Raw genomic sequence first — 121,896 nt, 5'->3', positions numbered from 1 at the left:
CAAAATATTTACCCTGTAGAGAAGTTCAGTTCATGTCAAATAGATGATTTATTTGTGTGAAGTTGTCAATCACAAGATACATCAGAGTCAGTCATCTATCATAAAAAAATATCTTAGCCTTCATGGATTGCAAAAGTGGGTTAAATTTGCAATCAGATCAATATATGCATAACAAATCTCTAAAAGCGTACGCACTACGCCCACTTAATTTTGTAATTTAAAAGATGTCGGCTGGCAATGTCTATGTTAGCAACTTCCTACACTGTCTTTTATAGGCAAGGCGGAGGTCATTGACCAATAGCACAAAGGTCATCTTCAGGTCACATTTAACAATATGCTCCAGGGTCCGTATTTTACAATTTTTATTTGTAATTTATTTTCAACACTTCATAGTTTTGAATCTCTGTGATCAAGGTCTATTCAAATATTTGTCTTTCTATATCTGATTGATCTGGCTCTCAAAAATTCATTTTGAAATTTCCAATGTTATGGAAAGAAAATTTGTAAGTGGGTTCACCAATTGATAATGGTGAGATCAATGATAATAGGAAAGAAAACTAGATACGTTTATTAATAAGTTGCTGGGTGTATAAATGATTAAGAATGTAAACAATCAAAGAATGTCTCCTAACCAACAACAATTATTATTCTTCCAAAACTTATAATCTTTATAAAGTCAGCTGACAACTTTTCCTATGAAGTACAATTCATTCTTTAGGGCTTAACTCTTTGAGCGCCAAAGTCAATTTTTGTCGCCTCTATAAACTATATACCCTGTCAATTTTTTGTCATTTTTTTGCCAAAATTTTGATGGAAAACTGTAGCCAATGAAATGCGATATCCATTTGGTCCCAAATTATAAAACAAAATACAGAAAAATTAATGAAAATTGGTATATTTTTCTTGGGAAAAAAATTACAGCACTCAAAGGGTTACTGAAAGTGATCAATTCCATTGTATTTGTCTGCAAGAGAGTGACCCTGTTGGTTGCAATGACGCCCTCTATGGGCATCGCAGTATATACAATTTACCCCTTTGCTGCCTTATTTACCTGTGCTGCAAGGAATCATCAGAAATGGGCTTGAAGTTACCTTGGAGAGACACAACTAGCAAGTTCAATTCAAGAACTGTATGAATTTACTCTGGATACTACAATTACTAGAAAGGACCGAAATTTTTAGAACTGAAAATGTATCTTATCATCATGTCGACAAATCTTAACGTAGACTACATACTGCAAGTATACAAATCCACCTGACAGGTCTCGCTCCATGATTGACTGATTATCTTGAAGTAAGACAGGGTTTATAAACTCAAAAGTAACTTAAAATTGTATTTTCATAATCAAAATACCATTGTCCTGGTATCAATTTTGTAACGATAGATCACGATAGTGGTTTTTCAAATTTCCAGGACTAAGAACTTTCCAGGTTTTATAATTCTGTCACTTTGAAGGACTTTCATGGAGATTGCTCTGTACTTGTCAAAGTAACGACACACTCCATCTTTTTATGGCAAAAATTGTGTCATTTTATTCTTAAAAATACATACTGTTTACAGTAAGATGTTAACATAGCAACCACCTCAAAAACAATACAATACTGTTGTTACTGTCATGGTTTCATTAATGGCGAGAGATTATGATTACAATCTATCAAAAGGGTCATCATCTTTGACCTGAAAAATTAATCTGCATTACCAAATATGGGCATGAGAGAAATGGTAAAAGTAAATCGTTATTTCAGCAATAACTCTGCACTTCAGAAAGTCTGAAATATTGAAAAAACAAATTTTGCTACCATAATTAAACAAAATTACTACACACACTTTATACATCAGTTTACCAAAGTCACAGTGACTTGCTGTGTATATCTGAACAAAATGCAACTGAAAATCAAATGACAGACAGTGTAAGGTTTGCAATGTCTTTATTCAAATTAAAAGATATCTTTAAGATTTCATGAAAGAGGGTTTTGCAAAAAACTGACGAGCAAGGGACACTCTCTGTGTGAGTAAGAAATATGCAAATAAGGTATTACATGTCAAGATGGAAAAGAAAATCTTCTGATAAAACATTGAACGGTTTATGGTTTATACCTTTCTGAGGGCACAGATTTAGCACATTTACAATACCTTCAAATTCTAGCTTACATGGCCTTCCCCAAAGCTTGTGAAAAAAGGAAGGTTATGTTAAATTATATTCTGCAAAAGTTTAATGTTCAATCTGTTGATCTCTGAAGCTGTGTGTGATTTTTAAATTTCACAGAAATTTTCACAATAATTGGCATGGAAAAACACTGAAAACATGGCACAGAAATGTTTCATTTTTACACTTCTCATGAGTTTGGAAACCTGATCAAATAAAACACTTGCAAGTGAAAGAAATTTCAAAGCTATAATCAAGTATTTTGTATCTACACATTGAATTTCTGCCATGTTTTCATCCAATTCTGTCCAAATCACAGGAAGCCATGACAAATTATAGCTGTCACTTTGCCATTCAGTATCACAATTTTCTTGAAAATCTCTTCAAAAATTGACTTTAAGGATGATCAGAAATTTAGCAGAGTATTTTGATGGAGATATAAAAATGTTTAACCCAATGAGAGACAGTTTTTAATAAAACTGTGGATTCTGGGTGAAAAGTTTTGTTTTGTATATAAACAGAAATATCAATATCATTGGATATTTTTGCCAATTTTCGATTATGTTACAGACTTTCTTGTTGGATGTATGCAATGTTGATTATCAGCCATATTGGTTGGTTGCTGTTGAAGTCCAAAATAGGTTCACTTGAAAATCACTGACATGCTGGAGTCAACAAAATTCCAATGGAATAGCAGACTATGGGGACAAGAGATGAATTTCAACAGTACAAAAGTAAAGCATATAGTAAAAGAAAACCAAAACAACATAACCAATCTTTTGTTTGAATCTATAGCTTTCTATGCACGCTGTATCAATGCAACAAGGTTTCAGCAGCAATTATCCAGATAAACCATGGCAACCCATAAGACTCCAAGTTTTGTAGTTATACATAACCTACGATACAAATGTTAAAGGGTTTCACTCAGAGAAATATCTTCTAGTATTTTATGGAATGGATACTTTTGAAAAGGAACAAGTTCAAAAGCAACTACCCCTTTTTTCTGACAAACCTGTTCCTTCCATTTCTTGATTAAGATTGGTCCACCCATAGGTAAGACTGGAACATACCAAAATGTGTACAAAAATGGGGGTGATAAGGTCAAAAATCACACTGAGAAACAAAACAAAAAACAGAACAGAACAACAGAGAGCTTCTCAGTGCAATAATCTAACTTTAGAAAATGTTTAACTTATCTATATGTCATATAATGTGAAATAAAAAACCACCAATGAATCATATCCTTTCACCCCTAATAACAAAGTAACTCAGTCCAGCGATTCTACCCTAATAACAAGGTAACTCAGTCCAGCGATTCTACAGGGTAAAACCATTACGGGGTTTGGGTAGGGGTGAAAGACACAATATCTGCTGAAAATTTCGCTTAAATTATACTCCCCATCGGTAAATATTTTGTTTTGGCTTGGCCAACATGCTTCTATGGCTAGCCAGATGAAAATACATATTTACATGTTGTTTATTCTATTGTATTACCTAAACAGCTATGCCTACATGGTAGTGAGTTCTTGCATTTAAATATACAATTTTGTTTAAGTTTAAACACGTTCAAGGCAGATATGGTTACAATGTTAGGTATATTCTATACTTAACCTGACACCAGGACATCACTTCCTGTTTATGATACAAATATTTGCCCCGTATGCAAGTCAAAACTACCTGGGCAAAATTACAAAAATTCTGATGAGAAACAGGCAAATAGTTTAATATTTTGTGATGTCACTACTGCCGCACAACTTTGAAAATTTTGTAAAGAATTTTTCATATGGAAGAAACACGATCTTTTGAAAGAATTTACAAATAGTTTAAATCACAATTCTTGAAAAAGCTTGCATCCTTGCTACAAGTTTAACGAGCACTGGTTGTAACAACATTTGTAAAACTAGTCAGAAATCACCTTCCTTAAAGCTATTAACTACTCCATGATTGGCTTATTAAGGTGGCAAAAAATGCAACATTGAGAACAAAGATTCAATCACATCTTTGCTTCTTCTACCCCACAGAACAGTTTCAAATTGAGATTTGAGAAGTCAGTGAGACTGAAGACAATTAAGAAAGTTATGTTAAGAAAGAAGAGTTGCTTCTAAAGTTGTGTGTGTGTGTGTGCAGCATTTTATTTTCTATTCTCGAACAAGTGATATTCCAAGGAAAAAGAACAATAGCAAATTTGCAGCGTGTATTTCTCCTAGTGCAGTGCATGATGGGAGTCCTGCAGTCCATGGTTGAACACTGTTATAGCTGTGACCTGGATGTTCAAGTCTGAACGATGCTGAAACTGCTAATTGCTTCATGTTGTTGTTATTGTTGTTGTTGTTGTTGTTGATGCTGATCTGCATGGTATGTAAATCCAGTGGTAACTAATGCTAACATAGCAACTAAGTGTTGATGCTGTCACCATGGCTACTTTGGGTCCTTACAACAGTTCCCACTGTTTAATATTTCCATTTCTTTTTAATTTTCATTTTTTTTACTATAGTGGCGATAACTTCATTCAACAAAATCTGTGCCAGTTGTTGGGAGCAGTAATGAGGACACTGCGGTTCAACCTGTCCTGTATGTGATCTAGTCTTACTTCTATGAGTTTACTGATAGCATACATTCACACACAGACATATGTCAACATGTCGTCTCGTTGAAATTTAAGGCAGTACTTTTCTTCTTTGTATTTCCATAATTCATTCGCCATGACGACTCAACCTTTGAACTAAATGTACCAAAGAGTTCAACAGTATTTGCATAATTATGTATATAAAAATCCAGGAGATCCAAACAGGTTTTGAGTGAAAAATCCATGATTTCTTGAAATCAGTTTGCTGTACGTCCTGGCAAGCGTTGATGAACACACATCAATGCTGTGCAAGATATTCTGGAATGGATCCACTTGGTTCATTTTGCTGGTTTGTCCAGATTTATTTTTACCAGGTACCTATTCCAATACCCATTCCCATACTGTGTTTGTTAAGGGTCAGGAAGTACACTTGAGAATTGGCAGGTCTAATGGATGCAAAGAACACCTGGAAGAAAAAAAAGAAACACAAACTCAAAATCAAAAGTCTGGATTTGATTGGCAGATCAAGCAACAACCATTGGCTGTTCATTGTTTAAAAACATCAGACAATTTTCACATTTTACATTTACAATACAATTCTTTATCATCTCACAACCAATTTAATTTTACATTTCATCTGAAAATATATATTATTCATCATTTGTTAATTATTACCAGAATCCTAATCTTCTCTCTTTTTTTTCCTCTTCTTTCAGATTTCTCTATTTCTAATAATTCTACTCCGGAATAAAAAGGATGCAGTGTTCTGCAGACTCAGTATGTCCAAGAGATCACGTGATGCTGGTACAAACAAACTAACGTGTACAAATGCATATGGAAATACATGTATTTCTTTGCATGCTTGTGCATGTGGTTTTGTTTGTACCCTGATCTATTCAAATTCCGGGTTTAACTCATATGCATATGCTGGTTTTGCCAGCACTACACAGCCACATCCATGTGTATGAGCATAGTACCAATTGATGCTAAATGTGAGTTGTCAATCTGTCATTGTTTGTACGAAAGTCTGGGAATTTCTGTCTACAGACCACTGTATGAATCCTCTAATTATTAGTTAATCAACCTGTATCATAATAATATGATTATGTTGTCTGTTTATGTCTGTAGTTGGAAACATTTCTACAGTTCCTCTGTGTCTCTAAAGAAGTCCCATTACAGTGTCTGAGTAGACAGCATGTCACAGTACAGTACCTGACTAGTCACGAGATAAATCTCACCTTGTCATTTCTTTCACATAGAAATCTAAGTTTCTGTCTGTTTTTATGCATAAAGACACCGTCTAGATGACCCGTCTCTGCTGATCTGATCTCTATGGCTTTGTTGCCCCAACCCATAATCTGTCCAGTACTGGAAACATACGCTGTAAAGAAACACATCACATATATATCAATTAATTATGCATATTTCAGTCAATTAACTTCTTGTACTTGTTAGGTTGAGATATTCTCCTTTCTGATGTCAGTAAGCTTTTTTCAATCTTGCGAAGCATTATCTCTTTTATTTGAATTCCATTGCAAGTTTTTTGCCCATTGATCTGATTGATAAAATACAAATTTACATAAATACATAAATATATGAAATGAACAAACTAACAATGAAAAACAACTGCTGATTATGTTGCAAAGTAGCATATTATCACATCAATAGCTGACAAGTACATTCAATACATAGACCAATATTTTGTAGGCATTTGCAATTTGCATAAGTTTGACAGTGTTGAGTATTGGAAAAAAAACATGAAAAGTTGCATAGCAGTCTGTAGTTGTACTTTTATATCATGCTAGTTCAATTTTTAGGAAACAGTTGCTATGGAGATAATTTGCATACTGGTGCATTTGAGTAACTAATTTGCATATAAATGACAAATATTGGAGAGGGAGCAATAAATTTGCACATGCATGATTAAATTTCTACAATCACAAATATATTTATGAAAGCAATATGTTCTGGATCATCATTAATTTGTCTTACCAACTGATGTTGGCAATTCTGCCCACTGTAATGTCACATCCTTGTATGTCTTTCCAAACGTGTCAATAAATACTCCTTCATCTGCAAATGATAAAAAGATATTATGTTTACATGATTTTAATATGATTCCCCTTTAAGTTACTGATTTGTTAAACTAACAATTCATCTTTCCCTTATCTGTACTTTTTACGGAATGCTTGACAGTATTGTACAAACCCTTCCTACCTACCTAGACTGATGGCAAGTGTGTAACTTGAAGAGATTTCTCATTTACACATATGGCATTCTTACATTTCATGGAAAACAATTTCTGTGGCTGCAGTTTATGTTCAGACATTGAATACTGTATTACAATATTTTCCTCACAAGACTTCACAGGCTATACAGTTAACAATGAAATTATCGGTGCATATCTCTCATATTACCTTTTGCTTTCAAAAATTGTAACATTTCAAAAATAATGCTGAAAAGTAGGTCATGGTCACAGAGGCACACCATCTTGTTTTGTCAAATAATCCTACAAAGTGACCCTCACAACAATCAGAAAACTGTGTTTGTTATTCACAAGGCAAAAAAGCATTAAAATGATATTTTACTTAAGGAGAATTGAAAACAAGTTGTTTCTGAAGCTTTTCCACTTTGAATGATTTCTGTATTTGCAAAGCAAAAAAAAGAGGGAAAACTCTACACCTGAGGCTAAGTTACAACTTTGTATCCAAAGACATCTATAAATTTACTAGAGTCCATCTTGAAATCCAGTTACCATGGAAACATACAGCAAGTCTTTGCAAAATGCTGCTGCAGGGTATATATTTAGATTACTGTTCAGTTTTTAAAATCAAAATGACTTCAGGCAAAATGAGATCCAGCAGACCTTGATGAAGAAGAGGAAATGTTTAGAGTTCCATTTGAACGGAGAAATGAATACAACTGAGAGAAAATATCCAAAGTCACGATTCTGATTGGAATCATTTTTTGCAATTACAGACTGACATTTTAATATCATTCATGCATGGTTGCACTGGTCTAAATAACATTCTCTTTAAAGCAATCTTCTATTCCATCCAATTTTGCAGCAAGGATGAAGATGTCACTTTGCTATCTAATTCATGGATAGAATTATGTTCCTGACTTTCATATAAAAACATGATCTAAACTTTTTCATCCTTGAAAATAACTTTTCTATTCAACTTACATATTGATCTCAATCTTTCTCATTATGGAGTAGGATGAAAGCAATTTTGCCAAGAGTAGAAATACATGAAACCACTGCAATGCTGACAGCAGTTTTATGATATGATTGTTCATGTATACAGTAAGAAACCAAGTAAAAATAGCTGTACGGGAATTCTGCTGACATCTATCGATTCAATACCTGCACTTTCTGTTACAAATACATTGTCACGTTCTCTCCCATCTGAATTCCTTTCCCAATTGTTCAGATGTGAAAAAACATCAAAATCTTGAATATTGCACAGCCATCACATCAGTCCAGTAGATACAAACTTAGACAATGCTAACAGATCTTCATTTGTTGTTTTCAGTTTCTCTACATCACAGCAAATCTTTGCCTTACTGGCTGACTGCTCTAAGGTTTCATCATTGTATCTCATTTATGTGTTCACAGGTGCTATGAAGATTTGAATGAACAAGACAACAGGATGGATGTATTTCCATGAAATTTACAAGTAGATGGATGTAAAACATTTTGCTACTTATTACTTGTAATATTAATATTCTTCATTTACTTTTCTAAAATCTGTAATTTTGAAAAAGATGAAAGCTATGTTTTTTTAACTTACTGTCATAGCAAAGTAAAAGATGAAGTCCTTGGCTGTTCGGTAGAATTACTATACAATGTGGTGTGATAGATTTTTGCAGTTGCTGTTTGAAAAAAAAAAGACATAAACAATTTATTATTATGAAAAAAAATATCAAAATCATCCAATATTCACTTGTACGAATGGTAATACAAGTCTTTAATTCCACATGGTAATATTGTTTGCGGGCAAGATTTACTCTGATAACAAAGAACCCTTCATTATCTGTGCAATCTCATGGCAATCTGCTTCTGCTTCTGTAGAAATGATTTATTTTTCACCTTTTGGTCGTATTAAATTTCATTTCAAAAGATGAACACTTCCATACAGAATTCACACGTCTCACAACTATGTTTGTACAACTTCATTAACAGCACAAAATAGGATACACAAAAATAAACCAGGAATAATCTGTTTCAAAGCATTAAGTAATCCTTGGGGATAGAGTTCCAAGAGAGTTTTAATGCTGTGGATCATGATTTTGAATGAATGACACTCCCATGATTTCACAGCATTCATCTATACGTGAGTCAATCAAAGGAAGTACTGTTATCTGTCATCTCACAATACAGATAATTAACAAGACATATTTTCTCATGGAGTCTGGTCGCCTTCTTGAACTTCAAATACGACAAGGAATATTCTTGGTTCAAACTTGGGATAACACTCATGGTTCTGATTAAGATTGAATGCCACATCCTTGTTCAAAATGACTTAAGAGAAAATGCCTACAACTCAAGCTTTCTTAAATCTACTCAATTATTGCTGAACTGAAAAATCTCTTCTAAGTCTGCTCATTTTTTTTTCATTTACTCCGACGAGTCGGAAAACAAGTTTCCACTCCGAGATTGGAAATCTGTTTTTCAATTGAATCTCATGTAGTGAATTAAATCAATAAAATACTGAGCTAAAACAGGAATTGATTTTATTCACAATCTAAATCTAAAAATAGGTCAATTCTACTCGCAATCTATGGGCTTCATAGAGTTGGTACGTTGACATGACAGTATTGACCTGTGCTTAGAAATGGAATCAGATTGAATGGCAATACCAAGGTTTTTTATTCTGCTATCACATATCAATGTTAGCGGTTGAATTCTGCTGTGATTGTGATGTCTCTTGTCTTAAGACATACAGCGTGTAATCAATGACAGACATAAAGACAGAAACTGATCGATAATGTCAACTGAGAAATATCTAGAAGTTGTTAAGTTACAAGCAGGTGAATGATAGTTCCATAGGGACTGTAATCAATGCCACTGAAGTGTAGACACACTCTACTGGCAAGCCAGAGGAAACTATCTGATATTGAACAATGCTGAATGTAACTGTATAGACACTTGAACACTAATCAGTCAGTTTGGACTTTACAGGGAAAACACAGACTGTATGGTGAGTGACTCTTACATTGCTTATTAACATTATTCAGTTAAATATTGTGAAACAGAAAACAATAGAATTACACAGAGCAGTCAAAATTTTCAAGATAAAAAAAAATCACTGAGAAGAAAAAGTAACTCTTTGCACCATGTGTAAAATCTTTCCATGATATTAAAGGTCACAGGGGGTCAGAGTTCAGAGGTTAAATGATGGCAGATGACTGGTATTTCATTGAGCTGACATTTTATGCCATTTATTCTATTTTTATCACCAAATGCCAATGCCTAGAAAGACTTTACTGAGTGAAAGAAATAAAATTTTGCTACTCACATGTACAGGAAGATAGAGGTCAATGACTGACCCTGAGTCAAGGTCAATGGCATGGAAACCAGCATTTGAACCATAGACAACCTTTAACCTGCTGCCTTCCTCAATGGTAAGGTCAACTATCAGTGGTTTGTGGATCAGGTCAGTAAATGACTGAGAAAGAGAAAACACAAAATTACTCATTTAACAAATATCACACTGTGATTATAATGTAAAATGCAAAAAACAGTTGTGTACACACAAGTAGCCTGACATTGGTATCAAATATAGACAGAAACACAGTTGTACAAGGAGACTGACAGAAAGCTCAAGGAGATACTGAGATAAAATTACAGATATGCACACCATTAATAAAGTAGAACAAAGAGATACAAAGAAGACAAACAGACATATGATGACACACAGACACTGTATAAACATTCTTTATTGTGATGTCACATGCATGAAGACAAAGCAATGTCTATTCTAATACTTCAGGAATGATATTTGTCTGCCATGTTCTTACCTTGAATGCCATAAATTTATGGTATGGTTTGGGAGCCCATGCATAAATTTCCACCCTGTCTCTCAAAGCTATCACCAAGAACTTTATCCTTTCATATCGTACTACTTTGTAATGCACACAGCCCTCTAGATCACCAACAGACACGTACGCTGGCCTCTTCTTTTCTTGGAGAGTCTGAAAATGAACAAGAAATATAGAATATAAATTTGAAATAGTGAAACAAAACAACATGACAACATTAATGTAATACTTTTGAGGCATTACACCTTCATGCTTTCCTGGCAAAATAAAAACTGTGAGAAACAGTGAAAGACCTGTGATGAATTCTCCTAGAAATTACAGAAGTCATTACAGCAATAGCAATTCCGATATCATTTGCAGTTCGATAAAATATTCACATAAATCACTGAGATGTGATACGCAGAATCAACTATACAGTAAAACTGATGAAAATTTCAAAAAGTTGCCAAAACTAGTATTCTGTCCTTCTTAGTATAAAAAGTGTGACAAGAGACACACTATAGACTGAACACTTATCCTAAATACATCTCAAGTGTTTTGCAAGAGAATAAATTCATGTAATATTGTATTAAACTGCGAATTATTTTCTTCATAACAGAAAATAAGATGAAAGATATTGACTTACATCCTCACTCTTGAGTATTTTATGTTTCAGCCATGACAGATAGTAAACACGTAACTTGTTCTTCTTGCCTGGTATAGGAAGACCATCACAATGGTAAAATGTCAGCATTTGGTGTCAGACATGTGGGTATTGGTGTACAACATATCGGAAATACACTGAGCAGCCAATAACTTGAAATGACATTCTAACAGAAGAACTGACACTGCCTGTTAGTTTGTTTCAAAATATGGAACTACATCAATTGATGCACAAAGCCTTGACAGAAATACAAGACTTGACAACAAACACAACAACAGTGAAAGATACACCAATAACTCTACAATGACGATGACTGTCACTGTATTTCACTGCTGTCCACCTACCTGATATTGTGACAAGTATATTCTGTCCTTCCAATACATCCATCTGTTGAAATCTTCTTCTCGATATGAGGGAATAAACTGCAAACAAATGAACAGACACCATATTGAAGAGAGGGTAGATAATCAAAATGTTCCCAATCTACAAGTACTTAAAATTATCCAACTTACGTGATATGTATATGTCTGAACTAAATTTTTCTATCCTTCCACTGTCTCTTGATATTTCATTTTCATCATTTGGTGGCTTTTCATTTTGCTTTGTTTTGCTCTCTTGTCCAAAATGGAAACAATTGACTAATTGCTTATCAAACACAAAATATATACTTGAAGATGACTGACACAGGTATATGATCATTTACTGTGTTTTTGCTAATGTTGGGGAACACTGGTGATTTGGGAACCCCTGTAACATTGCTGCTGTCCCCATTGGATTGCATTGATATACCAAGGGGAACCCCGGTAACATGACAGGGTAACCCTAGTAACATTTTCCCTGCTTACTGCCCTAAACAAAACAGTGTGATATCAACGTACAGATACATCAGTCAGTAATAGTGGTAATAGTGTTGAAGAGTCAGCTGACTTGTTTAACAATTTTTAGCATTTGGAGGTACTGTCAATGGACAAGCACTGATATGAAATGAGTTTGAACTTGAATTTGATATTATAATTCTTAGTGTGTACCCTTTCCTTGGCCACTTCTGTCCAGCAGCATTAACCCTGCATCAGTTCCAACCATCAGATTTACACCTGTGAGAAATGAACACAAACTTTCCGTGAGGAAGATCTTCATCAGGTTTTTGCATGCAAACCTCATCAGAAATTTTCAACCAATTGAAACAGGGTGCAATCACTAGTTTCAGTTTAATTTTCTAAATGTCAATCAAACCACAGTCCCTGTGGAGAACTGTGACTACACTAATCCACAGAAATATGCTATGTCTTTCAAGTTGTTGGAATAAGCATAAAGCGCTGAATGAAAGTTGACTGTTCACACTGGTGGCTATTGGAGAAAGACTCTGAAATTTGCTAAATTTCAAATTATACATTGTAATCATGTGCTACTGTTGATATCTGTAAATGCAATCTTCAATCACCAGCTATTGACACTTTGTACTTACCCCACAGAGCAGCTGACAAAATCTCTGAATTGAATCTTTTTCTGTATTTTCTAATTTCAGGCATGTCATTAATGCTTTCTTGAGTTACTGGTTTGACGTTCACACTTATATTGGCACCCTTCTTGAATGGTGGTGAGGAAGCTGTGGGACTGGGAGTCTGTGCAACAAATCCATACCCAGAGAAGGACATCTTGTGTGGTAGTTGACCTTTGGGACTACTGACTGCCTGCCGATACTGAAAATTCAATAAATATGAAACTATCGGATAAGAGACAAGAAAGTCACTGCGGGAGAAATCTGAAGAGGCAATTAATACTTCTCAAGAAGTTGTAAAGTAACGGACAGTGTAAGCAATGAAATTCTTTGAATAATTTTCAAATCCTTTTCGGTCACATGATTTGAAACTCACCTCTGATGATACTTCTTTACCTTGAGGGACTTGAGGAGTACCGGTAGAGTTGGCTTCCGTTGGCGACTGTTGCTGTGGCAACAGGTCAGGTAAAACATCACTGTTCCTTGCATTGTTGATGACCAATGCTGATGGTCTCTCCTATGATGAACATACAGATTTCAGTAAATACTTGTGTGCTTTAGCTTTTGAAACTCAATAAGGAAAGGTGGTCATTTTTACAGAAAATGATGTATTGAAAAATTTTGAAGCAGAAAGAAAGAGTGACTGATGAAGAACACGCAGGGAACTTGAAAGAAGAAATCACAATACAAGGCCACAAGCGTAATAATGTTTGTTTCTAATCTAACAGAAATGATGTGGCAACATGGTTTATTTGTTGTTTCTTTGTTTTTGTTTTGCTTTGTTTTTTATGAGCTTAGAATATCCAACTGTGAACATGAAAAAAAAGCCAAAATTCAGAATGTTTACATACAATGCAACGGTTGCTCAGATATCCTGCATGATGACAGTGACAACTTGACTGTTCAGTAAACTGATCTCACAGACAATAAATGTTACATTTCTGACATGCATAACACAAACTGTCAGAGAGAGAGAGAGAGAGAGAGAGAGAGAGAGAGAGAGAGAGAGAGAGAGAGAGAGACAGACAGACAGACAGACAGACAGACAGACAGCAGATGTAGATAAAGTATCATGATAAATGCAGACAGATAGCAGACACCTAGCCAGTGACAGACAGTGAGTGTGGAAGGAGGAAACTTGGCAAGTGATGAAACATGTAAAGAATAAAGAATGGTGTTACTACAGATGGAGATATTGAACATTACCCGTCTATACTTGGGTGAGTCCTGGTTTCTAGTTTCTGTCTGTGGAGGTGTGATCTGTCTTGGGGGAGTATTGCTGTGTGACGTTGTCCTCTTGGGCAAGGCTGGACTACCTCTCTCACTGCTATGTTTTGGTATGGGAGGTGTTCTGGTAGACGTGGTCCTCGGTGGCAATGGAGGAGCACTTTGTGGTTCTGCTTGGGATGTAAATCGTCTTGAAGGCGCTGCGTCTTGCTGTGAAAAACTTGTTGTGCTTTCTGTACTGGTACTACTTGTGTTCAGTATGTCATTATCTGGTGGCAAGTACCAATACCAATGGAAGTAAGGATTCAACAGTAGGGAACATTGACATCATGTTAAATACATGCAACTCAGACTACAAGGCTTTGAACCACTGACATGGGGAAAGAAAAAACACCAAACTCTACATTTATAAATACAACTACAGAAAGGCAATGATGCAGGATTTGAACTGTTACACATCACAACTGAAGGTACAGATGTAATGTTTATGGGATGGGTTCATATTTCTACCATTATCCAGTATGCACTGGTAAATATACTGACAACTTTCTAAATGTTATGTTGACTTCTTCATAATTTTGAGTTACAGGGAAAATTGTAAATATGTTAAGGCAGGTTTCTAGCACTTGGTATGAAATATGATTTAATGAGTTATCACAGACAAAGGGAGAACAGCATCTACATTAATTGACTTTCGAAACTTGATATTATGATGATATGTTTAAACTTAAGCATTAACTTTACAAAATGAAAGCACTAATATCACATCTATGGCTGAGATACCTGGAGAGTCACCTCCTCGCTTACCATCGTGACAAACAAACGTATGCATTGTGTCGTCATCATAAGACTGACTGTTACCCATCCTGCATAATAAAACAAACACAAACAACATAAACATGTTTATGATTGTACTTGGAGTATGTTAATTGAATGGAACAGGACTGATTGCCATTGGTCAGTACATGGGAAATGACTAAATGAAATTTTGGAATCCTGTCACACTAGATATAAATTATACAGCACTAGGCTTTGTAACAGAATGACGTCTGTAAACAATCCACTTCAGAGTTGTATTGTTATTTAAATTCTTATCAAAACTCCAAAATTTTGGGAATCTTGCATTATTAAATATACTGTCCTGTTAAAGAATTCACTATGGGATCATACAGAGAATTCATGATGACGTGACACAGAAACTTGTCAAGGAAATTCACAGAGATTCTTACTAAGACAGGAATTAATTATTGTTGGTTTTTTTGAATAAATTTGACAAATTTGAAATTTTGGGAAATTCCTTCATATGACTGTACTGGTGTATGCAAATCTGCACAACATCTGTTCAAATTGGATTTAAAACTTCACTGTGATAAGAATATTTGATACTTACATTGGTTTGACAACTTCTGATGCTAAGACTGTACCATCATCTTGCATTGCCTCCTCTGCGTCAACATCCTCATCATCATCGTCATCATCTTCCTCATCAATAATCGGACTTCCACCTCCCATTGCACTGAGTTGTGCCGCTAAAGCAACAAGGTCCTGATGACATGAAAGTATTTCAGATTAATCTAAGCACCATGTTCTGTCATAAATGAACTAGATAAAGGTTTCATGAAACTAGCACAGCCGCAGTTCCGAAACCAGTTTCCGCTTAATTTACTGGTATATTGTTCATACAAAATTCTTGTCATATAGCATGTTTGAGAAAGATGTCTGCATTGCTTACTTGTGGATTCCTTGCTGGGGGTCTGTAAGGAGGTGGATCAATGGGTCTGTTTGGTTGTACTGCCATCTGTGGCAGGGCTTGCTCTATAGCCTGGCTGTATCTGGCTTGCTGGGGAGCTGAAATACAGACAGCAATGTAGAGATTATGAAAAATACTAAATGATGGATTCTCTCAAAATTAAGATGTATGTAGCTTTGGTGTGAAGCGTCATGCTAACTGGAAGAAAGGTAGAAAGAAGGAGAAATAAACCAAGATGAAAATACATTGACATACTGAGACAGAACAGGCATTTCAAACCCAATGATTAAGACCATTTCATAATGGATGACATTAAAACATGATCATTATCCAGTATTTCTTAATTACAATCCAATTATTTCAAACATTTTTGCATTGGTTTCTGTCACCTGTAACGTTGTCACTACAAAAGTGATAGCGTCACATGATATCCCTCCTAGTCTCTATCATTAAAACAACAAAAAAAGTGAAAAAAGAGCTGAATGAAAATCTTATGATGCAAACAGTTTGTCAAAGAGTTAGAAACACTTCCTCTAGTTGATGAGGTCAAGCTGATGGAAAAAAATAAAAAAGAAAACTGTGAAAGAAAATCTTTAGTTTTTTAATTACATTTCAAGTGTAGGTGACTTCAATTAGTTTCCTCAAGGCAGAGACTCACACATAACTTGCATAAAAACAAAATACTTTGACACAACATACAAAACAGAACATGTGACAATAAATGATGATTCGGTTAGTTTTCTTCCATGAATAACATTCAAGGTTTTTTTATTTTTTTTAAAAATATGAAAATGTTTGATAGCAATATCACTTGAGATATCAAGCAAACTTGGAATAATTACTACATGACAGTTTCATATTAGTACTTACACTATGTTTAGTCAAGGGTACATGACTGCATTGCTTATATTTAGAGTTCGTGGTCACACTACAATAGCTTATATCTACAAATGTTTGCATTTCTTGCTTTTTGTTGACGTGAATGAAGGCTGGCGTTTCCTTTTCTACCAAGCTGTGTGTATTTTGCTGGCTTGCCTAGGTTTGCTAATTAGGCTGCTCGTGAGAACCACAAAGCTTTCAACTGTGTTTTATCTTCTGTGTGGTTTGTCTTTGCACATTGTTAGCTGTAGTACAGACTTCTCTGACGTGGTTTTGCTAAAGCTGGTGATGCAGTAATTTTGTCGTTTGAGTTGGTGTGTTACAGGATACCAGGTATTTTCCATCAAATTACCAATGTGTCTACTACTTTGCAGAAATACTGTTTGCTGGAGAATGTTTGAAGCAATTTCACAAAGAAGAGAGGTATTTTTGTCTTGGGATATGTATTGTTGAAAACCTGTATATTTACCCAGTCTAGCTCAGAGACCATTGGATCAGCCCTGTGAGTTTGCACTCATAGAGTATTGGCATTAGTCTACAGATTATCATCTGAAGGTTAGACCATTTTACAGTAAAAAGAATATAAAGTGGTTGATGATGATGATTACATGAATTCACTTTGTCACCAAGATCTGTGAAGCACATTTATGCAGCACAGAGATAAATGTTGGTATTGTGACAAGACTATTCCAACATATTGATTGTCAAATATTATGTCCAATATTTATGGTTCATGGATTGCATGTATTGATCTTTATCTCTTAACCCTTACATCTCCATTTCTCAGTTATAGGTCCAACCAACACATTGAAACAATAGGGATGTACTTAAAATACAGTGGTGAAGGGTTGTAAGTGTATGGGACCAGGAAAAGCAGTACACACAAGGGGGATTGTGGTCAGTATTGGTGTGAGAAGTGTGGGGAGTGACAAAGACATCAAGTATGGTTTTGATGTACTGGGTCGTGATGAGGCACTGTTGGGATGTGAAGATACACTCAAAATAGCAAATTGTCAGTTGCTGGGTTTGAACACATCACACTGTTACAAGAATTGGTTCAGTGCAATGCTGCAGTCTTTGGTGGCTCTGAACCGTTAATCATTTCTTATGATGTGAGGACAGAATAGGCACCATCCAGGACATTGTGAAACTAAGCCAGTTGTTAGAACACTGCTACATCATCTATGTTCTGTGACGCAGTGAGAAGTGCTGTTGTGAAGTTTGACATCACTGTGTCACTGGGTTGTGTTGCAAGATGCAACTGTTTGTGAAACTGTGACCACAGACCTATGGTTTCATAGCAACTGCTATGGCTGACTGACAGAGATGGGTGGCACAAATAGAGGCAGTTTGCAAAGCAATTAATAGCTTTACTTACAGCAGCAAAATGTGAGAGTCACAACTGTGCATAACTGTGACGTTTGCAGAGCATCGTGCAAGCTACAAGCCATGCAATGTGTAAGATGCTAAGATCATGCTCTGCTCTAAGTTGTTTATTAGAGAGATTAATATCTCCTTAACAGAAGAACATGGAAGGCAACAGACATAATCCATATTCTTTATGATTTAAGACTGACATGAAGTGCATAAAAAAAATGAATGACAAGCTTGTAGGATATTGCCGTCGATTTTACCAACTCCGACTTACCGGACGCCTGAGTCACTATAAGTGGCTGAGGTTTTTGTGCCAGCTGTACTTGAACAAGATGACGGACTTGTGGTGGGGTACAACGGTTTTCTGTATATGTAATGTACACACATTCATACAGTGACAGTGTAATACCACAAATTAAACATGTACATGAATCTAATTGGCTGGTGTTGATGGTCACATGATGTTAATGATGAGAATGATTGACATTTAGAAGTTCAGCTCTGATCATGTGCAGTGAGCATTGATTTTTATGCAAAGTAACTTCCTGCACATGCTCAGTTGTTAGTAAGTAGGGAGGGGTAATATGGAGACGGAATGATACACTCATGTCTGCGGTTTTTGTTTCTTTTGCAAAAAATAAGTGCAAGCTGGAAAAAAAAGACAGCGGAAAACTTCAAAGCTTGGCATCTGTAAATAGAAGTATGTTAGACGCTGTAAGAAAACTCTTTAGAGTAATAAATCACTCTCACGCGATATCATTTCAACTCAGCTATCAGACAGGGCGCCCATACACACATGCACCTCACTGACACAGAAATGCAATGAAAACCTTCATGTTATTGCGCAAAGTAACCACTCTCTGAACAGAGACAAGGCGCTGTAGTTTGGTGCAAACGCAGGGAGCATGAATGAGTAAATGATGGTATTTTCCATCCAAGCAAAAGCCATTAGACAGCATCTATTACAGCATCTGAATAATTTTGAAGATACTCACCAACTGCTTGGGAGACTCGTAGATTCCTTTGAGGCTGTGGCTGTGGTTGTAATGGCGGTGGCTGGAAGTGTTGCACTCTGGGAGGTGGAGGCTGTTGCTGTGGAGGTCTGGTTGGAGGCTGGATTGGAATGGGTCTCAGTTGCTGTGGAGGAGCATATTTTGCTGCACTGGGGCCGTCTTGGATGTGTCTTCTTGCTTCCTGCGCTTGGAGCTGTTGAAAGTTTTTCCTTAGTGTTGACTCGCCAGGTCCCGGGACGATAGAACTGTCAAGAACATAGAATAGTTTGTAATTTTTCAATAGATGTGGATTACATGGAACTCTGTGAGCACTTTGAACCAAATTGATGAGACACCGACAAAAGAAAAGTCTCTTTGACTCCAGAAAGTTAAAATATTACAAAGGCAGAGATCAAGATTATCACACAGAAATTCCCAGAAATGTCTCCATGGTTTCAGTAAGTTTAGAAATGTCATGAGTAAATACAGTACACTGATAGAACTGGGGTAATATTGACTTGCAAACAGACTGAACAAAGTGACTGATTGTTGTTTGTTTGTCCGTTTGTTAGTTTGTTTGTGTTTTTTGTTTACCTTGGTTCTCCTTGATCAGCAACCTCATCCTCATCTTCTCCCTCACTGCTGTGATACTCATAATCAGTGTTGGCAGAGTCATCCACTTTTGAAAGAAATAAAATAAAAGCAGTCATGAACTTCTTGTTTTAAGAGTCATTTGTATTTGGGACAAATATCACATATTTTCGGCAGCATCAGTATCACACAGACTTGCATACTCTCTACATTCAGAAATACCATTGAGACATCAACACTCACCTCTCTTCTTCCTGGTCCTGTCAATGTGATCTTTCAATTGTATTCTGACTTGCCTTTCCGTGGGTTGGTCTCTGATGTATGGATGTTTGAGAAGTCCCTCAGTGTTTGGTCTCTTGGTGTAGTCCTTCACCAAACATTGCTCAATGAAATTATGAAATTTCTTGTTCCTGGTGAAAATCACACATGCATGGATTGGAAGGTTTGATCATTTCTTTACATCATAATGTAAGTTAAATATCTGGTGACATGTGGATTCCCTTTTAACAACAATATAACTTTGAGTTATTATAATTCTTGCTTATTGTCACTGTCAAGTTAACACCAATCAATATAATATTATTCCACTTTGTTATTCTAAATCAGCCGTTGTTGATGGGAATAGAGAGTACCTCAACCTGTTCATCCCATTTTCCAGTATACAGGTCCAAATTTACTATAGAAAACGATGGGAATGGGTCAAACCATGGCCACTAATGGGTTAATACAGTACAACAAATTTGTAGATTTAGACAGGTTTCTTACTGAGATATTGTAATTTTCACTGCTTGACTAGCTATTCCAATGATACTGGTAGCATTATTTAGAAGTCTGAATATATGAGCATTGTTAATGGGGTTCATTTTCACAGACTTAGTCAGACACTAACAATCAGCGAAACACAGCCTGAGTAAACTTACCATTTCTTAGACTTCAGTCTTGGTGGAGGGTTCCTTGGAATCAGAAACAGCGCCCTCATGGGGTGCATATCACACAATGCTGCAAGACACAACAAAGGGAATTTAAGGACTATCAAAGTGCTCACATGGGAAAGCAAGACTTTGAATAAATTGCATAAAAGCAATTCACACAAACACAGACACAGCAATCATGAGAATGAACTATTTAAACCAACACTTACGAGGAGCGCCCTCTGCCATTTCTAATGCTGAAATTCCCAGTGACCAAATGTCACTTCTATAGTCGTATGTAGCGGCTGGATCTTCATCACACGCGATAACTTCTGGCGCCATCCAGTACGGTGTGCCAATAAATGTATTCCTCCTACCAATGGTTTTGTCCAGTTGAGCACTGACACCAAAGTCAACTGTAAACAAGACATTCAGACATAAATTATATAGACCAGGAAACATTCAAGATATTGGTTGCACTGATCTGATGTTGTTGAATGTTATCATTCCATGAATGCAAATATCACAGGGTTAATCTCTACATCAAATTCATGCCCAATGATGCTTGCATAAAAAAACCAAAATCAGTAATATAGAAATAACGGGCAAAAATTTTCGGAGCGAACGACAACTGGGCCCCAGATATGAGCAATACGCGACGCACTGTCAAGCGCGCTGTAAAATATTGGCAAATCCGGAGATATTTTCAGAAAAAAGTATCTCAACTTGGCCCACAAGTGCTCCATTTTATTTTGTGATTGATTATGAGCTGTAAAGTTACGATACTTTGAGTTGTAAATCTTATTATTCATATTCACGGGCATATAAACAGACCATTACTGTGTATTTTTGGTCAGTCACGTGGTTCAGCTCGAGCAATCAAAATGCGACAGGCAGGGCATGGTAATATAATGAATATTAACCCTATGAGTGCAGTATTTTTTCCCACCAAAATTTCAATGCAACATTTTACCAATTTTCATGAACTTTTCTGTAATTTTTCTGATAATTTGGACCAAATAAACACAACATTTCATTGGCCACGTTTTTTTATAAAAAATTTGGCAAAAATCAGACAAAAATTGACTTGCGTATACTTTATAAGGGTGACAAAAATTGACTTCAGTGCTCAAAGGCTTAGGAAATAATCATTTGACTTATTTGTTTACAAAACAGTGATTTACTCTTTATTTTGTGAGTTCTACAAACTATAACTTTAGAGTTTTCCAGCATTTCTGTTTTGATTGTAAAATACATTTCCTAACCCCTCTTCAAAGATTTGCATTAAAACCTTTCATGTTCTACCTGTCAATACACCCTGTATCAGTATGTATGTACCAATATTTACTGTTATCACTGACAATTGAATTTCAGTCTACGCTTCATTTCATTTGTCAGCAATATTAATACAGATTGTACACAATGGATTATGTTGGAAAGGCTTTGAAGTGTATTTATTTTACAGAACTGATATTATGCAAATATTATCACAGATACAACATTTGCTTCATTGAGTAAATTATCCATAATCTATAATATTAGATGACTTACCTAATTTGACCTCAGCATTTTCAGTCAAAAGAACATTTTGTCCTTTGATATCTCTGTGTATAACATGATTTGCATGTAAATGACTAAGACCCTGAAAAATATGAAGACAAAATTTTTTTTAGCAGGTTTTTTCTGTTGATTTTTTACATGTAAGTGAACCAGCCTTTATCTTCACACTTTGCAAAAGTCCCTTTTACTACAAAATCCAAATTTTCTCTGAATGTTGCATAGCCACACAGTACATGACACTTACACAGTCTGTGTAGTCTGTGATAGCTTGGCAACACTGTCACGTCAACTCATTACAAAGAGATAATTGTTATTGTACAGCTTTGGTTAACAAAGCACTGTAATTCACAACAGTAGTCTACCATCACGTCCCAAATATCTTCCTATTGAATTGAACAACAAAAGGTAGTTGTGTTTGGCTAATACTGATTGTTCACTCAGTTTATCAGGCAAGTACCTGTACAATAATCAATCATTTGTTTCAAGACAGTAGGCATAGAAATCAAGACATCAAGGTGGCAAAGGGTGCAAAGGTCATGGTTGTGTCTTCTGGCAGTTTTCCCATGCAGGAAAGAACAACAATGGCCGCTGCTTGCTATTAAAACCTTTTCTGAAGGAAGTGCCTCATCAAAGGGATAAATTCAGCCACTGCATCACAACGTGAAATCATTATGACAATGTTTCTTTTCTTACCCGTAGGATTTCTCTACAAATATAAGAAATCCATTCCTCTTTCAATGTGTTTCCCTTGGTTGCCTTGACTAAGTCTGTAACTGACCCAGCTCCACAATACTCCATAACAAGCTGTCATCAATAAAAATAAACACATCATTGTTTTATTGTCTACTGTGGATCTATTTGACAAATGTTGAAATCACAAATAGTCATTGATCTGTCAATCATGAATATTACACTTTACTACATCCATCAGGGCTCGAAAAATTTTTTAAAAATTCACTTGCCATAGGGCAAGTGAATTTTCAATTTCACTTGTCCGGAAGAAAAATTCACTTGCCCTGAATTTCAGTTGATTTAAGGAGTAGATGTGTACAGTTTTATTCATGTCATTGTAAAGAAACAGTAGCTGTAACTTACTGATAAATTTGTGTCCTTAGTCTGTGTATCAAAAATAATATCTTATGTAACGTATACCATACATGCACAGTGTTTCAGCCAGCTTTTGCTAGCATGGGGACACAGTGACCCATAGTAGGTCTTAATGGGGACAAATTAAATTTTGGGGGGACATGTAATGTATTTCAATAAAACAACACCGGTACATTGTCATTGTGTGTCATCATGACCTGGTACCTTGTGTTAAATAGGCAAGTCAGGTAGGTGCACCAAGGGTAAGTATATAGGCCAACGGTGTTGTGTCAAATTGTGCCCATGTAAAACTTTCAGTATCATTTAGTTTATTGCTACCACGTGGTATGTGCATAAACTGCAGGGTTCCCCTAAGTCACCAAAATGATTAGCCAACTCATTAGCCAAATCAAAACTCTTGTAGCCACTTTGAGCAACTTTTAAACAGTTTATGATCTCAAGTGTAGCAACAGCTTTCGCGGCATTCAGGAGTTTCTAATTTTACAAATCAAGATGTTTTGTATGTTGTTCATGATAGTTTTTACATTAAAGAAATATTTGTTTAGTTTTTATTACATTAATTATCTGTGTTTTTATGACATTGAAGGGATTGAAATACTTATTCATTTCTAGTGGTAAACTTTTGCCACAAGAAATAATTAGGGGGCAATTCTAAACATCAGGTAGCAATGTGAAGTGTATATTACCACAGATACAGAATACTTCTGCAGCATTGAGTCAGTGTTCACAGTATGACAACTTATCATACATATACACTACAAGCTCCTTATGAGGTTTTGTTAGCCACACAAATACAACTTTTCTATGCAGAAGAAAGTATTTGGTAGCATTGTGACAGTGTAGATACAAGTATTGTGGTGTTGTGTCATAGTTGTGATCAAGCAGGCTCAATAGCATCTTCAGCATAAGTATTTTTCTTTAGACAAAAAGGGTCAGGTCAAAATCCTTGAAAACAAGACACAATGATATTGTTCAATTCATTTCCCAATGTTTTAAAGAGTAGTAATAGTTTTAATGATAATGATAACATTGTAGCCAGGAACATTTTCATTTGATATTTTGATATCATCAAGAAATGTCTGGTGATGTTCACTGTTACATCATTAAACTGGAGGAATCTGCAGAAATATTAATGTGATGATTTGAAATGGATATGCTTACTGCAACTACTGTTGACAATTTCCCTTTGCCATAACTGTTAATAAAATTTAATTTAAAACTGGTAGTCAAGCTAAATGCCATTAAATTGGAAAGCAAGAAATTACCTTTTTTCATAAGATTGTACCTATTAGACCTCCCTAGGTGGTTTCTTTTGCACCATAATTGTGTACTTAAGGGGTCTTCATCATGATATCACATAAGATGACCCAGATTTGACCTTTCAGAAAACCTCAAGTTTTTTCTCCTTTTCCCTTGTATTCTGACTCTGTTTGTGAAAGTTTACTTTAAAATAATGGTTTTTACTATCAAACTGGGTAATTGCAGGCCAAATTTTCATTCAAGCAATGTAGGTAAAACTTGGACTAAAAAGGACGTCGGTACGCGGGACTCACACAGGCAAAGCCAAGCCTCAGTGTATTCACGGTCGCTATACATCCATGATGTATTGTAGTATGGTCCGTCCATGAGGGACTGAGAGGGACCCTGATTGCAGTATTGAACAGCAACAATGTTTGCTTCACGTACCAGGGAATTTGTAACTTTGTAGAGAGTAAATTGTTCAATACATTGCAACTTTGTAGGAAGGAGGGTAAATTGTTTCAACACCTTATAACATTTTATTGTAAAGCTGTAGTTTTCTATTGAGGAGGCATCGTGACATGATTTCATGAGAAGAAAAAAACATAAAAGCGTGCAAAGACGTCAATATTTTGCCATTTTGTAACCAAGCAGAACAGAGTTATTATCGAAAGCGGTACACTCAAAGAACTAGAGAGAGTGGCAGCGCGTACGTACAGTGGCCTCATTGAAATTCACTTGTCTGTCGGGCTGGGAGAATGTTGTTTTCACTTGCCCAGACTCAAAATTCACTTGTCACGGGCGTCGGGCGGCGAGAATTTTCGAGCCCTGCATCCATTGAAAGATTTCACAAGATCTGTATATTAGTTTTAGGGCAAATATTTTGCAATGTTCATATGTTTTGTAAAACTTACCATACATTACTTCATTCATATTGTAAGAAATTTAAGACTTGCCTGTTGTGTGATGGTTAACCGACTTATGAGTAAATACTAACTTTTCCATTCAAACAAAAGAAAACAAATATGAAAAATAATCATTAATCCTCTATGAATACTTGTCACTCACCCATAGCTGGTCGTCATGACCACGCAGGCCTTTCTTGATAAATGCACCATAATATGTGGCAATGTTTCTGTGATGTGAATACTGAAATGCAAGAAGACAAAGATTCACTCAGTTACATTTTTTTTCCATGACATCAGTACGGGATAAAAATAGCGGTGATAACTCTCATTGAACTGGATCAACTCATTGTGGTATGAAGATAACCACAAAACACTGTAAAGGGTGAGTAAATATCACAGGAAAACATCTTTTTCCATTTTAACAGTAAAGACAGTAAATTGATATCTTCATTTTGCAAGAAAATTGATGAAACTCTTTCTTTTGAAGCATCACTGTATTAGTTATCTTGTTTTTGTCAAATCTGTTAAAAATTCTTCCTGGAAAAAATATTATGCAGTAGTAATTAGTCTACTTTGGAACAATAAAAACATGATTTTTGTGTAAAAATTCAAATAACCATTTACAGGAATGGAAGTCACCAAATGGTAACCATAGATACATGATTTTCATTTGTGTAGAATGTTTTGTTGTTTGAATACAATACTTTGACATTCTTAGCCAGCCATTCTTAGCAGCTACTTGTGTGACAAGGCAGTAGCGATGTTCAGTTGATATGTCGCATTTGAAGATAATATTTGTTTCTACGATGGTTTTAGCAATTAGGATATATAATTTATGATTATTAAATATCAATTCATGTTTGACAGAAACTGAATCAACTGAATTCAAAACAAACATGAAATAAAGTGACAATGACTATAAATGTTCACTGATAGTGTTACACTTTCAACTTCTCCTTATACGAAACTTACTTTCTTCAAAACGTTAATTTCCAGTTTAATTTCCTCTTCTTCCTCCTGTAAAATACAAATCACAAGTTCATGATTAAATTTGTAGAACAAATAAATGTGAACTTGAAACCAACTGTTTGAAACAAAGTGGCAGTCCCAAATCCCTGGTTCTCACATGAGAGGTTGTTGACATTGACTGTTTATGTGTTTAACAGTCTTTTGTTTTTCTTTGAAAGTTGTGTTCAATTAATCAATCTGTTTAACAGTCTTTTGTTTTTCTTTGAAAGTTGTGTTCAATTAATCAATCTGTTTAACAGTCTTTTATTTTTCTTTGAAAGTTGTGTTCAATTAATCAATTTTCTCAGAGATAAAGCTGATACAAAACTTCTCCCTTTAACCTTGACAAGGCAACGTTACAGCGTCTTCTGCATGTATGACCAAATAGCAAGTTTTAAATGTTACCATTTTTCACAAGTTCTAAGATATGCAGAACATATCAGATTGGCATTGCTACAGATATATCATAGAATAAAGTTACAGAATATATCTAACGCTAATATATTCTGATAATATTTACATCAGTGTTTTTGCTAAGGTTTGGGAATATCGGTAAATGATTTGGGAACCCTGGTAACATTGCTGCTGTCCCCTAATCTGAATGCATTGATATACCAAGCGGAACCCCGGTAAAATGACTGGGGAACCCCGGGGTACCGGCCTTAACAAAAACACTGTATATGTATATCACTGTTTGTGTATTGCACTAAAGTAAATTTGATTTTTATCATTTGGCTATGGAACTGCCAAGCAGTTTCAATATCATAAGAAATTGACTAAGAGTGTTGAATGTTAAAGATATAAAGGCTCTTAGATATCAAAAGCTCCTACAATATTCTGTATTAAACCCAACATGCTTTCATTTTTAATTTTTGAAGCGCTTTAGCTGGAGTATCTAAGGTCTACTAAAATGCCTTCATCCCATAACGGGATTTGACTTTATATTTACTCTTATTCCACATTTGGCTGGTTTGTTTGTTTTCTTTTCTACACGTATGACCTACAATGGAGGTCACATCTGCCATTGCACACTGAGTTCACAGCCAGTCTTGGCAGATCTATTTTCAAACAGATATTATCTTTCATTGTACAGCAAGGCAATGCCATTTTGAAAAGTCATTCACTGAATTTCCTCATATACTCTTTCTTTTCCACCTTTTCTTTATCTCATTTTTATCGTCTATTTGCCGTTTCATAACAGAAACTCCGGCATTGTTGATCCACCACTATTAAGTAGCAATCTTCCTGCAAGCTGTATATCATGATGAGATAAAGCCAGGCTGCCTTGGGTCAGCTCTGGACAGACACGACTCAAAGCACTGCAATGTCCTTTGGTCTAGAGTACTCACAGAGGTCGCACAAAGGTCATGGCCCCCACTAATACTCACTCCACAAACATGCGGTCCAGTTGTTACAGCTTGCCTTTTTTTAAATTAAAAAAACATTTGTAGAGAATTCATCCGACAATGTCAAAATCAAGAGAAAGAAACGCACTGTTTGTTTTGATTTAATTTACATTTAAAGTACAAGTCATCATAGCATTAGCGGATCAGTTTTCCAAAAAGAAACTTTGAATGAAAGATTGAAATTGATACTTTCAGAATTCAGACAAGAATCATTCATGAGAAAAATTTATTACAAGACTGCTTGCAGTGGTACTATTAGTTAGACGGTTGATCAAAAACAACATGTACGTTTTCTTGATTACGTGCAATAGTTCACAATCTAAGTACAGGATCATGGACCTGACCTTTTGAGTATATGACTTTTGAACCAAAGTAGTTTGTGAAAAACAAATATTTCTAAAAAGATGTGATGATATATAGCCACAGAAATTGCGATAACTGCATATGTTGTTCGACTTCCATGCAAGCCATGAACTGTAGTGGAGGGCGCCCTCTATCAGTCAAACTATGCATATCAGGTCAAGTACACCACTGTCTTTGTCTGGTAATGCTGTTCATTATTGTTGAACATTTTGGGGACTTAGAGGGGATATAACAACAGAAGTACACTGTTAAATGTCATGGAAATTCACAAAGATAAATGAAAGGTTTATTTTCAAACATTTCAAACGCCAGACATGCAGGTACTAAAGTATTAACATTCCAAAGTTTTGACCAGCACTGGTTATTTGTACTGGACCATTTCAACCAATAAAAAGATATTACTGTAGCATTAAATGGTCGGTGGTTGCTATGATAAAATCCTATGGATAATAACAGATTAAGCTGAACTCTTAATGTTTGTCTATACACTGATATGTGGCCATGTGTTTGTCTACACATAGCTGTATGTCCATGTGTTTGTCTACATATCGCTATATGTCCATACATGCTATGTGTTGAGAGATATCCATATAAACACAGTCAGTACAATAAACTTGTTTGGCAAAATTTAAAGCTATCGTGCTCAAACCATTACATTACGTCTGGTTCCCTAGCAGGGACATCAAAACAGACAGAACTGCAACGTCACATTTCAAATAACCATGTACACTGATGGCATGGTGGATTCAGTTGTGTAGCGTTCATAAAGTAGGACGTTTCCCTATTATTGTCGGAGCTATAGCATCATGGCCCTGTATATCATTTTCACGATGTTAATGTAGAGATAGCTATATATTTGGAATGGAAAAGATTTCTCTTTGTCAAAATAAGAACCTTATCTTCAAACTGGTGCATGAAAGAGTCAATCAGACAGCAGTTTGATTAAATAATTGTAACGTGAAATCTAACCTTTTACAGTTACATATCCTCTCTGGAACAACGAAAATTCAGTTTTTGTTGTCAATAGTCAAGCTTTAAACCCTGAAAGAAGATATGTTTCAAAACCCTACACAGTCCAACAATATCAAGGCCAGGAGATCACGACAGCTGTTTGAAATATTTACAAACAGAGGCCAACCATACAATTATTATAAATCACTCCAGCAAGCGGCAAGTTTCAACTAAATTCAAACCAGCCTATCTTTATAGCCTTCCACAAACACACTTTCGGGTTTCATAAAATTCTAACTCTTTTGTCTCTATAGATGTCCTCTGATTGTCTACTTTAATGAATCATTTTAACTGCCCTATTCTAAAACACATGTTCTCATAAATTTTTATTGGTTTCCAAGCGACTGACTGCAGAACGACTGATTGGAGTGGCCAACTTCTTTTGTTTGCTACCGTTGTCTATTACCATTACAGGCGTAACAGTTTGACAGCCGTAATAATTCATATTACTTTATGATTTTCATTTTAATAATTGATTCTCCATAATGGGCTATATAATTGTTCAGGAAAAGCCCTATGATCCGTATAGTTTTCAATGTTTGTCAGCAAGGAGATGAATAATCCCTGTTCTAACATTCATTCTCTTGCTTCAATGGAAAGTTTTTCAAACTGTCTGAAAAACTAATTTCTCTCATGCTTGTTTCATGCAGACTGACAACTTTGCTTTCTCTGTGTCTGACGCCAAAACTCTTCCATTACTTCATGTTAACTAATGACTGGAGTGTTATGTGGTGACGGAAGATAATCACATGCATGTGGTGAAGAGTTATTGTCATGAGAGTAATCCAAATTGACTGTCTTGTCTCAATCTGAATCAAAATCACAGATTGTCATAAAAGTAATCCACATTGACTCTCTTCCTCAATCTGAATCCAAATCACTGATCCTCCTAAACACCACACTTTGGTTGATCCTATTGATCAAGACGGTGTAGTTGGAGCTACACACTGAGTAATGGGGATGACTGGGTCCACATGAAGTTAATCAAGTGATCTACAATGACACAAAATACCCCATCCTGTCTCTGACACTGTGAAACCGAAGAGTAGTGGTTGACAGCTAAATGACCTTTGACCCTCTTTTCCAAGGCAGTACCGGATAATTTGACCTGACCTGAAATATTTCTGATTCCCTGACAAATAAATAGGAAATGTACAGTAGAAGATTGCTCATTATGGATATTCATCCTACTCAAGGGAAATTTGACATCAAGATGGAGCATTTTCCATTTCTTCTTTCAGACATTTTGCTTCAAACAAAGTTCCAACATGCCAATCAACATCATTTTTCTCCATAGTTTCTACCTTTTTCAAGAATTTCTTCCCGGTCAATGAGCTGAAATTAGCAAGTCATGGTCTGACTGTCCACAGAGTCTCAAGGATTTGTCAAGTGACCCTTGAAGGGTCTTAACCACCACAGACTTCAACGATAATGTGTTCAGTGAGAGTATCAATATTATGCAAAAACAAAAACATGTCCATGATTGCTATCATCCATCTTAGCTGAGGGTTTCTGATGACTTGTTGAAATAATGTTTATATTTGAATTATGATGACAACTAAAATGATCCAACATTTCTCAGCAAAGTTTCTCAACATGCACATCAGTCAAAATTATGTTTACCATGTATCAGAGGTACTGTCCGGGGAATACGGTACATACCGGTACGTACTGGTAACTGTGGCTGTGTATCTCCCTTACTATCTCTTTCCCTTGTACAGTCTAAGTATTCTCAACTCAACTACTGCCCCTGATAATCCGCAGTGAAATGCTGGACTATGGTTGATATCTACATGGACATTCCAGCAACCTAACAATTCTAAACTGCGACAGAAAACGTTTCTTAGCAACCTACAGATTTCATGAATGGAGTAGAGACTAGACCACTACATTCTAAGCACGGTAGCTGCACTTTCAGTGGACATATAGGTCAAATCTACAATCAACACACACACTGTGATACCTGTATTCTTCAGTTAAATTGACTCATACCAAGACCATAAATACATCGTACATAGGAATGTTGCAGAAATTAGCAAAAGACAACATAGACTATAAGCCTGTCAACTCTGACCTGAAAACTGGGAATGATTGGGTTATTCAGTGAAATTAGAAAATGTTGAAATGTTCATCCTTGAGAGTGAAGCAGACCACACAGCTGTTACAGATATATGGAATAATTGCATTGCTGACATCCAACCCAGGTCATACAACTACAACATAGCCTGGAATTCAGCCTGACTTCCTCCCAGACACACTGTCTTCCAAGATTGCACTGAACACAAGTTCACAGAGGTCAGGATCATACACACCATAATCAAATCACTTCTCTAGACATGCCTCAACCTTGGCATTAACCTTGACATCGCAAAAAACATTCAATATCAACTGATAAGCGAATCCAACATGCTAACTCCTTGGCCTTTCCATCACATTCATCTCATGGTCACCATTGCTATGTTATGTCTGCAATGTTGCCACGGTACCAGCAATGCACAGAAGGATATATCAGAGAATCCAGAGACCATCAATGAATCATACAAAGATTACTAATCTATTATTTCAAGCAGACATTCTGTCTGTCCTGAATTATCCCTACCCCAGCAATACATTTATTTATGACTTCAGCTAGTTCACCAGGGTCAGCTTTATGTAAATTTATACAATCATGTTTATTTCTTGATTCGTAAGTTTCATTTCTTGCCTGTAGACAGTTGGCGGTATTCTCAGTAGCTAGCTATGTTATGTTGTTTCACACAACCTGAATTTGCATAAATTTTAATTGATAAAAATTCACTGCACTTTCTAACGCTAAATGACCAAGTGGAAGGAAAAGAGTAACAGATTTTACATTTCATGAGAAATAATTCAAATAACTTTACTATCTTTCGAAACAGTGAATATGTAGCACATGATCAGGAAACGCTCCATTGCTGGATTCTTTTTCTGTGTTTTGATTTAAACTAAACATCAAACCATTCTGGTCACAGCTTGGTATTAAGTTTCTGTACAATGCATTTGGTACACAATGGTGTAGAGAGAAACAAGTAGGTCTGAACTGGGCAAGGTTTAGCAATGTTATAAATATAGTATCTGAGGACAGCAGAGTACATTGGCAGTGTCAAACACAGAACCATATCTCACTCTGCAGCGATGAAAACTAAAGCCAGTACATTAGAAGGATGACAAATATGTGAAGCTTTCATGAAAACATTTAAAGATAGACACCTTTCTGAAGACAAAACATGCCTGATACCAATAATTTGTAATAATGTGTGATTTGAACAACATTTCATTTGAACTCCAGACACTAGTGAAAATGAACAACAAATGGCAATCTTTCACATGGGTGGTTCCATTTAATAAACATAATTTACTACTTTTAAGATAAAAATTAAAAGCCACATTTGTTATTTCTCTATGAGATCTAGTAAAATTAGGTAATTAAAATTTCATTTTTACAATTATCCTAAGGGCTACCTCAGCTGTTTTAATCTTCCATGTGATAAACTTTTGACAAAAATGCTACAGTAATCAATGATTCAGGATAATTAATCAATTTACAGCGGTAGGAAATGGGGATAGAGATAAAGCAACTGAATAATTAAATTCACGAAAAAATTTGATTTTATTAGTTTTCATTTTGTTAAGTGTTCATTTACAGTTAGCAACTATGTAACCCAATGAGTCTTCTAAAATTTGTATTTTATTATTTCAAAATAAATGTCCTCTTGTCAAACTGGATGCACAACTGCATTCTGGGAAAGCTCAATAGACGATATAGGTGTAGGCATGATTAAAACTTGTGATTTTATTTAACAAGCGACCTAGCGGCCGATATAGCTCCGCTGTGTTTATGTAGAGAATAACTATTTTTTACACATGTTGATTAGGAAGGTGGAAATCTTTGATAGCTCAATGCAGAGGCCAGAAAAAAGTGGCTAAAATAGCTGCAAAAATACACAATTGAAGATTTCATCATACTTTGAATATATCACATCGGATCATCCCTAAGAACATGTCAACCAAAGCTATCTGATGAGTAGTTTTTTGAGAATAAAATTTTCTGACCAAAGATGGCAACAATTGCCCCAAAAAATGAAATTGCAGATTTCATCATAATTTCAAGAGATCAAATTTAGTTCATAACTTCATCTATAGAAACCTGTATACCAAATTTCAAAGCTGTTAGACCAGTACTTTTTTTGAGAAACACATTTTTTGACCAAAATGGAAAAATTGCCCCAAAAATTCAAAATTACAGATTTCATCAGAAATTCATTATATATACTGAACTCATCTGTAGAAACCTGTATACCAAATTTCAAAGCTATCAGACCACTAATTTTTGAGAAAACATTTTTTGACCAAAAATGGCAAAAATTGCCCCAAAAATACAAAATTGTAGATTTCATCACAATTTCAATAAATATCATGTAGTTTATCTGTAGGAACCTGTATACCAAATTTCAAAGCTATCAGATAAATAGTTTTGGAAATACACATTTTTTGACCAAAAATGGCGAAAATTGCCCCAAAAATACAAAATTTCAGATTTCATCAGAAATTCAATATATATTACTCAGTTCATCTATAGAAACCTGTATACCAAATTTCAAAACTATTAGACCAGTACTTTTTGAGAAATACATTTTTTGACCAAAAGTGGCAAAATTGCCTTAAAAATGCAAATTTGCATATTTCTGCACAATTTGAACAAATCTGAAATAGATCATCCCTAGGGACATATGTACCAATATCAAAGCTATCTGACTGGTAATTTTGAAGAAGAAGATTTTTAAAGATTTTTTTTACCAAAAATGACAAAAATTGCCTTAAAAATACAAATATGCAAATTTCACCACGATTTGAACAAATCTGACTGAAGTCACCCTAAGTAAACTGCATATCAAATTTCAAAGCAATCGGACAAGCGGTTTCAGAGAAGAAGATTTTTTTACCAAAAACACCAAAAATTGCCCCAAAAATACAATATGCAAATTTCACCACGACTTGAACAAACTTAAGTGTAGTCACCACAAGTGAACTGCATATAAAATTTTAAAGCAATTGGACTTGCAGTTTCAGAGGAGAAGGCAATTGTTGACGGACGACGACGACGACGACGGACGACGGACGACAGAAGACGACGGACGACGACGACGGAAAATCAACCTATTTGATAAGCTCCGCGTCGCTGACAGCGGAGCTAAAAAACACAAAAAAGAAGTCCTTATTATCTCATATTTGATGTGTAGTCTGGTCAATGCATCATGTGATGCAAAAACTGGATCCAAAACAGAACAAGAAGCAGAGGCTGTTTAGAGATTGAGATCAAAACACAGAAATCTTTGTGGGATGTGAAGATTACTTATAAAATTACTGGAGTTCATACAGCGTACCATGACACATAACATGAATTGCAATCTACATCTTCATAACTCAATTCATGCGTTCTCCACTGTTCACCTAATCTACATATTTCTTTTACAAAGTCAATTACTTGCATGAGGGAGGAAGTCATCAGCTAAATTTCAGCGCCACTAAAATGGGATTCTGAATCTACCCATTTCAACTCGTCAATCATTGAAGCTCCTAGCAACAACTGCATATCATTACTGCTGCAGTAAATCTATTTTTTCCAATATCCATTTCCCAAAATTTAATTTAAAGGCAGGAAGCTATTATCATGAGTAATTGCATGTAAGCTCATTTTATATTATACATGACTGCTCTCTAAAAATAAATATTACTTTCATAGCCCTCGGTATTTTACAGGGGTTACACTTCCATTTTTCACTGAAATTATGTTCATTTTGATGTTTGTTTCTCGAGTTCAAATCTCCTAGCTGGATATCAGGCTCTCTGAGGAAATTTAATGTTTTTTTAAATTATGAAATAAAATTTTTCACGCTATTGTTACTGTCATTTATTTTGTTCCTTGGATCACTTACTTTGAATGATACTGATTATTGGACATGTTTTGATGTACTACAGCTAACTATCTTGAAATAATGTATTCAACGTTTTTTTGAAATTATCTAGGATTTGGTTGAAAGTGAGTGTGTGTTCATATTATCAACAACATGTATCTACCATCATGTAAATTTCACAGTTCAAAATGAATGTTGTTTTGCTTTGGTGTCTCTCTCATTTTCAACAAGTTAGCTCCCACTCAACTCCATTCTAAATCTCCTTCCGCTGATTCTATTATTCTGAATGACATAGCTATCCATACAAATGTAAAAACCATTTTCAAGTTTGCTTGAAAATCAGTGACATTGACATTGAAAAGAATGACATATTAAATGGTTTGATTTTCATTTGGATTTTAACACTGCTACTGATAAAAGTGGTTTTGAATTTACCTTTGTTCCCAATATGGGGAAAAATTGATAAAAAAAAGAATCACGCTTTTGTTTGTATAAGAAGTTAAAAATAGACCTGAAACAGCTGTAATCTCTGTTTGTTTTTATTTCAAAACAATGAAGTGGTGTGGACTTTCTTCTTTCAAAAAGAATGGCAGTTGCTACAATGGATATAACAGTTAATATGCATACTAAAATTAACATTCATTATTAAATGTGAAGTCATAGGGCAAGTATTAGTGTGCTTTTGTCTCCGTAATTACACTTTCATTCATGTTCACAAACACTTGAGTCAAGTCCTAGCTATCGGCATAGTATATTGGTGCACAAAAGGAAAATGCTGTGACAACTTTGCTCTGGTGGCAGTGGTGGGACTGTGACGTTATGATATAGCCACAAGTTCGTTTCATATATTTATTGTCAATGGTGTTTCTAGACCAGCTTTTGCACTAAAAGAAAATCATTTAATAATTTTAAAAATATTTTCTTTTAAACATAAATCAGCCGTACCCACACGTCTATGCCATTACACAAGTTCAAAGTCACAGAAGGTCTAATCAGTGTCAGTTTCTCACTTGGTTGAAAGAAAAGACATCCAATATGAGAGCATCTTGGAATGCCTTTGAACCTTGGAGATAAGTAACCTTAATAAAATATAACCTACCTCTGTTACATCCATAACTTTAATAGCTGCCAGCTGTCCTGTTTTGACATGGCGTCCCTGAAAGATATCAAAATTGCAAACACATTAAGCAAAAATGTAACATTTCATGAAAATAAAATTTGACAAAAGCAATTTCAACAATTTAATGAGTCATATTTTTAGACAATCTTTCACCGGTAGTGTGATGGGTTTTTCAATGTCATAAAAAGAAATAGTTATGTAATGTAGGGTGGCACCTGGTTGTGTACATGTGTGTTTGTGGGTGTTTTGTCTATGGTTTCACAGAGTATGTCATTCCCTTGGGTGTGTCGGCACTCCATTTGATAAAAGAAACAGAATTGGCGCCTCTATGCTGAAAATTTACGCAAGACTCTCCTTTAATAAAAGTTATAATTATCTTGGAATAATTTATAGGACCACTGAGATATTATCCTGGTTTATACATTAACACAGTCAAGCACACTGGGGATATTATCGGTACAAGTATGAGATAGGACTCCTAGTAATGGTATCAATGTGATACTGCACATGTGTGTTATGATATTCAGACCAATATTATTATAGCCACATAACGCCATAATGAGATGAAAGCTTTTAATCCTGTGTACATTTCATTACTGAGAATGCTATTCCAGGAATTGTAATTACACACTTATTACACCATTTTCCTGAACCAAAGTTCATCTGCTGCCCTCTTCAATATTTACTTTTTATCTTTGATAAATTTTATTTCAAAGACCAAACTATCAACTCTTATGTTAACTGGGTAAGTTTATGTTAAAACAGGAGTGGATAAATATTCATTGTAAACGCCCATGTTAGAGGATGGCTGATGTTTAAAATGGTAAAACATTTAGTCAATTACGTATTTACAAACAGTATGTCTCGCTTTGCCATATTTGTGAACAATACTGTGAGTTTTGGGCACAATGAAGGACAACACTGGACACTGGGAGTATTTCTATCAACATGGAATAAATGAAAATTAATGTTTGAGAATTAAATCATATTTCTTGTGGGTCTATGATTACATGTACGGTTGTAGCATAGACCCTCGTCCTAGTTTTTCTTGAGGGTCTATGGTCGTAGTTGTAAATTAAAACTTTACCGAATTTGCCAAATTACAAACAAGAAATAAAAGTCATAAAACTTTTCATTCTGATTTTGTCATTGTGGTTACTGATTTTCAATATGCTTAAAGTTTTACATTTTTGTATAAAATCAGATAATTTCACTTGCGATAGCAGTTAGTATATTATGAAAATGCTGTTCTTTTCACACATTAATATTGTCACAACTGCGATCTGGATTAGCATGACAAACTGCATCAAATTATTAGGTGACACTGGGGCTTGAGACAGAAGGGTTCAACACTTTACAATTTTTCTGCTCAACGGTACAGTGTACAAATGCAAAGGGTTTTATATTGGAAGCATATAGCATGATTCAACTCATGGTTTCACTCACGATAATCTTCACGTCCATGAAAAATGTCAAGGAAACTCATCTTTTTCTGATAAGAACTATTAAATGATTTGTCGTGGAGACAATTGCATAAAAATATCCTGCAAGTGTATGAGTCATTAATTTACTAAAGACAAACACTTACAGATTTCACAACTTACTTAGTAAGAAAATTTCAACTTGTGCAAACATGCAATATTTCAGTAAAGTATTACATGATTTCTAATTTCAGGATTATTTCATTCAAGAAAGGAGGGGGAGCAGGATCACACAATTCTCATTCATAAAGCTGTCAATGCTTCAGGACAGCTGTCCCTTTGGAACAATCTTGACTTCCTATCTCTATTTCAACTTGTTCATGATTTATTGCTGATGGAAAATTCATGTCTTTTGGGTTGGAATGCTGCAAGCCTGCTGGGTAATAATGATTCTCTACACTCCGGTCTGAATATTGCTAGTGTCTGACCTGATATGAACTTTCAGAGACACTGCAGTCTCGTGGTACTTGTCAAAGGAGTGTTGACTGCGACGGCAATTCAAAGAGGTTGAAGTGACTATGGCAGACAATAACCGGCTTAAAGTGTGGGCAATAATTCAATTTGATTTCTGTTGCAAAAGTGACAAGCCCACAAGTGCTTTTCATTCGACGATCGATTGAATGACTAAGGCAGGGTGTTATATCCATGGCTTTATGAGTAGACAGTTATGAAAAACCTAGCCTCTGAACATCTCTATAGATACTTTTGTGTTGTGACAAAACAGTTTGGCAAATATAATGCAATCTTACGGTTCCATGAAACAGACATTGTCTTTAAAACTTAAATCGAAGGTGTTGGTTTAAATGTTGATTCACTTAAACACAGTGGATGATATCTTATTCATTGTGAATGACAGTCAAGACATCACACTTGTCTCTGAGCTGTACACTAAGGATGATTTAAGTTCCCTCCCTTGACTTTCCATCATCGCAGAGAAATGTTAGTGACTACATTGTTGTTGTGTCTTAGGAGTGCCATACATGGTGTTCAAGTATGCACTACTGTATCATGTGTATGTGTTATGGATGTAATTGATGACAGGTATCTTGCTCATTTCATTTGATAAAACCATGTATCAATATCAATAAAGAGAAACAAACACAGATCCTATCAACACATTTCACAGTAACTGACAAGGGAATATCAAATGTAATTGATGCATCTGCAGGGAATCCTGTTGCTGTCAGAGTTTGATAAAGCTGTAAGAACGACGTGAATACATTCAATGAAACTGTCATTTTGTTCACTTAAATACTGGAAAAAGGTTGATAGCAAAGGCGATTACTTATCAATGATAACACCCATTCAACGATATGAATTTCAAATTCAGCGGGATATCGCTGTGTTCAGATATTCTCCATTCATTCCTTGAACGCAGTTTTAAACACTGCTATCTTTGATGACTCATACATTTATTCTACACTAGTTTTTCTTCATTTGCATCATCATTTCAGAAACAACTAACAATCACACTGTTTAAGTTACTTTTGAAGTATTTGCATGAATTTTTGTTCTGTATGAAAGAATATTGTTTTGTTCAACTTCTGAAATAATATTGAAATGCCTAGACTGTTAGACAGGTTAACAAAAGTCTGTCTTTGTAAGGTTTGTATTATTGTTGACAACTGAATTTTCATCCTAACTAGAATTCATTGTCAATAATAACACAGCAGATTATACACAATGTGTAGAGGTCACATTCACAGACTAATGCTTTGTGTTTCAAAACATTTCATGGAGAAGATGTGCTTATTTTTCAGCTGATATCCTGCAAATATTTTGATAGCATTTATGAGACAAGACAACACAACAATGCAGCCGCTACCACTTCACTACTCAGGTAGTCTGTTTACATAAATACAGACGGGTGAACTTTGACCCTACTTGTGAAGTATGGCTGCTACTGAAAAGTTCCACGCAAGCAATGTTTTGCCTGTTTTTTCTGTAAACACTTCTCTACCTTGTCAATCTACTTTGAGGAGCCATGACCAGGGCAGTGTATGCCCTCTGGTTACTTAAAAACATAGATTTAGTTTCCTTTGTCTTGTGTTTTGTGAACAATAGTTTGGAATCAGAGACTTAAGTTGAGTGGACATGGCTGATTGGGCGACTCTCTTCATCAGTTGAATTGATGGCTATTGCACACCTATGCTTCAGTGGTTTTCAAAAGAATCAAACAAGGCAGTAATGTATGTAGAAGGTTGCAATTATTCTTTTCCTATCATTATACAGTAATTATAAACAAAATGTTGACAGATTTTTCATTTCAATTGAAAATCTAAGTCACAATTCCTTCAAAAGTAGTGTTCTGGTCAATGGGCACTCTGTACTGTCTTGTAATCAGAGATACATCTATGAAATATTGTCATATACATGTACTTGCATTCAAATGCAAATTTGTGAAAATGTTTACAGGGAAAACTCCCGAGTTTCAACCAATTAAATATACAGCAATAATATAGGGTAATGGTGTTAGCTTATCAGTTAATGATCTACTGCCTGGCTGTCGGTCAGACCCCTTTGCTGGGTTATGTGTACAGTTTGATAAAATGCCACAGTTGAAAATGGTGACTTGTAAATTGCATTGGCTGGGGGCGAGCAATGTATTGGATAAACACATGAAGATTGCTGAGAAATGGGTGTGAAAGATCAGTGACCTTTTGACCTGCACAGTAAAAACCAGCCCAGAAATGACAACATAACAGAGACACAGCTAGACCTTAGATAAAGTCACTATGAAAGACTGTTATAACCAAAGCGTAGATTAGGTCTCCAATGCACTGTAATTCTTACCACTTCATAACGGTTCTGAAATTCTTGTTTGCCATCACAAGGCTAATATGACTTTCTGCAGTAAACATGCAATGACTGATATCTGATAACAGAATCTGTCCTGGCTACTGTGAAAATTCTTCTATTTTAACATCTGAGGAACACATACATTGCACATGTGAATACATGTACACATACTTTGAGCATTACAGTTATTCTGCACAAAAATCATCTGATTTCTAGAATATATTTTATGTTCATGAATAAAGTTACAATTGCTATAATTATAGCAATTTTACTGTGTCTATACATTACTACATATCATTGGGGCTGCTCAATCAATTTTAAGGACAAATTTCCTGTTTTTAACATTTCAAGGAAAAAGAAATATCACATTTCGATGGCATGTTTATGTATCATCTTAGTGTACAATACAACCTTGCTCAGTTATACACTTAAAATGTGTATTGATGTTTATTGTTTGCTATGCCAACATCACCAAACTCTGCTACCTCAGTGTAATCAAGCCATGCTGACTGGGCAGTGCCAGCATAGCCATTAGTTCATTTACCACACACTGTTAAGTATCTGATACTTATAAATTATTTCATCATTTTTCTGTGTCTCTTACGCCTGTGTGCAGGGTTAACAGTGTATATATATTTTGGAAGTTTTCCAGTTTCAGCATGTTTCTAGAATCAAATAAATATTACTGTAGCACACTAATGAGAAGAATTATGTCCAATGATTGGCAAGCTCATTCCCTTCATACTTTGCTTCCTGTCAGTTCTATCACAGCAATAGAGAGGTAGATGTGGATAGCTGAAATTCATTTCAATCCTGATACATTTGACAAACGCTCTGAATGTGTAGTGAGTTTCTAAATCAAAGATCCAAAGGTGAATCATTCTCGTCGTTCTGAAAGCCCTGGCGATGTTCTTAACACACGTGCTGATCATATTGGCTCCAAGACATTAGTGTACTGCAGGGAACATTAACAGAAATCAATACACAATCCTTAAGGCTTTCTACTGACTCTATCTGTACACCAGTATTTCACATCAGATTCTATGCAACAGCTGAATTGCTTTGAATTGAAGTACAGCATCCCTGCCTTATATTGTAACTTTTCAGACTTCAGTATTCAGTGTGTACCAAAGTCACACATGAATTTTATATGGGAGAGGCGAGTGATACTGATGTACATACATTAATTTTGAACAAAATATGAATTGCTACTAGTTCATTTTTCTTGTTTGTGTCAGTATTGGATTTCAAATTGTCTGTAACTTCAAAAGAGAAATTTGATGGAGTGTTATAACAACTGTAATTTGTTATCGAGCTGAAAGTTAAAATCACATGGTCTGGTCTGATTGACATAATACTGTAAAACTCATTAATAAACAGTCTTGTTGTTTGTATAGTGTGAGAACAAATGTTGTTTCTACAAGTAAGACATCATCAGATAAGAAGTTACGGAGTGTAGTGTGTCTATCCATTCATTTTTTTACTTGTTTGAAATGTGTAGACAGTTAGGGAACATGCAAGATATGACAAATCACATCATTTTAGACAAGATCTGAAAATGCCTCTTACTGGCTATGCACTATAGCTGGTATGGCCTTGGTCATCACAAGCCAGCATAGCAAACTCAGTAAGCTAGCATATCCAGCCTTGATGGCTATGCCAGCTAGCTCACTGAGCCAGGCTACACCAGCCACAGTGCACATAGCCAGTGATGGGCTGTGAGAGAGTCTAGACTAGATTATGACCTCATTGTATGTCAATCTAATGTGCATTACAGAGACAAATGTTGTTTTTGCTCAGAGCTTACTTCAAATGAAGTGAGAGTGGAAGTGATCACAAGTTGATGTCGGTTAGCATTACTAGCTGTCATTACAACAATCATGTACATTTTTAAAGCTTAGCCGGTAATCCTACAAAACTGTTTAAATTAATCTGTTCAAATAAAATCAAATTTAAAACCCTAGTCAACCTATCAAAACTCAGATGAAATAAATCCACTTTGACTTCAGCAATAATTTGTGCAAAAAGTCTGTGAACAGCAAATCTCAAGTCTTGTCAGCTGATCAGCTGTCTGTCATGATGAAGCTGAAATTTACTCACTTTCTCTATTGTACTTTGTACAGGGAAAATTATTTTACTTTGAAAACTGCTCTATTTCTTACTTTATTCACAACGTGATATACCGTAACAAGAAATTCTGAAACGTTCATGTTTGCATGCAAATGGCAAACTAACAGTGATACAGTATCATGAACTTGGCTAAATTCTATGGTGACTTGATTCCCATATTAATTATGTATAGTTGTGTTCTCCACTGTGTCACAGACTGACAGTGAGACAGACAGACAGACAGAAAGACAGACAGGCAATGTTCATTTCACAATCTGCAGTAGGTTTGTTGAAACTTTTCACATATCACTGTGGGGGGGGGGGGGGGGGGGGGGGGGGGGGGGGAAATAACTCACAATTACATAAAGCAACTTCCCTGACAATAATCAAGAAATTGCTCAGAGACAGTAAAGAGTAATTTGGCGCAGACATCACATTGACAAGATCGGACTATCTGTGTGTCATCTCAAGTCTTTACATCGACAAAGAGATTAACAAGCTACTAATGGACTTCTAATTGCTCTTTTAATGACACTTTGATAGCGTTTAGAAGAATTCTTCTATGTGTCAAGGAAAAAGGCTTTGGACACCAGATGCAACTGAAATCCAATATGGCTGTCTTCAGGAAAAATCTCCCATGATTCTCCTCTGTTCAGAAATTTTAGACATGCTGGCTATAACAGAGTGTGAATGGGCCAAAATGAGGCAGATTGGGGAAAATTCTCCCATCACCACACCACACAACCTTGAAACAAACAAGTCTTATTTCTTCAGCAGTTTGTGACATAAATAATGATGAAATATTTAGATGGACAAGGGGTTAAGTCATCAAACACAACCAGCAGCTTGATGGCAAATAATGCACAGGCTTGAATAATAGTATTTATGGAAGAATTTCAACAGAGATACTGAGTAGTTGTGAGTGCTGAGATTTGGTGAAGTGAGAATGTGTTCCTCAGTGTAGTGTCTCTTACATGTACACAACCACTGAATGTCAACTTTTACAGAAATGTTAAAAGACCTGCATTGTCAACCTGATGAAAACTGCAACTTTTATCTGATAGTCTGATGTGCATGAATATTGGAGGGGTGAGGGGAGGGGGAAGCAGTGTTGGGACGGTTATGCAGATAGTTTTTAGAGCATTGACCTGCTAAAATTGTTTTCATTAGTCAGGATTGCAGTTTGAAATAGTTAAGAATATGTAATGAGGGCATCTCCAGGAAGCAACCAGGGTACCAACACCAAGTGAATGTATTTTGGAGTTCCACAGCACAGGAAGTGTGCCCTCTTTTGATAAGCTTGGCTGAAATTGTACGGGAAGTTGGCAGAGAGCAAGGACAAATGGCATAGACACCGGCTTGAATTTGTTAAAGATAAGTTTAATGACCCTTCCCTTGCACTGCTGGCTTTAGTTATTCTATTTGCTGATGTTGTACAATCTCAGCTGAATTGCGGATTGATACATGCATCATTGGCTGTCAGTTTACAGTGGACTGTTTTGTCAGAAGACTAAGTATATTGACAGATGGGACTGTGTTCAGAAAAACAGCTGGAGTGGCGAAACCATCTCAGAATGACCAATCTGGAAATGTGATGTACACACACAACATTCTGACAATTTAACAGTGTCTTCAGCTTGCATAGAAATCAGTGAAACTTATAAAATGGGCCAGGAGATGAACCACATAGCTAAAAACAAATATTTGCAGTCTAGGCTGAAATGTGTGCAGAGGGTCTAAGAACATGTAATTGAAGTAACAATCCTTTCTCTGATTGAGTGATCAGTCTTCTCAAAGCGTTTGTGAAACAAGTCATCGTTGATGACACAGTCCCCGCTTGTCCATTTTGTTATAATCTTTGGTGTCACGGTAGCTGTGGTCTAGGTAGCTGTGGAATGACATTGATGCAACGGGTGCATTAGGCCTGTGACTTGCATAATAAAGTAATCTGAGGAATGTTCAATAAATGACTCATCTCTGCCGGTAATGACCACTCAAGGAACTTTTGATTACATCACACATAACGATGCCCTTACTGCCTCCAGTGTAATGATGGCACATACTATACACATGGTTTGGTGGAATTTTCGAAATGGTATGGGATCGGGTATGTTGTTGTAATCAGCCATTTCGGATCATATAATGAAACAAATTAATGTGCACAAGAATGCAGCCATAGTATTTTATCTTCGTATCACGTTTGAACAAAATCAGTCCATCGAGGGATAGTGACCTATGTTTATGTTTCAAAGACATAAAAAAATCACACCAAAATTTAAATCAAATGGCTGTCTATTGACCATATGGATCATAGTACGAAATTAGTAGACATGCATATGTATGCCATAGTACTTTATCTTTGTACCAAGTCTCAACAACATTGGTTAAAGAATATTTGCATATGATTAAGCCTCAAAGACATAAAAAAATCCAAAAATGACCATCTGACAGCAATATTGGAAAAAAATGACAATCTGGCAGCCATATTGGAACATGTCACAAAGTAAATTGACATGTATATGTATGCCATAGTGCTTGATATTTGTGCCAAGTTTGGACAAAATGGGTGTAATGACCTTTGAATTACGATTCAAAGACATGCAAAATTCCAACAAAATGGCAGTTCTGCAGCCATATTGGATCCTATCGCATGGTTAATTGATACATGCATATGTATGCCATAGTGCTTTGCCTTTGTGCCAAGTTTGAACCAAATTGGTTCAAGGATGTTTGAGTTATGGTTCGAAGACATGAAAAAATCGCAAAAAAAATGGCCGCCTGTCAGCCATATTGGATCATATCACGAAATAAACTGGTGTTCATATGAAGGGCATAATGTTTTGCTTTTGTGCCAAATTTGAACAGAATCGATCGGTTCAAGGATGTCTGAGTTATGGTTCAAAGACATGAAAAATCGCAACAAAATGGCCGCCTCACGCCCATATTGGATCGTATCGCAATATTTCTCGACATGCATATGTAGGACATAGTGTTATGCCTTTGTGTCAAGTTTGAACAGAATCGGTTCAAGGATCTTTGAGTTATTGTTCAAAGACATGAAAAATCGCAACAAAATGGCCGCCACGCGCCCATATTGAAACACATCGCAAAATAATTTGACATGGATATGTAAGCCATAGTGTTATGCTTTTGTGCCAAGTTTGAGCAGAATGTGCTCAAGGATGTCTGAGTTATGGTCCAAAGACATGAAAAATCGCAACAAAATGGCCGCTACGCGCCCATATTGAAAGATATTGCAAAATAATTTGACATGGATATGAAAGCCATAATGTTATGCCTTTGTGCCAAGTTTGAGCTGAATGTGCTCAAGGATGTCTGAGTTATGGTCCAAAGACATGAAAAATCGCAATAAAATGGCCGCCTTGCGCCCATATTAGATCGTATCACAAAATAAATCGACGTGCATCTGTAGGTCATAGTCCTATGCCTTTGTGCCAAGTTTGAACAAAATCAGTTCAGCAGTGTCTGAGAAACTGTTGATGACGGACGGACGGACGGACGGACGGACGGACGGACACACGGACGGGACCCAATCTATAAGTCCCCGCCGGACTTCGTCCGCGGGGACTAATAATGATGGAAGACATGGTTTCTCCTGATCTGGGACTGCTATCACACCATCAGCCATACCTTGTCTGCTTACTGAAAAATTTACAACCAATGCTTGAATATTGTACACATTGATAAAATGAAAACACTGAAATGTCTTGTTTCTGGAAAATTACATATAAATTTTCACTGACCCCGGAAGCGATACTCTCAATGACCTTGACCTAATTACCTCTCTCATTTAATGAGGTAGTATGACTCATGCAAAGAAACAAAAAGGCTTTACAAACTGAAAGAAAAATGCGGGCAAAGTTTACTCAGACTGCAAAATTCAAAAGCTGTCAATTGTGATGGATGTGCAGGCCATGTAGGCAAAGAATTCACTTGATCAGTGAGCAATGAGGGTCAACGCGGTAGAAATACTGACAGACCTTGAGATCCAGGCCTGTCGACAGATGATCCAAGGGTTCACGCTGTGTAATTTATTAACGAGAATGAAATGCACTGGTAATACAACAAGTTGTGAATTAGGTTTTGTTCTAACTAATAAGTTTTTGATGAAGATTTCTCACCTACTACTGCACCTGAATCTGTTTGTAGAATTACATGTACACTTGATTTGTTTGACTCTAACCACTTCAAATTCACTGAAGCTTTAAACCATTTGTCTTGCTTTCTCAAACAAAGTTTATTCTTTGATGAATTGGAGTACACTATAGAACCTGTGAATTTTGCTTTAAGCAGTCCCCTCAAATACACATCAGTGTGTTGGCAATTGTATGCATATACACTTTACATGAGAACTGTTTTTTCCCCATGATGCAAAACTGTGTATGATTCTGGAATTAATACACACAATTGGAACAACCAATCAAATTACAAGAATTATGAAGACATTGCAACTATAATTTCTCTTCAGTTTAATACCAGTACATGTATCTACCATCCATTTCCTCTCCTGACATTTGCTGGTAATTAAAGTATAAAATCTATCACTCCATCTATTTCAATGATATGTCTGAAATTTGCAATCTTGTCCTTGGAATACCTACGTGTTACATGTACATGTGTGTCTTCCACTCACACAGTCATGCCATGTACCTTGTTTTGAAATCAGTCAATTGAAAATCACAAAGGAAAGTCTATTGCAGTACAGATCAGTGAATGACAGTCACAATGGACTGTAAATAACATTCAGTGACATTAAGTGACTCTAACCATGCTAAACTGACCATTAAACCTGAATGAATCAAGTCTTGCATTCAATTCTCTGCTGCAATCTTGCCTGACATGTACCAATTTCTTCAACCTTGACACCAGAGTGACCCAGCCAACACCAAACATCATAAAGCATTTGATGTAAGGGAAGCAAAATGAAGAACTCATGAAATCTAACCCTGACTTTGAATAGCAAATATTAATATTGCACATTTGTGATGTGATGACTCTGTTATGCAAAATGGAATCAATGATACTGTTTATTTTACAAAATCAGAATCCAAAGCTAACATAACCGGTAAAACTATGAAACTGAGCTTCTACGGTATTCAACAATGATGATGACATATTCCAACTTGACAAACTAGAGATTTTTTAGATCAATCCACTCAGCCATATTGCAGTTTAAATCTATCCAAGGGGGCATATTTCAACTTATTTATTGTACAAGGCAACTTAAAATGCAGATAACTACTGTCTAGCAGAGTGGGCCCACTATTATGAAGTTGCCCCATACACAGTGAGCAGATGATATTTGTCTATCTACTGGTAGTGTCCACACACAGTCTCTCTATCACATGATAGAGGGACCATGGTCCACACTATACATTACCAGTATGTGATTGTTTTTTATCTATCTACATGTTGCAAGTGACTCCTAAACCTTAAAAGTGGAATATATGCTGAATCTATTCAAGATATATCATGATGTACTTGCAGCTACTTCCGTTGACATGAATGTCTCATATTGTAGCATTTTTAATTTGCTCAGAAATTCAAATACCGCAATGCCTTTATCATTTCATTTTACGTTTCCATCTTGTTGACTTGCTTGTCATATTTTGCAAATGCCAGGTTGTACTCCTCAAAACTGTCAGGGTTACATGATGTCAGTGTGAGCTGGGAAGCTACAGGCTGGAATACTCCCACGCAAATATTGGAACATCATTACCTTGTCATTTTTCTGTAAAATGACACTTGCCAATCACATATCAACCACACATCTGCCGCCAACAAAAATTCATTTCAATGATCATGCAAGAGTGACTACATGCCAATTTCTGATGACATAATCTTTCTCCTGGGCAGAGCATGTCTCCAGTGATGATTTTTCTCAGAACTATTTCTGTACTGTCTGCCCCGTGCTATGCATTCTACACTATACTAATACCAGATAATGCCACCTAAACAACTACAAATGAGATTTAATGAAATTGACAGATCAATTCCATTAGGATTTATTCCACATCAATGCTCACTGTGCTGATCTCAAAACACAATTGTTTTTAATACACATCTAATGAACTTGTCAATTGCTGGCAAAACTCTCACACAGTTCTTGTACTGACTAAGATGCCTGCAGGCTACAGAGACAGTGGACTGAAAAATAGGCTGAAAGGGAAGCTGTTTGACAGGGCATGCATTTTAATGTACAATTTAGAATACTCTGTACTAACTTCAACCATACCCTGGGGGCCTGGTTTGATCATAAACCCATGTCCTTGAGAGGTACAGTGTTTGTAGATCTACGCCCAATGGACAAAAATTCTCAGACTGGCCAAATATTCAGATGTTCAAAAATGTATTCTGTTTTCTTCAAATTGGGTTTGTCATGACCCTGTGCTTTCATATGCCTGCATTGCACACACAGACACCTTGTTTGATGGATCATTGTCACTGTTCAAACCATGTAATGTTGTGAAAAGATGTTAGTGAAATGCTTCCATGTCTGTTTTTGAAAATTTACTCATGATTGTAAGGAAAGAAAGCAAAGGAATTAGTATTGACCTGATTGGTGCTGATAATGGAAGAATTGTGTTTGAACTTGTTGGCTACTAGAAATGAGAACATAGCTAACAGCATTAATAGACATGTCCAGGGAGAGGGCTTCCATAAAATACAACTACCATGAAAAGTCCACACACAGCTGGAAGAAAACAAGACAGTGCTCGTGTGGAGTAAAGGAGAAAACATTCAAACAAACAATGAAGAACTCTTACAACAGCCAAACAGGACAAATTTCCACTGAGAAAACCGTAAACACTGTCACCTTGCCTAGGACAGTTTGTATTGAGACAAGAAACAAGAACAAACAAACGTAATCCAAAGAGAAGACTAGCCTGAATTGTTGTCAGGTTTAAATAAACTCTTTTGTGCATGATTGAATAACAAGCAATTAAGCAAGTCTATTGCAGCACAGTAAAATAGCAAAACAGACAATGATTGCAGACGACAATCCCAGGAATTAACACTGATCTGCGCACCATGTAAAATTCATTACGCAAACACAAAGACAGGTTATTCTCTCAATGTACACAGTATTGCATTCTTTCCAATGCATACAGACTGTCTCAGCAATAGTCAGATTTACTGACGGACAATTTGGATTGATTGAAGTCTATGGCCTCCCTATGTCTCTGAACTTTGTTGAATGTACCACTTGCTGATGGACAAACAGGTCTTTCAGTGTTCAGTGTTTTTGTTGAGGGCAGTGAGCTGGTAAATGTGACCAGGGTTTCTGAAGCCATTGTACCAGGGTTGTCAATGGTATACAAATGCAATCATATTAAGAGAAAGAAGAAACATGAAAATATGTTCCTACATTCCCAACTATTTTGCACTGTCTTAAAACCAGGCACTGAAACTGCTTGGCTTTATGGCTTCAGTGGCCAGTGCCCACAAAGCTGAAATATAGACCAAACCCTTTTATCACAATGGTTTGCCCCATTCCTATTGTCCACAATGGTGAAATTGGACCTCTGCACATGAAAATTGAGGTGAAAAGGTTAAATACACATACATGCACACGAAACATCTCATTCTGCAACTTCTTTTTGCTTCTAAAAATCCATGACACTGTCCAACTGGTTCCCAATGGAAACAAAAACCAACAGCTAAACCAACTGAAAGAGTACTGACATACATAACTTCTATTGCCCACTGTACACACAACCACTACAGTGCAATTCCTACACATCAGTGAAGGATTTCAAATTCCAAAACTGAGCAGAAATGATTTCAATTGTTCATTTGCTGCCATGTATTGGTTGAGGGTTGTGCTGCAAACTGCAAGTATGGACACACGTTATGTGTTTGTCACGTGTTTCCTCAGTGTCTGTTGTATGGTTACTCTAAGTGATAATGGACAGTCAAATTGTCAATGGACGGTCAAAGTAACCATGGACAGTCACATTGTCCCACTTTTTTAATGTTACAATGAAAGTCATCATATACAATGTAGTTTTGTCCTTTATTTCTAATAAGAGAAACCTGGCCTTGGTGTTTTGTCAACGCTGGACAATTGGGACAATTTCAGCAAAATTTCAGGAAATTGTGACATCACTACAATCAGTACTATTAAGCTTTATAGTCTGTCTATAATCTCATATCAAGGAAGGTCATGACCCCTAGAATCCAAAATAAACCTTCAAGGACAACAAATCAAGCTATACAATGTTCAATTTAGGTTTCCATCTGAGAAGTAATTTACTTGTAAATTGAAATTCTCCTTCCTCTATTTTCTTTTAAATAATGGCTTGCAACAGGACAAAACAAGGTCAATGAACTATAAGCATTGGTTTCTTATACCATCCTACAGAGACAGTCAAAATTGTAAGCTATATAACCTTGGATATAGCAATGATATTTCCCCATTACAAACTTTTCAAAGTTTACATTTACTGCTAGGCAGATAAAGTTGTATCAGTCACAGGTGACGCAGTGGCTAAAGTTTACAAGGGATTTCCTGAATATACCATGATAGGCAGCTAATGTTTACTGAACTGCATGATGGGATACCAATTTATGGCACATCCTTGTCTGGCCATATCCAATGCTTTAAAAACTTTTATCTGACGCTGACTCAGTTCAATATTTCCTGTATCCTAGAGTTTTGTCAGGCACCGGCAGATGATTTCAACTGTGACACAAAAGATGATTCCACATTCATTTTATCATTTGATACAAGTTCCTGGTCAGCAAATCGATAACCATGTGGGTCAAAGTGTCAATTAGTTAGCTATTATCACTGCTAACAGAGTTCATTTCTTAACATCCTTTTTGATATTTTAATTATTGGAACAGCCAGTCAACTTTATGGCATGTTGATTTGTGCATTCTATTCAAGCTAGTTCATAAAACACTGCTAATAAATCCAGTCTTATCAACAAACAAACAAACAAACAAGCAAACCATGGTGACAACCTCCTGCACCCCTTTCCCTGTCACAATATGGTATGTTCCAATTGTCTTCTACAGATGTGGCTAGACTCATACACATACATGGGGTAATACTGAGGCTATAGAGTTTGCATCATCACAGTCAGTGTACATATCAGAATTCATTCAAAGTCTCCACCTAAAGAGTCAGTCCGCCGGTGAAATAAGATGCCTTGTTTCATCATGTATGTACACTGCTGGGGACAAACCACTTCCTATGTGCTCCACTCCCTCAGTTCTGTAGAGAGTTATCAACTATTTGATGAAAGTCACTTTTGATCAAATACAGTCACACTGGACATTCACCAGTTCGGTGCATTGCGTGTGGCCTTGCATCAGAGGTGACCATTATCTCACAATAGAGAAAGATTGGAACTTTTCAAAGAAGATCTTATGTACATTAGGGAGTTCATTTCACCAAGGCCATAGTTCTAGTTAAACACTGTACCTTGTACAACCAAGGTAGCAATGTCCATCATCTTGCCAGCTTAACAATGGTCAAGTTGGCATTCTACTGAATTACAAAGTATTGTGGGATATCACTGCAGAAAAGGATCTGTTCATGTTACGAGGCAATACTTTCACGTTAAAATTTTCTTGAAATTGATACGCAGAGACTTCCTGGAAGACCTTCTGCATTTAACAGACAACTGCCATGATTAAAGATGTACCCTAATGTGTTATTATAAAAGATCAATATTTAGGAAGCAATGCATACATTTCTTTCAAGCAGTTCTCATGAATTTGTAAAAACAAAGTTGCTATACAGTTTTGTTTCTGAATGTTTTTGCAGCTACAGCTGTTGTAATTTGCAGTGAATTTTCACATCAGCAAGACATCAAAGTCCAGCATCAAAGCAGACATTCCCTCAGCCCTGTGAGCATGGATTTGAGTCAATATTACAAAAATATAGGGTCAGGAAATTTGGTTTCCATAATGATGGGGTCGTAGACTTTGGTTGAGTTTCATATTTGTCTGTTGTTATATCATACACTTTATTCTTGACAGTGGAATTATAATTGATGGTGTCCACTTGAAAAAATAGCAGTCAGACATGTGTTTAACATAACAGACGGGAGACAGACTTCTGCCAATGCTGTGACTGGCAGAAACTGAGAACAACGGTTTGCCAATGTCCACATGGTGATAAAAGAGGCATGTAATTATCCGAAGGAGGACCATCAACTAGTCTGTAATGGTTGCCATTATCACATCCACTGACCAGCTTTGCTTTCACTGTAAACATGGTTCTCCATCAGATTCACTGTACCGTTGTTCACAAACTTTACTGGTTCATTTTCTGAAAGGTTTGTTACACAAGAGTGTCTCCGAAGAAAAAAGACAAATAAGAGATCACAGAACATCGAATGAAATGATGTGAGAGTCTCTTTGAAATGCTTCACATTCACTCTATTATTTGCATGACCAAAGTCCACAGCACTGCTGTCCATTGCTTCGCCTTTTGCTGTTGTGACCTGTCTTTGTTTGCACAGCTCACCGCTGAATTAAGACATTTTTTTCCATCAAACTGTGCGGGTATGTCATTGCACTCTGCTGCTTTGTTTAGCAAACACTGCAAAGACTGTTTGAAAAGAACATAACGCAAACAGAGGAAATGAAATGATTTCTGTCCTCAATGACAAGCCTAGATTATTACCTTCATATGCATGTGCATCTGACTGAAAACAACACAAAAATCTTTTCAATTTGATAACTTTTGTTAGTTATAGTATTTGAACCACTGTCAGCTAAAATAAAAGTGATTACTTTACTGTGGTTTTTTGAAAAGGCAAATTTCAATGAAACTCTGGGGGAATATTAGCTGCCATGTACACTGTCATCAACTACCGGTACACAGCCCACAGTTAGGAGTTTGGTATGAACATCACAACTCTGATATTTCATAATATTCATTGAAATATCATTACCAAATCACAGATATGCCATTGGAACATGGACAGTAACGTTTTGGATCCTCTGTCAACAAAAATTATCAGTTTTTCATGAAAGAAGTAAACGAAAATATTATGTGAAATGCCAACTTCACTGATCTGGTGACAAGTTACATTTCACAAGCACTTAGAAAATGCCACAAGGATGATTCATACATATAACCTAGGAAAGGTTTAAGAGATTTTTTCAAATACTGGGAACAAGTATTCCTGACAACACCTTGAGTTTTGAAGTTTAGTACTAGTAGGACCTGATCCAAAATTCAACAGGTACAAATGGTGTATTGTACACACTTTTGTCAGTTTGTGGGCAGTGTATCTGATAGTATTTCAACGAATCTTCCATTTCTGGCGAGAAAGAAATTCTATCATAAAACTTGAAATAACAGTTCCCGTTTCCTGGCATTATCTACCAGGAAAAGACAGCAAACAGGTACATTTGTAATGCCGGGACTTTGAACAGGAAAAGGATTCTAGCAAAATGGTGATTGTGTTACCGTACATCAAGGATAGTCAGTCATGTCACTGAATTTTGGGTTTGGGGATAAGTATGGTAGATCTGGTTGTTGCATATCATTTTCGGAAGGGGGCTACAAGTTACTGGTTGCTTTGGAAAAGTCTGCACATGAAGAAAGTAAATTTTCTACTTTGGAAGCTGACATTCAGTGGTTCATCTGACTTTGTGTTTAATTTCACAAAAGGCATACACTGTTTCTGAGATAACAAGAAGTCACACAAAATGTGATATATCACCAACACTACTTTGAATGTATTAACTTGGGTCAAATTTGGGTAACAGATCTAAGACAATGTTACAACAAGATTTTTGAGTATTTGGGACAGTTAAAGATAATAATGCTCCTTTCTGTAATGTTCCTTGCTGGTGATAAAGACTGCACTGACATCCATGACACCTATCAGTAGGTTTGCTGATCAATGAGTTATGTAAAGTGATGGACAAAATGTTTCACCAAAACCATCTATAGAAATTGGGTTATGTTCCACTGAAGACAGGTTGCTGCATACAGAATTGAATGCTGTGGATGTTTGTGACCGGTACCCCATAGAATCTGTTTGACTATTTTTTCTTCTTTTAAATGTTCACTTAGCCTGGGGCTGTGCTTCAGTCTGAGTGTGTGTGTGCTTTTATTGTGACGCAGGTGTCAGAATTTACTTTGAGTAACCTTTGGCTGTCTGGAGCCTACGTGTGATGTCATAAACAGAAAATTGATTCAGAAGTCATGGAAGGAGATGAAGGAAGCAGAGATGGTAATACATCTGAAGTGATTGTTTGAGGTATTCAGCCTGTGTTTGTGACAGCTACACACTCACATTTCTGTGTGAATGGAAATTTATGATAAAGTGAAGTGAGGAGCTCGAGAAGTAAAGCATTGTGTAGAATTGCAAGTGATGTTCACCATCTATGTGTGACTGCACACTATTGCCTCCAATTGGTGTCACCGTTGGGCACTATTGCCTCCAATGGGTGTCACTATTGGGCACTATTGCCTCCAATGGGTGTCACCGTTGGGCACTATTGCCTCCAATGGGTGTCACTATTGGGCACTATTGCCTCCTATGGGTGTCACCATTGGGCACTATTGCCTCCAATGGGTGTCACCATTGCACGCTATTGCCTCCTATGGGTGTCACCGTTGGGCACTATTGCCTCCTATGGGTGTCACCATTGGGCACTATTGCCTCCTATGGGTGTCACCATTGGGCACTATTGCCTCCAATGGGTGTCACCATGGGCACTATTGCCTCCTATGGGTGTCACCATTGGGCACTATTGCCTCCTATGGGTGTCACCATTGGGCACTATTGCCTCCTATGGGTGTCACCATTGGGCACTATTGCCTCCAATGGGTGTCACCATTGGGCACTATTGCCTCCAATGGGTGTCACCATTGGGCACTATTGCCTCCAATGGGTGTCACCATTGGGCACTATTGCCTCCTATGGGTGTCACCATTGGGCACTATTGCCTCCAATGGGTGTCACCATTGGGCACCATTGCCTCCTATGGGTGTCACCATTGGGCACTATTGCCTCCTATGGGTGTCACCATTGGGCACCATTGCCTCCTATGGGTGTCACCATTGGGCACTATTGCCTCCAATGGGTGTCACCATTGCACACTATTGCCTCCTATGAGTGTCACCATGAAGTGATTAAGCTTACCTCAACGAACTGAACTCACATAGAAGGCCTCAAATAAACTTTCATATAATGCCTATTAAAGGTCTAAAATCTTTTTAAGTTTTTTACAAATGTGTAAAAATGTATCAAACTAATGACAAGAAGCCTTTGCCGACAGAGTTGATACCAGAAACTGAAATGTCCAAGTTACAAATTATGTATTTTGATGACAATCCTGAGTTTTTTTATTAACATAAATACTGCACATGCTCAGAGCCATTTCAAAGAAATGTCTGTGTGTCTGATTGGCATCAGAGATGTTTCATGTCATAGGGAGGTGTTACAAGTACTGACAAACAACAACAATACAACTGTGAAAACTGGTGAGAAACTCTACTGTGAACACATAAATATTCTACTTGTGAATTTCTGACAGCCAAACAATGCTTGAACAAATCAATGAAACGCACCATCAAACACGACTCTTAAATGTTACACTTCAAGTGATCAAAGACCCTTATTAGCATTGGTGTCTTTCATCAGATTAAAAATAGTAAACCAATGACAAGTGTTTCTAATGGTTTGAATGTAAATAATATTACAAAGTCCATATCAGTCACTTAACGCAAAATGAATGACGAGCCTTGGGTAAAATGCCAACATGTCTGACCTTTCAGAGACTGGAATTAAAGGTTAACCAATCAGATCAGGTCTTGCTATGAGAAATGTTTCTGTATCAATACAGAGTGGGTTACACAGCAAACTGAAAATGCTCTCTCAAAATGTACTGGTAATATTCACACAAAATTGGCAATAAACTGACTACAGACTTGGAATTCTAATAATTTTGAATAATGGGAAACAAGATTTGATTGAATACAAAAACACTAGAAAAGACCAATTATGTGTCAAATGGTCCTAACCAGATTATTCATTCATATGTGCTTTCAGTGCCCTGCCAACACAAATGATCTTGTCATGAAAATATTTCATCAAAATTAATCAAGACTTTCACAGACAAAAGAGGAACAATTGAGTTCCGTTTTTGCCAAAAATTAAACAGCACATGGTTTTGCAATTTGCTTATTGGTATCTCAACTTTGTCGTGTGGTGGAATACAGAAGTGACAATAATTTATGCACTGTATTTGTCATTCTGTGACTAGTGATGTCATTTAGCAATGTTAAAAATCACCAAAGTCTGCATGGTAACCACTGAAACACACTAATGGTGTTGGGTCAATGACTGGACCAGGAAGTTACAGAACTACAGTGGTTGTTACATGTCAGTTTGTGAGTACATTTCAAATGGTTAGTAACTTCATACAGGAAACTATAACTGGTGAAAAATTAATCATAGGCAATTAGAAACCGTGTTTACCCTGGACTAACATGACTTGGCTCTTCATCAAAATTGTCATCAGAGCTATCAAATCTCTAAGATTACACCTCGCATCATTTCATCATTCTGATCTCTTACACATTGTACATTTATTTACAGTGATGTTATTCTTAGACTGTTAGTGTTACAATAAAATATTACATTCATGTAAGTTAAAAGTTTCAATGGTTCATCAATGCTGGATTCCACACTCACTGACTGTGCTAGTTTTACATTACCAAATCAAATCAAATGTTTTTCACCATTCAATAATCCTATGTCAGTTTATCCTGTTATGAATTTGATTAAACAACTTTTGAAATAAGAAAGAACCAAGTCATCAAAGGACAAAAAGTTCAAGTGAGTAAACAAATTAATTAATTAATTAACTTATTAAATAAACAAACAAATCAATTAATGACTACTTTGGAAAAAATTCTGAAAAATTTTGCTTTACTCCAGGACAATAAACTTTAATCAAGACAAACCATTCTTTCTCAAAACTAACATATACCAGGTGATTATGTAAAATATTTTTGTAAAATGACACTTATTCCTGTGACATGAATACCTGACCAAATATTTCACTACTCTGTCAATTTGATTTTAAATTTCTTCAGTAAATTATCACAACAGAACAACAAACACAATTATGGAAACAAAGTTTAGATCTAGAGTATCAATGGTAAGAGATGATAAAGGTGTGTGACAAAGTGACAAATACAGGTGGTTTGTGTAATTCATTGGTGTCCTATGTCAAACACTGTTGTGACAACAACAGCGTAGGTTCACTTCCTGTCCAGGTCAACGACCTCTCCTCAAAACGAATCCCCTAACATTATTCACTGCATAACTTGATTTTTTCCTAAATGCTTTTTATGATATGTGTTTAATTTTAGAGAATGACATATTTAAACACAGCATAAGAACAGTCCCAACATTATTGTTACTCTATTTGGAATTCTTTTATGTTATTGTATGTAGGCTTTCCTGTGCTTTGTTCTCAAACCATTCTTTCAAAGCAAAAGGTGGCCTTTACTGGTACCACTTACAGGCGGTATCTGAACAATGGTGACCTTTAACCCACGATTTACATATGACTTTGTGTCTATGTATGATTCTCCTCCATATTGGCCATTTCAACCACAGTCCCTCCACATGACCGTGTTTCAACCAAAACTCACAAGTTAAACATTTTCCAAGTTAGTCCGGCTTCTACTTTTACAGTAAATGTCAAGTCTTTACTGTAAACCAGCTTGAACCAACCACAGCGGTCAACACGGCTGATATCATTGTTTAGGACTGTTCCGTTATAAACAATGGAAGTGATTCTAGTGAAACACCCACTGGAATCGGATCAGAATGTATTCCAAGTTAGTCATCAGCAAATGTTGAAATCCTCAATCCGAACAAGAATTAATTCAACACCGCCATTATTTCCTATTGCATAAATTTACAAAAAAATATTCAGCTATCTGCCAGTCGGAACTACAACTCCGTAATACCAACCTACATATTATGGTCAACAATTTTCAAGAACAATGTCCGGTCTTTCTGTTTACTTGCTGAGTCACTGATCTCAATTTTACGCAAATACTCCAGACGCCAGATCACTGTTTAACTCTGCTATAGTTTTCATGAGTTACTTTGAGGAATTTTTATGTTGCGACAGTTTAAGATCTTAAACACCGATCATGTTTCTTGTCTTTTGTAGTATGGAGTATTTTTCCAGCCAATCAAAGTGACCTTTGACATCGATCATTCAATACAATCCAATCTTGCTTGCACTTAATAGGCACATTCACAAATAATTTAACTGTACGTGTCAGCTAGTGCACTGAAATAAAACCATATTATTGGAAATCTTTTCATTACTTTTGTTTCTGCTTAAAAAATCAGTATTTGCATTTCCAAACAAATGTTTTAACCTTCAGTGTGACCTCCATGTTTTGAGAAGTATGGCCATAGTCTGTGATAACGTGCTGGTTGATGATGGGACCTCTTGTCTGTACGGATGAATGTAACAATAAAATATACTATAATACATTTTACAAGGACATTTTTGTTGTTGGGAAAGTTAATTATGGTTAGTGTTATCATTTAACTTTTTCACAGTGTTGTTCAGCCTCTCTTGCAATCTTCTTCAAACATTACATGAGAGGATGAACACTTTAAAATCTGAAAAACAGATTATCTATGATGCCAGAGGACAGGGATGCGATACATTAGTCATGATTTGGGCAAACACTACACTTTGAAAACAATGATACATCTCATAGCTTTGACACAGCATAGACAATTGACAATGCTACTTTGCAATCTGAATGACAATGGACTTCAATACATGCCCAAACCAGTCCTCTACAGGCTTTATGTGTTTTTGTTTTCCGTAGACGATTAATCTATTATACTGAACAATCTAACAGATGACAATAGAACTACTTTGTTGAAGAGTTGGTTCTGCTTTACATTTTATCTTTTGAAAGCCATCCCAGATTTCTTGTTTATACTTCAAAAATAGCACACTACTTTAATAATACAATGTCATTTGCTATATATTTTACCCTCCCATCCCATTCATAATACATAGGTGCAACCAAACCATCAGATATCATTGGACTGTACCATTGTGTTGTGTTGACAGGGGTAGTTCAAACCACAACAGCCCAAGAAATTTAAGTGACCACACACAGAATATGTTTGTTTGTATTCAAAGATATGAATGATAGAAATCACTTGCTACGTTTGAACATGGATGTACTGTATGGCCATGATTTGAAGTAGCAAGGTTCAATCATGATACACTTCAGACACTTTACATGCAAACTTCACTACATGCCTTGTGAACAGTGGTCACTCACCGTAAAGCAATTTTTTTTTATCTTGATGTGGAAACATTACCTTTAATAACATCATGACCTTTCAGTTTGGGAAACAAAAGCTTCTATTAAAGTTCCTGATGAAAACTTTTTGAACCATTAACTATCTTAGCATGGAAACCTTGATAGTGAGGTCTGTTTCAAAGAATAAATTTAATTTCAACCACAAAACATGTCACGCATGGCTCTGAACTGTCACACTAGCCTCCAGCCAAAGTCTTCTCAACATTCTAATTTAAACTTAATCACAGACACAACTATTTTGATATATATTACATGTAATTAGGATATTAATTATGATCAAGATAACTAATTATCTTCTGGGCTTTGAAGTAAATTTTCCTACTATTGGTAGTTTAATATGCTAGTAGCAGATATGATCCCAGTACAAAACTTTCAAACTTGGTTTATGTTCTGAATATTAGATGTCTAATTTTACAAGTCATCATTGATTTTTGACATACTGTGTGATGTCCTGCCCTCAATACAGCACTGTATGGTCTATCTATATGCTTCATTTGGATCTCGATGCCAAAAGTTAGTTTGTGAGTTCCAAACTGATGTACTGATACCTGGCTACTCATTGAATTATGGCAGCTTTCATCATTCCAATTGAATTCTCATTCCCAGGTTATCTATTGTTTGTATTATCTTTCCATGGTGAATGAAAGGCAAGAATTATGGCAAAAATTAATCAAAAAATTCAAATTGATGAAGATCTAGTGATATGTACATGTACAACAAAGTTCCTTACATTAATTATAAATGCACCAATTTAAAACAAATTCACAATATTATCAACAGATCAGGCTGCAAGATAGACCACTATTATTACATAATGGCATGCATAGTCAAAATTTACAAATGGCACAGTGGTTGGAAAATACCTTGAAAAGGTTTTCAAAAGGAAACAAAAGGAACAGGGAGAAACAAAGGCCTTGGTTGGAGATTAGCAATGAGATTGAATGTGTGTTCTCAACCTAAGCACCATGGTTGTGTGTTGTGGATCTAAGCACCATGGTTGTGTGTTGTGGATCTAAGCACCAGTCACGGTCAGTAGAGCACTGTATCATGGTCATTGTATCCAAGCATGTCTAGATCAATGTTGATATAGAGTGTACATGTCAAGGATATCACAAACTCTTCAGTGGATGGCAAATTGCCTTTAGAGCAGTTTCCAATTATCTGCACTAGAAATATTCACGTCTTTGCTAATCAGAATGACTTCATTCAGGTAAAACCATCAACCCACATACTCCATATGGATTCTAAATCATTGAATTAATTTCCCTGTCAACGTCAAAGTTAAATCTTGTTTGCTTTGCTTTCCATTTTGTCAACTTGATAGCTTCCTTGCTGAATTCAGTGAAAACAATACTTTCTAAGTGGATATGAGTCATTGCCAGGGCATGTTTTTATTGACGTACAGACTTTCCCAGGATATTGTCTCAGTCTGTTGCAAGTTTTGCTCTGACATTGAAACTGCGGAAATATCACAAGTTGTTCAGTTAAATCCTTTGTAATCTATGTCACCAACACTGCATACTTGCCTATTGGTGTATGTCATGTGACTAGATTCAAGGCTGGAAAACCATGGAAATATAACAGTTACAAAACCTTCGAACCATTCTGCAGATGTGAACACTATCATCAATGAAAGCAAAAGTTTCTAGTAATTTGCTTTCTCACAGCTGGACACTGACAAAGTTCCATTGACTGATTCCAAAATTTTTTCCAGATTACAATATTCAACCAATCACAAGCATTTAGTTTAGTTCATTCACTGAACAGTTTGGAAGGAATATAAAACACACCGTGAGAGAAAATTCTTGATGTAAATGAGAAGAGAGACTTGTGTCTCAGTACTGACACTGGCAAGCCAGACTAGTTAATAAGATATCACTGTCACATGACCTAGTGACACCAAGCGTGACTCTATAACTGATTTTCATTGGACATTGAGATAACAATAAAAAACTTGATACACTATCATCTTCACCTTATCAGTGTCTAGTGCAAGGTGGCTTTTCCATCACTTACCATCCCTCCCTACGACAGGATATTCATATCCGAGATAAAATAATTTTGACAAAGGTAATCAAATATTTTAAGACGTACTTTTAACTGACCTGATGCTATTTGCCCTAATTTTATCATATGTTACCATCAGTCACATACTAAACTTTATTAAGTTTTGAAATTTGATATATTTTACATTTGGATTTCCTTACACTGGACACTTCTTAGTGACAATTTTAATTTGATTTTCAGATAACTTCATGATTTTATTGACAACGGATATTTTATGACATTCTTTTCCAGAAATAAAAGATGGGCATATTCACTTCTTCAAAAATGATGCCATTATCAGTTTAATTGGAACACTGTGATTCAATTCTGTGTTGTATCTCATTGGATAATGTATCCGTTCCAAAACCACTCTGGCATACTTATTAATATATACATCTAAAAATTATAACACATAGCACAAACATGATAACTTTTTATATCCTCTTTCAATGAAACTGTAATCTTGGTTTGCCAAAGTCTTCCATAACATTTCCACAGCATTTCTGATAAGCTTTATTGCAACACGTTTACTTTTGAACAGGATATAGAAAGTGATTTAATGTGAAACATAATACCAATGTGGAACTTTTACGCATATAATCAGCAACAGTCTGAAACATCTTTACTTCAGCATTAAAAAACAATTAGGATAATTCTACAAAGAATTCAAGGACAAAAATCCCAAGACAAACAAACATAATTTTATGATTTCTTCTAAATGTGAACATTTTTGAAAGCATTGTTGCTCCTTATATCCATATATTCTGACCAGTTTTTGTAATGTTTTGTGTTGTTTCTTTTTTTTGCTTTTTCTGTCTGGGAATGATATTGTCAAAAGCCATACATACTTACATTGACGTCATTACTCATAAAATATATTAAAGTTGACATTCATTATTGCTTGCTTCACTTTAGTAGACATCTTTGTCAGTTTGTCAATTTACACTCTCTGATAAAACATGACAACACAAATCATTGTAGAATGGTCAATAATGGTTTTCTGAAAACTTCATTTTCAGGAAGGATATATTTCATATTATGTCTATTAGAAGTTATCTAGGAAATCAGTAATTTGCTAACCTAGCTAGTAGATCAGAGTTTTACAACTCTTGTTTTCTCAAACATGTGGATTTGCAATTTTTGATCTCACGAACTAACGAACACTGATGAAATTTCATTCAAAATCTCTACTGAAATGGTATCCTAGCTAGGTCAGAAATTGGCAAAATTGACCTTGATACAGGTCTTGCCTACGCCAAGTGTTACACGGCTTTGCCAAACTCAGTTGAATATACATAATTGATAAGGTCAAATGTTTCTGCCACAAAAATATCTCATATTATCACTTATGTAAAATTCGCTTATTTCATAGTTCTAGATGTATGTCATTAGTCATAATCTTTGTCCATGCATGTTGTAAAAAAAAACTACAAAATATGGTTTACCAGTATCATTTTAGTATAAATTTAGATTATCTCAATTAATTTCAATGAACTCTAGCAAAGTTTCTATTAAGGCCATGCCTGCACTCATATCTGAAGCATGATACTCCATATGGTACAACACATCTGCACATTCAAGACAAGAATGTAAAAAGAATATCATATTGAACATGACCCACATGGAGTATGTATGTATTAATGTAGACACATGGAGATTCTTTTTTGATATTTATGACTGATATCTTTTCTTCATTACTATTCTTGAAACACCCCAAAAAATACAGTTTAAAACTTTCTACCTCACTTATAACAACTAGATCTCTGTATTTTACACTTCAGTATCTGATTGCAATTTAATTGCACATTAGTAACGTTGATCTGTTTGCCATGAAAATTTCCATGGCAGACAAATGTTTTTGGATCTATACATATACAGTACATGGAAAAGTACCTTGTTGCCAATCGTTTACTGGAAAAACCAATAAGGTCAACTTTACAGCACATTTGTCTGAATTTAATTAAGTCAACTCTCCTTAACTGTCAATATCCCTATTTTGAACAAAGGGTGAAAATTTATAAAAACAGAGTAATTTTTCTTGTTTCTGTGACTTTGAAAAGCCACATACAGGAATGTTCACATCTCTATTTTCTATCCTGCTACATTTCACCACATGAATAATATACTACTCCCTGGAGTCACTGAGATTATATTTGCACCTTCTTAATTCACCCATCTATTACAAACCTAACTTCTGTTCTTTTTAAGATACAATAAATCTATTGAAACTCCCATACTTGTTGACCCTGAGCTGTCACAAAACTATTTTTAAAGAAGTAAGTTTTATCACAGCTTGGCCAGTTACGTCATCAGTCTGTCAAAACAGATATACATATTATTATTACGATTGAATTTATGAACCTACAGTACAGCCCTCTATTTTGTGGAAGAATTTAGTTTGAAAAGCTAAATGTCAAACCAGAATATAATTCTTGTAAAAGATATATTGGGTATATCCGATTATTTTGGAGACTGTTGAACGGAACTTAAGTGGGGCAATGACACCGTTTTGGGATGATATTGCATGGGTGCACTGCAACACCGGATGGGCTTTGGTGTGGGAACGTTTTTCACGGGTGACTATGATATCAACCAAGAGTGACTAATATTTCGGGAGAAAGTTTAAGGGGAGCGTGGAACCACCTGACAGGGGTAAAAGAATGGGGAGGGGCGTGTGCTACATGCAAAGCTACCGGCCCTGATATGTACTAAAATGTTTGGGTGTCGAATATTTCATCGTCCGAGGCCCTACCGGGCAGTGGGCAAACAACTATATACAAGGGAACTACAGAATACCTTGTAAACTTGGCCGTATGTTCCGTTCCCCACAACTTCCATCAAATCAAATATGCCAGCTGGATCCTGTTGGGAAAAGATCGATACAAATTATTGACAATATTTAAGCGCTTCATAGGACAGAGCAAGGGATCGGTCAGAGTTTGCGGCGAAAATCGTTAGGCCTATTCATTTCTGATGTTCGCCTATTGTCCCCCTCATCAACTTTGAAAGGGTTTGTTATCATGTCTGCACTGACTGCCATAGAAATCCCGGAGCCGATCGAATCACTTGGCCGTCTTCCGCAAGACCCAGGCGTACAAAATACGACAGAAAGTCCGATCGGTGACTTGGCCTTCCAACTTCAAAACACAATGACAACTAAACTTTTTCTACTTACCCGTAAGCTGGAAAGGTCAATATCGTCCAAGCTACACATAGTGTTTTGCGATGCCATTTTGAATAATTCGTGCACGGTCGTACAGACATCCACACAAGATTCTTACAGATCAGTGGCAGTTTTCAACTCAAATGCGGCAGTGTATGTCACCTTCTGAACATCTGGAGCAAGATACGCTTTGTAACTGTTTATTAGCACAGCGACTTCGACCTTCGTCGCCCGCTTCCGTGAGAATCATGCGATCAATGTACGGAAGTCGATCTGTGAACATCCGAAGTCATCCTACGGGCCCCAGCCATGGTGATTTGCATATTCAAACAGAGGCGGGGTCTACGCTGTGTATTATGGGAAAGTTTTCTAATGATAGATATGACGAGGTCTTTATATAATATAGCTTGCAAAAATGTACAAATGTATGAAACCTTCCAGGTATTAAATTTTTCCCAGTGAATATTTGTCAACAATTTCTGAGAAAGGTAAACGCTTGGTCAAACCATGTGCATTTTTAAAGGAAAAAAGTTATAGTCTGGTGCGATATTGTTGCTCCACACTGAGCGCCTGAAGCTGTGAATAGAAGCCACACGCCAGGTAATGTATGGAGGCGCTGTATTGCTGCTTTGTACGACAGACAGCTTTTAGTTGATGTCGAACACACACTGCCACGTGAATTACGAAGGAGTGAGCGATGAAAGTTAAAAATAATTTTGAACAATGAAAAGAAAATATGTGTATTTAAATGACTAAAATATGACATCATTGACAATTTTTACAAGATTATATTTCATTTTTTAATTCAATTCGATCAAATCTTTATCACACAACACACACCTGCAGAGAATGTGGTGTAGTACAGATAGAATACAAAGAATATAAATCTAAAGCAATATCATCAAATGGACAAAACAGCCATGTCATATAGCAATCAAGTTAAGCCATACCAGTGATTTTTATGAAAATCATGGCAAGATTTAGGCAATTAGGTTCGATAATGTTGTCATATTCTCTTCTTTTTTCCAAAGTATAATAATAAGCAGAGAGATCTATCTTAAATGAAAACATTCAACAAATTTGCTCATCTCTTTCAGTACTACTTCATTTCTTACAAACTTTTTATTTCAAATGTAATCAATACCTAAATTACGATCACTCAATCTGAATTTTGACAAATCTCTTCAGAGTGTAAAATATGTTGGCTTGACCAGTTTGTAGTGTAAATATTTAACCCACAGAATGACACTATCTCTTTGTTAATAGTTTCTTTTTTATAGAATGGATAGAATACAAAAAATATGATGCCAATTGTTGTCATATCATAACAGAAACAAAAGAAAGCATGCATACATGCGTGGCATACTGACCTGCTTGGCACATGCAATACAGATATCCTACAAAATTAATATTGTGCAATGCGGAGCATAGCAGTGAGTGGGCGTTGTATAAAGCAGAGGCGTCGCCTCCTATAAAAACAAAGCGAACGTACATCGCACGCTATAGAGGGCGCTAATGGGTCCCGGTGTAATCTTGCATATCTGTGCAGGTAAACAGTACAGTATGACACAAAAGAATTTCCAGAACGAAGGACAACTGTGTTATCGTCAAACAGTAAGATTATTGTAAAGCAGAAATATAAAATAAGCACAAAATTCAATATTGGCTCGTTACAGTCTATAATATTAGAAATAATTCCTGGGATCTTATCCGTGTAAAAATTTCAAAACTTCAAAAGTTGCAGTTTGGAAATTTATACAATTTCTCACATACACTCATTTAAACTACATATAATAGGCCAACCAGTTCATTTTGAAGGTTGGTTACACTTGCCATTGCATATGAATGTAATTGTGCAGAGTCATCAAGCTGTGTTTGCATTCTAATCGACTCTAAAAAGCAGAATGTGAAGTTTTGCTTATCTTGCCATGAAGATTTGGATTAAGGCTAAAGTACTGAGCTTGTGAATATGGCACTTTACTGTCATACAACCTATACAAGGGCAGAGAACAGAGATCTCCAGTTCCTACCCCATAGTTAACTATGACTTTGCCTATACCTTTTCACCACCATGGCTTTGCCCAAACCAATTGTTATCAATGGTAAATGTGGCCCTGCTTACTAGGAATCGGGTGAACAGGTTCAATGTATAAAACAATGAGTGTTTTGCTGAAAATAAATTTCTGCTGGAGAACTGTGATATAATGGATCGAACACAATTAACAGCATCAGGGTGGGCCAAGAAGAGACAATTTGGCTCCACAAAAAACGTAGCATTCTAGGGGCTTTGAAAATTCCAGACAACAGTGAGGGCGCCTCCAAATTCTACTCCATGCGTCATACAGATACCACACCGAATGCGACAGAAAACAGTTCTTTTGTAAACCTGTTTTCAAAGGTTATCAACAGAAAAGTTGTATTTATCAAGATTCTGCCATGAAGTAAATTTTCTAGTCATTGAACGTGAATACTTGCACACCTAATACCCAAAGGAAACAGGTATAAAGCCCCCCCCCAAAAAAAACCACAAACAAAACAAACAAAAACATGTTTCTGTTCCTTGACAGTCAGCAAAAGTGATGCAGCGACGCGGTTTTCTTTTTTTCTATTTTCTATGCTGGTTTGGCACTGTTGATGCAACAGTTATTGTCTTTTATCACTAGCTGCATAATACTTCCGTTTTCTTTTTATCATTTTTGGACATGCAAACAGGGATATCAAGGATAGCTGTACTGATGAGTATGTAATCCAAAAAGAGCCATGACGCGCAGGTTCTGAAATGACACACGCGGTGACCAGAAACGATCTTTTTTGGCCTACTGGACAACGATGATACAGTACTGAAAAGTTCGGTGACCTATTGACAACTCGTTTCACTCAGAGTTGTACTTAAATTTTGACAGTCGTCATGACAACGACCACGATCTTCTCGGCACGATTAAGACATACTTTAGCAGGGCTTAAAGCTCCATAAGCTGTATCTTTTGGCTATTTTTCAGAACTTTTGTTTCGTGGTTTCCCTACACTTCCGTGCAATGCAAGTATTTAGCATATCAACACATATATGAGTATAATCCCCATTGTTATTGTTGTAAATTGTATTCAAGTCCGGACTAAAATTCATTTGTAAACAATAAACAATGATCAGTACACACATACAAGCTGTGTTGACAAAAAGAATACTCGAAATTTCAGCATGATAAACTGATTAGGGTCAGACATGGTAGTTGATATACAGAAGCAGAATACTGAAAAACTTGTCACAAGTTATAGATTAGTCAAAAAAAATATATTGTGCTGTTCCGATATCATGGTTTTCAAAAATAGGGTAGGTAGGTCGGCAGGAAGTTTTTTCCACAATATTTTTATTTTGAAATATGCATTTTTCAGGAGTTCAGGGCGGTCAAACACTGGACACAACATGTCCAGAACAATGTATCATACATATAAAACGGGGGAAAACCATAAAAGACATTCTTGTTCAAGCTAAAATCAAATGCAAAGTAACGAGTGCGTGATTTTACGGTTTTTTTCCTTCCTTTTTTTTACTTCTGTATTTATAGTCCGTGGGCTGGAGGGGCCCACCGTGCACCCCCTAAACCTACTACATGGGTATTTTTTTGTTTTTTGGGATCTGCTGAACTAGGAAAAAAGATGTTAACATTGGATATTTTGGGATGCACTACCTGTCTGCACTGGTTTTTGATTTGTATGTACCGCAAAAAATGGCGAAAAATGGGTAGGGGTACTATATTCTCACCTAAATTAAGTAAACTAGCATGAAATAGCACAAACCTTACATTTTTGGACAGCTCAGATACTGCTCTTTCTGAGAAACACCAACTTTAGCAAAATTAATTTGTGTACATAGAATAAGACGACTTTCAAATGAATTTTTTTGACAATTTTGAAATTTTTTACCCAAAATACCATGTAACAATTGTGATTTACTTTTTATTAAGCAAAATTTTGTCAGCTTTTTGTGTTTAAATTATTTATTCCGACATATTAAGCATTTTAACTAATGCACAGCCATAAAACTTTGGGGTATGGGGTAAGTTGTGGTCCTATTTCATGAAAACTATAAAAGATATTGCATATTGCAATATATTATTTTAAAGAAGAGTAAATTAACTTTTTAATGATGCCCAACGTTACTTGCTACGTTATGTTAAAAAGTAAGCTCAGTAGGCGACTTACAAGAAGAGAGGTTTAACGAAAATGTGTGCGAGTTGGCAATACTGTGATTTTGCAGTACCATTCAAAATATGACTGTTACAGCTACAGCATCCGGATATTTTTTTGTTTAAAGTTTATTTCAAGTTTCTAACATGAACCTGTATCAAATAAAACAAATTTGATACAAAGCATTGCCTTTTGTATGATGTCTTGGTAAATAATTTGTAGAATTTAAGATTAGTTTTGACAGTAATTTGTGACAAAAAACTTTTGGGTATGGGGTAAGGTTTCTCCCTATTTCATGAAAACTTTAGAACATATTGCATATTACAATATGTCATTTTAAAGTCAAATAAATTGTTTTTTCAATGACAGCCCATAGGCTAAGCTATAGTAAAAAGGAAGCTCAGCAGAAGACTTACAAGATGACACATTTAACAAAAACATATGCGAGTCGGTAATACTCTGACTTCACGGTACCCTTCAAAACATGCCAGTAACAGTCATTCAATCCAAATATTTTGTCTGTTAAAAGTCAAACTCATATTTTTGACATGTCCCTGTACCAAATAAAATATATTTTATACAAAGCATTGCCTTTTGTAATGTGCCTAGGAAAATAATTGGTAGAATTTGAGAGTAGTTTTCACTGTAATTTGCGACATAAAACTTTGGGGGTAAATGGTAAATTTTGGTCTTATTTCATGAAATCTATAGTAGATATTGTATATTGCAATATATCATTTTAAAGAAAAGTAAATTAACTTTCTAATGATAGCCCATTTGCCTCGTTATGTTCAAAATAAGCTCAGCAGAAGACTTACAAGAAGACAGGTTTAACAAAAACGAATGAGATTCTGTAATACTGTGATTTTGCGGTACCCTTCAAAATATGACTGTTACAGCTACAGGATCCCAGTATTTTTTCTGTCAAAAGTTTATTTCAGGTTTCTAACATGTACCTGTAGCAAATAACACAAAGTTAATACATTGCCCTTTGTATTATATTAATATGTCTAGGTAAATAATTGGTAGAATTTAGATTAGTTTTGACAGTAATTTGCGACATAAAATCTTGGGTATGGGGTAAATTATGGCCATATTTCATGAAAACTATAGAAGATATTGCATATTGCTATATACCTTTTTCAAGAAGAATAAATCACCTTTTTAGTGATACTCCATAAGCTAGGTCATGTTAAACAGTAAGCTCAGCAGATGACGTACAAGAAGACGAGTTTGACAAAAATCCATGTGGGTCAGAAAATCGTGATTTTGCGGTACCCTTCAAACCATGACGGTAACAGCTATTGAGTCCCTATATTTTGTCTGTTAAAATCCTATTTCTTATTCTAGGGATCCCAAGGCTTCTGAAAAATACAGGTTTGTTATCCTGTGGGGTTGGGGGGAAGGTGTACGCAGACGCCCCCTCTAGCCCACGGCCTAATAGATTGTTAGTAATGCTTGCTGTATAAGTAAGACAAGGAGGCATAGACAATTTTCCAAATACGTCTTATCAAAATTATTTTATAGAAAAATATTTAAAAAGTAAATTATAAAAATAGACAGTCATCAACAATCTATTTACTTTAAGGAGAAAATGGCAAAATGACTATATGTGCGCGTTTTTAAGTCTTCTTTTTAAGGCTGTGCATTAGTTCATTGCATAACAATAAAATGCCCATTCACGATATACCAATGTAGCAAAACTTGAAATTTTAGTGAGTAGAGACAATAATGCTCAATTTTGACATTTGTTTTCTTCTTCAGCACATTGCAATTAGGAAACAACATCCATAAATCTGTTTGATTTGCTTCATTGGGACGAAACAATAGTTATCGTATTTTCTTCCGGTTAAAAATACTGAATTACCAGAAAAAATCGATTTAAAGTTATCCAATTCTATTACGTCATATTTTTTTACTAAAACCTTATGCATTTTAGAAAGACCAGTATCTAAGCTTTCTAAAACTATAAGGTATATGGTATTTCAAGCCAGTTTACTTCATCAAGGAAAGAATGTTGTACTCCTACCCCTAGCTTTTGCACACCCCATACAGATACACGCAATTCAAAATTGACTCCAGAGAAGTAGTGTATAGTTAAATATCTAATGTTAACACTTTTTTTCTTGCTTAATATGTCGGAATAAATAATTTAAACACAAAAAGCTGTCAAAATTTTGCTTAATAAAAAGTAAATCACAATTGTTACATGGTATTTTGGGTAAAAAATTTCAAAATTGTCAAAAAAATTCATTTGAAAGTCGTCTTATTCTATGTACACAAATTAATTTTGCTAAAGTTGGTGTTTCTCAGAAAGAGCAGTATCTGAGCTGTCCAAAAATGTAAGGTTTGTGCTATTTCATGCTAGTTTACTTAATTTAGGGGAGGATATAGTACCCCCTACCCCTACCCATTTTTCGCCATTTTTTGCGGTACATACAAATCAAAAACCAGTGCAGACAGGTAGTGCATCCCAAAATATCCAATGTTAACATCTTTTTTCTAGTTCAGCAGATCCCCCCCCCCCCCACAAAATACCCATGTAGTAGGTTTATGGGGGTGCACGGTGGGCCCCTCCAGCCAACGGACTATGTAGCTCTAATAAGTTTAGGGTGGACAGGGAAAAATAGGGTAGGTCGGGTTATTGGAACAGCACATTTTTTGTCCTGCCTTTTGCCCCTCTAAAATAGACCATCGGCTTCCTGTAGGGAGGAGGCATATTGTGTGTGACTGATACATTATGATCAAAATGCAATGGAAATGTGTATTTCCTGTGCCTGTCATTCAAGTACATTAATTGAGATATTGAAACTTGGTTGCAAAGTTTCACTGCACGGTCGTCTTTGTAATTTGCAAAACAAAGTCATAGTCTTGTTACTGTGTCCAACTAGATTTGACTGCAATTTAGCTCGTTCCAAAGCGACGGACCCGATATGTCACGCCAAGTACTGACCGAATTTTATGTGCCAGGCTCTGGTAGTCTGTGTGGGCTCCATTTCATGGATTTTGGTAGCCCCAGGGAAAAGTTGGTAGTCTGTGGACGCGGGACTACCGCTAATTTCGAGCCCTGATTATTGACCACGGCACTGTCTGTGCTTGTGAGCACTGACAATGATTTTCAGTGTGGTCAAGAGAAATGACAGCAACAGGTCCGCTATTTAAAATACTGGGCACTCTAAATTAAGTGTTTAAGGCCCGATGGTATGTACGATGATTTGAACGATTTCTGAGAAAAGTATTTTATCCCAAAAATGGAAAATATACTATAGACACATTCACAAAATAGAAGATGATATTTGCATTATTCTACCCAATTACAATTAAGCAGTCAGGGAATCTGACAAGTGTCTTCTGACTTTTTAAGAGCTGATGCCTTTGTTTGAACAAATTCCACCTCCGTACAATCCACAGTACATCTACACACCTATGTGATGTATGTATCAGTTTCCCGAGATTTTGCCTTTGATGGACAGATGCCTTTAATACATACAGCCAGCCAGCCATAGATGCAGACAGACATACAGACATTACTTACCGAACTATAAGTATACCTGACTATTGTCATACAAACATGACAAACGGGAGTTTAACACTGGGCCCAATGGTAGGAACTACCCTGTGAGTCCAGTTACTCAAGTAGTGGGCCACGTACTGCACCCAGTGGTTGAAGAAGAGGTCTAACTTTTGCCATAGGAAAAACTGGGTTCATTCATAACCATGGTGGTGAAAAGGTTCACGAACACTGCCTTAAATCCCCTTGGTGAGTGTATTCAGTACAGCAGTTTCAGACAACCCTCTTGATAATGCGTAATTTCACTAATAATGGTGGCAAGCAGACGATACAATTTCTTGTTAGCTAGATGAATAGGAGTCTGGGGGTTCACTTCATGAATTCATCTTGATGATAAAATTACTCAATCCAAATCCAGCTGAATCTATGACTCCTTTGCAATGTCACTCATTCAATCAGCAATTTCTAGTTGACATTTTCTTGTTTATACAGGACATTGAATTTTTGTTGTTAACTTACCAGAACTGTTACTTTTCAATTCAAGGATTAGTAACACAATATTCTGTACTCTACACACTGACAATTTTCCAGATCTATTCCAACAGCATGTAAAATACCAAGTATTCAGACTTTCAGCACGGCCAGTGATCCAAATTATTTTTTCAAATAGAACTGGAAGTGGCATATTTGACAAGTGTTTACATTTAATACTTTAAATACATAATTTAATAACTAAACATCTGCTCACAAGCTAAATACTGGGTATTTTAACATGCTTTGGGGCAGAAACTGAGGAAACCAAGTCAAGACAAAGACACTGCTGAACATATAGTCCAAACTTATGCACATGCACACACACACAATGTTAAAGTGTTACTCTGATACAACCCACAACTTCACAAAGACCTCTGAAATCAAAATCACTGCCATCAACACTCGGTAACTCTATCACATATACTTTTTAAAGAAGTAAACATCAACACAATGTTGCACCTTGTATAAGGTTGATAGCTTTATTCATCAAAGCTGGTGTTGTATTTCATAACAAATTACATCACATTTTTTTTTCCATGTTTGATGTTATTTATTCCTTGTCCTTAACAGTCTTTGTACCACGGAGACGACCAGTACGACGGGCAGCAATGAGACCAACCTGTTATTGGACAAAGGAAAGATTTAAGTTAGATCAAAAGACACACAGCATAATACGCAATATAAACCACTCCACACACCAGTATAGCATAAAATTTTGACCAGTTCATGGCATATGTGCACGAGCAACAGCAAATGCATAAATGTCATGAACTGGTCAAAATTAACAGGTATAACCGTTGCTGAAATGGTTTATTGGTATATCATAACAGCATATTGAAAGTTTGAAACGTCAGAGAATTAATTTCTCCAGCTGAGAGTTCGCACATGTTCCAACTGTGGTATATCACAAATACAGCAGTTATTTTCATGTCTACACCAATCAAATCGCTGTATTTGCACCACAGATATATTGATATGAAATAACTATGCCTATCATTCATATGTTTGATTTTATATACAATGGAACACTGCCAGCATTTCATACTTTTAGTGTCTTCAATGCACATATTACAATACAACTTACAATTCTAACAAACCAAACATGACCTAACATTGTGGTATTTTGTTGGTGCAAGTCCATCAGTTTGATTGAAAACTGACACAGCCAACCTTATTCACTAAAGTCTACAGCGAAATACCATTGGAATTTATTTTCCACTAAACATGAAGCATATTCCCTGCAAAATGTTGAATTTTGAATGCTTCATGCTATCAAAGAACTGAGAATGTACTTAACGAATGTGTAGTGAATAAGGCCTGAGATTTTAATTTTAAGGCAGAGTAACTTTTAATTCGAGTGACACAACTTGCAGTAAAAACAAATCATATTTTGTTGAACATTCGATCTCCAATATCAGTTCTTCCCTGATATGTTGTACAATTACACCATCTTCACAGAATACCTTACAGATGTCATATAAACTGATCTGTCTAACCAGGATTGCAATTCTACCAATTGTAAGATACCCTACACATCAGACATTTAAACTGTGATGTCAAGAAGCCAAAGGAACACTGACATAGAGACAAAAAATTCCCAGAAGGCATCAAACTCTGAGTTACTTCTGATTAACCAATTGACAGGGGTTCTTACCTTACGACCTGATGATGCGTCTCTTCTAATTGTTGATGGTTTACCGATATGTTGATGGTTACCACCACCGTGTGGATGTTCAACAGGCTGCAAGATACAAGATACAGTCAGTCTTACGTATCTGTTGTCACAGATGTTTACCTCAATGTATCAGAATAACTAGATCATCATACTTGCAATGCCTATCTTTTCCTTCTACAAATCATTTTACCGATGGACAAAACATTACAAGGCTCCATTTCATGGTTCTATGTGTATCAATTTTCATATTTTTCCAAATATAATTTTCCCAGAAGTAAGTTGCCTCTTATGTGCAACCAATCAGCTACCTCCCTGCCTTTGAAATAGACAGACATCTCTGTAATATTATATGTTGCCATAGAAATGCCTATTGGGTAAGGTTGCATTTTACTGGCACTGCTTAGGGACATGTCTTCAAGCAATTACTGGCACTGCTTAGGGACATGTCTTCAAGCAATTACTGGCACTGCTTAGGGACATGTCTTCAAGCAATTACTGGCACTGCTTAGGGACATGTCTTCAAGCAATTACTGGCACTGCTTAGGGACATGTCTTCAAGCAATTACTGGCACTGCTTAGGGACATGTCTTCAAGCAATTACTGGCACTGCTTAGGGACATGTCTTCAAGCAATTACTGGCACTGCTTAGGGACATGTCTTCAAGCAATTACTGGCACTGCTTAGGGACATGTCTTCAAGCAATTACTGGCACTGCTTAGGGACATGTCTTCAAGCAGTTACTGGGACTGCTTAGGGACATGTCTTCAAGCAATTACTGACACTGCTTAGGGACATGTCTTCAAGCAATTACTGGCACTGCTTAGGGACATGTCTTCAAGCAATTACTGGCACTGCTTAGGGACATGTCTTCAAGCAATTACTGGCACTGCTTAGGGACATGCCTTCAAGCAATTACTGGCACTGCTTAGGGACATGTCTTCAAGCAATTACTGGCACTGCTTAGGGACATGTCTTCAAGCAATTACTGGCACTGCTTAGGGACATGTCTTCAAGCAATTACTGGCACTGCTTAGGGACAGGTCTTCAAGCAATTACTGGCACTTTTTAGGGACCGGTCTTCAAGCAATTACTGGCACTTTTTAGGGACAGGTCTTCAAGCAATTACTGGCACTGCTTAGGGACCTGTCTTCAAGCAATTACTGGCACTGCTTAGGGACCTGTCTTCAAGCAATTACTGGCACTGCTTAGGGACCTGTCTTCAAGCAACTACTGGCACTGCTTAGGGACATATCTTCAAGCAATAAATCTCCAACTCCAGTGTATTCCAATACCTACTATGTACATTACTCCAAAAAATTAAAGTGTGGGTGGGACATGTACATATATTAACAAGGCTGCTATGTTATCACTAGAAAAAGTCCTCTTTGTGATGAGTTGATGTTGGAAAATGTCACACTCTATTGGTACAGTATGTGAGAATAATTTTAAAAAGTTCAGAATTTTCAATCTTTCAATGTACAATAGTCAACACACACTGTCAATAGTGCAGGTAGGTAGGTGGGTGGGGGAATGTAACACTTATCATGCCAAGCCTGTCACTTTGCCAGCTGCAAAGTCAGTAAAACGCAAACTTGAGCCAAAACCTAGACATATTTTTACTACCTTGGAATAGCATGTTATAATGGGTTATGTCAAGAAAAGTTATGTTTATAGCATCTGTGTTTCAGGGCCTTTAAAATGTCCATGTCTTTGTTTAAATGCAATACATGTGACTTGTTATGCCTTACTTGTGGTATTATCAAATTTGACCTGATGGTGACATATGAACTTGGCCTGTCAAGAGATAATCTCAATACCTGTGCAGAGTACAACATTGGAAGTGTGATAATATCTTTGGAAAAAACTTACACGGTATCACAGTTTTATCAGAATATGTATTACTTACATTCATAGCCACACCACGGACACGTGGCCAGCAGTTTCTCTTGGCCTTGTATTTGTGATAAGCACGTCCTGCTTTCAACAGAGGCTTGTCAATTCTTCCACCACCAGCAACAATACCTACGCAATAAAATGATAATTGTAAGGTAACATGGTACATCTTACATTGTTACACGACACTGACTGAAATTTCATGATGCTCTGTCATGTCTCTTCCTTTGTAATGCAGTAACCCTTGAGCACCTTCCCCTGTCTACGGGCATGTAGAAATTATTGAAGTTTAACACATATAAGTACGGCTAAAACTACCCTGAAAATGGGCGATTTCTGCCAAAATGCCTGGCAGGATAACATGCAGGAGAGCCAATCTTTTGCAGGCACATATTATGGGGCGGTTTTCTACTGACTTGGCAGGATGGCGGGCAAGGGGTCTCGGCAGGAAGAGGGTTAAAGCACGGTTGTCGTCGCGCTGCGATTGCACGCTGTACATTGCCGACAAACCCTGCAATGACAGTAGTTTTCTAAATGGCCGAAGACGGCTTCGCTCTTAACAAAATTGAAACATCCCTCTAGATGTGACAGCACCTGAAGATCCCAGGTCCTGCAATTGCAGTGGGGTTTGCGCACGTAAAAGAGAACGTGGGCTATGTCCATGCAAAGCATTTGACCAGTTTTGCAAAACGACATGCACAAAAGGTGACACACAAATGAGCAAGCACAGCGCGACAACCGTGATTTAACTCGTCAAAAGATAAAATTTTCTTGCAGCATAATAAGTATCCTCTCAGTACACATATTGGCAGATAGATGACTGAAGCAATGAGAGCAGATGAGACATCACATACCAACCATTCCTCTGTTAGCGGAATCTACAACCTTTTTAGCTCCCGATGGTAACTTAACTCTGGATTTGCCAGTGTCAGGATTATGCGACACAACAGTGGCATAATTTCCAGAGGCACGAGCAAGTTTACCGCGGTCTCCGGTCTTTTCTTCCACGTTGCAGATGATGGTTCCCTCAGGCATTTGAGCAACCGGAAGTACATTTCCGACTTGAAGAGATGCTATAAATATGAAAGTGGAGTGAAATATTAATATATCCTCTTTCTACAAGGTTCCATAGACAAACCATTGAAATAAATGCAACTTGGGAGAAAGAGGATTAACATCTATAATTGTAGCAATTGACCAATCACAATGTTTAATTCAGGTGTTTTTGCTAGCAATGAAAATTAATAGATTGTGATCATAATGCAGCTTCAAACAGTCAAAGTTATGATCATATCATAGATGGCAATAGTTTCAAAGACTGAATCACTGGGATATAATATGATGTAACAGTGCAATTGTAAGATGCTCTTCTTGTGAATTATAGAAAGGGATGTCATCTTGTATTGCAATGCCAGTTCAATGGTGAAAATTTCCTGAAGTTCTGAAAATGCTTACATCATTAAGCAAGATGGTTACAGAAAAAAACATGAATAATTTTGTGAGTCACATAAGACACTCAGATTTTGCTTGTCCAACCATGCAATGAAATGTCTTGTATTCTGGCCTATCTTACACTGGAAAAACTTTGAAGATGTAATTACCTTTTTTACCACAATAAATAAACTGTCCTGTGTACATGCCCTCTGCAGCGATGAAATTTTCTGTCCTTTTCTTATACCTGTATGGATCACGGAACGTGACCCTCGCAAGGGGAGCACCACGACCCGGGTCATGGATGATGTCCTACACAAGAAGAAAACAATGATAAGATAAAATAAAGTTGTCTTTTTATTTTTATTCTGGAGACTAGTCATCTAATATGATGGGGTCACTTCACATCATATTTCAATTTCCTGGCTGCAATGTGTCGTATAAACTAACATGACATATGGGTCCATAATGTTCCCTTCAACCCAAGATAAAGTTATTTATATCAAGAACGTGCATTACAAAAAATTCCATGGAATTTAGACTTTAGAGATGTGAAATTTTAGTAGTAAGAAGAAACTGTGACTGTATAATTTGAAAAGAGGAGAGTAGGCCTTTAGGACATCCAGGATTTCTGTGGACAGAGAAAATAATTGAAAAGTGAATGATTTGAATCAAGAGCTGCATTGCATAACCTGGTTGACAAATGATCATCAGTTTGGTGCACACTGATATGATTTGGTGGTCATAACAGTTATCTCACTTTTGTGACCTATGTCATGAACAAATTTTCAAAAATCTTCCGTTGAAATACATGTAGCAAGAGAATGAGTTTATAATAGTGCTGTTCACAGTTACAGGTTTGTTAGCAGACAAATTTTATCAGTGATGCATGTAAGGTTGCAGCTTGTTGTCTGAGCCACGGAGGTCTTTTGGTGTTCATGGTAACAATGACAGTTGCCTATAAAGTTGCCTTTTCGTCATTCTTGCATGCATAATTTCTAAAAATGTAATCTGAATTTGCAGACGAACATTGATTTTTGGTTATGAATGACAGAATACTGCTGTCAGTTGCAAACAGCCCTGTACTGACAGTGTGTGAAATACATGTATGTAGGCATCAGTGTGACCTCTAACAAAAAAGACTTCAGGAAAGTTTTGAGTCAATTGAAAAATTTCTTAAATTTTCGTGAGTCACAATGTATAATTTTCTATTCAACTGAAAATGTTCTTGCGTCACAGATAATATTCACGAGCCATGGCGCACAAAATAGGCTTGGAGGGCACACTGGTAGGCATAGAGCATAGACAAAAGAGGGATCTTCCTGTCTAATGTCTATGATGTAAGCAAGATAAATCTGACCATAGTCTCGAAGTACTTAGTTAGAGAACCGGACAGGTCCTACTAATTACTGCCCGTAACTGCCTGTTGACTGTCAATCAGGAAATTAACCTGCCAATCAGTCGATATCCCAATACCAAAGACCACAACAATTTACATAAAGCTACAAAACAAGAGTCTGTTTTACTTACAATGCGCGAGTCTTGTCTCAGAGCTGTCATCAATATCTGTAATTCATATCTATAACTGGAGTGCTAATTTCCCCACAGGCAGTGACGGGTAGTGTTCAGACATCCAATACGATCATATGATCAGCGTAGCTACTCGTTCGAAAATAAATGTTTTTAGGGTCTGGGATGACTGTCTGGTTTGGTTTTATAGATGGTCTGTGGTTTTGAGATATCAACTGATTACAGTAACTGGAAGGCTTATTCTTGATGGGCAGTGATGGGCAGTGGTCGGACGTCGGCAGCAAGTGGTAATACATGTGCGATCACTGATTAGCATTGCTAGTCTTTCGAAAATCAACATTTTTCGGGTCTGGGACTATTAATTTCATTTGTTTTTGTAAAGAGTAGTGGTCTTTGGTATTGAGATATCGACTACAGTAATTGGAAGGTTAATTTCCTGACGGGCACTGACAGGCAGTAATTTAATAGTAGGACCCAAACAGGACTGTGAATGACACAGGCACTTGTAGTTGAGATGGTGACCATGTCACATTAGCTGCAAAATTGTAGCGCTACGGTGAGGCGGTCGGCCCGTGATTTGTGGTTTTTGCGACTTCGCTCACCAGTAGCGCTACAATGCCGATGGCCCTGTAGTGAAAATAAGCGCACCCCACTGGACCAGGCGCGTTGATGTGAAATGCTACATATTTACTGCATTTGGTCGTACCGATTTATCACTACTGAAGACTAAACAGTATACGGCACTAATCTTGTTGTTTATGGGGTTTGGAATTTGATCAAACACGATGATCGCGTTCTAAAAATATTGAGCATGGGGCATCGGTGTTTGTGGGAGCCGCCATTACCGAAAGTTGGTAATGACAGCTCCCAGAAATGTTTCGGAACGCAATTGTCATGTTTGAACAAATTTCAAACCCCATAAATGACAAAGTTAGTGCAGTATACTGTTTAGTCTTCAGTAGCGATAAATCGGTACGACCAAATGCAGTAAATATGTAGCATTTCACATCAACGCGCCTGGTCCAGTGGGGTGCGCTTCTTTTCACCTCTACAGGGCCATCGGCATTGTAGCGCTACTGGTGAGCGAAGTCGCAAAAACCAAAATTCACCGACCGCCTCACCGTAGCGCTACAATTTTGCAGCTAATGTCACATATGAACGTCACCGGAAAAATCTGCATGAAAAGTGAAGATAAACGTTTATATGTCACTTAAATCTCTCACAATTATGAAGAGGCTAATGGACTGAATTGTCACTGCACAATATCGTGTATCTCTTAGTTCATTATTGAAAGTCTGTACATACTTCGGCTACGACCAAGCCATGCATACGCAAAAAACAATTGGATGCGCCATCATATGGCTACATTTGTAAAAACAAACTTACCATGACTATTCCTTTGAGGTAACCATTTCTCTCTGAATAATCTAATGCGCGTAACTTGGCTGGACCTTTCCTGTGTTTTGTATGGGCTTTGAAGACCGACCCCGGACCCTTACGCTGGCCTCGGATAACACGACCCATACTGGCTGTGATGGTTAAAAGGAACAGTGTTAGAGTTTAAAAGTGTTGTTACACTCGTGGGAAACATTCTTACTGTTCGTATACAGTGGCAACAGGGGCTTTCTTCACTGCACACATATACAGACCATCTGATCTCTCGCTTCATACCTCAATGTACAGACGTAAGCCCATAAACAAGATGTATAACATGGGTAACTCATGTGCTTTATTGTTACATTTAACTCTTTACAGACTACATTTTCGCTCGAAACCCCAAAATTTGTTGCCTTAGTATTATCCGCTTCAAGAACACTAGATTGTTATGAAAAATATCGCCCCACAAAGGCGATGTTTGATGATGTTAACGTGCATCGGGTTCTATCTCTCACTCACCAAAATGGCCGACGAAGGGAAAAGGAAGATTCCCGGATGTGAAAGCGGCTATGAAAGAGCGCCCTCAAACTATTGGCCTGTCACTATTTTCTACAGTGTGAGACCTGTCGCATCCCTTTGGAAGCAACACGGGATGAAAGTTGCACAAACTATCCCTTCGATGGGGACGATACTTCTGACTGCTTGCCCAAAAAGTTAATTTCAGTGCCTGAACAAATTATAAATTAACGAAAATATCATCAAAAGTATTAAAACATTAACTTCCGTCATACAATTTAAAATTTATTTTCACAATCTCATGAATCTTGTCTGTTGCCAAACACTACAAGGACAAATACCAGCTCTACTGATAAAATAGACCAAAAATAACAAATCTAAAATAAATTGTTGGACCCCAAACTTAAATCCAGAAGGCCATTGACGACACTGACGAGAGAGAGAATGTTAGTTTTGCAATAGTGAATAGCGCGGAATATTACTTGATGATCTTCTTCTGATCAAAAATGATCGTGTTTCAGTTTTGACTTTCGCAGCATTAGATGCGATAGTGGCGATCGATTGCAAAGACCATTAGAATTACTATTATTGATCGAGAAAATGTTTCACCTCATTCATTCTCACTCCTCGAATCATCGTGATGAATTCAAGGAATAAATGTTTCTTGAGATTTTTTTTGATGTCTTGGCCTCAGGTTTAACGGTCAAGGAAAAGTAAAATTATTTCGTAAACCGCAAAGGAAACTAAAGCAAATAGATTGTATGGCTGCACTGCACTGAATAAGCCTCACACACAGACAAGAATCGCGGAGAGATTTCGATTCAAAGCAAATGGCTTACTCTTCTTTGGGCAAATATTATATGTTTATAGCGAGGTTGAGAATAGCAAATGGATGTAGATAGGAAGAAACATTCCAGAATTATATGGGAAATGTAAGACTCAAATTTCTATTGGCTTTTATAATTGTCACTTCATGCTGTTCGTATTAAGAAAGCGCCTGAAGAGTGATCAAGTCTATGGGCAATAACAACATCAGTCAGGCTGTTTTGAAAGCATATACCGATCTGTGTGTACATGCCGCAAAGAACTGCGCTGCAAGAAATATTAAATGTATATATCACCTAGTTCATTGAAGTGAAGGAAATTTACAAGCTGAATACAAGCATGACCCTTTTCGTGTAGGGCAGATGTGTTTACCCTTGTAGATTCTACTGTGAAGTATTGTATGGCTTAACCGATTTGTTAATGTACTGACGACCTGCATGGTCAGAACCAAGGTTTCCTTCTACAAGAATCGTTTTTCCGCGTCTTCTATTCCGATTAAATCATCTGATATCTGTTTTTGTTCAACAGAATATTCAATTTGGTTTACCTAGCAGAATAAAAGCTCTACATCCATTAATTATTGCACGGGATTTTAACATCAACACTATAACTGGTCCAAGTTATACGAGCCTACGTGTACGCACTATGTAATGTTAACTTGTAGAATCGACGAATGGTTTGTAACAAGTATACGGCGTTTTGTTCTGTACAGTTGAAGTATACTGAAAGGATATAGCATCTCGCCAACTCCTCAATGAAATGTTTGCTTTAATATCTTAAAAACACATCCATCAACACCTGCTGGTAAACGGTGTAAGCTGAAACTTTTAACACACAAACTGTCAAGGGACTGAGCAGATATTACGGGGGAGGGGAGACAGGTGTTTTCTGGGGATGAGTCGCAATTTGTCGCGCAAGCATTTGTGAAGGGTCACGAAATTTCATGCATGCCTTTGTGGGAGGGTCATCATTTTTTGCACAACTACTAGAAGCAAATGTTTCGTCCATAAATATCAAATCATGACACAAGATAGTCTATTGGGCAAACTATTAACAATTTTCTCCAACAAAACAAGCTATATCTGTACTCTTATTTATGTTTGATAATTTATGTGAATGTACTTTGCTTGAAGTGGGAGGTAAAAAGTGCATGTGTGTACAAGAAATTTGATTTTTGGATTTCATTGAAAATGTTGATGTTCACATAAATGTGGATCTACTATACATGGGAGTCTTTTTTTTCCATTTAATCTCGAATCAACAGGTTGCCCCAATAACAGGTTCGTTTGAAAATAAAAATATAATACAAAAACAAAAAATATACAACAATTACAACGAATTCACAAAAAAAAACCCAGCAACACCATTAAGGATACACAGAAATACATCCAGATAAAAGTAATTATTCAGAAAAAAGGATCTTACATAATCCATGACGAAAATTACTAAAGTTATTAAAATATCTAAATTTTGCTTGTTACTAATAGAATTAAAATATGTCTGAGATCGTGATAGAAATGAGTGTTTCAAGATATTCGTACGTGCTGACACTGGTCTAAAAAGAACAGCACGACGCAATGTAAAAACAGGAACGTTAAAATGAATCTGTGCAAGAACATCTGGTACACTATAAACTGAGTGAAGGATTTTATAAAGAAAAAGAGTGTCTAAAAATTTTCGCCTGTTCTCCAATGTGGGAAGGCGAAATTCATAACATAGGTTACTATACATAGCCTTTGAGTAAGCCATCGATGAACGGAAACAAAGATACTTGATAAATTTTATTTGGACTCTTTCTAATTTCTTTATTAAATATAATTGATGAGGGGACCAGATGGGTGAGCAGTATTCAACGTGGCTTCTGACGTAGGAGACATACAATGTTTTTAAAACTTTGATACTATTAAAATATTTAAAATATTCTTTGAGAAAAGTAATGAATATTTGTTTTCAAATATAAAACTAGCAATATCTGTGCATTTATGGACATTGGATAATTGACATAAATTTATGTGATTAGTATAGATATAGACCCTAAAATCGTTTTTAGGGTCTATGGAATAGGGTGGTTACAAGTGCACATTTGTAACAGAAATTTGATTTTGGAATGTCACCGATACATAGCTCACTATACATAGCAGTCTGTAAGAAAACTATGAACACTTTTCTACAATGCTAAATTAACTAAATCTGTGCTTTTATAAGTGTCTGACAAATTGAGACAAATGTACTTGATCAGATAAGGTGTTCGAAAGTGAACAGCAAATGTGATATTGGAATTTCAACCAAAAATGTCAATTCACCGGTCGTAGTAGTCTAGGGTTAAACTATTAAACATTTTTCCCGATAAAACTTGCTATATCTGTACATTTATTGGCCAGTATTGCTCAATAGTGACTTATAGGCTGTGATAAGTTTTTTGACACACAATAATAGTGCTCTCTGTACAATTACAAGCCAAACACTATATGAAGGTAAATAGCCAACTGCACTGCAAGTAAACGATAGAATTATTTATTGTGAAATGCGATCGTTTTTATTGAATTACTTGAAAAAACTTGCATAAAAGTGATTATTTGTAAAGGTTAAAATTTAATTGCTGAAAGTTCAAAGGTCAAATGAGTAAATTATGTGTCAATTAACATATTATTGATAATGGACTATGACACGCGGGGGCAGGGTCACTCTTGTGCATGAAAATTGGGGAGGGTCACTTTTTTCACGCGAATACTTTTGAAGGGCCACTATTTTTCGCGCAGCATCATTTTGAAAACACCGACCCCCCCTCGTTATTTCTGTCCAATCCCTTAGAGAAAATTAATTTCACCACAGATTCCTTTTAACCTTTTTCGACCCAAATATGATAAAGCGTAAAAGATAGACTGCCTGGAAGGCATTGAAAGTTCTTTAGTACTGACACATGAATACAACACAATATGTTTCTTTTCCGCGGAAAGTGTTTTTAACACCCTTCGGAGAATTCACTTCAAATTTTGTACGTACTAACGATGGGAATCATTGAAGAAAGCATCATAAATCGTTCATATATGAATGATACACACCAGAAGATGAAAAATACAAGTTAAATGCAAGGATGGGATCGACAGGGACATACAGAAAATGTTTAACCTTTAGAATGTCATGCCGTCATTGTGTGATGACTTTGTGGGCTTCCTGACTTTTTATAAGAACTTAGGTTGAACTCTGCAATCAATCTAAATGCGTGATCTGTAGCTAAAGTACATTAATTTTTCTGATATCAGGCGCAATGTAGCTGCGTTTCATACCTTACCGTACCTTATACGCCGAGTTTCATCGATGATCCACGTGAGTCTGTTCAATAAGTGAAAATCGTGTTAGTATGATCTTTTAGATTACCAACAATTCACCAATCTTGGAGACATTTGGAATGGCAGTTTTGATTATGATTCTGAATAAGTGTTGTCAAAGCCGAGGATAGACGCAATACACGTGAAGGGACTGTCACGATAACTCTTTAAAATATATGAGTTATTTTTGTATTATAAAACAAACCAATATTCTTCTTCTTCAACAATACCGTAGGACACATACACACACAAAAAAACCCCCGACATACTGTGTTGACAAGTTGAACACAAGGCATTTCGATGCGATTTCGGAGTGTAACAGGAAACTGCAATAACACTAGAAAATAATCAAGTTACATCTCATGACATAATGATAAACAGACATAGAAACATATAGATACATACATTATTGCAGAAGCCTTTAGGTCTCCATCACATTCGTACTTCATTATTTGCTCTTTCCATCAAGGACTTGAGAAGGTTGCATGTCTATGCATTGGGATTGTCTTTGACAGATCCGAACAAACAACCGTACAGACTGGTTAGTATTATTGCTGACATTGCACTATACAGACTATACAAGCCTGTTCGTGCTGAACCTATGACTGATGATCATCGTCATTTCATACATCTTCCATTTACTAACAAAGGAATTGATGCCATTAATATCAGCAATATACTACACAACAAAAGGTTACATCAACTATACCTGTATACTTTAAGAACCAGTCTGTACCTATTCTGTCATATCAATACCCAAGACAATCTCCAATAAAATATTCAATACAATAAGGCATTGCGGCACTTAAAAATTGATGAATTCCTTCAAACACCAGCATCCTGTGACTGCTCTACATCTCCCTTCAAATATACTCCAGTTGGCCATGTCATCACTGGTGATCTGAACTTGGTTGAACATCACCACCTTCGTGAGATATTATCTTGTGGACCCAAGTTCAGAGAACCTCGCAGGATCAACTGGAACCATAATTTTAAGATCATTATGGACTCAGTTGAAGAATATGCCAGGAATGGGCTAAAAGGGAGGATGTAGAGTTAGACACACTGTCAGAATGGGTCAAATCTGTGAGGAAATAGTGCGTGGCCGTATTGGTCGACTAAGATCACATGTTTGCAGAAGACCCTATTCTGTATTTAAAGATCCTGATGCTGTTAAGTGTTTGAATGATATCCATGACAAATATGTTGTCGTCCCTGCTGATAAAGCTGCCAATAACATTGTATTTGTCTGTAAGAAGTATTATTTTGAATGTCTTATAGACGAACTTGGTGTAACTAAGACCTCAACCAACTCCACTTACAGACAATCAATGTTCAACAAATCTGAAATTTTGGCAAACCATAAGTCATTCATGGATAATTTTAATATTACAACAAAGGATGACCATAATAAGTTGCCTAGCTTATACTGGATACCAAAGCTCCACAAAACACCTTACAAAGCTAGGTTTATCGCAGGATCTTCAAAATGTTCAACAACAGAGTTATCGAAGATACTGACTTCTGTTCTTTGTACTGTTAAACGGGGACTTCAATCATACTGTGATGTTGTCTTTACTCGGAGTGGTATAAATCAAATGTGGATATTAAAAAATTCGAAGGAACTCTTGGAAAATTTGACATCAAGATCTGTTTCAAAAATAACATCTATTAAAACCCTCGAGTTTTCCACTTAGCATACCACAATACCACATGATAAATTGGAAAACATCATCAACCAAGCATTTTTCTACAAAAAGGCTTCACGCCGTTACAAATATGTGGTATTGGGGTATAATTCGACATATTTTGTTAAAAATACAACTAACGCTAAAGTGTTTTATACCGAGAAAGACATTATCAGTATGCTTGATTTCCTCATTGACAACATATTTGTTGAATTTGGAGGACACATTTTCCAACAGTGTATAGGAATTCCCATGGGCACTAACTGTGCTCCCTTACTTGCCGACTTATTTCTGTTCTCATACGAGGCAGAATTTATCCAGAACCTTATCAAGCAGAAAAAGGTCTCTGTAGCTCGTACTTTCAACCTTACATTTAGATACATAGACGATGTTATTTCATTGAATAACTCTGAATTCAGTAAATATCTCGCTATGATTTATCCTCCAGAATTGGAGATTAAAGAAACTACAGAAACGGCCTCTTCTGCTTCATATCTGGACATTTTACTTGAATTTGACTCCAATGGTCACCTTTCTACTAGGCTATATGACAAGAGAGATGATTTCAACTTTAGTATAATTAATTTTCCACACCTCATCAGTAATATTCCACTCTCACCTGCTTATGGGGTATACATTTCCCAGCTTATACGATATGCAAGAGCATGCAGTTCATATGGTGATTTTGTAGAGAGACATGGCCATCTCTCTTTCAAACTGTTAAATCAAGGTTACACCAGAGCAAGACTTGTCTCTACATTCAAACGCTTTTTTGGCAGGTATCGCAAGCTGGTAGATAAATACAATATCTCTCTTCGACAAATGATCACTGATGGCATCGGTGACATGGGGCCTTAGTTAGTGACCACTACCTATCTGACTTACAGATTGACATCAGTAGTAAAGTAAACGTGGACAACTGGGATGAAGTAAGAATTTTACACCCCATTTTATTCATTTATCTACATGAAGCGAAGGAAAAATTAACCATCCATGTAACTAAAGTATAACCCTGACCTATATACGAACTCACGCACGCGCAGCAGTGCATTGTCCTGAACTAAGCGGGGAAATTCCCTGCTGAGTCACACACAACATGTTTATACATGTACGGGAAATTCCGTGTGAGTCATCACCATCAACTAGCCTATATAAAGGACCCCGTTGTCAGTCAGTCGCGGAGTCTAGCTGAAGTTAACTAACTTTCATATCCATTCAATCCATAATATCGTAGATATCGCTCCAGCGGCGGACTAAATCCTTCTTGTTTTTGTATTTCTAGCGCCTGATGAAATATGTCCTGAATAAGTTCTGACCCCGGAGCCTCTGTTGTTGCACCTTTTTCTTGTATTTGTGTAAGCAGCTGTTTATATTGAACATAATAATGTTTATATTTCTCTCGTCTCTTTGCTACACCAGTTTTCCCTTGTATCACATCAATAACAACACCTGGTATAGGAGTTAAGGCTAACAGTACCGGAACTGTTGGAATTGCTGCTATGACAGCAGAGCTTACAAGAATTCCCTTAGTAATATTGAGAGCCATATCAATTCGACCCATTAATTTGTAACTTCGTCGATATGCAGCACTTGTTCTTTCTATGTAATCAGCCAATTGTTCAACGCTTTCAACAACTGAGATGTGCATTTTTTACTGTATATGTAAGGGATGATAAAAAATAATTGTAGTAATATAGAAATACAATATGGCAGAAGGAGGAGAAGATATACCACTCAGGATTTCGATGATGCAAATGTAAATGACGATGATGACGCTACTGCTGAAACATTCTTTATAGAAGATGATAATGCTCTTGCAGAAGCCGATCCTTTCCTTGCTAGCCCACAGGAGGATATTTTAATTAAACAGAGAAGAGAACTTACAAAAGATATGGCTGAAGGACTCTTAGACAAATATAGGATTACTAATACGGATGCACGAACCGAATTGATTTTAAATGCTGAGATTATTGGTAATGATCTGTATTATAAAAAAATCAGAGTTACAACAGATAAAGGAAGTAGATTTTTAGAGAAATCCACATTAAAAAAGAAGGCAGGAGGTTCTGAATTTGTAAACAAAGTATATGAATATAGAGAGCCCGAATTTGTGGGACGTGCATTGCATTCTAAAGATGTGGAAAATGATAAAATACCAGCTGAGAAGATGACGCCAGAAGACATGGGTGTATACAAAGATGAACTGACAGAGTTACGGCGAGATGCTTCTGGTAATGCAGATAAAATACAAGCTTTTGAAAATAAAATCGAACAATGGAACAATCTAAACCCAGAATATAGAGCTATTAATGATGAATTAAAGATTGCGAATATGCGTCTTGGCGAGCTTAACAATGAAAAAGTTAAAATAAGGCTAGAGAAAAGAGAAGTTGAAAAACAGTTAGAGGAAATTCCTGTAGAACACACCCAAGCAAAAGTAAAAGCTGAAAAACTACTAGCTGAACTCATAACAAGAGAAGCTAAAATTGACAATCGAATTGAATACGAAAATGGCAAGATCAGTGGGGCACGTGAAAGTCTGGCGTCGACTAGGTCTCTTCGTGATGTAATTTCCGATCCAGAATTGTCACTCAGGCTGAAGCTAACAGAATTGTCACTCAGCTGAAGCTAACAGAGTTATTTAAACGAAATGGTATAACAATCGCTGCAATACTGACTGCCCTTGGAATGACAATATCAACAATTGCCCTGGCTGTGACTAGAGGAGGAGGGGGAGCAGGGGGAGCAGGGGGAGGAGGAACAAACGCAGGAGGTTCAGGTCCGCCCAAAGTGTATACAAAAGCGAAAGAAATTGTAAAGCAATTTGGCGAATGGTTAAAAACATTGGCCGCAAAAAGTGCTGCTGCAATACCAGGTTTAATCGGCTCCCTCGTCAGTTTTCTATTAAAAACAGCAGGATCGGTTGTCGGATTTGTCGGAGAACAGCTATGGATATTTTTAAACTGGTTTAACATTAGTCATTATAAATAAAATTATGTATTAATATATGACACCCCTACGGCATCAACATGTTTGGTGAAAAGAATATTGCAAAGTTTCTTTCCAAAAATAAAGACCTGTTTGGTTTCTCTGTCGAATTGGAATGGTGCAAACTCCGGCGGGTAAATCGTCATATCCTTCGAGCAAATCCAGGTGTCCGACTCAAAGATGATAATCTATATCATAACATTTTAGCTTTCGTGAAGGAATGTCAGAAGACTAACTTCTTTAAGCGACTAGAATTCATAGCTGTATTCCAGGATACTGAGGATGACCAAGAGGCTCATCATCTCCAAGAATATTGGGTTCTTCGATTGATTCGCGACACAGGCAATCGATTTATCTTTCAGGCAGACGGAAATATTTACGTAAAGATGTGATTTATTTTCTTTTTTTCTTCTACTATATACATTACACGAAAAATGGGGTACGATAGAACATTATCACCGACTTTCACCAACCGAATACCGAATGGAACAAAGTCAGAAAGAACTCATCACGTGATTGCTCATAATCCAAGTGAGGCAGATCCAGGCCAGACACTTATCATACGATGTCCAAAGTTAGAAAGCGGAGTACTCTTAGTTCCAGATACTTTCGACCTGGTTTTTGATCTCGAAGTAACGGGAGATGAATATAACCGAGTAGTACAAAATGTTGCAAAAAATTTGGTGGAGCGTATGAAACTCACATTTGAGGGTCAGACACTTTTCGATTTGAATAAATATAACCTTATTGAATGTTATCGCGATCTCTTCAAACATAAAAAGGAGAGAACTAACATGACACTGTACGGAATTCAGAACGAAAATCTAAGAAATTAAGAAGCGGTTCGACCGATGGAGATCAAAACGTCGTGGGCGATAAGTTACTTTTCGACACATATAAAACAAAATATGCTATTCGTCTCACTCATCCCCTCATAACAGGTCATGGAGTTGCATATCCAAAAGCGTTAGGGAGTCATATTGAATGGGAAATTACGTTGGCACCCGCCCCCCAATTACTTGTCAGTAATCAGGTTGTTACAACCAATTATAAATTAAAAACATTCAAATGGAATACGAGACAATTTCTGACCTCGATCTCGCGAGGTCAACTGCTGGTTATTACAACGGTGGAAAAAGTTACCTTTACGAGCATATACATTATTTTAGAACAATCCCATTCAAAGAATCGGACACGGTTATCAATGAAATATAAATGTACCACGACGTAGCATTAGAGGTATCGCTATACTCTTCACTAAAAATCAGAATCAGGCAGAACTGAACAGTGAACTTTTCTTTAACCCATCCATTGAATCTGTGTCTGTATCAATCGAAGGCATTGCAAATAAAGTGTACGCTCAGAAGATGATACCAAGACAATTTTGGCGAGAGGTGCGACGGTATTTTGCTGAAGATAAAGATTGGTGTGAAATTGATATAGATGAGGCCGATTATTTGAAGAATAAATTCTGTCTGTTTATCGATCTGCGTAGCTTTAAAGATATTGAGTTTCATGGAAATGATTTAAAAGTAATGAACACAAAGGACGGAATTCAACTTGAGATCCTGAAGAAAGATGGCTCGTGGGGTGGCGATGACGCTCACAATGATAATATATTTGCCCACATTTATGTTATCAGTGATGCCCTAGTCTCTATTGAAAATAGTAGATTAATGTCTTTACAATATTAACCATGACCCGTCGTCCGTCCTATCGGCCATGTTTCTGCCAGCCATTCGCCCGTGTCTGGATTGTATAACTGCACACGTTTGATATCATTTGGCGCCATCATGATTTTACTACGCTTTTCACTACGGATTTCTCCAGCCTTTTTCCGTACAAACTGTACAAACTGTGCCGGCTCCGGCTTCTTCCCAGTTTCAAATAGATCTTTATAATCTTCAAAGTTTAAATGTTTTCTAACACAAACATCTTTCACCCCTTTATTTTTTTTCGTCTCCGAAGTTGGAGTTCGAAAAGCATACACTTTCGAGCGTATGCCAACAAAATCAAGAATAGGTTCACCATTCAACTCATCTTTAAATTTACCTATCACTTTTTATTAATCTTCGGAAAGTTGGGGGCCACCATGGGTCCGCTCATCCCACTAGTATCATATATAGACTTCTCACCATTCTTTTCAACATCTTCTCGGACTATATCATTGAAAGTTACGTCCGGATCCGGGATCGGCACACTGTAAACAAACTATCAGTATCCATGTAGGCTAATCGTATTCCAGGGAACTGGGCCCGAAAGTAATTGTAATGCGTCTCATACATAAGCAGCTTAGAAAGTTCCAGTACTGCGGCGCCGATGAAAACTGGTTTTACATATCTATGCTCATCCGTTTTCAGTTCCAGTAGGGCACTGTCGCAGGAATCACCATCCTCTTCGGAAGTTATGAAAGTTATATGTTTCATCTTTGGATTATACTTCTGAATCTTTTTACGTCCACTATCCGTGCCGTTCCAGTCCGAAACAAATTTAAAGTCTCTGTACTTTCGAACATCTTCTATTGTCTTACCGAACATTGCATTATTCATCAGCTTATAGAAATTCTTTTCAAAATCTGTCCTCCCCTTTGCCCTCATTTTAGTGTTAAAGTCAATATATTTCGCGAGACATGGAGCTTCATCGAAAGCAAGCACCCGATAAATCTTTTTCAATCTCATTCCCATCCGAAGATAGAATTCCAGCAACTTGTAGTGTAAGACATAGGACTCTCTATCCATCACACTTGTAATCAGTCGACCGCCCTGCCTCGAAATTCATAGTGATGCGGTGCTAATGGCAAATCGCTGTGTTCTAGATGTAATTCGGGGGGATATTCTAAGTCTACTTCTAGAAAACTTGGTGGAAAGGTGGAACCAGGTCCCCACGCTCCGCCGGCTCCGCCCCCCGCTCCCCCCTCGGCGGCCCATTCCTCCCACTCTTCCATCGTCATCCAATGAAGTCCGCCCGTAGGCTTGCCTGACTCATTGCCCAGCCGTAGAGATTGTTTGCATCGAGATATTTTATTTCGGTCACCGGCTTCTCTGGATCGTAATTCCCGTAAGCAGGATGATTTGTCTGTAAATAATGAATATTACACTGGCTGATGCCGCCTCGAATTCCCCGTTGTACGAAAGTCATCTGCTCAGCATCTTGAATGAGTTTAAACTTATTACCCGTGTAAAGTAACATAGCATCCCATGTCAAGCCAGGCGCTGACATATAGTGGGCTGGATCTAACTTGTACGCTTCTAAACATGTGTACGGTCACGGAAATTTTCAAATATATTTGCAAGAAGTAGAACGTCAGTCTCACAATAGAATTCCATATAATCACGAATCGTCTTACATCCAACTTCGTCCCATACTCTTAATGCATGTTCGTAATCAGACTCCGAAATCCCCTCTTCCGTCAATTCGCTATAAAATTCCTCCCTCTCCGGGAGCTCACCCTCTCCCAGTCTGTCAACTGAGTCTAAATATTCGTAGGGGAAGAAACCTTTCGCCCTTTGAATGTCCGGGTACGAAAGTGGGGCCGCCGTCCACCCATCCTCCGGCACAGTTTTTGCCAACTTCGCCAATGACCCCATCATCAGCTGAGCACTGTCCATAAACTTTATAGAAAAGAAACGTCTCTTTATCTCCCTCTTCCCTCCGGCAACAACAATTGAGGCGTGAAAAATAATGTTTTCGAGAGACCCATAATTCCTCCATTGCTCGTCTTAGCTATGATTTTAGGCTCTGGTCCGGAACCCCCATCATCTCCTTCGGTAACGATTTCATGTAATTCTTTCAAAATAAAAGAACCATCGTATCCCTTGAGGTTGTGAAAGTAGATAGGAATGGTTCTCGACGGCCGGCATCCTTCGCAATAGAAGGTCGCCTCCTCCTTCACTACTCGGTATCCTGCCGGCTCTCCACATGCAATACAGACTGGATCACATCCGTCGCGCCGGTAATTAGAAGGATCCCTCATCGGTATTATTTTCCAATAATACGATTTAGAATAATACTCGGCCCGTTCTTTCATATCCTTTAGAAAGTCTGTAACACAGGAGAGACCTGTGAATGTTCTTTTACCATAAACAGTGGGTCGGCCCGGGCCTCGTTCCGAAGGTCCCCACCCCCGTTCCACCATAACATACGAAAGACAAATTGGAATGTGCCGGCCGGTCCCCTTCTCATAATTGCCTCAGTATCTGCATAGACGACGTAGGGAGAAGGAACCTTCTTCCGATGTCCTTCAATTGACACACTTCCTTAGGAAAATCTGGCTGGGCAGTGTCTGTTCCACAGTATACCTGATGTTTTTCTAATTCTTCTGTTGACTTAAAACCTCTTTTACAAACCATACAAATACACTTCCGTCTGCGCTCATTCTTTCGATTAGTACGAGAATTACGAAGGCGATTTTCCGCAGTAATTGGTACGAAGTGAGAACGGCCGCCGTCTTCGCCAACTATCAGTAAGATATTTGCTATTTGATTCCTATCGGCTTCACCTTCGGAATGGGCACTATATAACACAGTTATGTCGGACGGGGGAGCGGGATCATTTTCGTAGATCTGAAATACTTGAAGTTTGATGCCTGGATTTTGCTGCTCGAAGCGCCTGAATACAGTCAGATCGGCGGGCGTAGGAAAGGGAATACCTTCCCAACAGTAGTCAGCCATAAATGGGGCGTACGTATTCCATTTTCTCCTTACCTGACCACATTTCTTTTCACGAAACTCGGGTCGGCCAACTTTAAACTTGCTACGATGGCGTATTGAAAACAGTTCTCGCTGCCCGAAGGTAGCACCAGATCGCTAACACAATGCTTATTTTTTAACCATCCGGGAAGTTGGACTGCGCCAGCCCCCGGGCCAGCCCCGAGTAAAACTTCTACTAGAATTACTTCAAAATTAAGTATCTCCTCGAGAACGAGACCAGAACCCTCAACATTTTCAATTGTATCAAGCATACGATCGTAGCGATCTATTAATTGTTGCCCCACATCCGATCCCGATCCTCTTACATCTTTTGTGTATGTATCATTTAATTTAACATACAATGAACGCGGTTGTGTATTACCAGTTTTCGGATCCGATAATTTGACTTCCATTTCGGTATAAACAGAGTACATCTTTCGGGCCCCTTTAACCATACCTTCAATATCCACCAGCTCCCCGATATCCTCGACTCGCTTGACTTCAGGAAATTCTTTTCGTAAAACTGCTCCCTTGAATGCTGTATGTAATTGACGGGACATAATAATCTTTATGATATATACTATCCTAAAAATTTTTTAAAATGAAAAAAAATAATTATTCTATGATAGGTCATCAAATCCACTATAATATTTTTGGCAGCATTTATTTGTTTATATATCTCGCCTAATCTTTCTAAGTCGACTAGTTCTTCCACATCTTGAATTTCTGGTTTATTAGGCGCAGCACAAAATATTAATCTCTCAACAGTGAAAGAAAGAGCACGCTTACTGAAGCGCGGTTTAAATGCTAAGAATTCTATCTTACTACCTTTTCAGATATTACGAGGTACAATAGCAGGATTTTCTCGGACTGGCAATGGACTCACTGTTTTAAAACCGCAGTCAATTTCTTGAACCATATCAATACATGTAGCGAAATCGTGATTTCTCCCTCTCCCTCTTTTAAACTGAAATTTAAAATACGCCACTGGCTGAGGCCCCTCGCTCCCTCGCTTCTGATACACTTTAGATGGATTGTAAAATCCGCAGGAATTATTCTTGGAGTGAGCGGCCAGGCTTGCAGCATAACTTTTAGCAGTGCTTGCATCGAAACTTTCACCTAGGGTACGGAATATTATTAAATCAGTAAACTTTTGAAGACTCGGTTGCCAACGGACACACACCCCATCACATGTAGCTGGATCTTTAGAACCATATTTAGGTCCGATGTTGAAAACTACTTCTAGCTCACTGTCTACGTATATGAAAGGATCTACATATTCACCAAATACTAATTTGCCTCCATCATCAATTTTGATGTTTTCTCCGGTTTCAAGTATTTTTATTGCATCTGAAATAGAAAGGATTGTCATTGTCTTATCGTATATATCTTAATAAAAAAAAATTTTAAAAAAATTTCTATGATATAGTATCCCAAAAATGTCATACATATTCATAAATGGACCAACTGGAAGTGGTAAGAGTTACGATGCAGTAAATTTGGATCCGTATCACGTACCAGAATTTGACACTAGTTTTTCCAGCACATTGCCGACTTTTATAATGGGCGCTCCCCGTTTCGATTGCCGATTTTCAGAACCAGTTTATAGAACATACGCTTAGTTTACAATGTCAGGCTGGGAGGAGGAGGGAGGTTTCCCTCCCTTCAGACACTACATTATTTGTGACTCTTCCATAATTCAACATCTGACTTTTTCTCGAATCCGGGGCGTTTCCACGGAGTGGGAAGAAAAAAAGATTGTTTCTAGAGCATTTGACCATTTACCCAGTTTCATTATCATATTCAAAGATATGCCTGGGATTATTGCAGGCGGAATGTGTTGACTCGAGCCAGGTCGTACGAAATAGGCGCCTTAGAAGAACTAGAAGAGATTCACAACAAGTTCAAACAGACTTTCTTAAATTTGCCACGACTACAGACTTCCATGTTTGGTAATTCGGAACGCTCTTACCCCCCTCGTTCTCAAGAATATACTTAATCCAACAATTGATACCGAGACAGTCGGACCAGTAGAATATCCACGAGCTTTTGACTTTGGAATTGCATGGAGCGGCGGCAGCCAGGGATTTTTAATAGACGGTTTCAAGGAGGAGGAACTTGAAAAGCGTACTTCCCACCTGGTCAAGAACAACTAGAACAACCTCGAGTCTCACTAAAGAACCTACACAAACTTCTTAACGCTTGTGAATCTGTGTGTGCTTATAATGCTTCGTTTGACCTACGAGCACTTGACATTATGAAAAGTGGGGACTTTGAAGTTACTTGTCTATGGCTTATGTCAGTTGTGTACATTATACTTCAACCAGAACTTATCGATAAAGCTGACAAGGGGGACTCGAAAGAACGGACTGTGGTAACATGAGAAGTCGTTTTGAAGATCTTGCAAACTTAATATGTTCAGGAACCGAGTTACCACCTCATCCACATACGGCCGAAAAAGATGCAGTAAGTGAACATTACTTACGACAGTACATGATAAATACTTGGCCAGGTGGGGGGTGGAAGTGGGGTGGTAAACTGACACTTTCGGCTTTCAAGAAATTAAGACTTTTCCATGGTACTTATTGAATAACTTTCGTAAATACTTACGTTAGTACTTACGTAGTACTTGACAAGTACCATGGACAGGAACTTACGAAGTACTTACGTAGTACCAGCACAGGAACTTACGAAGTTCTAATAACATTTTCCTCCGGCTCCCAACTATTGAAACTTTCTGGATAACCTTTCCATTTTATCAGATAATATTTCTTTCCTCTAATTTTTTTCGTCTTCAAAATTCGTTCTACTCTGTACAGCTCGTCCGAAAGGGCGCTCTGAAGTTCATCAGAATAGAAAGTGCCGAGTATTTCCTCTCCATTCAGATCTTTTATTTTGTAAACTGGTGGTGTTCCCAAGCCAGCTGCGTACACAACTTTTGAAACTACGAAAATCTCCTCTGTCCAATTTGGTAAATATCCTTTCTTAAAAGTGGTCTTGTATTTTGTAATTCGGACACGTTCTCCCGGCTTGAATTCAGGGTTGGCTCCCCCGGCTGCCAACTCAGGACCGAATAGTGTATAAAATGCCTGCCAATCGTTCTCCTCTGTTACGTCCCTGGGTTTCATTTTGATACTTCCGTGAACGGTGTTATTGTAATTCTCGAGAAGGTGGGGTAGAATAGAAAGCCATTCACGTGTCTGTCTGTATGTAAAGTATTTCCACATCATCGTCTTGAGGGTCCGGTTAAAACGTTCAACGACGCTAGCTTTTTTGTCACTGTAGGTGTGAAACCAATGAATGCCTGACTCCTGGAGCCACCCCTGCATTTTCTGATTAGTAAATTCCCGCCCCTCATCTGTCTGAAGTTTGTCGGGTCTTCTCCCAGATTTCTTAATCACATCTTGTAGTGCCTTCAGAGTGTCATCGGCCGTTTTTGACTGTATTGGCCTAGCCCAGGCATATTTACTGAGTACATCGATTACTGTTAGCATGTATCGAATGTTATGATTCTCTTTTGCGAATGCTGCAGGGAATTCCACAAGGTCTGCTTGCCACTGTGAGTCTATCGATGTTACAAAAACGCGTCGGCCGCCCGTAGCATGAGAACGAGGTACCGGTTTATGTAGATTATAAGTTAGCTGAGTTTTTAACCAGTCCTTCACCTCTTTCTTAGTGACGTGGAGTCCGCTGGCCCGTGCTGCGTCATACAATTTTTGTACACCTCCAAAACCAGTTTTCGGGTTGTAATATAATTCTCTAAGAGTTCCTTCGGGGGTGCCTTCGGCTTCAGCTTCCATAATTGCTATATTATACGAATAATTTTATGTCGTACGGATTCCGTAAACGAAATACTAGTTTACTGAATGGCCTACTTTTCAATTGCTTGATTAGGCCCACGGCTTCCCGTTCTGACACCTCCATTCCATATTCTTTTATAATAGTTTTGTTGTCTATCTTGTTCGGTGTGTAAAATAGTACTAACATCTGTATGTTTTCCCTGAATGGTTTACTAATACTAGTATATTGTTGAGTCAGAACCCAGACAGATAATCCATCGTGTCTTGCGCTGAAACCAAGTTGGACTAAAACGTTACTGCGCTTCTTCATATCTTTGGACGAGGCGCAGTCATCGAGGATTATTAAAGTGTTCGTTCCAGCCCATTCTTTATGTACGTAGGTTAATGTATCATCCACTGCATCGAGTCCGACTGGAAATATAAACACATTATCATCGGTGAAAATGAATCTTCTATTATACGCTTTATTATTCATGAATGTTGGGCAAATGAATATCACATATTCGAATTTCCTTAAGTACGGACCGGTGAGGAGGTCCAACATAAATTCTGTTTTGCCAGAATATGTCGGTCCAGTTATAATCATGTTGAATGGTGGGGTTACGTATATTGACATTTCCTCTGGATCTATATACTGTAAATTAATGAATCTCTTCTAGTTCTTTTAAGTTACTGGTTCGAGTTAGATGAAACCCAGTCACATCGACAGCATCTGAATGAACTATATAGTTAGTGACTTTATTCCAGTACCTACAATAGTAATGAATATTGCTAAAGATAACAAACCAATTTTACCATATTCGTGAATAGGGTCTGCAGATGCTGCCCGTTCTGGGGAGGGGAGGGGAGGCCCCCGAGTCGTGTCATTGTGAGGTGACTCTCCGGGCTCGTCCTGCCACTTCACAGGATCTCCCCCCTCCTCCCCTCCTTCCATCTCATGTACAGCACTTTCTCGAACTTCCGTGTTTATATCACCGTTCACCCCGAAGGACATAGATTCTGTAGCGTATTGCAATTCATTATTATAACCTGAGATCGCCGGGCCCGAAAGAATGACCATTTCAGACGGTAAGAGAAGTAAATTTGGTGAGACTGCCATATCAAGTTTGACACCAGTATTCATTATTGTGTCTTGATATCGCCTATAACTGATTACTTTGTCGGTATTACGAATTTCATCTTCGAGGAGAACGCCGAATTCTTTTCGGACTTGCTCTGCACTGCCAGTATCACCCACAATGGTACTGCGAATATTTGCTTGTGCACCGAGTATGCAATATACGTAGGCTTCAAGACTTTCGTTGAGGCGAGCGAGACCGGCCTTTGTTAGTCCCGAGTCTCCTGTCAGAGGAATGAAACTATTATATTGTCCCTCCGATCCATCATTTCGGAAGAAATAGTAGTGCGGTCGTTCTTTGTCGGGTAGTACATGTTTTTTCTTTCCAAAAATGGTATGTGTATAGAAAACGCCTCCGTCGGAGGAGAGGAAAAAGTCATGACCGTTGTATATCGCTTTTGGCTGTCGAACAGGGCCACGATTAGTGTAATATTCATATCCATAACCAAGACCCTTATTTTGACCTTTTCGATAACGAAAGTCGGACTTCGTTGGACTTATATTTCCAAATTCTGTACATAGAAGTTCATATTGGACGAGATTGTACGGATTGTCGCCCGCTTTGAAGGTGGGGGTATCGTCTGGAAGTGCAACGCCCATTTCATGAAGGATCCGACGTATTGTAAAGTATACATGAAAACGACAGAATGATCGTATTTGCGGCGGAAATTTCTTATCGAAGAGATGGGCGAATGATATACCACAACCAGTAGTGCTGCACCATACGGCGAAATTTAATTGCTGGTCCCAGTATTTCATGTTTGGACCGCTCAGCCAGACATTACTTTCTTTGCTGTTCTATGAGTGATTACGTTATCTTTAAATATATCCCGTGGATGAAAGTAAATTTATCTGTCGGCGTTACATATATTTCTAAGTCCATGAGAATAGGTTTTATTCCTCCATTAGGTTTGGAAGGAATATCAGCATGCTGTACTGTCGGTACGCTCGTCTTATTCAATTGAAAAGCAACTGGAATAAGTCTGTACTCATTATTCGTGTTTCTATATACATATAGATTTAAATGGAGGAGAATTTTCCATACTTCGGAATCGTACTAACATTCCAGACTATGTTAATACTTTATTTCGGATTCAGGTTTAAACGAATTTTTATTTTTTACTAAGAATAGATAACATACTGCAAACAATGGAGAATTTAATAAAGACATCGGCAGCGGCAAATACGACAGCGCATTCCGAAGGGGCTTCGGCGCCTTCGGTGCCTTCGGACAATAATCGATCCATAATAGAGACGAAACGTGAAAAAATACTCTGTGTCATCGCAAGTGGTCAAAGTAAGTTATTTTTTGGTAAGGAGATTTCAGTTGCTGACGTAGAAAAATGGAAAGATGAAACGGTGGTTAAAGCCTTCAAAATGTACGAAGCGAAATACAGTTCTCTTATAAGTGATACCATCACTCAAAGTTTCATAGATCTAGGAGCCCGCGCAATCAGTCAGGTAGTTCCAATCGATGATCGAGATAACTATGCCACTGATCTTAAAAAGGATTTTATTTTAAACAGTGAAATAAAACGATTATCAGGACGGATAGCTTACACGTGGGGGCCCGTGATTGCTCTAATTTCCACCGGTTTAATTACGGGTAAACATTAAATTTTAAAAAAATCGGGTTTAATATAGTACCTGAAATAAATGGATTCAACTTCACCGACTCAGCAAACGGCTCCGCCAGGGACTCCGTCAGGGACGATCCTACCACCAACACCGGCACCTCCGACACAGCGCAACATAGAGAAAATGACGTTACCGACGAAGAATCCAGGGAGAGTTGCTGCGGGCAAGCGACTAGCGGAATGGACAGGCAAAACAGGGAGAAGAAACTAAAAGCAATGGAGGGGGAGGGGGGGGAGGGGATCGATGCGGTAGCAGACCTACCGCCTACAATGAAAGAACAGTGTGATAATAATTCACGCTGGTATAATAAATGTTATCTTGTTTTAGGAATTGTGGGAGTTTCATTGACTGCATTAGGGCTATATTGGGGGCGTGCTCGGCATACCCCCTGTCCTCCCCGGAAACCGCGGGAACCGCTTCAGAAAGCGAAAAAAACAGAGCCCGTAGCGGCTCCCTCCAGAACAGTTCCGAGGGGAGGGGAGGGGGAGGGAGAGGGGGGTGTTCCCAGCTCCTCTACATTGTATGAGATGGATTAACTCCCATATTTTTTATTTTATTTTTTATTTTATATACTAGTCAGCAATCATGGATATTAAAACAGTTGTAAACACAATGTACGATGGTATTGTAATCGCAGGACTTGCGATGGGATATCTTATGATCTCCAGCAAATTTCTGAAAATAGAGGTTGGCGATCCAAGTCGACCAAATTTAACTCGCTTGGCAAAATTAGGCGGTGCGACTGCTGCCGCGGTTGCGACCAAAGATCTCCTTGAACAGAAAAATATTATTCCTGCAGAACCTTATACTGTGTAATGGGCACCTTTGGAATAATAATAATATTCATCGAACACTTATACTTAGTAATATATACAACGTACAACAATGATCATTTGGATTGAAAGCCAAACAGGTGAACCAGTCACTGTTAATTTTTACCCTTGCATTGACACGACACAGTTTACGAAGATAAGACTGCTAGAGTGCGGACTATATAATTCATGGCATAACATAACATCAACAAATAATGTACTAAAATATCAAGAAGGTGACCAACCGAAGAAGACTAAATCAATACGTCCAGGTAACTACAATATCGATACGTTAAACAAAGCAATCGGGTGAAGCAAAAAATTAATTTTGAAAAACATCTGCCGACAAACCATGTTTATCTAACTTTGGCTAAAGATATTAAAGTCTATTTCAATGCCACAGGTAGCTTCGCCAACGTCGTCGGCTTTTCAGATAACCTGAGAACAACCCAGTTATAAAAGTACTATGAGTCCGAAGAAAGTGGATTTCTTAACAGTCACTAAATATATAGTTCATTCAGATGTAGTCGATGTTACTGGAAATTATGTTTCATTTGGTTCGGGTGCCTCCGGAGGATACATACAGGGGAAAGTATCGAACTGTTTACAAATACTTCCCATCCGGGATACGAGAGAAATAAGTGAAAAGGTTACTTACGATTTTAAAAACGGAGCAATTTCTATGCCATTGAGAAAAGGGGGAGATTACATGAATTCAATGCATATCTGGATAACAGATCAGGATGGGAACATGATCGATTTCAATAACTGGCCAATTAGCTTTTGTATTGAATTATTGTAGTCCCGAAGCGGGCCCCTACCGGTGTAACCCTATCGGAAGATAAACCATCCCACGACCAATCCTCCAGCAATATAGATCATCTCATATTCTTTTGCTCAGGACTGGGTTGATAATAATCTGAGAATTGAACTGCCCCTTCGGAACGGCTTTGCACCGCTTCTGCTTCTTCCAGGATTTCTGCATCTGTATCTCTTAATTCTGCCGCAGCATGCGCGTCCTTTGCCTGATTTTCTCTTTCCCAGTCAGCCTGGAGTAATCTTTTTCTGACCAGACATTGCGATCATGTTCAAATTTTTCTAATGCTTTATCATGTCGAATTTTCTCTTCAATAAGAGCGTCACCATTACCAGAAAGCTTTTGTCCGATAATATTTCCTCCTGTGAACGCCGTTGCATTTAATACAGCACCGAGAACTGTCATTCCTATAGCTGAAGCCATGGTTGTGTATATTACAAGGTATTATTTTAATTTTCACTGTATATAGGTCCCTACGGAGTATGTCTGATCCAAGTGGCTTCGGTCTAGGTACAATTCGTATGCAAAATCTTGAGCTTGAAGATCTGAGTGATGTTAAAGTTAACAATAATACTAAGATGGCTGCTAATCATAATAAGGATTACGTCCTTCGTTATAAAGACCGCGAAAAATATTTCGTTTTAGCCAATGCCGCGGCGCCACCCCACGAACATGCTGTAGAATTTTCCGAACTTAAAGACATTGATGAAACTGTAATTGACGCCACAAAGGCTTCGAATGATTCTACTCCTTTTGCTCTGACATGGGATTCAGCTAGTCAGAAATTCATGCCTTATAATGTGCCGCGTAACATCTTAGATATATTGGATAGTGAAATTGCAGGAGGTGTTGCTGAACCACCAGGAACTCCGAATGTGATTTATTTTGATAGCAATGAAACAAATATAAATTGTTAGATTTTCGTAGTTGGCTTACTCCTACAAATCCATACATTGCACTTCTTGGTATACCAATTCATCTTAAAATTAGTCCTCTTAATACAATAATGAAGGCAGATAATACATTAAGAAGGTGGATAAATGAGGGGGAGAATTATTGCTCGTATACAGCTAGCGGAGTTCCAGTTAGATTATTTTGGGACACAACTTTAAAGAAACTGGGTCTTAAAAGTGTCGGTGATGAGGCAGCTGTTCTCACTTTACAGACTGTAAATCAACAGATGACAGATAATATGAAAATACTTCAACATGGTACAGTTCTCATTAGATGTGTAAAGTTAGCTACTGGAGACGAGTTTGACGATTTGGTTGGATATTATGCTATGAAAACAGATAACAGAACAACTTGTGATATTATCATAAGTATTGATAAAGATCGGGGAGGGAAATGAGTATTGAATGTTTTGTTGGTGGGAATAGAATAGAGAACGACTTAGGAACTACATTTGTACGTAGAGATAAAAGAGTGAACACTTTAGATATCAGTACCATTCATCTGAAACGTCTCATATTATTTGAAGTAATGGTCTTCCGTCACATTTAAGTTCAGAGGAAATTACTAAAATTTTATCTATCAGGTGAACAAGTTCGCACCGATAGGAACTCTCGTGTTCAACATCAGCTAGACTCCGCGACGGCCGGCCGGACTGACAACAGGGGTCCTTTATATAGGCTAGTTTGATGGTGATGACTCACACGGAATTTCCCGTACATGTATAAACATGTTGTGTGTGACTCAGCAGGGAATTTCCCCGCTTAGTTCAGGACAATGCACTGCTGCGCGTGCGTGAGTTCGTATATAGGTCAGGGTTATACTTTAGTTACATGGATGGTTAATTTTTCCTTCGCTTCATGTAGATAAATGAATAAAATGGGGTGTAAATTCTTACTTCATCCCAGTTGCCCACGTTTACTTTACTACTGATATATGGCGGGTGCCACATGTGGGGCAGGATGCGCTTACTATTTTCGAAACACCTGACATCACTTCTTGGTCTTTTGGCCAGAGGTCCATATATCTTTCTTTCATGAATTTGACTTTGTTTGTGTACCGTCTATTTACTGTCTGTTCTGTGCTGTTTTGTGTCTATGTTTACACTATTGTCTTACAAATTTTGACCTAGTGTTATTGGATTATGGATTGGTATGATTGCGATTATTATACATACAGATACATAGATACGTACGGATACATAGATATATAGATACATAGATACAAATATACATAGATAGATAGATAGATAGATAGATAGATAGATAGATAGATAGATAGATAGATAGATGCATATATACATGCACGCACGCACGCACGCACACACACACACACATACATACATACATACATACATACATACATACATACATACATACATACATACATACATACATACATACATACATACATACATACATACATTCGTCCAAGCAGCCAGGGTTGTTTATCGGTCATTTCTCTGTCTGATGTGATTCAACTCAACACAGCACATGTTTGCTCCCTTCAGTGAATTTGACATCTAAAACAGCGGCTCTTTGAGCTGAATTGTGAGTAGTCGCATAGTCACGAAAAAAACCCTGAAACTGTAGAAAAGCAAATGTCATCGTTCCAACTTCTGATTTTCTTTTCCGTTCACACACTGTAAGCAATTCTGCAAGTAGCGTATCATCGTGGTATTCGTGCTTTATAGTTCACAGAGAGAGGTGTGTCTTTAAGCAATTTTCAGACAAACATTTTTCGGTAGATGTTAACTGTTGTAAATGATTTTGTGCACGTAATGCACAGAGAAAAGTGGGCATTCAAACCAATGTTCTGACAAACAGTTGTTTTACTGCGCAGATGTCACTGATGAAAGTGATTTGGAACAACCTGACACATCGCAAGGACGAGATGACTTACTCGGACACGCTGGTGAATCAATCACCAAAGTTTGGTTGATTGCAGGTTCCTTGAGCAATATTTTATTGTATTTTCTAGAGCTTCGTGGATAATTCAGAATGACGTCAGTACTTGCTAGAATTTGAATGTTTCGATGGCAAACAGGATGAGCATGGTAAGATACTGTTGAATATAAGTGTGTAGGACAGAAATGTGCATGAGAGAGAGAGAGAGAGAGAGAGAGAGAGAGAGAGAGAGAGAGAGAGAGAGAGAGATTTTGTTTAATATTGCAACAGCCTGTCAAATATGCTATGTGACAATCCGGTACTATGTTTGTTTGGGTGTTTTTGGGGGGGGGGGTTAGCTTAACACGTAGGCTATACGATGAAAAAAATTAAGTTTAATAAACTTTCTGTTTTGAGGCTAGCATTACCTTTCAACAGAGTGATCACAGACGAATCCAAGAGCAAAACACTCAGATTGAATATAGACCCTCAAAAAAAGATTTTCTACTGTCTATGGACTGAATGTTTTATTTTAGTTTCATGTGTTTTATATTCCTTCAGCCCTGTTGGAAATTCTGGTATTCATTTTATCACCCTGACGTGTATCTCTATCGCTATCAACATTATATGTGAACAAGCAGCGCACAGGAATGCAGCAATATTGAAATGGTATTTACTTATATTGGACGTCTGCACACGGTGAATCCCCACTCAAGAGATTTATCGCTGACCATGCACTTGCCGTCAGTTGCGACACACACGTACTTATGTATGAAATTAAGTCAGGCAAAATACACCAAATGGATATCGTTGCCTCAAAAAGACGTGTGTACAATGATATATCATATATGATTCTACAAACAGTACTCTGATCTTGCATCGAGGGGCTGGATGTATGGTGACACATAAATTGTCGTATTGGAGTCAAAACAACAGCCGTCCATGTTTAAAGCTTGGGACTCACTATCTTGTGATAGTTTGAGAAGTCGTCATCAATTCCAGCGCTATTCAATGATATTTCTCCTAAATCCCAGCCCTGCGAAGATGTTCGCTCCCGCCTTCCAATGAATGTACTTATGAATTAAGATACACACATAAATATGTACATATGTATGTATACATATAAATACATATGTACATTCATGTACCTACGTACTGTGTGCAATCAGAAATTATACAATCCATGATGGCATTTCTGATTGGACTATCATTTGTATATCAGTTATCACAGCAACTTGTGCGAGCCATTTACAAAATACATAGACGTGTAGAATTCCCTAACGTCCAATTTGCCTTCGTCATTCCGTTTATGCGTTTCGAGGTTAAGGTGAGAGATTTTCTTATAAGATTGCATGCATTGGATAAACATCTATGAGTATTTCATGATTGTTCTTATAGCTCTTACAGTTTTCGTACTGAGGATTGAATCTGCTGCTTTGTTCAAGAGCTTTGCAAGGACATTTCGATATTTCGTCTTCTCTGCGGCAAGTCAAATACTTCTATCGAAGTGCAAGCAGAAACGTGATTTCCGACTGATAAAAAAACTTCGAATATGCTGAAGACCTTAAATCATATAGTGAAAACGTCTGACGCTTTATTTATTATTGTCACATCGTGTAAACAGTTTCTCGTAGAAATGACAGAATTTGGTCAAACTTTGCTTTGCTTGTCGAGCACTTTACAATTGAAAGAAAACTAGTTTGGCAATGGCGCATATATTTTCAATCGCGAAGACACATCTTCTTTCTGCGAATATTGCAAGAGACAATTTTTCATGGGAAAACCGACCGCTTTAAAGTTGGTATTTTTTCTGTGAAAATTGCAAGAGACAATTTTTCATGGGAAAATCGACCGCTTTGAAGTTGATATTTCTGGACTATCAGCATATAAATTCACATATTTTTCCTTTCTTTGAGGGAAGGGACACAAACATGGTAATCTCATGTCGCACAATATACAATTTGCGTGTTTTCTGACGGAAGAAGTCTTACAATTTAAAGCAGTTCAAAAAATCTTGCCTATTGAGCAATCTTAATACAGATATTACATGGCTTCTTCTGAGTTTCAAAGTCCACAAGTAGGACTGTCTCTCACCTCATTTTTCATCAAAATTTAATTTGACGAAAAAATGTGTCGTGAGATTTTAAATTAAAGTATTCTCGATTCCGCTACTTTTAGGCTTCACACATTAATCAACAGTTTGACATTAATATTAAGACGTACGCTTTCTCTGACGTGAACGATTTAAGTTTGCGAGTTTCAATCATTTCATAGTGGTCAGAGCGACTTGATGATTTCCAGAAGATGATTTCTCTACTTAAGGGAGTGGTCAGTTTCTTCGGCCTGGGGGGGGGGGCGGTGGATTATTTTTTGCCGACGTCAAAAAGTGGCTGACCCCCCTATTCCAAATTTTGAAAACAGGGTGACCCCCCTATTCCAAATTTCGAAAACAGGGTGACCCCCCACCGCGCGACATAGGTAAAACAAAAGGTGGACATAAATTATATATATATGTATCTAATATTTACGTTTTACATATATTTATATTTTAAATAGTCATTCTATGTTTTAATGAAATTGTTGACATGTCAGTTGTAAGATAGGAATTTAAAAGTGTCAATCTTAAAGTTTGAATACAGTACATTTTGAATGAGCTGTATTTTGAATGAGCTGTGAATGTATTTCACACTTTCTATGCTCTTTAACCAGATGTCCTGAACTGTTGTACAGAAATGGATGTCAGTCATTAATATCAAAGGAAAAGCAATGAATCAAGAACTTTGATAGGTGTTAAGACTTGCCAACCATCCGATTAAATCTCCTGAGGAGCCATAGAGAGCTTTTTTAGCCAAATCTGATGTGTACAGTGTCTGAGAGGACCTTTTCTTGTAACATTGAAACCATAAAAGCACAGCTAATAATGACAAAAACTGCCTTTTTTAACTGTTATTTTGTTCATAAAAAAGCATCTTTGTACAGAAAACCTGAGACACACAGGAAAATAATTGCATCAATGAGAAGGAAAGATATCTTGTCATTTTTCTATCTCTAAAATAAGTCACTGTATCAAATATATATTGTGAAATAATAGTGCATGTTGCTTTCTCATACTGAATTCTCATAGAGAGAACAGAGAAGTATCAGGAATTTGTCATGCTTTTCATATGAAATGCAGATTTCATAACGGTATACACTTTCACTTAGCAAACATCAAGATATCTCTGACATATATCTCTGATTTATTAAAGTACGGCGCCCGAAGGGCGCGCTGAAAAATATGAAACATCCTGATATCTCTGATGTATATGCCTTGTATATTAAAGTCATGCACCTGAAGGGCGTGCTGAAAAATGTCTGATATATTAAAGTAATGAGCTTGAAGAGCACGCTGAAAAATATTGAACATACAGATATCTCTGATATATGTATGCTTGATATGTTAAAGTTGGGCGTGCTGAAAAGTATGACTGATTATTAAAGTTACGCGCCCGAAGGGCGTGCCGAAAAATACAACTGAATGATGAAATTTGTGGCTGACACTAGCATTTTAGGCAATGATGAGCCTGTGTTAAAATTCAAAAACACACTGACCACCCCTATTGGGCATTTCAAAAACATGGTGACCCCCCCTATCACCAAAGTCAAAAACAGGGTGACCCCCCCCCATGAATCCACCGCCCCCCTCCCCAGGCTGAAGAAACTGACCAGTCCCTAATGGAGGGCGTTACAGTATAGTATCATTGAACGTGACGTAAATGAAATTTGTGAGCATCTCTTTCTGATCTTTCAACGACACAACTTTAATCTAATCGTTGAATAACTTTACATTTGTATTCTTGGCGGTTTTGTTTTTAAACCGGGTGCCATCCACCCCTGGTTTGACTATTTTTTTTGCATGTCTTCTCTTGTTAAGTCTTTTGTACCGAGTATACCGTTGTCTTGTCGTATAATTCTATTCTTGCACATAAACACCTGAGAAAGAATGTTTGGCTGATTCACAGAGTCGGTGGCGTTTCCGTTGCTCGGCTTATTTCAACGACACCAACTAACCCCTGTAAGTATTTAAAACTCTATTTCTTTCTTTATTTATTTCAGATCTCAGAATTGCTGCTTTGTTATCTTTGATTTGGTTTCAATCTCTACCAGTTTCATTTTATGGTAACTATCCCAATTTTGCTTTCACTTATTTGTTGCTCTGAGAATAGCGTGTAAATCTATACTGCTGTAGGCCCAATCTATAGGCTCATAATGTGTAGTTTTATTCAGTGTTTGTTAATATTTGATTTTATGTCCCATAAATGTAACCGTTTATTAGTATATCGAAAAAGTTAAAGAGTCTGGGTTATACCCAAAGCAGTATCCTCTGAAAGCCTTCATCGGGAGTTGTTTTGACATTGTATCAATGCGAAATGTAAACGACGCTCGAAATGTGTACTTCGCCTACAGGTTGAGACTCCGATGCATATTGTGGATCACGGACGAATGACGTCGCACGTCGTAATATTGATATGTATGATATGTAAATGAGATATCGCGGCACTTCTGAAATCTGATTGACAAATAAAGCTAAAATCAAAAGTCTAGCGGACGCAACGCCAAGGTCAAGCAACAAAGTATCAGCAAGCAGCATCATACTAAAGTAAAGGCAGTTATCGCCATGGATGTGAGCGACGGTTAATCTTCAGACTCATCATATGATGGCATGTTTTTGCGAGGATGATCGTGTTGCGCATTTCCCGCATTCATTTGATAAAATTAAATTTTCAGATATGTCACGAGTTGTTTTATCTGGCTGACTGGAAACAAAACAGGTGGGACCGGTTGGACGTTGCCTTGGTGACAATGTGTATTACTCGACAAACAGATTTGTTAATCATAGACGAACGGTAACAGACTTTGCTCTTCCTGTCACGTTGACTAAGGGTTTGCGGTAATTCATGAAATTTCAAAAGTAAAATGCGTCAATATGCCTACTATGTATTGTAAGGTGAAATAGGGTACATCGACTTTGAAAAATATGTTAAATACTCTTTAAAGGGACATAGGCTGTAACTTGTGGCAAGTTTTTTTAGTTTTCTGCTTCTGTATATCAACTACCGTGTCTGACCCTAATCCATTTGTCATGCTGAAATTTCAAGTATTCTTTTTGTCAACACAGCTCAAGCCTTGTATGTCGACACAGTGTAGTGATCATTGTTTATTGTTTACAAATCAATTCTAGTCCGGACTTGAATACAATTTTCAACAATAACAATGGAGATTATACTCATATAGGTTGTGTTGATATGCTAAATACTTGGCATTAAATTACAGTGTAGGGATTCAATGCAGAAAATGTAGGGAAACCACAAAACAAAAGTTCTGAAAAAATAGCCAAAAGATACAGCTTATGGAGCTTTAACTTTCTCGCCTGGATAGAGGTGCGACAAATCTCTCAAATTAAGGGGACATCAATTAGGTGGCAATGAGGGACTGAGGTATCAGATAGCTTGGCAAACTGGCATGTCAATCATATTACGGATCAGTCTTTGCTCTTGCTGCCACATTTAGTTGACTTCGAGACGCGACTCTGACAAATGGCGGTACGTCACTCTCATTAATTCAAGAGGTTCTTAGATCCATCGATCAAACCGGTTTGGCAGCCTATGCTGGTACTACTGCAGCTACTGGTAGGCCCTATTTTGCGTAAACTAGTAAACAACAGATATCGATACAGATTCATGGTACAAGGTATATTTTAGAATTTTCAACTACTATACTGGTAAAATTAGATGCTGCAAAACACGCCTTTGATCGATCACTGCTGGTTTGAAACCGTCGGCGGCACAGCAAACCGTGGTGGAAATATGTTTTAACAACTAAAGAACATTTCGAAAAAGTACGCGAAATTGAAGTCAAAGAAATAACCAATTATCGCGAAATTTCTCGCCTTGAAAGACGAAAGACAAATCTATCAATTAAAGCTGCAAATGAACAGCATTTAACCCTTGGTCACTGGATAAGAACGAGTACTGAGTGAGGAAGTGCAGCAGTATGTACATTCTCTGACTGAAGCCCTCGCAATTCACAGTTATTATCTTGGTGAGCTTTCAGAGGTTTGAAAAACTCAAATAACCTTCGTATGAACATCAAAACGGCGAAAAAAATCGACTGAGTCGGCTTTGGAGGGCACACCCACTTACAACTTTTACTTGCTGATATTAAACTAACTACAGCTCACCACGCCATATATGCGTGGGTAGAACTTGACTACAAGGCATAGAGAGTGATTTTAACAGTTGCTGTTCTTGGCGAGACAGACTCTTTAAGATGTGTGAAACTTTCGTGTCAAAACAGAAGATTTTGAAACTCTTCGTACTGATATCGCGTAATACATTAATTATCTGCTATTACACATTGATTCGGGCATACAACGAATCATCGTTGGTAAACTCCTACAGCGCTGTGATGTAATAATGTTTTTGGGACACAGTCACTTTCTGGCTGCAATTCCGCTATGCGTCTACGCGGCCCATAGACGTGTGTATAATATACACAAGTATATGGGCCGCGTAGCTAGTAGGCGCAGAGCGGAATTGCAGCTAGCAAGTGTCACTGGATTTGGGACATCAAAGCAGACAATATACTTTCTGCGATATATGCCAAAATATGTTTGAGTCAAGATTAACAAATTGCAGCAATAATGAGAGATGACTTCATCAGTGATGTTTTAAACATATTAATGGTTGTGTTACTTGCAGGAAAAAAACCAAGCTCCGTTGTTTTGATCCATTGAAGATTTGACTAACGTACAAAGAACCATGAGCTTGTACGACTTCAACGATACAAGGGGCGAGGACGCTTCGGGATTGATCGAGAAAACAACCACCTACGAAAAGAAAGTTCGCGCAATCATCGTCGTTGTTGGCGCTGTAGGCATTGTCAACAACTCTCTCGTCTTTTTCGTCTTCTATCGTGTGAAACGTCTGCGAACACTAATGAATTTTTTCGTCTGCTCACAAGCTGTCATTGATTTTATTTCATCCTTGGTCATTTGCTTACAGCACGTGATACCTGTTAGCCACATTCCTGGTAACTTCGCCGGTGATTTACTCTGCCGTGTCTGGGTGTCAAGATATGTCATGTTTGCCTGTTTCAACGCTTCAACGTACAATTTGGTAGCGCTAACGGTGGAGCGATATTTTGCAATTATGTACCCTCTAAAATATGTTGCTTACTTCAACATTAAAAAGGCATGTTCTTTTGTGGTTGTCAGTTGGGTGATAGCGTTCGTTTTCACCACATATGGTTGTCTTTTGATTGTAAGGGTTGGTAATATTTGTATACGTGCCAATGTTAGCGCTGCTACGCAGGCCATCGTAGGCGCAGCCTCGTTCCTGGTTCAGTACCTGATACCAATGTGTGTCATGTTGTTCGTATACATCCGAATCGGCATGGAACTGAAACTTAAAGCGAAGTTTCCGCCACCTCCTAAACCATCGCCAAACATCACCGACCAACCGACATCGAACCCGCAAGACGATTCCATCACGCGTGCGCGAAACAACATTTACAAGACCCTGTGTCTCGTCTTTGCCGCATTTGCTATCTGCTGGACTCCGAATCAGATATATTTTGTCTTGTATAACATTGACACAGTGCGATACCATAGCACAGATGTAATAACTTTTACAGCTATCTTGATATTCTGTAACTGTACCGTCAACCCGATCATATACGCGTTCAAATATCGGCAATTCCGTTCCGCGCTGAAAACTGCATTCTCGTATAATGGTCAAGTGACCGACACATCAGGTATCAACACACTTACATAATTACACTTATGTACTTGGTGATGAGTAGATTCGAAACTCGCCTCAAAAGTTTGAAGTGTGTGTGTGTGTGTGAAGTGTCCAAACGCCACGGTGGTAGATTACAACACAAATCAACATTGTTCCGTTTTAGCCATTTTCTGTATGTTAACTTAAAGGACCAGTAATGCCAACTTTTGAAATTTTTTTCACCATTTTTGTTTTTGAATGTCAACCTACTCAAAGCATGTTGATATACACAGTGTTCAGCTTGTCAACTCAGCCAGTAAGTGTGTAAACTGCATCGTAATTGCTGAAAATTGAATTCTGGTCCAGACTACAATTAAAATGTAAACAATAACAGTACATTTGACACATATAGATGCTAAGATGACAAGCTAAATAGTGAGTGCTTCAACATTCTTTTGGGAGTAGAATAAGAAGTTGCAATTGATATACAAAATAAAAATAATGAACAAAAATCATTAAAAGTCAGCATTACTGGCCCTTTAATGGGACATTGATAATTTCCCTAACATGACGTCACTTCCTGGTATCTTTGATGGAGCGTACCTCCATGTAACATTCAAAATTCAATAGTGTGTTGTGAGAAAAATTCTTTAGCTTTCGCCTGAAAAGAATGTGCTGTGACAATTCAGCGAAGAATTTGACAAATAGTATGAGCTGCTATAAAACAACAAACGTGTAGATTCATACCAATAAAATTACCAAGACGTCTGAGACGTAAGGATCTGTAGGGTTAGTAAAACCGTTCGCTTTTGACGGGGACAATTATAGTTGTGTTGAAATTTACTGCTTTACAACTTGTGATCGATACTAATGTATAAAGCATCTTTACCATATTCTTTTCTATTATGTGAGAATTTTCTGAAATTTCCAAAAGGCCTTACTCAGAATGCTCATATTTATTCAACACATTTCTATGAAAATCAATTCTCCGGCACTTCAAATTTCTTCAATGTTCGTTCCATGTCAACATATCACAGAATCTTATCTGTAAGTGAAAGATAATAGTTCTGGTCATTTAAACAAACTGTGATTCTTCAGCGTTGCTTTATTACAATGCTCATTTTGAACCAATCAGAACAGACAACGACAAATTTAAGAAAACAGACATTTTTTCTCCATCTTATTTCGTAACATCTGCATTTGAAATTACTGTATTGGAAAGCATGTGACCTGATTAGGGACTGACCATAGATTTTGGGAGGTGGGGGTGGTCACAGTCAGATTGTGAATATTATTTTACAATTGTAAGATTTTTTGAAAATTTTTTCAAGTGAGTCATGATGTGCTTATTTTTTTCTAAATAAATCGTTAGATTTATCATTTTTTTGCGTTCTGATATTTTATTTTTTTGCAAACTAGTCTGAAGATTTCTTTCTTAATTTTGTGCTTTGAAATTCTTTTTTTCTGTTTTTGACCACCCCCTCCCAAGATCTAATTGTCCATACCTTAGAGCAACCCTAATTATTTTCCCTTGGTATTTATTCGGTAACTATTGTGTGCTTTACTTGACTTCAATTGTTTGTAATAGGTGTCTTTCGCTTTCTCATTCTTTGATTGTTATATTCTATTTTGTATTGAAAATCGGAGATTTTATCGATAACACCACTGAAAAGTCAATATGACGTAACCATGGTAGCTGTACACTTCTTTGATTTATATGTATTCTAATCCATCTACAGTAATGTCTTTAGTTTACAAATTACTGGCACATCTCCCAAATAGTACATCATGAAGGTAAGGTTCCAAAACAGGAATGATTGACCTTTTGTAGAAATGATATCATTCATCGCACAAGTATTTACATGAATAAAATAAAATTGTATAACTCAACGTTTCCTTACTGCTATTACAGAGAGAGAGATGGTCTGATCGTATATCGTCTGCAAAGATTATAGTTTATGTTTAAAATATAGCGAAGGAATTCACATTGAAATCGACTCGAGTATTTTATTGCAGTTTCGCATGTTACACAAGTAACGTAGTACGCGCCTCGAAATTCAAAGATTAACTTTTTGCGCAAACTTCTCAAAGGAAGCTTTCAACCATTCTCTTACCAGATCGAGAGTACAAGTGAGGGGTCACCGTAAAAAAAGATACTAGAGAAACAAATTACTCACTATTTTACAGATACTGAACATTCAAAGTAGCCGCCATCCTTGTTCTGAGCCCTCGGGGAAAAATTGACTTTTTGAATTTTCACAAAATTAAGCTGGTGAAAACTTTTCTTCGAAATGCGCCCCTCAAACGATAGGCCAGAAAGGAATTGTGAGAAACACAGAGTCCGAATATTTGTTCCCGAGTTGCATTGTACCTTAGAGCCATTGGACGAAATCCCAGAGTCTGGGAGTAGCTGTAAATATATTAAGTGAAGTGCTGTTTTAAGTTGCGTAGGTGTTGTACTCTAGGATAAAACCTACTCCTTCACGAAATCAAAATTCGGAGAGTGCCCTATTGGAGATTTCGTTGCATTGTGTCAGTTACCCCTACACTGTCTATGATTGCGGTACCAGTATGTCGTTAATGATCCTGTGACCATTATCACCTTCTGAGCACCACTTTTATTTGTAACTGACAGCTGATTAACATGCACAACGGCTACTTCTCTCAGCAATGGACGCAACTGACAGCGTACCGAAACAGATAACTGAAACATGAAATCATTGACAGTAGTTTCTCTACTGTCTATACGATTAAATCAGACAACATTTCGCCAATACGGCTATTCACAAAATTCACAAACTATTAACATGTTCACGGTTGGTACAGAACTTTATTTATCTGTACCGAAAAGATAGATATCGATTTTCAGGAGCAGTTATTCACGGTGTTTCCATGCGTAGGTCATTAAGTAAGTCATAGACAGTAGGATGGAGTCCCCTGTCTATGGTACAATGAACCCCATGCAGGTAGGGTGCCTTTTATACCCAACCAGCATCTCCCTGCTTTCATTGAATTTCACATTTTCATGCCGGTGTACTTTTCCAATAATGTAGATTTCTCTTCGTCAGTAATGTTTTTATCTTTCTAAGACAGTCATGGTTTGCGTACAGGTATCATCTTTTCGAGAATGAATTGTGATTTTGCCGCAGAAATCCTCCGTTTATGAAGCAATAGTTCGACTTTTGAAATTTGAGATTTAGTTTCCATGGTGTCATCTCATAAATTTGCATTTTATATTATTATAAAATGTTTTAAATATCTGTCGATCATTACATAGAAATATACGTAAATACCAGGTCAAACGTATCTCATGAAATCAACTACGGTCTGACAATTTGAACGTAAAAACTAACCTGATATTGAGAACTCACCTTGACATGTAAATAGACATATAAACTCACTCACACTCCCTCTATCGCTGACTGCCTGCCTGTCTGTCTGTCTGTCTGTCTGTGCCAACATTCTGCCTTAATTAATGTGCCCCAACATGATGCAGTTATTTAACATTCAAGTTTTACCTGAAAATGTATATTTCGGAACAAGAATTTCTTTTTATTTAACATTAAACACGCCTGAAAGGCCTTTAATTTAATGCGTAATCTTGGTTCAGTCGCTTCCTAACGCGCCTATGGTGTTTTATTCTGGTGTTGAGACCGTTTGGCTTACAGATGTTACAGTCAACGAACGATATCTCTGTCATATCAACAATTACCATCAAACGTCAGCTCCTGGAACAGACTTAATTAATGACGCCCTCGTACCTTCGATTGTGAAAGCAATTTCGTACCGGCCCGGATGTCACAAAGCCCGCATCTTTGCATTCCAGCCGCAAACGGCATCCTGAGGGGGTACCATTGCGCGTCTTGCATTATGTTTCGTCACCGTTGTAGTGGGCAAAATTCGTCTTATCCAATTTCGATCATTTGTTGTACCGTACTGTAATTCAATTGTCGGGAAACTTTGTTCAGGCTGAATGCGTACTGCTGGGTGCATCTGTTATCGTTGTGACTGAAAAAGCTAGAATGACTACAAGACCGACAAGGCCGTTCACAGTGTACAGAGCGTCGTGGCTATTCGATTGGTATGATCGCGACCAGTCTGATAAACAGAACGAAAGACGGTGAGTCATCTATCGGACAATCCTAGCCAAAATTGCGCACATAAAGCTTTACTACATTTTTCACATGAAAACCCGGACATTGAAGGACATTCTGTCTAGATTTCGGATCTGAAGGGTTTTCCATTGCACAGGGTTAGCGAGAAAATGGATGGATAACTTGTTCGGGGGTAGAGTGGCTACAATGAGATATTTTTCAATCATATACGATAGTACTTTCAGTTTTTAATTCTTATTTAACTCAATAGTGGTATATAAACCTTGACAATAATTTTTCAAATTTCGAAGTTATATTGTTCACGACCTAAACCTACAATCTTATTCATATGTGTATCAAATCACAGAAATTGTGGTCAGAGAAATTAGGGCAGTTCGAATCGCTACGCAGAAATTTAAATCTCTGCAATATAGGCACCTTGCGTGGTTGTCAATTTGTCTGCTATTGTCATGGTCTGTTTGTCGCGTCCTCGGCAAAGTGGAAAACTTGTGTTTCCGGTAACCCGACCTACCCTAATTGTTTACCAACTGACTGTAAAATGTTTAAAACCTTCAGTAAACAAAAAAGTGAAATAACACAAGCAACTTCTCAATGTAATTCAGCAAATGCGATCTTAAAAACTTAAAAACCATGGTTGGTTATCATTAATCATAAAGATCAGGGACATCCTGAACATAACACAGATTTTTGAGTTTATCATGACTGTTGTACTGTACAAGATATGAACTTCATCTACAAAAAAACGCGACGTCGACTGTAAACCTTGATGAAACTCAAACAATACATTTACTTTGGTTGTGATATAACAACACAATATCCAAACATCTTATGAAGGAAAAGTTTACCGCTACATTGTTTTTAACAACAGCGAAACGAGTAGTAAGAAATTAAAAATTACAAATTCACGATTCCCAACCTACCTACCCTGTCTTTGAAATGATTGTATTAGGAAACACTCATACATTTTTATTTAAACCTGGTTTTACAACTTTGCTGTTATTCTTCATACCATTTTGTGTCACCGCTCGACCAAAAGGCCATGCAGTCTTCGTTTCTGGGAATGGAGAATTTAGCATGGATGAATGTCCTCTATTAATAATAAATGAAATGTTAGAGTTATTTGTTAAAATGAAATGGCATAGGAGAATTTAGCACAACTTCTCGAATTTCATATGCCTTATTTGATGCCGAAAACGTTCAGAGTTGAATTACTGTTGAGTCGAGTAGCTAGACGTGCTCGTTTTTTCCAGTTCTTCGTCCAAAGATAAATATCGCAAAAAGTAGACTTGCAGTCAGTAGACACAGAATCTCCTATGTGTGTTCCTACGATCGGTGATCTTCAAGCACTTAGAATATTATCTGATTGTAATATTCGGTTCATTTCAATAACATGTGCATTATAGCATGGCAACATTTCAGCGGACATGCAAGATCGTGACATTCTGGTAGAAATTAAAAAAACGTCTTCTTTAAGGCAAAGTACACATTTATGTTAAGATGGTGTTCCGATACCGTTACCTCATGTCGAGAAAACACTTGTTTTCATAACAGGGACAATGTTGACGCTCTACCGACACCTGAGAATGTCATGTATTTTATGAATGCTTCCATTATGAATCTCGATCGAAAACACAATATCTCTGAACATAATGTACCCACACACTGGAGCAGTTAATTGCATATCATCAAATAAAGATACGCACGCTTTAAATGCATAGCTGTTATAGTTGTTCGATTGGCGAGAAAAAAGATGATAAAGGTAATTTGATGTGATTGTCAAAACATTTCCGTTCGTCTACGTGTCTTACTGTGAACATGACAATGTTTGGAAACGAATACATAACGTTTGTCGAATACTGACATTGATAGAGCTAAACTCACAATTTTGAAACTACCCTGTAAAGTTTACATTGTTTCTATTTTTGTACATCGGTCAAAGTTACCTAACCTAAGCTTACGTGGTTCAAGTATATACGATTATATATTAATTTGTATATGTTGTAAACAGCGGGACGCAAGGTGAATGGCCTAATTTGAATATAGGTGTTGAATTTCCTCTATTATGTTCTGATCAAAAGACTTTTATAATTATTAGCCACAATATTGATCGATACAGTATCTTTCTACTTTAAGTTTCAAAATGAGTAGCATGACAGGTCATCATATCTATTCAAACGCGATGTGCTTGAAATGAAATTATGTGAGATTTGAATCCGTCACTTTATGAAATGTTTGATCAAAATGGATAAAGAGAGAAACAGAGAGTCGAACTGGTAATGTGACTATTCTCATTGTTGGTAAGAAATGTTCAGGGGATCAAATGTTCAGGGGATCAACTTGAAGACGTAATAAATCTTTCATTATCGTGTGAAACCATGACAACCAGACTGAACTTGTCATTTGTGTGAAAAGCCGTTGCAAGCCGATTGACAATTATATTAATGTTAAAAATGGCAAAGTAATCAACGTACTTGATCTGACATTAACTCGTCCTTCAGACGATGATCAAACAGAAAAATACACTGTAAATCTAGAGAGATTGGAAGTAAGAAAGAACTTGGCCATAATCTATGTACTAATAAACTAACCCGGCAATATTATAACTTACTCTTCATGTCTTCAGAGGATGAATGTCCTCTATTAATAATAAATGAAATGTTAGAGTTATTTGTTAAAATGAAATGGCACTGACAGCTATGGTAATTGCCACTCATCATCATTGAGTGTTAAGTGGCTTAATTATTACTGAGTTATGCACATATTAGGTTAAAAGTAAGTGATTAAATCTTCAACCAAGGGCAAACTGCGTCAACGGATAAAAAGTCAAAGAAGAGCGATATCGAGGGAATCGGAGGACAGATTGCAGATGGTGAAAATGTTTGACTGTCGGTTTCAACATCCATCACTCCCTCAGTAGTCACATGTGTGACTATCCGTTTCGAAATCCATCTCTCTCTCTCTCTCTCTCTCTCTCTCTCTCTCTCTCTCTCTCTCTCTCTCTCTCTCTCTCTCTCTCAGAAGTCATAAAGGAAATCACAAACGCGTTGTAGTTCAACATTCATACCCATATCGTACTTCAACTAGGGATTTTAGGTCACATGACATTCGTGTTGAACGTACGCGTTCGATGCAGGTCTAGTCCGAACTTTCGTGTTAATTCTTAAATAGATCAAATAATCAGAGAAAATGAAACTGTAGTGTTGAAGATTATTATTTTAACTTCATTTTGGGAAATTTTCACTTTTGTACTACGATAAATGGCAAAGCAGCACGACTACAAACTCACGCGTACCGGCGATTTTGGCGTCCATTATGAGCGTTGTGCCGTGATCTCGAATGTCCCTCGAAGGAGATCGAACATATACCTCTTTGATAGGTTCTCCGCATGACTTATTCCGATCGCATCACTATTTTTAGGGGTGGTACGAAAGACGAGATCATGGGCTTCATTTTGAGGGGGCGAACGTTAAAATCGGCCGAGAAAAACTCAATCAATGATCAAACTTTGTGTTTTGTTTGTGTTTTTTTGAAAGAAAATCTTGATTTTCTTAAACGTTCGGCCCAAAAATCAA

General features: G+C 37.1%; 3 protein-coding genes across 6 annotated transcripts in view; 1 reads left to right on the top strand and 2 right to left on the bottom strand.

Annotated features, from left to right (window-relative positions):
- Positions 1 to 1,506: 1,506 nt before the first annotated feature.
- On the bottom strand, positions 1,507 to 65,611 carry LOC139119473 (mitogen-activated protein kinase kinase kinase kinase 4-like). Of its 4 annotated transcripts, none has more exons than XM_070683305.1 (28): positions 65,271 to 65,611; positions 64,892 to 64,957; positions 36,257 to 36,313; positions 26,409 to 26,453; positions 25,597 to 25,677; positions 22,876 to 22,986; positions 22,174 to 22,264; positions 20,853 to 21,038; positions 20,632 to 20,710; positions 19,955 to 20,121; positions 19,715 to 19,799; positions 19,124 to 19,386; positions 18,403 to 18,492; positions 15,858 to 15,973; positions 15,516 to 15,670; positions 14,909 to 14,991; positions 14,105 to 14,394; positions 13,275 to 13,415; positions 12,866 to 13,100; positions 12,429 to 12,494; positions 11,745 to 11,822; positions 11,383 to 11,450; positions 10,737 to 10,910; positions 10,235 to 10,384; positions 8,507 to 8,588; positions 6,705 to 6,785; positions 5,951 to 6,093; positions 1,507 to 5,178 (listed from the first exon to the last, which is right to left on the bottom strand). In XM_070683305.1, the coding sequence occupies exons 1-28, from the start codon at positions 65,325 to 65,327 to the stop codon at positions 5,080 to 5,082; spliced, it is 3,339 nt and encodes a 1,112-aa protein (XP_070539406.1). In that variant the 5' UTR covers positions 65,328 to 65,611; the 3' UTR covers positions 1,507 to 5,079. The 4 variants fall into 4 exon arrangements, with proteins under 4 accessions (XP_070539406.1, XP_070539407.1, XP_070539408.1 ...); XM_070683306.1 differs by having other exon boundaries at positions 14,933 to 14,991; positions 65,271 to 65,589; XM_070683307.1 differs by lacking the exon at positions 18,403 to 18,492 and having other exon boundaries at positions 65,271 to 65,585.
- Positions 65,612 to 73,941: 8,330 nt separating this feature from the next.
- LOC139119472 (large ribosomal subunit protein uL2) lies at positions 73,942 to 81,582 on the bottom strand. Its single transcript, XM_070683303.1, has 6 exons — positions 81,404 to 81,582; positions 78,658 to 78,799; positions 77,911 to 78,129; positions 77,070 to 77,185; positions 75,143 to 75,229; positions 73,942 to 74,107 (listed from the first exon to the last, which is right to left on the bottom strand). Exons 1-6 carry the CDS (start codon positions 81,539 to 81,541, stop codon positions 74,039 to 74,041), a joined length of 771 nt encoding a protein of 256 aa, XP_070539404.1. The 5' UTR covers positions 81,542 to 81,582; the 3' UTR covers positions 73,942 to 74,038.
- A 36,439-nt stretch (positions 81,583 to 118,021) lies between these two features.
- The window catches only part of LOC139119468 (uncharacterized), a 34,121-nt gene continuing 30,246 nt past the window's right edge, over positions 118,022 to 121,896 (top strand). The window contains exon 1 of the mRNA XM_070683300.1: positions 118,022 to 118,329. Coding sequence (XP_070539401.1) covers positions 118,232 to 118,329 — 98 coding nt within the window. The 5' untranslated portion in view covers positions 118,022 to 118,231. The remainder of the gene's footprint in view (positions 118,330 to 121,896) is intronic.

The sequence above is a fragment of the Ptychodera flava genome, chromosome 19 (assembly GCF_041260155.1).
Source record: "Ptychodera flava strain L36383 chromosome 19, AS_Pfla_20210202, whole genome shotgun sequence".
NCBI classification, from domain to species: Eukaryota; Metazoa; Hemichordata; class Enteropneusta; family Ptychoderidae; genus Ptychodera; species Ptychodera flava.
The sequence above is the reverse complement of the archived record's forward strand: the minus strand, read 5'-3'. Positions and strand labels throughout refer to the sequence as shown.

Bases quoted from the DNA above. Each gene is read 5' to 3' on its own strand.
- LOC139119473 (XM_070683305.1), bottom strand. From the start codon at position 65,327: ATGGCATCGCAAAACACTATGTGTAGCTTGGACGATATTGACCTTTCC. The intron at 26,454-36,256 runs GTAGGTTATATT...TGTATTTTACAG, and splicing joins AAGTTATGGATGTAACAGAG to GAGGAAGAAGAGGAAATTAA. The intron at 19,800-19,954 runs GTGAGTGTTGAT...TTCTTTCAAAAG, and splicing joins CAGGACCAGGAAGAAGAGAG to TGGATGACTCTGCCAACACT.
- LOC139119472 (XM_070683303.1), bottom strand. From the start codon at position 81,541: ATGGGTCGTGTTATCCGAGGCCAGCGTAAGGGTCCGGGGTCGGTCTTC. The intron at 78,130-78,657 runs GTAATTACATCT...TCATATTTATAG, and splicing joins TATTTATTGTGGTAAAAAAG to CATCTCTTCAAGTCGGAAAT. The intron at 77,186-77,910 runs GTATGTGATGTC...TTTATTGCGTAG, and splicing joins CGCTAACAGAGGAATGGTTG to GTATTGTTGCTGGTGGTGGA.